The sequence below is a fragment of the Musa acuminata genome, chromosome BXJ1-4 (assembly GCF_036884655.1).
Source record: "Musa acuminata AAA Group cultivar baxijiao chromosome BXJ1-4, Cavendish_Baxijiao_AAA, whole genome shotgun sequence".
In the NCBI taxonomy this organism is placed as follows: Eukaryota; Viridiplantae; Streptophyta; class Magnoliopsida; order Zingiberales; family Musaceae; genus Musa; species Musa acuminata.
In genome coordinates this window covers 12845934-12990112 of record NC_088330.1, presented here as the reverse complement: position 1 = coordinate 12990112, position 144179 = coordinate 12845934, and the positions used below count along the sequence as shown (strand labels likewise).

The 144179-nt window shown below is 39.4% G+C and overlaps 10 protein-coding genes, 1 long non-coding RNA gene and 1 pseudogene across 14 annotated transcripts; 8 read left to right on the top strand and 4 right to left on the bottom strand.

The window, feature by feature from the left end:
- The first annotated feature begins 14196 nt into the window (after nucleotides 1-14196).
- On the top strand, nucleotides 14197-15482 carry LOC135672450 (uncharacterized). Its single transcript, XM_065180932.1, has 2 exons — nucleotides 14197-15002; nucleotides 15249-15482. The coding sequence occupies exons 1-2, from the start codon at nucleotides 14349-14351 to the stop codon at nucleotides 15312-15314; spliced, it is 720 nt and encodes a 239-aa protein (XP_065037004.1). The 5' UTR covers nucleotides 14197-14348; the 3' UTR covers nucleotides 15315-15482.
- Nucleotides 15483-50618: 35136 nt separating this feature from the next.
- Nucleotides 50619-53346, bottom strand: LOC103973726 (uncharacterized; annotated as a pseudogene).
- A 309-nt stretch (nucleotides 53347-53655) lies between these two features.
- Nucleotides 53656-54445, top strand: LOC135649672 (eukaryotic translation initiation factor 1A-like). Its single transcript, XM_065168299.1, has one exon. It carries the CDS (start codon nucleotides 53763-53765, stop codon nucleotides 54195-54197), a length of 435 nt encoding a protein of 144 aa, XP_065024371.1. The 5' UTR covers nucleotides 53656-53762; the 3' UTR covers nucleotides 54198-54445.
- Nucleotides 54446-58467: 4022 nt separating this feature from the next.
- Nucleotides 58468-59174, bottom strand: LOC135672448 (uncharacterized). Its single transcript, XR_010512987.1, has 3 exons — nucleotides 58816-59174; nucleotides 58626-58740; nucleotides 58468-58493 (listed from the first exon to the last, which is right to left on the bottom strand). It is a non-coding gene; the product is annotated as an uncharacterized LOC135672448 (long non-coding RNA).
- A 13345-nt stretch (nucleotides 59175-72519) lies between these two features.
- On the top strand, nucleotides 72520-73330 carry LOC135672447 (signaling peptide TAXIMIN 1-like). Its single transcript, XM_065180931.1, has 2 exons — nucleotides 72520-72876; nucleotides 73021-73330. Exons 1-2 carry the CDS (start codon nucleotides 72764-72766, stop codon nucleotides 73142-73144), a joined length of 237 nt encoding a protein of 78 aa, XP_065037003.1. The 5' UTR covers nucleotides 72520-72763; the 3' UTR covers nucleotides 73145-73330.
- A 1514-nt stretch (nucleotides 73331-74844) lies between these two features.
- LOC135649662 (pyruvate decarboxylase 1-like) lies at nucleotides 74845-79911 on the top strand. 2 transcript variants are annotated; one of them, XM_065168292.1, is made up of 8 exons: nucleotides 74845-76039; nucleotides 76133-76296; nucleotides 77986-78233; nucleotides 78336-78547; nucleotides 78743-78831; nucleotides 78923-79040; nucleotides 79309-79497; nucleotides 79619-79911. In XM_065168292.1, exons 1-8 carry the CDS (start codon nucleotides 75593-75595, stop codon nucleotides 79787-79789), a joined length of 1638 nt encoding a protein of 545 aa, XP_065024364.1. In that variant the 5' UTR covers nucleotides 74845-75592; the 3' UTR covers nucleotides 79790-79911. The 2 variants fall into 2 exon arrangements, with proteins under 2 accessions (XP_065024364.1, XP_065024358.1); XM_065168286.1 differs by having other exon boundaries at nucleotides 77986-78547.
- Nucleotides 79912-80875: 964 nt separating this feature from the next.
- On the top strand, nucleotides 80876-85680 carry LOC103973720 (malate dehydrogenase, mitochondrial). Its single transcript, XM_009388363.3, has 7 exons — nucleotides 80876-81300; nucleotides 81438-81611; nucleotides 81759-81927; nucleotides 82014-82075; nucleotides 82193-82317; nucleotides 83723-83840; nucleotides 85291-85680. Exons 1-7 carry the CDS (start codon nucleotides 81046-81048, stop codon nucleotides 85432-85434), a joined length of 1047 nt encoding a protein of 348 aa, XP_009386638.1. The 5' UTR covers nucleotides 80876-81045; the 3' UTR covers nucleotides 85435-85680.
- A 173-nt stretch (nucleotides 85681-85853) lies between these two features.
- LOC135649652 (uncharacterized protein YNL011C-like) lies at nucleotides 85854-101090 on the bottom strand. 2 transcript variants are annotated; one of them, XM_065168256.1, is made up of 13 exons: nucleotides 100693-101088; nucleotides 100361-100477; nucleotides 100151-100283; nucleotides 99264-99360; nucleotides 98794-98837; nucleotides 96641-96797; nucleotides 94997-95068; nucleotides 92044-92127; nucleotides 91096-91197; nucleotides 89938-89985; nucleotides 88719-88844; nucleotides 88143-88235; nucleotides 85854-86154 (listed from the first exon to the last, which is right to left on the bottom strand). In XM_065168256.1, exons 1-13 carry the CDS (start codon nucleotides 101063-101065, stop codon nucleotides 86017-86019), a joined length of 1584 nt encoding a protein of 527 aa, XP_065024328.1. In that variant the 5' UTR covers nucleotides 101066-101088; the 3' UTR covers nucleotides 85854-86016. The 2 variants fall into 2 exon arrangements, with proteins under 2 accessions (XP_065024328.1, XP_065024333.1); XM_065168261.1 differs by lacking the exon at nucleotides 92044-92127 and having other exon boundaries at nucleotides 100693-101090.
- A 6015-nt stretch (nucleotides 101091-107105) lies between these two features.
- LOC135649647 (protein trichome birefringence-like 42) lies at nucleotides 107106-111041 on the top strand. Of its 2 annotated transcripts, XM_065168248.1 has the most exons (6): nucleotides 107489-107616; nucleotides 107694-108239; nucleotides 108347-108521; nucleotides 109615-109796; nucleotides 109905-110063; nucleotides 110621-111041. In XM_065168248.1, exons 2-6 carry the CDS (start codon nucleotides 107770-107772, stop codon nucleotides 110961-110963), a joined length of 1329 nt encoding a protein of 442 aa, XP_065024320.1. In that variant the 5' UTR covers nucleotides 107489-107616; nucleotides 107694-107769; the 3' UTR covers nucleotides 110964-111041. The 2 variants fall into 2 exon arrangements, with proteins under 2 accessions (XP_065024311.1, XP_065024320.1); XM_065168239.1 differs by having other exon boundaries at nucleotides 107106-108239.
- Nucleotides 111042-111935: 894 nt separating this feature from the next.
- On the top strand, nucleotides 111936-114383 carry LOC103973716 (ABC transporter G family member 10). Its single transcript, XM_009388359.3, has one exon. It carries the CDS (start codon nucleotides 112441-112443, stop codon nucleotides 114211-114213), a length of 1773 nt encoding a protein of 590 aa, XP_009386634.1. The 5' UTR covers nucleotides 111936-112440; the 3' UTR covers nucleotides 114214-114383.
- A 12965-nt stretch (nucleotides 114384-127348) lies between these two features.
- On the top strand, nucleotides 127349-131616 carry LOC135586877 (TPR repeat-containing thioredoxin TTL1-like). The gene is made up of 7 exons (XM_065168229.1): nucleotides 127349-128688; nucleotides 129561-129756; nucleotides 129856-130040; nucleotides 130122-130455; nucleotides 130544-130748; nucleotides 131100-131206; nucleotides 131305-131616. The coding sequence occupies exons 1-7, from the start codon at nucleotides 127763-127765 to the stop codon at nucleotides 131455-131457; spliced, it is 2106 nt and encodes a 701-aa protein (XP_065024301.1). The 5' UTR covers nucleotides 127349-127762; the 3' UTR covers nucleotides 131458-131616.
- A 2470-nt stretch (nucleotides 131617-134086) lies between these two features.
- LOC103973714 (uncharacterized) lies at nucleotides 134087-136272 on the bottom strand. Its single transcript, XM_009388356.3, has one exon. The coding sequence runs from the start codon at nucleotides 135635-135637 to the stop codon at nucleotides 134141-134143; it is 1497 nt and encodes a 498-aa protein (XP_009386631.2). The 5' UTR covers nucleotides 135638-136272; the 3' UTR covers nucleotides 134087-134140.
- Nucleotides 136273-144179: the final 7907 nt, after the last annotated feature.

Below are 144179 nucleotides of genomic sequence, written 5' to 3'. Positions count from 1 at the left end.
AAGGATTTTGAACTTAGAACATTTGAAGACCACTTGAGCATAAGCTCAAGTGATGGTGAACATGAACTCCTCAATAAGAAATTTAAAAAAATAATGAAACAAAAACTTAAGAACAAAAAGAACGGAACTACTTGCCTTGATCGTAAGAAGAAAAATAAAAATTGGGATGAATCGAGTTCCTCCAAAGACGAGAAGAAAATCAAGAAAGGCGAGATGGCAAACTATGTCTTAACGGCCTTCAACGATGAGGTAATCGAAACCCCCTTAATTTATTTTGAAATTACTTGATATTTTTCATGATGCATTTTCTTTTTTTTAGAATAATTATTCTTAAAAAATGCATGTTTAAAAAAAATTAAAAATGCAAGAATATGATCATGCTCCTAATTTTGAAAATAATAATAAAAATTACATGTTTTATGTTAATGGAATACAATGTTAGATTTAAATCTAATGATCATATGTATGTTTCTCTTAAGAAGAAAAAATGTGTATCATGATGATTTTCGATTTTGATTGAAACCATGCTTGATGTCTTAATGAAAATATTAAGAAGTTTAATATCATGCTTAATGATGATGCATGGCTTTTGTATGGAAAACTAAGCATGAAAAGATAGATTCACCTAAAAAGAAAAATGCATGACTACAACAAATAACAAAATGATTTTGGTTGAAAATACCTTATGCTCAATGAAACCATGATTGATAAATATGCTTTATGTTTAATGATTTCTTTGCCTTGTGTGTCCTTTCATGATGAATATTTTAAAAATAAATGAAATAAAGTTTGATTTGAAGTAATGCATAATGATCATGCTTAATGAGTTTTCTTTCAAAATGATGCATAATGATTTTTATGATTTATGGATTATTGATTTTCATGATAATAAAAGTGACTTTTTCGGTTTAAAAAATGATGCATGCTTTGATTTGACAAAAATGAAATAGCATGCTTATATGAAATAGTGTAAGTGTCATGCTTGACGATTGTATACTTAATGATGCATAAAGTTGTAATGAAAATATTAAAATTTTGATACCATGATTTGACGATTTTATACATGAGATTTTAAAGTTATACATAATGATTTTTTTGGTTTATTAATCTTGATGGTTTTTATGATGAAATTTATTTTTTGATCCTAAACGATTGATGATATTTTTTTTTTTGGCACAAAATGGACAGGCATGCTGAAACAACTAAATAGAGAAAAATATTTTTCTTGAAAATTCTTTTTCTCTATCTTATTGACTTTGATGAAGCTATTTTATCATCTTTTTATGAATCTCTTGAAAATGATTTTGATATGATGATTTGAATTTATTGGTTTTTATCAAAATCATGATCTTGAGTTCTCATGAGTTATAACTTGAAATCATTTATGAATCAAGATCTCCTACTTTGTGTTATTATATCTTCTTATTGAAATTATCGAAATGAATCATGATTTTTTTTTTAATTATAATTTTTATGATTCATAATGAATTGAGAAATTTTATACGCTTGAATTAATATCTTGTTCTCCTACGAGATTGAATGAATTTTATCTATATCATGATCTCCTAAATTTTTTTTATTTTTTAAAAAGGAGATATATCAAAATGAATCATGTCTTTTGGTATTCACATGATTTTATCTTTTCATGATATTATTTTTAAGCAATTCCTTGTGTTCATGAAATATTGATCTCATCACCCAATAATTCTTCTTGATATTCTTTATGTGATGATATGAATACATGAAATATTCATTAATTTATTTTGATGTATACAAATAAGAAGTTTCGATCATGCATGGTAGGATGTAATTTGACAAAATTGGTACCATCATGATCTGAAATAAATGATGATTTGGAATCATGCATGAAGTGATGATTTTATATACATGATGATTTAGAATTATGCATGCAATACTTTAACTTATGATAATGATGCATGCAATGATAAAATATTCATGATAAAATAATTGTTTTGACATTCATGACTTGAATTTTCATCTATGCTATTTACCTTTGTAATAATTTAGAAATTAACGTAAAGGTTCTTCCTTTCTTTTTGACAATGACAAAGGGGGAGCATAACATGCTAGAAAGCTAATTTGCTAGCTCTCACAATTCAAGAAGAAAGCAAAAATTGCACTTCTCAAAAGAGAAGAAAGAAATTGCTATCTTGAACATCACCGAGAATTGCTAGATTGGAATTTCAAGAAGAGGCAAAAATAGCTATCTTGAACATCATCAAAAATTTGCTACCTTGCATGATGCAAAATTTGCTAGAATTACTAACTTGTGATCTAAAGAGAAGCAAAGAATTGCTATCTCAAAAGAAGCAAAAGTGCTATCTTGCCTATCTCAAGAAGCAAAACATGTTAAATTTGCACATCTCTAATTTGTTAGCTTGTATGAAGTAGAACAAGCTATCTTACTACCTTACATATCTATGATGATAGCAAAATTGTATGATAATAAAAATGGAGATTATGTTTATCATGCAAATGATTAGAACTTATATTACAAACACTTGATTGTGGTACTTCTCCATTTTGTTGATGACAAAGGGGGAGAAATATGTTGATTATATGTCATGATTTTATCATAACATATTGCTTGGATTTTTGAATCCAAGAGTTTCTATCAATAAGGCATATTAATAGGGGGAGTTTGTTTAAACTCCGGGAGTTAAGGTTAACTCCGTCGTCGATTGTTTCTATCAATAAGGCATATTGATAGGGTGAGTTTGTTTAAACTCCGGGAGTTAAGGTTAACTTCATCGTCGATTGATTGTCATCATCAAAAAGTGAGAGATTATTGAATCTCGGATTTTGATGATGAAACCAATCAATATGTGTTTATGTTTTAATCTGTGTTTTGAGTGACGCGGGATGCTTCGATCAGGATGAGACAATTAAAGAAGGAAAAATCATGTTGGGCCAGAGGAACAAGTCAGAAGATTGGTCATCGGGCCGGTGGATCGGTCGACGTATCGACAGAAGGCTTCGGGCTGTGGATTCGAGCATCGGGCCAAGAAGAGCGGACATTGCGCCAAGGATATCGAAGTTGCAGAGTCAACTGGCCGCTTGGGCAATAGGTCGTAGGAGAGTACGATGCGCTAAAGAATTGGACGAAGCATCGAGAGACCAATGACATGCCGGACAACTTGATTAATACTTAGTATTAATTGTCTAGATCGAAGTTTGTTTTACATGTTGAATCTCGTATTTTGATGATGAAACTACTTGATATATGTTTATGATTTAATCTACGTTTTGAGTGACGCAGGATGCTTTGATCAGGATGAGACAATTAAAGCAGGAAAATCATGTTGTGCCGAAGGAACATGTCAGAAGATTGGACGTCGGGCCGGTGGATCGGTCGACGTATCGACAGAAGGCTTCGGGCCGTGGACTCGGGCATCGGGCCAAGAAGAGCGGGTATTGTGCCAAGGATATCGGAGTTGCGGAGTCAACTGGCCGATTGGGCAATAGGCTGCAGGAAAGGACGATGCGCCGAAGAATCGGACGAAGCGTCAAGGGACCAATGACATGCCGGACAACTTGGTTAATTGCTTAGGATTAATTGTCTCGATCGAAGTTTTGCTTTAATTGTGCAGGATTAGCTATGATAACGATGAAGACATAAAGCGAAACAAAGTGTCGGAGTCAAGCGCGAAGGATTTGTTGCAAGTTCGAGAGTTCGACGGAAGTCCGAAGGTTCGTCGGGAATGCTACCGGAACTAGCCGAGAATGAGTTGGGAGCTTGCCGAAGGGTTTTTCGGAAGCTCGCCGGAAGGTTGGTTGGGAGTTCGCGGAGCTCGCCGAGAAAGATCGGAGCTTGCCGAAGAAGCTCGTTTGAACTCGCTAAGAACAAATCGTGAAGTCTAGGAGCTTGCCGGGAGTCCGCAGAATGGTTTCCGAGAGTTCATCGGAAGACCGCCGGAAGTTTGCCGAAAGCTCGCCAGAAGAAGTCTTGACTTGCGGACTTTGTAATAGCTTATAAAATGTCTTTAAAATCATAGTTAGCACATTAATTAGGGTTAGGATTAGGTGTTAATCCTATAACCCAAGTAGGGGTCAATTAGGCCCAAGTTCGGACTGGTTTGGGCCAAGTTTGGAGCCAAACCAAGTGAGCTGAAATAGTGAAAGAGGTGGCACCGCCCCAGCCAGGAGGTGGCACCGCCTGGGGCTCAGTCTTCGAGCAAGACTGGGCGGTGCAACCTCCCTGACAGAGAGGTGGCACCGCCTGAGCTCGGTCTTCGAGCTTTGCCAGGCGGTGCAACCTCTCCAGTCAGGAGGTGCAACCGCCTGATCCCGGAATTCCGGGATTTGATCGTTTTGAGCTCCAAATTTGAATTGGGTTGGGGCCTATAAATACCCCACCCATTCAGCACTAAGATAGCAAGAACTTAACCGAAATCTTGATCTTTTCAGTGGTTCTTAGAGCTCAAAACTGCTAGTTTTCCTCCTCCTTCTGTTCTTCAAGTTTGAGTTGTAAAGAGAGGAGAGAAAACATCTGTAAGGGTTGTCTCCTAAGCCCGTCAAAAGGAGTGAATCTGTAAGAGGGTAGTTGGCCTTCGCCTATTAAAGGAAGGCCTCTAGTTGACGTCGGTGACCTCGTCGGTGGAGGAAGCCAAAAGTGGAGTAGGTCAAGACTGACCGAACCACTCTAAATCTCTGGTTTGCGTTTATTTTGAGCACTTTATCATTACTGCAAACCTCCTTCATAACTACTGCATTCTGCGCTTTTACGAACAAGTTCTAAGTGTTGTTCTTTCCGAATCTGCATTCAGACGTAAATCGGTGTTTTCGTACATTACAGTTTACGTTTACGTTTTAATTCTGCAAAACTGTCTTCTACGCCTTCACGAACAAGTTTTTAAGTGCTGATCTGTCCGAATCTGCTTTCAGACGTAAACCAGCGTTTTCGTATGATAATTACATCGCAGTTTACGTTTACGCCTTGATTCTGCAAAACTGTCTTCTGCGCTTTTACGAACGAGTTTCTAAAGTTTAGATCCATTTGAAACTGCGTTTAGACGTAAAACTGCGTTTAGACGTAAATCTGAGTTTAGACGTAAATCTGCGTTTAGACGTAAAACTGTGTTTAGACGTAAATCTGCGTTTAGACGTAAAACTGCGTTTAGACGTAAAACTGCGTTTAGACGTAAATCTGCGTTTAGACGAATATCGTTGAAAATAGTTTTCAACTTCCCTCTAAACCGACGAACGAATGGTCGGATTTGGAGAAGAAGTATTTTTCTTTAAACGCAAAGGCTATGAATGCCTTATTTTGCGCTTTGGACAAAAATGAGTTCAATCGGGTTTCTTTGTGCGAAACGGCTTTCGATATTTGGCGCACTCTTGAAATCACGCACGAAGGAACTAGTAGAGTCAAAGACTCGAAAGTTAATATTTTACTGCATGATTTCGAGCTTTTTCAAATGAAGCCAAGCGAAACCATTGTTGACATGTACACCCGTTTTACGGATGTCGTCAATGGTTTAAGAGCTCTTGGCAAATGTTTTTTTAATTCTGAACTTGTGAACAAGATTTTGCGTTCTCTTTCTAAGAAGTGGGATTCAAAAGTAACTGCAATACAAGAAGCTAAAAACCTAAACAACTTACCACTTGAAGAACTAATTGGTTCGTTAATGACATATGAAATGGTGCACAATGCACATGATGAACATGTTGAATACAATCACCTTCCAAAGAACTGGAAGGATTTGGAACTCTGGACAAATGAATGCCACTTGAGCGATGACTCAAGTGATGAGGACAATGATGAACAAAACAACCTTCCAAAGAACAGGAAGGATTTGGGACATAGAACATTTGAATACCACTCGAGCATAAGCTCAAGTGATGGTGAACTTAAACTACAAATGAAACGAAAATTAAAAAGCAAAAAGAATGGAATTACTTGCTTTAAACGCAAGAAGAAGAACAAAAATTGGGATGAATCGAGCTCCTCCGAAGACGAAGAAAAAATCAACAAAAGCGAGGCGGCAAACTACGCCTTAACAGCCTACAATGTTGAGGTAATGCCTTTGGTTTATTTTGAAATTACTTGATGCTTTCATGATGTTGTTTTCTTTTTTAGTTTAGAATTAATTTTCTTGAAAATTACATGTTAAAAAAAAAATTATTACAAAATTATGATCATGCTAGTAATTTCGAAAATGATAATATTGCATATTTTATGATAAACAAACAAAATTTGATTGAAAATATGAAATCATGGTTAAGAAGTAATAATGTGTATCATGTTTGATTAACATTGTTGAATGAAATCACGTTTGATTTAAAGTAATGCATAATAATATTAAATGGTTATGATACAATGATTAACAATTTTATGTATGAGATTTTAAGTTATTCATGATCATGAGCTTGTTTGATCTTCATGATTTAAATTCAAAATCTATAGCAAAAATCATGTCTGAATATATGAAAGTGTTAATTTCATTTTCGGATTCACTTAACAAGTGGTATCCTAACTATCGGATTTACTCATACACTTATGAAAAATAATTTTCTAAAATAGATTTGATGAAATGATTCCTGCTTATAAATTCCATCTTGAAATATGAATGATAGTATTTTTGCTTGCAAAGATTTGTTTCACATACATATCTCCTATGATTCATGTGCAGAAAAAAGAATTTATAAATCATAATACAATGAGATTTCTTATGCAAAAATAAAGTGCTTTTGTGATTCATTGCTAAAGAGAATAATTATTAAAATCATGATCTTGATAATTATAACATGAAGCTCGTTATAAATCAAGATCGTTCATTATGCTTATCAAAAAGGAGTTCTTCAAATGAAATGCAACTTGTCTTTTGATTTCTTAGAATTCAATGAAGTGTCATATTAATATCTTAAAACTTGGAATATTTTAAAATGTGATCTTGATAATAATGTTTCAAGTTGCTCTTTGTACTATATCTTTTCAAATGAATCATGAGCCTTGATATCATATATTTCATAATATAGAAATAACAAGATTTCTTTGCCTTTTGTCTTGAACTTTCATGCTTATCTTAATTTGGCATATAAAGACTAAGACATGATTAGATGAAAAAGAATCTCTTAAAAAAAAATGCTTTTCCCATCTGATCGAGATTAATGATTTCATGATATTTTGTGAATCTCGAAATTAATTTTAATGACTTGATTATGAATTTCAAGTTAATGATTTGATTTGTATAAGTTTTATCTAAATCATAATCTTGATCTTGCAAAATTGAAGTCACAAATAATATCCTGTGGTATTCATGAATTGATACTCACAATATGAAAGCATTGATATTCATGACTTGAATTGGATTGAAACATTGTATGCTTAAATTAATCATTCTCCTATGTTTCAAAAATTCCTTAAATGCCTTATGTGATGATTGAAAACTAACTTGCTTTATGATGAATCACGAATCATAACTTGATCTATGATGCCTTGAAATGATTGAAATATTTAACACTTTTATGCTCTACCCCCTACTTTCTTCTTGTTTTCAATGATAAAATGGGGAGAAGTTTTGATCATGCATGGTAGGATATAATTTGACAAAATTGATACCATCATGATATGAAACATTTATGATGTGCAATTATGCATGCAATGATAAAATATTCATGATGAAAAATTGTCTTGACATTCATAACTTGATTATTCATCCTTTGTCATGATTTTGAAATCGTTGTAAAAGGAAAAAGAACTACAAAATTGTATTCTTCCTTTCTTTTTGACAATGACAAAGGGGGAGATAGCTAGCTTGCACAAGTCAAGAAGATGCAAAAACTTGATTGCTAACTTGCTTATTTCAAGAAGCAAAAATTGTCTTCTTGAAAATCACTATCTTGAATATCTCAAGAAGCAAGACTTGCAACCTGCACATTACAATAGGAAGCAATAATCATGAGCCTACACAAGAAAGTTATCTTGCATTTGCTTTCGAAGTTTTTACTAGCTTGTATATTGCGAAACTTGTATATCGTAAAAATTGCTAGCTTGTAGTCTAAAGAGAAGCGAAAAGTTGCTATCTCAAAAGAAGCAAAGGTGCTATCTTGCCTATCTCAAGAAGCAAAACATGCTAACTTGCGCATCTAGCAAAGTGGACAAAATTTTCATATTTCAAGAAGCAAGAGTTGCCTTCTTGAACATCTCTAATTTGCTAGCTTGCATGATGTAGAACTTGCTATCTTGAACATCTCTAATTTTCATACCAAGTGCTATCTTGTGTGCTATAAAACTTGCATATCTAAAACTTGATAGCTTGAATGTTCTAAGCATGATGTAACATTTGCTAAATTTTTTGGCTTCAAAACTGCATGATGATAAAACTTGATATTATGTTTTTCATGCAATGAGTTGAACCAATATCACAAACACTTGATTGTGATACTTCTCCTTTTTGTTGATGACAAAGGGGGAGAAGTATGTTGATGAAAGTATGTTGATGACATGACATGTGATGCATAAGTTTATGCAAATGTTCAAGTTGACGTGTTGCAAGTATTCATGATGAATATTGCAATGACTTGAATTCAGTTTGAATTCAAGGTTCTATCAATATGGCATATTGATAGGGGGAGTTTGTTTAAACTCCGGGAGTTAAGTTTAACTCCGTCATCAAGTGGTTGTCATCATCAAAAAGGGGGAGATTGTTTAATCTCGTATTTTGATGATGAAACTACTTGATATATGTTTATGATTTAATCTGCGTTTTGAGTGACGCAGGATGCTTTGATCAGGATGAGACAATTAAAGCAGGAAAATCATGTTGTGCCGAAGGAACATGTCAGAAGATTGGACGTCGGGCCGGTGGATCGGTCGACGTATCGACAGAAGGCTTCGGGCCGTGGACTCGGGCATCAGGCCAAGAAGAGCGGGTATTGTGCCAAGGATATCGGAGTTGCGGAGTCAACTGGCCGATTGGGAAATAGGCTGCAGGAAAGGACGATGCGCCGAAGAATCGGACGAAGCGTCGAGGGACCAATGACATGCCGAACAACTTGGTTAATTGCTTAGGATTAATTGTCTCGATCGAAGTTTTGCTTTAATTGTGCAGGATTAGCTATGATAACGATGAAGACATAAAGCGAAACAAAGTGTCGGAGTCAAGCGCAAAGGATTTGTTGCAAGTTTGAGAGTTCGACGGAAGTCCGAAGGTTCGTCGGGAATGCTACCGGAACTAGCCGAGAATGAGTTGGGAGCTTGCCGAAGGGTTTTTCGGAAGCTCGCCGGAAGGTTCGTTGGGAGTTCGCGGAGCTCGCCGAGAAAGATCGGAGCTTGCCGAAGAAGCTCGTTGGAACTCGCTAAGAACAAATCGTGAAGTCTAGGAGCTTGCCGGGAGTCCGCAGAATGGTTTCCGAGAGTTCATCGGAAGACCGCCGGAAGTTTGCCGAAAGCTCGCCAGAAGAAGTCTTGACTTGCGGACTTTGTAATAGCTTATAAAATGTCTTTAAAATCATAGTTAGCACATTAATTAGGGTTAGGATTAGGTGTTAATCCTATAACCCAAGTAGGGGTCAATTAGGCCCAAGTTCGGACTGGTTTGGGCCAAGTTTGGAGCCAAACCAAGTGAGCTGAAATAGTGAAAGAGGTGGCACCACCCCAGCCAGGAGGTAGCACCGCCCAGGCTATGTCTCCCAGCGAGACTGGGAGGTGCAACCGCCCCAGCCAGGAGGTGGCACCGCCTGGGGCTCAGTCTTCGAGCAAGACTGGGCGGTGCAACCTCCCTGACAGAGAGGTGGCACCGCCTGAGCTCGGTCTTCGAGCTCTGCCAGGCGGTGCAACCTCTCCAGTCAGGAGGTGCAACCGCCTGATCCCGGAATTCCGGGATTTGATCGTTTTGAGCTCCAAATTTGAATTGGGTTGGGGCCTATAAATACCCCACCCATTCAGCACTGAGATAGCAAGAACTTACCCGAAATCTTGATCTTTTCAGTGGTTCTTAGAGCTCAAAACTGCTAGTTTTCCTCCTCCTTTTGTTCTTCAAGTTTGAGTTGTAAAGAGAGGAGAGAAAACATCTGTAAGGGTTGTCTCCTAAGCCCGTCAAAAGGAGTGAATCTGTAAGAGGGTAGTTGGCCTTCGCCTATTGAAGGAAGGCCTCTAGTTGACGTCGGTGACCTCGTCGGTGGAGGAAGCCAAAAGTGGAGTAGGTCAAGACTGACCGAACCGCTCTAAATCTCTGGTTTGCGTTTATTTTGAGCACTTTATCATTACTGCAAACCTCCTTCATAACTACTGCATTCTGCGCTTTTACGAACAAGTTCTAAGTGATGTTCTTTCCGAATCTGCATTCAGACGTAAATCGGTGTTTTCGTACATTACAGTTTACGTTTATGTTTTAATTCTGCAAAACTATCTTCTACGCCTTCACGAACAAGTTTTTAAGTGCTAATCTGTCCGAATCTGCTTTCAGATGTAAACCAGCGTTTTCGTATGATATTTACATCGCAGTTTACGTTTACGCCTTGATTCTGCAAAACTGTCTTCTGCGCTTTTACGAACGAGTTTCTAAAGTTCAGATCCATTTGAAACTGCGTTTAGACGTAAAACTGCGTTTAGACGTAAATCTGAGTTTAGACGTAAATCTGCGTTTAGACATAAAACTGCGTTTAGACGTAAATCTGCGTTTAGACGTAAAACTGCGTTTAGACGTAAAACTGCGTTTAGACGTAAATCTGCGTTTAGACGAAAAACTGCGTTTAGACGTAAATCTGAGTTTAGACGTAAATCTGCGTTTAGACGTAAAACTGCGTTTAGACGTAAAACTGCGTTTAGACGTAAATCTGCGTTTAGACGTAAAACTGCGCTTAGACGCAAAACTGCGCTTAGACGCAAACTGCGCTTAGACGCAAACTGTGTTTAGATGCAAACTGCGCTTAGACGCAATCTGCGCTTATACGCAAACTGCACTTAGATACAAACTGAGAAATAGCTTTTACATCATAATAGTTTTTATTGAACGAACGTAGCTTTTGGTTTTAATCGCTGTAAGATTTCCGCTGCACTAATTCACCCCCCCCCCTCTTAGTGCTCTCGATCCTAACATTAAATGTGTAGGATTAACTATGATTGCAAGGTATGAAGCAAATGAAGTCCCAGAGTCAAGGACGCGATCACGTTTGAGAGTTCGAGAGTTCGTCGGAAGTTCGGACGTTCGTCGGAAGTTCTAGAGGAACCAGCCGAGAAGTCTCGGAGCTTGCTATAGAAGCTCATCAGAACTTGCCAAGAAAATCGTTGTAAAGTCCAGGAGCTTGCTGGGAGTACGTCAGAACATTACCGAGAGATCGTCGGAAGTTCGCTGGAAGATTACCGGTAGCTCGCCGGAAGAATAGACTTACGAACTTTGTTTAGCTTAGAATATGTCTTAGGATTCGTAGTTAGCATGTAATTGGGTTTGGATTAGGCCAACCCAATTATAGGCCAGCTAGGCCCATGTAAGACATGTGTTGAGCCCAATAAGAAGCCCAAACAATGCCCCAAGGAGTCTCACCGTCGTGGCACAGACTTCGAGACTTTGTCAAGCGGTGGTACCACTAGTCTGGGCGATTGTACCGCCCTTGCAGGGTGCTAGGCGGTGGTATCGCCAGTCTAGGCAATGGTACCACCCAGCACTGTCCCCTAGTCGGTGGTACCACCAGACCTGAGCGATGGTACCGCCAGACCTAGGCTGTGGTATCGCCCAGGGCCAGTGTCAATCAGACTGACATTGGGCGGTGGTACCGCCCGTGCTCGGGGAACCCGGGATAATTTGTTTTTAAGCTCCAAGTTTGAATTAACTTAAAGTCTATAAATACCCCTCTCATCCCTGGTTAAAGCACACAAGCATAGAGAGTTTAAAAGTAGAAAAACGCTATTGTAATCTCTTGTGAGAATCCTCCTCTTTGAGTCTAAGTGTTAGATTAGTTTGAGAGGAGTGAGTGCTTGTAAGGGTTGTCTCCTAAACCCGGTAAAAGGAGAAGAGGGGTGTAAGAAAGAGGTTGATCTTCGCCTAGTAAAGGAAGATCGTTAGCGGATGCCGGTGGCCTTGACGGAAGAGGAATCGGAGGAGTGGATGTAGGTCACGTTTGACCGAACCACTATAAACAGTCGTCTTCTCTGGTTTGCATTTTATTCTTGCCATTTACATACTGCAAACTACTTAGATAGTCACTACGCTTCCTTACGCTTCCATGTTATTAACTTTCCGAAATCGGTTTTCAACGTAAACGACGTTTTTCGTACGAAAGTCTTTTTAACTGACGAAAGATTTCTGCTGCACTAATTCCCCCCACACACCCCCCCCCCCCCCCTCTTAGAGCTCTTGATCCTAACATTGCCGAGAGATCGTCGGAAGTTCGCCGGAAGATCGTCGGAAGCTCGCCGAAAGAAACCAAGACTTACGGACTTGTTTAGCTTAAGTATGTCTTAAAATTCGTAGTTAGTATGTAATTAGGATTAGATTTGGGCCAACCCAATTAGGGGCTAGTTGGGCCCATGTAAGGACTATGTTGGGCCCTATGAAAGACCCAAATAGTGACCCAAGAAGTAGCACCATCGTGTCATAGTCTTCGAGACTGTGTCAGGCGGTGGTATTGCTAGTCTAGGCGGTGGTACCGCCCCTAGCAGGGTGCTAGGCAGTGGTACCGTCAGTCTGGGCAGTTGTACCGCCCAGTGGCCTAGTGCCAGGCGATGGTATCGCCCAATGCAGTGTTAGTGTCAAACTGACACTAGCGATGGTACCGCCCAGCATAGGATGTTGTACCACCTAGACCCAGCCGGGATGAGATATTTTTAGGCTCCAACTTTGAATCAACTTGAAGCCTATAAATACCCCTTTCATCCCGGGTTAAAAGACACAAGCATAGAGTATTTAAAAGTGAGAAAACGCTATTGCAATCACTAGAAAAATCCCCTCCTATAGTCTAAGTTTAGAATTCTGTTTAGGAGGAGTGTGTGCTTGTAAAGGTTGACTCATAAACCTGTGAAAAGGAGAAGAGGGGTGTAAGAAGGAGGTTGATCTTCATCTATAAAGGAAGATCGATAGTGAATGCCGGTGGCCTCGATGGAAGAGGAATCGGCGGAGTGGATGTAGGTCATGATGACCGAACCACTATAAAATTGGCATGTTCTCTGGTTTGCATTTACTTCTTACAATTTACATTAACTGCAAACTGCCTTCAATACACTCTTAGCTTTCAAAGTTAAGCATTTCTGAGTTCGGTTTTATTGTATGAAAGGATTTTTTGAAACTGACGTTTTTATCCGCTGCACTAATTCACCACCCCACCCCCCCTTAGTGCCGACTCTTTTCCTAATAGTTAGGGCAAGAGTGGAGGAACAGCTTACATCATGCCCATTAGTGTCTGCACCTATTGGATCAGGTTTAGGAACGCCTCAATAGGGACGAGCAAGTGACTTAAGGTTGCTCTCATGTCGTTGAACATACACTAATATCATGTCGATATTTTATCGAGATAGATGCATCCATATGTGGAATAGTCGGTTGCCACCCCTCAAGCGAAAGTACTATGAGTCAGGGGCAGAGCATACTCGTTCGATAATTCGTTGAGAGGGTTGGTAGGCAAACATTCTTACAACATCGGACCTTTCTTCTAGCATAAAAATGTTAGGAGAAAATATCATTGACATCTTAGTCAACCCGATATGATCCGAGCCCGTATGCATAGGATTATCCGAGATTCTTTCGAGGTGGAAATACGGAGTACCTAAGGTGCCACTTGCAATAAGACTAAGGTCAGGAGAGATTTTTCAACTTGGTCTCTCCAATGCTTAAGTTAGTAACTCGAGATGTACAAGTGCAAATGCAAGTAATCGAAAAAAAAAAATTAATCCTTTATATTAAAGATGAGATTTTATATTTGATCGTAAAGGATAATAAAAAAGCTTGTGATTATCTTTTTAGTTAAAAAAATTTTATGATTATTTTTCTAGTCATAAATTAAAAAAAAATTATTTTCTCCTTCAGCATCACATAACAGTCACATATCAATGATTAATCGAAAATATATACTCTATTACTAAAGAAACCTATTTTATACCGAAACGGGATCACATTACTGCGTGATCTCTCTTCGATGAAATGGCGTGCACGATTTGTTCGACGTGGGCAAAAAGCGTTACGTTACTTTTGGAAGACTTCGCCCATAGTTCCGTTATTCATAAGAGCACGCGGAATTTAACTGAAAGGTTGCATGGCGCGGCTCTTCTCGTGACGCAGCAGCGGTAGCAAATGGAGAGGTGTGAGGAGGAGCGTTCATATTACGTAGCCTCTCTCGTCCCCGCTCTCCGCCAGCCTCGCCGTATTAATAGCCTTTCATAGTTTGCATCATCCATGGCATGGGGGAAAGTTGACATCAGATCCGCCATGGATTCGAGCTGCACCACTCCTCCCAAGCTCTCCCTGTACTCGGTCCCCGGCAAGCGGATGAAGCCACTTGGCACGGCGACGCCGCCGCCCCGGGTTCTGGTATCCGTGCCCTTCATGTGGGAAGAAGCTCCGGGGAAGCCCAGGAAGCAGCCGACTCCGGGTGGGCATGGCATGATGCCCGGCGGCGCCCGGAGTTTAGACCTGCCCCCGAGAATGGTGGCGGCGATGGTAGAGGCCAAGTCCAATAAAACGCTTTCGCCCACCACGGCTCTCGACGGCCCAGAGCATGCGACCCGTCCCGTCCCACTCGGCTCGTGCTACTCCTTTTCGTTCGGAGAGGGAAGGACTGTTGTTACCGTAGGAGGTAAGAAGAAGGGAGTGGTTTGGTTTCGGGGGAGAAAAAGTGGGAGGAAGATGATGAGGGATGGAACCTGGGAGATGAGCGTGGAGGGGTTGGAAGAGAAGGATGTCACTTGCCCTTCCATGTCTTCTTCTCCTTCTCGCAAAAAGCATGGTGGAGAGCACGAGGAGGATGGGAATGTGGAGGAGGGAAGGATAAGGATCACACGGCTGAGGAGGAACAGAAGCCTCGCAAACGTTTCCACCTCTCACATATGGGTGAGTCTCCAGTCTGTGGTCACAGTTCCATGTTCGACATGCTTGCAGCCATATCCAACCAATCTTTCCTCCATCTTGTCCATTTGTTTGCTTATTCGTAGTGGCTTGATCTTTTCCACTGTTCTAGGAATGAGACATCGGTGAGCCCACCGCGTGGTTTTTCCGACAGTCCCCTATTATTCCGTAGATCATCTTATATAGTCGTGAGATCATTACTTTCACGTGACCCCTTTTCATTGACTCTAGGCAAGCATTTATGGCAGCCTGAAGCTGGTGGTGCCGCTGCCATGGCGAAGGGACCGCAGAGCTTAAGTTCTCAAGAACGATCGACGACGTGCAACACCATTCGTGGGAGGAAGCCAGCCGTCGGCGGTCATCTTCGACTTCGTACCAGTGCGTCGCAGTAATCAGATTAGAAGAAACACCATTTGTGTCACGCATTCTGATAATAATAGTACAACATGGCAATATCTTTCTTTATCTTCTTCCAATTCAAAAAAAAAAAAAAATCAATCAAGAATCGCAAATAGGTAATCGAAGAAGATGTGAGTTGTGATGGACAATGCAATTAAGAGGGATTCTCCGATCACGTCTAGTATGTAGCCAAAAATGTACAATTCGGTATGCTAACTCGGTAATCCATCTGAGGACAAACCTTCGCCAAAACCAAAAACGACAAAAGGACATTAAGAAAAGGATGACCCAAAGATGTGATCGCTGTCGATGCATGATATTAAGCTAAAAGCAGGGGTGATGCAACAATCTCCGCCTCTTGTAATTGGCCTTGAAGCAAGCCTGCCTCAGTTTCTTGGTTCTCTCGGTCAATTGAATCTCTGGATTCTCCTCCATCAGCCTCCTGTGCTCCTCCAAAGTCTCCAACTCTTTCCTTACGCCATCCTCCTCGAATGTACCCTTCCCCATCGCCTACATCACCACAATGCATTAATTACCCCCCAGAAAGAAATGTTGCCTTTCCAAACCATTCAGATGGCTGTGCTAATCACGAGACAGAGAGAAGAACGTCCATGCATGCACCTGAACGTTACGGACGAGGGACTTCAAGCTCTTCATCTTCCTATGAGGCCATCTGGCAATCCCGAGCTCCCTACATCTTTTCTTCAGGACCGTCAGCCCTACGTTCATCTCCTTGGCCGCCTTCGTGATCGGCATGTAGAAGTAGTTCTTGATCTCGTCGAAGCCTAAGCCGTTCAGCCTCGACGCCCGCCCACAACCTCTCTTCTCGCTCGTCTTCCTTCCGTCCCAGATGGGAACATCGCCTCCCTCCCCACTGGTTTCGAAGGGTCCAAACGGGAGGTCGCAAGCGGGGAGAGGTAGCGGATCAAGCCGAACGTCTACGGCGTCGGACGAAAGGTTGCAGGACCACGCAAAGGAGTCGAGATCGATATCATCCGACTCCATTTTCTCGAGTGATTCTGAACACGCATTGCATTGGCAGGGAACCGTAGCCGAACAAGTATCACAGAATAGGGAGGGTGGGGAAAAGCCCATGGTGTCATCCAACCGGGCGAGACTCTCCGGCAGAGGCTTCAGATCTGTCTCACTGCATCAGAACCAAACATAAATATAAGAAGAAGAAAAAAAATCCGAGTGTCACAAGTCAGGTGTTTTGGGTAGTCGCAGACCCGAGGACATCTCCAAAGTGAGGCCACTCCGAGAAGAGCCTTTCCTCCGGGAACAGGAGACCGTTGATACAGTCGAAATCCATGCTGAAGAAGAAAGGGAGCTTTGCGCGCTGGCTTACGCGGGTGATGAGAAGATTACAGCAACAAAAGGGAGTAAAATTGGGAAGGTAGATATGATAGGAGACTGTGAGTAGCCATCGAAGGTCGATCTTGGGATGGCTGTTCGTGTGACAGACTAGAGAATATATATAGATGCTATGTACAGATACATACGCGGAAGGATTAATGGAATCAACCACGTAAGGACTGTGTTTGATTCTGCGGCTAATTATTATGGCTGTTATTAGCGCCGTCATTGAGAGTTGTCAAACTTCAACGCCCCCATGCATTTGCATCTAATTATGATGGTTCCCAAGAGATTAAAAGAGATCTCATCCCCCACCCCCCTTTCTCTCTCCTTGCCGCAGTAATCCTCGGAATGAGCGCTTTTGGGTTGGATAAGAATCTTGACATCCGCTGAATAAGGGAGCAAAAGACGATCCAACACGAAACTACGGACTTCCGTCCGTAAACGTGTATGTGTACGCGGCCCGCCACGAGAGGGTGTGGCTGTCGCCAAGTTGACTCAATCTCGTTTCGAGTCTGGTGGATTCGGATTCGATCGAACTCTACCCGATCATGTTTGCGAAGACATTATTCATCCTCCCTGGCTGATTTAGATAAAGGGCCAACAACTCCCAGTGCAAGACACGATCGTTAGAGTTGCTCGTGATTAGTTCGAAAACAGTATCTCATTCTTTTCGATTTGGAGCTTTATTTGACTAACCTCTATCAGATTCTTTCATTATTATTGTTGGAGAAGCATCTTATGCTTCTATTTACAGCGTGCAAAATTAGGAGGAAAAAGAAAGGCTATACTCAAACATCAACCGCAATGAAAAAATTATTGGATCTCGGAAGGAGATTATTATCAAACGAAATTGTACACAAAATAGTTCCATTTCAAACCATGAGTGTCTTCTTCAAGTTCCCAAAAATGACAGCACAGTTCCGGTTGAAGAATAGTCGTTACTTTCTGGAATTTTGAACCTATTTTTCTTAAGCAAAATCCCAAATATATTATTATGCTGGAATGGAGCAATGGTTTAGTTCTTTTCATTGCGATTTTAGGCCATCAAAAAATTATAAACAATCTGTCCAGAAATTTCAGATGTAAGTGAACTTGAACGATGATCCCATCTTGTACTTCAACACCAAGGTCATTCTTCTTCCTCTCCTACGACATCAACACTTGCTTTGATTTCAGAAGACTCACAAGTAACATAAGCTCCTTGAAAAAGACGTCTAGCTTATTGCAGTCAAAATCTTCACCTGCCGATGATATTGTCGCTTGAAATTTTCCTTCTCATCTTCGATGAGATTGTGTATTTTCTTGTAGCGGTTGAAAATGATACATAATTCCCAGAGCATCGTCGGTGGAAATCTCTTGAACGGGCTTGTAAAGACTTTGAAACCTGCCTCTGTCTTCCAGCTTCTTTACTAACTTCTCTTTGAATTGATCTGGGAGGCTGACAAATGCACTGCAAAATAATGTAGGAAAAATAAGATACCAAAATTCTTCTGCAGAAAGAGATCAGTAAATACTGTCACTTTTCACCTTGTGATGCCACTAACAATTCCCCATTTGTAACCACTGCTTGCAGATTGCTTAAAGCCAATGTTGAAGCCCTCTTGTGCGGAAGCTTCGTTTCCTGCTGATGTACCATCTCTATAACCCATATAAACTTTTTGTCAAGGGATCCATATAATACATCTTCAAATTTAAAGCCCTAAAAGTTTTACCATGAAGAGTTTTGGACAAGGAATTTACATATCATTTATAGATTGCAAGGATACTGTATAAAATTGATCATAACGCCTCTTCTGTTCTCTGTGTAAGTCAGCATCTGAGATTTCATTCAGAAGCCCATCATCACACCAAGAATCATCAGAAGCATGCTCTGCAACCGAAACTAACTCATTAGCATATTAATCTTTGTATTTGGTCAAAACAACTACAGCCAGTATATCGTACAACTTCCATGAAAGGCATCATGTAAGGCTACATAAATGCCAAAGAGACCAAAAGGTCATCTAATATATCCACAATAAAGTCACAAAGTGTCTTCCTTAGTCACTAATTTGAGGAAGAATGAGATTAAAATTTTAGTTTTGATGAAACTATACTCTGCACATGAATTGCTAAGCATGCATATAGGCCAATAAAATTCAATCCTCTCCGACTTTCAAGGAACAACTCATCCGATTGCACAAATCTCCACATGTGCATGCCCGCTTGATAACAGAAATGAAAAAGAAACAGCAAAAAAAAAATTATGTAGGAACAATTTAGTTAATTTAATAATAAAATAAATTTGTTTAGATTAGAGATATTTTACGTATGCAGTAAGTTGTCACATGAATACATCTACTGGATGAGGAGAAACAGAAATAAAATACAGGAAAAAGAAATGCCTATAGGTATTGCACAGTTTACACTTTGCAGAAGTTCAGTTACCTTACAGTTTACATAAGTCAACTTGTTAGTGATTGTTAGGACCATTTCAGCACTAAGAGGGCGGGTTGAATTAGTACTTTCGTAAAACTTTGACGGTTTGAAAACTCATTCGTTAAAGCCTGTATCAGAAAGATGAGTTTAACTTAAAAACGTTTATAAGTGTAGTAAATCAGTTTGGAATATGAATGAAAAATATAAAATAGATGCAAACCAGATTTATAGTAGTTCGGTCGTTGTAACCTACATCCACTCTCGATTTCTCTTCACTCGAGGCCATCGGCTTCTCCTACTGATCTTCTTTCAATGGGCGAAGATCAACTACCCTCTTATAACTCTTTTCTCCTTTTCATATATTTAGGAGATAACGTTTATAAGTCACTCACCCCTCTCTTAAACTGAAATCAACACTTAGAGCTAGAGGAGGGGAATTCTCACACGATTATAATAGTGTTTTACCCTATTTTTGTTCTCAGTTTACATGTTAACCGAGCAAGGATGAGTGGGATATTTATAGGCCCCAAATAGATTCAAATTTGGAGCCAAAACGGTCTCATCCCGGGTCTTTGGGGTATTAGCAGTACCATCACCTGTTAGTCTAACATTGACGCTGGGTGATACCATCGTCGAGTTTGGCGGTACCATCGCCTGACACAGTCTGGGAGACCGTGTATGGGCGATACCACTGCCTAGAATAGCGATACCACCGCTTAACCCTTTTATGGGTAACCGAATGGGCTTTCCCTTTGGCCCAAAACAATCCCAACTTAGGCCCACTTGGCCCCTAATTGAGTTGGCATTGATACATCCCAGAACTGACTCAATTAGACTCTAAAATATTTCAATCTAGACAAATGATTACAAAGCATGAAACCTTTGTCCAGCATGTCATTGGTTCATTTGGCGCTTCGTCCGATCTTTCGGCGCATCATCCTCTCGTTCGGTGTATTGCCTAATCAGCATGTTGACCTCCGCAACATCTGATCTCCTTGATGCAATGTTCGATCCTTTGGCCCGATGCCCGAACTCATGACACAAAATCCTTCTATCGATACGTCGACCGATCCTCCAGCTCGACGTCCAATCTCCTAACGTGTTTCATTCCGGCCCAACATCTGATTCCTCTTGCTTTTTGTCTTTTCTGATAGAAGCTAGTCCTGCATCACTTAAAATGGATATTAGATCATAAACTTATCAATTGATTTCATCATCAAAATCTGAGATTCAAAATCTCCCCTTTTTTTATGATAACAACCAATTGATGACGGAATTTAAACTAAACTCTCCCTAGCAATATGCCATATTGAAATAAGGTTAAATTTCAGAAAATGATAACCGTTGACTTTCACATCATTGCATGCATCATAAAATCATGAGTATTGTATGCATCATTCCAAATCATAAATATTTCAAATCATCATAGTATTAAAATATTAGAACGTGCAAGCTAACAAGTTGGCAAGTATTACTTCTCTTTGAAGTATGAAGGCTAGCAAATTTTGCTTCTCTTGAGATGAGTAAGCTAGCACTTTTCTCTTGGGATGTGCAAGATAGCAAGTTTTTGCTTCTTTGAAATGTGCAACCTAGCAATTTTGCTTTCTTTTGCAATGTGCAAGCTAGCAAATTTTTCTTCCTTTTGCAAGCTAGCAAGTTTTCTTTTCTTAAAATATGCAAGCTAGCAAGACTTTCTCTCCCTTTGTTATGTCAAAGAGAATGGAAGAATACAATAGTCTAATTTTTCTCTTTTTTACATCAATGATTCAATCATATCATGAGATATACAAATCATAAATACAAGGCAATTGTACATAATAAAATTCAAGTCATAAATATCAAGAAGTCAAGTGACATATCATGGTTAATTTGAATAAATATCTTCTTTAGTAAATACCAAGAAGAATTATAGGAGGATAATTAATGAAAATTCTTGATTCATAAATATCAAGTGAAAGAATCAAGATTCATTTGGATGATTCTCTTCTTTAGTGAAATGAATTATCTTGATTCATAGAAAACTTTAAGTTGTAATCAAAAGAACAATCATGATTCATTTGGATAATTTTTCTTTTTAGTAAATGACAAAAAGAAACATAAGAAATCAAATAAAAGATCTTAATTCATAAAAAAAAATCCTCAAGTATCAAATATCGAGAAATCAAGATCATGATTAAGATAAAAACTTTTCTATAGCAAAAGGAAATATAGGAGAACTTGATTCATGCATAAGAAATCTCAAGATATCAAGATCATGATTCATAAAAAATTTCAAGTATCAAGTGTAAGATTTGGATAAAACTCATTCAAATTCAAATCATCAAATCATCAAAATTAATTTGAAGAGACTCAAAATGACATAAATAGATTTTTCAATCTCTTATTGAAAACTCGATAGGATAGAGAAATTAAAAAAAATGTATTCCCTTTTTAGTTTCAATTTGTGTGATGCCCTAGTCTTTCATACAAAAGCATTACATCATCATTTGAAAATGAAAAGCAATATGTAAATTATCAAGATACACATTATTACTTCTTGCAAGATGTTAACATGCAATTGTCATGATCAAATTTTTAAAATTTCAAAATCACTAGAAAGAGAAGCATGATTCTTTTTTTTAGCATTTTATATTTCCTACTAACTAATTAAAATCATCAAACAACTCATGAAATATATCAAGTAATTTCATAGTAAGGCAAAGGAGTTTTGATTGAGTCATTTACCTCATCGTCGAGAGCCATCAAGGCATAGTTCGCAATTTCGTCTTCATCGGTTTGCTCATCATCTTCGGATGCACGTGATTATCCCATGTCGCCTTGAATACTTTCTTTTTCTTTGACAGCCACTTCTTTTTAAGTTCATTTTTATTTTTAGATTTTTTTTATAAACTTTTAAAATTTTCTTGTAATGAGTTCAAGGTCATCATCACTTGAGCTTTCACTCGAGTGGTCTTTCTTTTGTGCTAAGTGTCAAATCCTTCCTGTTATTTGAAAGGTTATTCTCAAGTTGGTCATGTGTCATACAAGTCATTTCATATATCATTAATGAAATGATGAGTTCTTCCAGCGGAAAATTATTTAAGTCTTTTGCCTCTTGTATTGTAATCACTTTCGAATCCCAATTTTTAGAAAGAGATCATAAAATTTTATTAACAAGTTCAAGATTCGAAAAACTTTTACCAAGTGCTTTCATTCCATTGACGACATCCATAAAACTAGTGTATATGTCTCCAATGGTTTCGTTTGGTTTCATTCGAAATAATTCAAAGCTATGCATCAAAAGATTGATTTTAGATTGTTTAACTCTATTTGTGCCTTCATAAGTTACTTCTAGTGTGTGTCAAATCTCGTATGCAGTTTCATATAAAGAAATATGATTAAACTCATTTTTGTCTAAAGTACAAAATAGGGCGTTCATACCTCTAGCATTTAAAGAAAAAATCTTTTTCTCCAAATCATTTCATTCATTCATTGGTTTGGAAGACTTTTGAAAACTATTTTCAACAATATTCCATAAATCAAAATCGATAGAAAGCAAGAAAACTCTCATTCAAGTTTTCTAATACGTGTAGTCCGTCCCATTGAACATAGGAGGACAAATAATAGAATGACCCTCTAGATTGCTAGTAAAAGTCATTCTCATGGGTGTTAAACCAATTGAGAAAAACTTGGCTCTGATATCAACTGTTAAGACTATTTCAGCACTAAGAGGGGGGGGGAGGGGTAAATTAGTACTTACATAAAACTTCGACGGTTTGAAAACTCATTCGATAAAGCTCGCATCGGAAAGATGAGTTTAACTTGAAAGCATTCGTAAGCATAGTGAATAAGTAAATATGTTTGCAATATGAATGAAAAGCATAAAGTAAATGCAAACCATATTTATAGTGGTTCGGTCGTCGTGATTTACATCCACCCCTGATTCCTCTTCACTCGAGGCCACCGGCTTTCACTACCAATCTTCTTTTAATAGGCGAAGATCAACTACCCTCTTACAACTCTTTTCTCCTTTTCACATGTTTAGAAGATAACCTTTACGAGTCATTCACCCCTCTTAAACTGAAATCAACACTTAGAACTAGAGGAGGGGATTCTCACAAGATTACAATAGCATTCCCCCTATTTTTGTTCTCAGTTTATGTGCTAACCGAGCAGGAATGAGTGGGGTATTTATAGGCCTCAAATGGATTCAAATTTAGAGCCAAAACGGTCTCATCCCAGGTCTTTGGGGTACTGGCGGTACCACTACCAATATTTGGCGGTACCACCGCTTGTCAATCTGACACTAACACTAGGTGGTACCACCGCACAGTCTGGCAATACCACCGCCTAACACAGTCTAGGAGACTTTGTCTGGGCAAAACCATCGTCCAATCTGGTGGTACCACCGCTTAACACAGTCTGGGATGTTAGGTGAGAGTTGGCACTAAGAGGGGGGGGTGAATTAGTGCAGTGATAAAAATTATGTCGGTTCAAAATCTCATTGCGATTAAACCCATTTCGGAAGATGTTAACTTGAAAGTATATGGAAAAGTGTAGTTGATGTAAAGCAAGTAAAGAATGACAGTTTGTAGTAAATGTAAATTGTAAGAAGTAAATGCAAACCAAGTTATAGTGGTTCAGTCGTCGTGACCTACATCCACTCCATCGATTCTTCTTCCGTCAAGGCCAACAGCATCCACTAATGATCTTCCTTTAATAGGCAAATATCAACCTCCTTCTTACAACTCTATTCTCCTTTTGCAGGCTTAGGAGAGAACATTTACACCCCCTTTTTACAAAGCTTCCCTCACACTCTCCCTTAGAACGATCTCTAAACTTTAGGAGAAGGGACTCTATACATTGCAAGGGTTTTCAACGATAGAAATACAGAGTTTTTGTTTATGTTTCTTGCTACTCCATGCAGGAATAGCTAGGGTATTTATAGACCCCAAATGACTTCAAATCTTGGAGCCAAAATTTAAATCCCTGAAATTTTGGGGTACGGGCGGTACCACCGTCTGCACTGGGGGGTACCACCGCCTAACATAGTCTCGGAGACTATGCCACGATGGTGCCACTTGTTGGGTCATTGTTTGGGCCTTTCACTAGGCCCAACAAAGCCCAAACTTGAGCCCAACTGACCCCTAATTAGATTAGCCTAATTTCTTCCTAATTATGTGTTAACTATAAAATTTAAGGTATACAATAAGCTAAATAAGTCCGGTAAGTCTAGGTTTCTTCCGGCGAGCTTCTGGCAAACTTCTAACGATCTCTCGGTAATGTTCCAATGGACTCTCGGCAAGCTCTTAGATTTCACGACGATCTTCTTAGCAAGTTCGGATGAGATTCTTTGGCAAGCTCCTGAACTTCTCGGTCAATTCCATTAGAACTTCCGATGAACGTCCGGACTTCCGACGAACTCTCGAACTCCCAACGAAATCTCGTTCTTGACTCCAGGACTTCATTTTGCTTTATGCCTTGATCGCTATCATAGTTAATCTTGCAAAATTAAAACCTACTTCGATCTTAGACAATTATTACAAAGCTTGAATCATGTTGTCCGACATATCATTGGTTCATCGACGCTTCTTCCAATTCTTCGGTACATCGTCCTCTCTTACGGCCTATTGCCCAATCGGCCAATTGACCTCTGCAACTCCGATTTCTTTGGTGTAATTTTCACTCTTCTTGGCCCGATGCTCGAACCCATGTCCGAAGCCTTATGCCGATATGTCGGCCGATCGTTTGACTCGACGTTCAATTTTCTGACATATTTTTCTCCGGCCCAACATGATTCTTTCTGCTTTAATTGTCTCTCCCTAATCAAAGCTTCCTATGTCACTCAAAATGCAGATCAAATCATAAACACTATCAATTGGTTTCATCATCAAAATTTGAGATTCAACATGGGAGACTGTGTCTAGGCAATACCATCGCCTAGTTTGGTGGTGCCACTATTGAATCTTGGATTTTGATGATGAAATCAATTATAAATTATTTGATCTAATATATATGTTGAGAAAAGTTTGCAGGATTAACTACGATAGCAGTAAGATATAAAGCAGGTGTTGTGCCGAAGTCAATATCGAGATCTCGTTAGGAGTTCAAGAGTTCGTCGGAAGTCCGGATGCTCGATGGAAGTTCTGCCATAACCAACCGAGAAGTCCAGGAGCTTGCCAAAGAAGCTCATTGGAACTCGCCAAGAAGATCATCGTAAAGTCCACGAGCTTGCCGAGAGTCCACCGGAACATTACCGGGAGTTCGTCGGAAGATCGCCGGAAGCTCGTTGGAAGAGCAATTGACGTACCGGATCAAGAAAGTGCTTTAATAATATCTTAGTTATTGTAGTTAGATCAAAAATTGAGTTAGGATTGGGAGGTAATCTCACTGACTTAGTTAGGGGCCAACTAGGCCCTTAACAGGGCTGAATTAGGCCAGATTGAACAGCTTATTCAGCCCCTGAAATCATAGCCTGCAATGGCATCACCTAGGAGACCCACTCTCTCAGGTGGTCTGGGCGGTGGTACCACTGGCAATTAATGCCGCTAATGGTGGTACCGCCCCTGTCAAGCAGTGGTACTGCTAGAGCTCGGTCTCCGAGCTTTGTCAAGCGATTGTACCGCTCATTGTCAGACTGTAGGCGGTAGTACCATCCAATAATGGTGGTGGTACCGCCAGTACCCCGAAATCAGAGGATGTGACACTTTTTGGCTCCAATTTTGAAGCTATTATGGCTATAAAAACCTCACCCTTTTCTGCATAAAAGGGCACGAAAGTGTTTAACATATTCTTGAATCTCTAGGGTGTTAAGTGTTGTAAAAGTGAGAAAGAGTCCTCCCCTCCCTCTCTTAGCTTTGTAAACATCCAAGAAAGAGGAGTGAGGATTGTAAGGATTATCTCCTAAACTCGACAAAAGGAAAAAGAGCTATAAAAGGTGGTTGGTCTTCGCCTATTTAAGGAAGACCTTTAGTGGATGCCGGTGACCTCGACGGAGGAAGAATTCGAAGTTGATGTAGGTCACATCGATTGAACCACTCTAAATTCTGGTTTGCTTTTCCTTTTGTGCAATTTTCATTACTGCAAACCTCTTTAAGCTTCTCTTTATATTTTTATGAAAGCTCTCAAGTTCAACATCCTTCCGAAATGGTTTGAGTCGAAATGAATATTTTATGAAATCGATATTTTTTCGCTACACTAATTCACCCACACCCCCCCCCCCCTCCCCCCCTCCTCTTAGTGCTGCTCTTGATCCTAACAATTGGTATCAGAGCAAGGTTCACTCTCATTTGGTTTAAAACCTAAGAGAGATTGCATTTGCCGGCAACCAAGAGGGTCACTCAATTACACGTCCGCCCATATACAATGGGATGAATTACACATATTGGAAGACTAGAATGAGGATCTTCCTAATTTCAATGGATTTTGAATTATAAAATATTATAGAAAATGGGTTTCAAAAGTCTTCTCTTCTAATGAATGATTAGAATGATTTGGAGAAGAAGACTTTCGCTTTAAACGCCAAGGCTATGAATGCCTTGTTTTGTGCTTTAGATAAAAACGAGTTCAATCTTGTATCTATTTGTGAAACGGCTTTTGATATTTGGCATACACTCGAAGTGACTCATGAAGGCACTAGTAGAGTGAATGAGTCAAAAATTAATCTTTTAGTGCACACTTATGAGTTGTTTCGGATGAAACCGAGTGAGACCATTGGAGACATGTACACCCGATTTACGGATGTCGTCAATGGTCTAAAAGGACTTGGTAAAAGTTTCTCAGATTTTGAACTTGTTAATAAAATTTTAAGATCCCTTCCAAAGAGTTGGGACTCTAAAGTAACAGTCATTTAAGAGGCTAAGGACTTAAATAACTTTCCTCTCGAAGAACTAATCTAGTCACTAATGACCTATGAGATGACTTGTAATACTCATGAAGAGCTTGAGAACAACCTTCCAAAGAATAGGAATGATATGACATTAAGAAATCAAAAAGACTACTTGAAAGAAAATTCAAGTGATAAGGACTTTGATGATGACTTGACACTCTTGACAAGAAAGTTCAAAAAAATCATAAAAAGAAATAAATTTAAAAATAATACTAAAAATAAATTTGAACACAAGAAAGATTAAGTGATATGCTATGAATGTAAGAAGTGGGGACATTACAAGAGCAAATATCCCCTAGAAGAAGCAACCAAAGAAGAAAAAGGCTCTTAAAGCAACATGGGACGACTCAAGTGCATCCGAAAAAGAGGAGCTAACCAACACCGAGCAAGTTGCTCACTATGCACTAATGGCTATTGGAGATGAGGTAACAAGTTCATTAGATGCAAATTTATCTTTCGATGAGCTTTTAAGTGCTTTTCATGAATTGTTCAATGAATATAGAACCTTGAGTAAAAAGTATTAACTCTTTGAAAAAGGAACATGCTTCTCTTGTTAGCGATTTTAATAAACTAAAAATTGAGCATGATGATAGTTTAGTTTCATGCACAAAATGCCATGAAGTAGAAACACTTAAAAAGAAAAACTTGCTACTCAAAGAAACCTTCGAAAAGTTTGAGATTGGTAGCAAGTCCTTGAACATAATCCTTGCCAACAAGGGTCATGTTCATAGAAAAGGCGAAATTAGATTTTTTAGTAGCTCTCACCAAAATTCAACCACCTTTGTTAAAGGCCCTACTTTACATGTTTTACCCCGAAACAAATGTAACTTTTGTTATAAATTTGGGCATATAACTTATCATTGTCCATTTAAGAAATGTAGTCCACATAAATTGATTTGGGTTCCTAAAGGAACCATAAAGGACTCCATGTAAAATGATAAGTTAAGTCGATCGATTTTTGAGGCACCCAAGGTCAAATGAGTACCTAAAAATCATCCTTTTTTGTAGAAACATTTACCATCACAAGCTAGGAGCAAGAGATGGTACCTTGATAGTGGATGCTCAAGGCATATGACCGGAGATCCATCTCAATTCTCTAAGCTCACTAGTATATGTTAAATCTCGTATTTTGATGATGAAACCAATTGATATATGTTTATGTTTTAATCTGCGTTTTGGGTGATGCAAGATGCTTCGATCAGGATGAGACAATTAAAGCAGGAAAAATCATGTTGTGCCGGGGGAAAATATGTCAAAAGATTGGATGTCGAGCCGGAGGAACAATCGACGTATCGACAGAAGGCTTCGAGCCGTGTATTCAGGCATCGGGCCAAGAAGAGCGGATATTGCACCAAAGATATAGAAGTTGCAGAGTCAACTGGCCGATTGGGCAATAAGCCGCAAGAGAGGACGATACACCAAAGAATCAGATGAAGCGTTGAGGGACCAATGACATGCCGGACAACTTGATTAATGCTTAGTATTAATTATCTAGATTGAAGTATGTTTTACATGTGTAGGATTAACTACGATAGCAAGGCATGTAGTAAATTGAAGTCCTGGAGTCAAGATCGAGATCACATTAGGAGTTCGAGAGTTCGTCGGAAGTCCGGACGTTCGTCGGAAGTTCTGTCGGAACCAGCCGAGAAGTCTCGGAGCTTGCCAGAGAAGCTTATCGGAACTCACCAAGAAGATCATTGTGAAGTCTAGGAGCTTGCCGGGAGTCCACCGGAACATTGCTAAGAGATCGTCGGAAGTTCGCTAGAAGCTCGTCGAAAGAATAGACATAGGGACTTGTTTAGCTTAGCAAATGTCTTAGGATTTCGTAGTTAGCACATAATTAGGCTTGGATTTGGGCCAACCCAATTAGGGGCCAGCTAGGCCCATGTAAGAATTGTGTTGGGCCCAATAAGAGACCCAAACAGTGCCCTAAGAAGTCTCACCGTCATGACACAATCTTCGAGACTATGTCAGGAGGTGGTACCATCAGTCTGGGCGGTTGTACCGCCCCTGGCAGGATGCCAAGCGGTGGTACCGCCAGTCTGGGCAGTGGTACCACCCAGCACTGTCCCCTAGGCGGTGGTACTGCCCAGGACAGTGTTAGTGTCAGACTGACACTAGGCGGTGGTACCACCCAGCGTAGGCGGTAGTACCTCCTGTGCTTGGGAAACCCAGGATGAGAAAGTTTTAGGCTCCAAGTTTGAATCAACTTGAAGCCTATAAATACCCCTCTCATCCCTGGTTAAAGCACACAAGCACAGAGAGTTTAAAAGTAAAGAATCGCTGTAGAAATCTCTTGTGAGAATCCTCCTCTAGCCTAAGTGTTAGAATTCTGTTTAGAGAGGAGAGTGAGTGCTTGTAAGGGTTATCTCCTAAACCCGTGAAAAGGAGAAGAGGGGTGTAAAAGGTGATTGACCTTCGCCTATTGAAGGAAGGCCTCTAGTGGACGTCGGTGACCTTGTCGGAGGAGGAAGCCGAAAGTGGATGTAGGTCACATTGACCGAACCACTCTAAAACTGCCATATTCTCTGGTTTACATTTTATTCTTGCTATTACCTTATTGCAAACCTCTTTAAGTGCTTACTACCTTCAATTCATTTATGAATGTGCTTCAAGTTAAGATATTTCCGAGATCGGTTTTCAACATAAATGGTTTTTATCGCAACGAATTTTTTGAAGACGATTTTACCGCTATACTAATTCACCCCCCCCTCTTAGTGCCGACTCTTAATCCTAACAATTGGTATCAGAGCCTCATTTTTCATATTTGGTTTAACACCCAAATAGAAATGGCTCTTTTCGGCTTTCAAGAGGGTTACTCTCTCATTCGTCCTCCCTTTTTCAATGGGACGGACTACATTTATTGAAAAACTTAAATAAGAGTTTTCTTGCTTTTGTTGGATTTAAGTTTATGGAATATTATTGAAAATGGTTTTCAAATGTCTTCTCTTCCAATAAACTATTGGAATGATTTGGAGAAGAAGACGTTTTCTCTAAATGCAAAGGCTATGAATGCCTTATTTTGCGCCTTAGACAAAAACAAGTTTAATCAGATTTCTACTTGTAAAATAACTTTTGAGATTTGGCACACATTAGAAGTCACACACGAAGGCACAAGTAGAGTAAAAGATTCAAATATCAATCTTTTAATGCATGATTTTGAACTTTTTCATATAAAACCAAGTGAGACTATTGGAGACATGTACACCTGTTTTACGGATGTCGTCAATAGTCTAAAAGGACTTGGTAAAAGCTTTTCGAATTTTGAACTCGTTAACAAGATTTTAAGATCTCTTTCTAAAAATTAGAATTCGAAAGTAACGACAATACAAGAAACAAAATATTTAAATATTTTTTCATTTGAAGAACTAATAGGGTCTTTGATGACCTATGAAATGACAAATGTGGCACTTGACGAACATGAGAACCACCTTCCAAAGAACATGAAGGATTTGGGACATAGAATAATTGAAGACCACTCGAGCATAAGCTCAAGTGATGATGAACTTGAACTCCTCAAATAAATTTAAAAAGTTAATAAAACAAAAATTAAAGAACAAAAAGAATGTAACTACTTGCTGTAAACACAAGAAGAAGAACATAAATTGGGATGAATCGAACTCCTCGGAAGACGAGGAGAAAATCAACAAAGGCGAGGTGGCAAACTACACCTTAACCGCTCTCAACGATGAGGTAATCGAAATCCCCCTAATTTATTTCAAAATTATTTGATGCTTTTCATGATGCATTTATTTATTTATTATTTTTTTTAGAATAATTTTTTAAAAAAATTATATGTTTAAAAATAAAAATACAAAAATTAGGATCATTCTTATCATTCTAGTAATTTTGAAAATAATCATGAAAATTATATGTTTTATGATAATGTAATAAAATATTAAATATAAATCTAATGATTGTACACTTAGTAAGATTAATCTTATGTATGTGCTTAAGAAGCGAGAATGTGTATTTTGATGATTTCCATATTGCTTTTCAATGACGATGCATGGCTTTTGTATGGAAGGCTTGATGATTTTTTTTATGAACCTTGTCTTTGGTTTTCAATATGATGTATGGTTTTGACATAAAAACAAAAATTTGGGCATACTAATATAAAGTCAATCATATAAATTAAAACTAAAGAAGTTTTAGATATCTATAAGAATCATTCAAAATTATGTTCAATGAAACCTTGCTTGATGTTGTAATGAAAATATTAAATATTTTGAAACCATGTTTTGATGTCATAATGATCATGCTTAATAAATTTCGAAATTATGCATGATAATTTTCAAGTAATTTATGGTTTATTGATCTTGATGGTTTTTATGACAAAATTTATTTTTCGATCCTAAACGATTGATGATATATATTTTTATTTGGCATAAATGAAAAAAGACTTGTTTGAATGAAATAAAATCATATGAATTGAAATAACTAAAAAGAGGAAAATATTTTTCTTAAAAATTATTTTTCTTTATCTTATTGATTTTGATGAATCCATTTGTATCATTTTTACGAATCTCTTGGACTTTGAAAATGATTTTGATGATTTAAATTTGAATAAATTTTTATCCAAGTCATAATCTTGATTCCTTGATATTTAAAATTAAGATTTATTATGAATCAAGATTTTTCATTAATCGTTCTCCTACGATTCTTCTTGGTATTTTATTTACGAGGAGATTTAATATATGAATTATGTCATTTGATATTTACATGATCTTATACTTGTATTCATCAAATAATATCTCATCACCAAGTTCTTCTTGATATTCTTCATGTGATGATATGAATGCATGCAATACTTATGCTTTTTATTATAATGATGTATGTGATGTATTCCATATAATGTGTATCATGAATGCTCGAAATAATGAATGTTTGGTATCATGATCAAAATGTTAATAAATACTTAAAAATTTTAAAGTTTTAGTATCATGTATGATATGCTCATAATGATAATTGATTTATTTTTCAGTATCGTGTATGAAAAACAAAATGTATGGCTTTGAAATTGTGCATGTTTTAATTTGAAAATATAATGATGCACAAATAAGATTAATACTTACCTTTATCATAATTTGAAAATTGATGTAAAAGGTCTTCCCTTCTTTTTGACAATGATAAAGGGGGAGATAAAAAATGCTAGCTTGCACAATTCAAGAAGAAAACAAAATTGTACTTCTCAAAAGAGAAGAAAGAACTTGCTTCTTGAACATCTCAAATTGTTAGCTTCCATGTTGTAAAATAATGTAACATTTTGTTAGCTTGCGTTTTTGCAAAGGAAGCAAAAATAATTGCACTTCTCAAAAGAGAAGAAACTGCTATCTTGAACATCACCAAGAGTTGCTAGCTTGAAATCTCAAGAAGATGCAAAAATATGCTATCTTACACATCGCAAAGAAAAGTAAATTTGCAAACTTGCACAACTCTAAATTTTTGCTAGCTTGTATGTTGCAAAACTTACTTTCTTTTTCAAACACTTGCTAGCTTGAACATTGCAAGACAAACATGCTGAACTTACATATCTAGCAAAATTTACAAACTTGCAAAACTCAAAATTTTTGCTAGCTTGCATGATTATAAAACTAGAGATTTATGATGCAATGTATTGAACTTATATTCCAAACACATGAATAGTTACACTTCTCCCTTTTTGTTGATGACAAAGGGAAAGAAGTATATTGATGTTATGCATGATTTGATCATGACATGTTTGCTTGGATTTTTGAATCCAAGAGTTATATGCCATATTGATAGGGGGAGTTTATTTAAACTCCGGGAGTTAAGGTTAACTCCATCGTCAATTGGTTGTCATCATCAAAAGGGGGAGATTGTCGAATCTCATATTTTGATGATGAAACCAATTGATATGTGTTTATGTTTTAATCTACGTTTTGAGTAACGCAGGATGCTTCGATCAGGATGAGACAATTAAAGCAGGAAAAATCATGTTGTGCCAAAGGAAAACATGTCAGAAGATTGGACATCGAGCCGGAGGAACGGTCGACGTATCGATAGAAGGTTTCAAGCCATGGATTCGGGCATTGGGTCAAGAAGAGCGAATATTGCGCCAAGGATATCGAAGTTGCAGAGTCACCTGGCTGATTGGGCAATAGGCCGCAAGAGAGGACAATGCGCCAAAGAATCAGACGAAGCGTCAAGGGACCAATGACATACCGGACAACTTGATTAATGCTTAGTATTAATTGTCTAGATCGAAGTATGTTTAACATGTGTAGGATTAACTACGATAGTAAGGCATGTAGCAAAATGAAGTCCTGGAGTCAAGATCGAGATCACATTGGGAGTTCGAGAGTTTGTCGGAAGTCCGGACGTTCGTCGGAAGTTCTGTCGAAACCAGTAGAGAAGTCTCGGAGCTTGCCAGAGAAGCTCGTCAGAACTCGCCAAGAAGATCATCGTGAAGTCCAGGAGCTTGTTGGGAGTCCGCTGGAACATTGCCGAGAGATCGTTGGAAGTTCGCTGGAAGCTCATCGGAAGAATAGACCTAGGGACTTGTTTAGCTTAGCAAATGTCTTAAGATTTCGTAGTTAGCACGTAATTGGGCTTGGATTTGGGCCAACCTAATTGGGGCCAACTAGGCCTATGTAAGAACTGTGTTGGGCTAAATAAGAGACCTAAACAGTGCCCCAAGAGTCTCACCATCATGGCAGAGTCTTCGAGACTATGTCAGGCGGTGGTACCGCTAGTCTGGGCGGTTGTACCACCCCTAGCAGGGTGTCAGGCGATGGTAACGCCAGTTTAGGTGGTGGTACCACCCAATGCAAGTGGTAGGACTGCCCATGCCTGGGGAACTCGGGATGGGAAAGTTTTAGGCTCCAAGTTTGAATCAACTTGAAGCCTATAAATACTTCTCTCGTCCCTGGTTAAAGCACACAAGCACAGAGAGTTTAAAAGCAAAGAATCGCTGTAGAAATCTCTTGTGAAAATCCTCCTCTAGCCTAAGTGTTAGAATTCTATTTAGAGAGGAGAGTGGGTGCTTGTAAGGGTTATCTCCTAAACCCGTGAAAAGGAGAAGAGGGGTGTAAAAGGTTATTGGCCTTCGCCTATTGAACGAAGGCCTCTAGTGGACGCTGATGACCTCGTCGAAGGAGGAAGCCGAAAGTGGATGTAGGTCACGTTGACCGAACCACTCTAAAACTACCGTGTTCTCTGGTTTGTATTTTATTCTTGCTATTACCTTACTGCAAACCTCTTTAAGTACTTACTGCCTTCAATTCATTTACGAACGTGCTTCAAGTTAAGATATTTCCAAGATCGATTTTCAACATAAACGAATTTTTTGAAGATTATTTTACCACTGCACTAATTCACTTAGTGCCGACTCTTGATCCTAACAGTATAGACGAAGGATATGTCACATTTGGAGACAACAATAAGGATAAAATCATTGGCAAAGGAACCGTAGGTAACAAATCTAACTTCTTTATTAAAGATGTATCGTTGGTTGATGGCTTAAAGTATAACCTTTTGAGCATTAGTCAATTGTGTGATAAAGGATATATCGTTAAATTTGAATATAATGCTTGCATTATTGAAAAACCATGCAAAAACACATCTATGATTGTCTTAAAATAAAATAATATATATACTATCGATATTGATGATCTTTATAATGAAATGTGCTCTACAGTTTTGAATGACGATGCTTGGTTTTGGCATAGGAGATTAGGTCATGCTAGCATGAAACTAATCTCCCAAATCTCATCTAAAGTATTTGTAAGAGGAATTCCTTACATAAAATTCATTAAAGACAATGTGTGTGATGCATGTCAACTAGGAAAACAAATAAAAGGTAGTTTCAAACCAAAGAACCAAATAAGCACCTCTAGACTATTGCAATTGATCCATATGGACTTGTTTGGACCAATTACAACATCAAGCCTAAGAAGTAGTAAATACGCCTTTGTCATCGTGGATGTAGTAGATATACTTGGACTTATTTTTTGACACACAAAAGTGATTACTTTAGGCATTTTTTCTAAGTTTTGTAAACTTGTTCAAAATGAAAAAAGTTTTATGATTTTATCAGTTCGAAATGATCACGGTGGTGAATTTCAAAATCATGATTTCCAAGAATTTTGTGAATCTAATGGATACAACCATAATTTCACTACTCCAAGAAATCCTCAACAAAATGTAGTAGAAAGAAAAAAATAGAAACTTATAAGAAATTGCTAGAACCATGTTAAACGAACATAGCCTACCCAAATATTTTTGGGCCGAAGTCGTAAATACGGTATACTATATCATAAATAAGGTTCTAGTAAAACCATTGCTTTCAAAACTCTTTATGAGTTGTGGAACAACAGAAAACCTAACGTTTCATATTTTAAAGTCTTAGGAAAGTTTGATGCAAAATCCGATAAAGGAATTTTTCTTAGTTATTATTCTATTTCTAAGGCTTTTCGTACCTTTAACAAAAGAACTTTGATTATAGAAGAGTCTATTCATGTAGTTTTTAATGAAGTTTTTGAAACTAAGAAAAATGATTTTGATGATGATCTTAACTTTGATGCTTTAAATTTAAATGAAACCCTTTCTCCATCTAGCAACTTGGATGCATCTACTTCTGAAACATCCTTACCCAAGGAATGGAAGTATGTAGATGCTCATCCTAAGGAGCTAATCATAGGAGACACATCAAAAGGGATTCAAACTCGTTCTTCTCTTAAGAATTTTTGTGCAAACACCGCTTTTCTCTCCCAAATTAAACCTAAATGCATTGATGAGGCCTTGAAAGATGATTTATGGCTTATCGCAATGTAAGAAGAGTTGAATCAATTTGAGAGAAATGAGGTGTGGATGCTTGTTCCAAAGCCAAATGACCATTTAGTTATTGGTACTAAATGGGTCTTTAGAAACAAGCAAGATAAATTTAGTATTGTGGTTAGAAATAAAGCTATATTAGTAGCCAGGGGTTTTAACCAAGAAGAAGGTATTAATTATGAAGAAACATTCACTCCTGTGGCTCGATTAGAAGCTATAAGGATGCTCCTTGCCTATACTAGTACTAATAATTTGAAGTTATTTCAAATGGATGTTAAGAGTGCTTTTCTAAATGGCTTTATTTCCGAAGAAGTTTATGTTGAACAACCTCCGGGATTTGAGAATGATAAATTTCCTAATCATGTGTTTAAATTGACTAAAGCTTTCTATGAATTGAAGTAAGCCCCAAGGGCTTTCTTGGTATGAGAGACTTAGCTCATTTCTTATTCAAAATAATTTTTCTAAAGGCAAGGTCGATACCACATTATTTATTAAAAATTTTGAGAATGATTTTTTTATTGTTCAAATTTATGTTGATGATATTATTTTTGGGTCTACTAATGAATATTTATGCAAATCGTTTGCAAAGAGTATGAGTCTAGAATTTAAAATGAGTTTGATGGGGGAACTAACCTTCTTTTTAGGCTTGCAAATCAAAAAACTTAATGATGGTATTTTTATTAGCCAAAAAAAATATACATTAGACTTGCTAAAATGATTTAATATGGATAGTTCAAAAGCTATCAACACTCCTATGAGTACCTCCACTAAGTTAGACATTGACGAAAGTGGAGAAAGCTTTAATTTAAAAGCTTATAGGGGTATGATAGGTAATTTATTATACCTCATCGCAATTAGACTGGACATCATGTTTAGTGTAGAACTTTGTGCTAGGTTTCAATCTAATCCTAAACTATCTCATCTTAAAGCAGTCAAAAGAATACTTAGATATCTTAAAGGATCCCCAAATCTAGGACTATGGTATCCAAAATCCGAAAACTTTAAATTAATTACTTATGCTGATGTGGATTTTGCTGGATGTAGATTAGATAGAAAATGCATATTTGAAACGTGTCAATTTTTAGGGCACGTACTTGTCTCTTGGTTTTCTAAGAAACAGAACTCGGTTGCATTATCCACAACCAAAGCCAAATACATTACAACTAGTGCATGTTGTGCATAAGTTGTATGGATGAAAAATACATTGAAAGATTATAAAATTTACCTTAAGAATATTCCTATAAAATGTGATAATACAAATATAATATATTTAACAAAAAATCATATTCAACACTCTAGAACTAAACACATTGACATTATGCATCACTTTATACGAGATCATGTCAATAATCATGATGTAATCCTAGAATTTATTGATATGAAACATCAATTAGCTGACATCTTTATAAAACCTTTAAGTGAAGAACAATTTGATTTTATTAGAAGGGAGTTAGGAATGTTAAATTGTCTAATTACATGAATTTGATGTTTATATTTTCCGAACTTTCTCGATAACTCTCATGAAACTATTTCATAAATAAGACTTTCATGAAATCAATCTACTAAGTATCAAATTTTTAATGAGAAATAGATTTGATTTATGAAGGTTTATTCATGGAATTTCTCTTTCATATGATGCTTCTTTCATATAAATTCTTCCTTACCCTTCTCATGAAAGAAGAAGTTTTATAAATTTTTAAGTACGAGATGATCACTTGCAAGAATGAGGATTTGATTTTACATGAATATTTTGATCTTTTTTTATGAATCCCTTCTTTTTGTCAAAATTGAAGCATGATTTAATGAAACTTGTGTTTGACTTAGTTCAAATCATTTCACAAATTTTGTTCTTAATAGATTTCTTCCTTACTTTCCTTCCTCTCCTTCGTACAAATATTTTGATGACAAAGGGGGAAAAGTTGATGGAATCTATCGCTTTAATGTTGATAACTTTTGATGTTTTTGAATATTATCATGCAATGATGCAATATCAATTAAATAAGTTAGTCTGAACCATGCTTGAATTTTACCATACTTGCATTGTTGAATTATTCTCCTTTTTGTTGATGACAAAGGGGGAGAAATGATATGTTAAATTGATGACAAAATTGGCATTGTAAATGTATGCAATGTATCCTATCGTAAATGCTTATCATAAATACTTATATGTGTTGTGTATGCTTGAAATATTATTGGAATCGGCATATACATTGCAACACATCGCAAATGCTTGAAACATCAAAATATACTTCATATGCATTATAGATAAATGTCTTTCATTATGATAAGATATCTTGAGCTTAGCTTGCTATTTTACAATTGATATCTTGTCATGGAACGATGGATTGCTATCTTTGTCATCTTGCTATGTTTCATATTTGAAATTCGTATCATCCTTGAAAATGATGATTGTCTATCATTAGACTTGAAAATGGATGTCATGCCTTGACATCATTTTTATTGATAAATATGTGGCATCATATTTTAAGAATGTTAAATTATGATGGGAATCATGATGTGCATGTTGATAAGTTTACATGAACTTAACTTATCGGTTTGATGCTTGAATTCAAAAGCCTTGAATTCAAGAATGTCTTTTATCAAGTATAGCATATAGATAGGGAGAGTTAAGGTTAACTCTGTCATCAATTGATTGTCATCATCAAAGAGGGGGAGATTGTTGAATATCGGATTTTGATGATGAAATCAATTGTAAATTGTTTGATCTAATCTATATGTTGAGAGAAGTGTGCAGGATTAACTATGATAGCAGTAAGACATAAAGTAAGTGTTGTGCCGGAGTCAAGATCGAGATCTCGTTGGGAGTTCAAGAGTTCGTCGGAAGTCCGAACGCTCGACGAAAGTTTTGTTGGAACCAACCGAGAAGTCCAGGAGCTTACTAAAGAAGCTCGTCGGAACTCGCCAAGAAGATCATCGTAAAGTCTAGGAGCTTACCGGGAGTCCACCGGAACATTGCCGAGAGTTCGTTGGAAGTTCACCAGAAGATCGTCGGAAGCTCGTTGGAATAGCAATTGATGTACCTGAATAAGAAAGTGCTTTAATAATATCTTAGTTATTGTAGTTAGATCAAAAATTAAGTTAGAATTGGGAGATAATCCCACTGACTTAGTTATGGGCCAATTGGGCCCTTAACAAGGCTGAATTGGGTCGGATTGAATAGCCCATTCAGCCCCTAAAATCATGGTCGGCGGTGGCACCGCTTGGGAGACCCACTCTCCCAAGTGGTCTAGGTGTTGGTACCGCCCAAACTGGGCGATGATATGTTAGGACTCTAGCTAGGAGAGTCCTAATTGAGAGGGACATTCATATAAAACCTACCTAAGCCGACCCCTATTAAAGAGGTGAAGAGGCCGGCTAGGGTTAGGAGGTTGTTTCTTAGAGAAGAATTAGGAGTTGTAAAGGAATAAAAGTCTTGAGTAGAAGTCCTATTAGGAGTTGGTTAGAAGTAGGAGTCTTGAGTAGGAGTCCTATTAGGAGTTAGGGTTTAGAAACCCTATAAATAGCCATGTATTCCTTCTCTTTTGATAAGCAATAGATGAATCTTTTCTACAGCTTTTGAGCAGCAACTTGGAAGGAGGAACCCCTATAGAGTTCCAAGGAGGCCGATCCCCTAAAGAGATCAACCCCAAGTTTAGAATCTGTAAGGGTTCTAACACCTGGTATCAGAGCAGCGTTCTTGACGTCTCGCTGCCCTTCCACAGCCATCCATCAACCCTCCACAACCGCCCAAAGCAATTCCCACAATTGCTTAAAAGATCATCGCCAAATTCCGTCGTCATCTCCACCACCACGGATCATCCTTTGATCTCCCCTTGAATTGCAACAGGTTCTGGTTTTCTACCTTACTGCTGCTGCAATTTAGTTATCCTTATTTAAAAATCTCAAAAAAATTATTCCTATATTGCTGCATAAACTTTTCGTCATAAAGTTTTCATCTCTACGATGAAAGATACATTACAGAATTCCAACCGTACAGCACCGTCTGTTTGATCTTGCTATTGTGTTTTTTTTATCCAAATCTCTACGAAATTTTTATAACATCTTTGACATTTCCTAACAGCAGATTTCCTTTGGTTTTGTCAAAAAATTCTCAATATAAACCATTGATATTTTACGTCTAATCTGCTATACTTGAAAATCTGCACTGTAAAATTTCAGCCGCATAGCACTGTTTATTTGATCTTGATACTATGCTGTTTCTATCCAAATCTCTACGAAATTTTTATGATAGCTTTAACACTTCCTAACAGTGGAATTCCCTTTGGTTTCATCAAAAAATTCTCAATATAAACCATTGATCTTTTACATCCAATCTGCTATACTTAAAAATCTATGCTGCAAAAAATTTCAGCCGCATATTGTTGCCTTAACCCATCTATTTGCAATCTTTTTTGAATGAAATTTCTTATACACTTCATAGATCATCTTGGCTTCCATCTAAGATTGATCTATTAATAAATTCATTTCTAAAAACGATTTTGTGTTGCTGTAAATTTTCGTCGTAACCCGTTGAAATTTCTCGATGAGAATTCTGCAATAGCAACTTGCACCAATTTCCTTGCTGTTATACTGCCGAAATTTTCTTGATTAAATTAGATATCCTTGCTGTCATATAAACTGTAATTTTTCTATCAATTCCCTCCTCATTTCTCTCAAGTTTTTGGTGAAAATTACGTCGAGAAACCATTGTTTCTTCGACGACAATTCTACTCTTACAAGACAGCACATACTTGCTGCAACTTCCACTTATTTCTATCAAACCTTTGCTACCATCTACCACAGATCCAAAACTTTCATCTACAGCCCTAAAACTCCACCAAACCACACCCTCAAACTGCACCCAAAATAGCCACAAAACAAGCCTAAACCATAGCCTACATCCACCAATCTACCAACCCTTTCGACCATCACCTCTCTCAACCAATACATGCCTTTAACCCGACAACAAAAGAGAGATCTTAACATCATAGATTTGACAGCATATACTATGGCATCTAAGGAGATAATCAATGCTAAATTCGAAGCCTTCGAGGCGCGAATGGAGGATAAGATTCGGACGCTCTTTACCGAACTCAGATTGGGCCGACCACTAAGCCCGAAATCACATCAAGGAGAGAGCTTTTCCCAATCGCACCAAGCCCAAAGATATGACTTCCAAGAGAGGGGAAGCTCTATAACCAACCCCAATTATCCATGCATGAGAATGGACTTCCCTAGATGGGAAGAAGGAGACCCGATTGGTTGAATCTCGTGCGCGGAGCGATATTTTCGGTACCACAAAACCGCGGATGCATCTATGATGAAAATTGCAGCTATACATCTTGAAGGGGGTGCTATACAGTGGTTTGACTGGTTTGAACATATTTATGGAGTCATTTCATGACGACAATTCAAAGAAGGACTGCTGATCCGCTTCAGACCAACCGATTACGAGAATATTAACGGACAACTAGCAAAGATCCGACAAACCTCCACCATTCAGGAGTACCAAACCAGGTTTGAAAGATTATCTAATCAAACTCGTGATTGGTCTCAAAAATAGCTATTGAGGACATTCATTGAGGGCTTGAAGCCGGAGATCCGAGGAGAAGTTAAAGCGCGACAACCATATACGCTTATGGCAGCCATCTCTTTCGCACGACATCAAGAGGAGCAATTGAACCATGAAGTTCAGAGGACTAGGGTCGCTCCTCAACCAGTAATATTGAAGCCCTCAGCCTCCCCTACTGTCGACTAAGTCCCTACACCAAAGAGGTTAATAAGAGAAGAGCTTCGGGAGCGATATGCGAAGGGGTTATGTTGGCATTGTGACGAGCCGTGGAGCCGTGAGCATCGCTGTAGTAAAGGGAGACTTCTTATGATTGAACCAATAGAAGAAGAGGTCATTGAATATCCAGAAGAGAGCCTTGAACATGAAGAAGAAGATGCAGAAGAAGAGCCACAACCGATCGAAGTTATGGTACATACACTAGCCGACTACTCAAACCCGCAAACGATGAAAGTTGGAGGCCTTCTCAAATAACAACCGATCACTATTCTCATCGACACGGGTAGTACTAATAACTTTCTAAACAATAAGGTTACTATCCAGATGGCCTTACCTATCGAGAATTGCAACATGTTTGACATTAAGGTCGTCGATGGATGGATTTTGAAGTATGATCGTAGGCGCCCGCAAATGAAACTATTGTTGATCATGAGGCCTTACCAAGAGATAATTGCATATTTCTTCCTTCTCCCTCTTGATGATTATAAGGCCATGCTCATAATTAAATGGTTGACGATATTAGGTAATATTTCTTGGAATTTTATGCAACTAATTATGAAATTTTACAGTAAGGAGAAACAGGTGATACTGAACGGGAAACGTGGGGGCGACGTAACGACGATTTGCACACAACAAATTGAGAAGGTTTTGCATAAAGCATACAGCAGCTTTTTGGTACAACTTGAGCAGCAAACTAAGGGAGAGCCAATAGAATTTGAAGATCTAAACCTACTTCCTTTGCTTACTGAATTTTCAGATATATTTGACGAACCACACAACCTACCTCTTACCTGTCGGCATGATCATTATATAATGATTCTTTCAGGCAAACCTCCAGCAAATACTCGGCCATATTAGTATCTACATCTCCAGAAGGATGAAATAGAAAGGATTGTAAAAGAGATGCTCGAAATAGGAGTTATTCGACCAAGTTGCAACCTCTACTCTTCACCGGTGCTACTTGTACGCAAGAAGGACGGAACATGGCGAATATGCGTTGATTACCGAGCTCTCAATGACATAACCATGAAGGATAAATGCCCTATTCCAGTAGTAGATGAATTGCTAGATGAAAGGGAGCACAAATCTTCACAGAGCTGGACCTTCGATCAGGGTATTATCAAATACGAGTGTACGAAGAAGTCATACCGAAAATCGCCTTTCGAACACACAACGGCCACTATGAATTTTTACTTTCTTCAACAAAAAGGTGGAATATCTTGGGTATATCATATCAGAGGAAGGTGTGATGGTGGACCCCTTCAAAATTGAAGCAATGCAAAACTAGCCTACCCCGAGGAACATAAAATTGCTACATGTTGAATCTCGTATTTTGATGATGAAACTACTTGATATATGTTTATGATTTAATCTGTGTTTTGAGTGACGCAGGATGCTTCGATCAGGATGAGACAATTAAAGCAGGAAAATCATGTTGTGCCAGAGGAACATGTCAGAAGATTGGACGTTAAGCAGGTGGATCGGTCGACGTATCGATAGAAGGCTTCGGGCCGTGGACTCGGGCATCGGGCCAAGAAGAGCGGGTATTATGCCAAGGATATCGGAGTTACGGAGTCAACTGGCCGATTGGGCAATAGGCTACAGGAGAGGACGATGCGCCGAAGAATCGGACGAAGCGTCGAGGGACCAATGATATGCCGGACAACTTGGTTAATTGCTTAGGATTAATTGTTTCGATCGAAGTTTTGTTTTAAGTGTGCAGGATTAACTATGATGGAAGAAAGACATGTAGCAGGAGTTGCACCGGAGTCAAGACAATGATCACGTTGGGAGTTCGAGAGTTCGACGGAAGTTTGGACAATCGTCGGAGGTTCTACGGGAACAAATCCGAGAAGTCCATGAGCTTGCCAAAGAAGCTCGTCAGAACTCGCCAAATGGATTGTCGCAGGTCCAGGAGTTTGCCGGAAGTCCGCAGGAGCATCACCGAGGGTTCATCGGATGATCGACGGAAGTTCGCCGGAAGCTCGCCGGAAGAAGCGATTGACGCACCGGAGCAAGTTGCAGTAAATGTCTTAGAGAATATCGTAGTTAGCACAATGATTAAGTTAGAAATGGGAGGTGATCCCATTAACTTAATCTTGAGGCAATTGGGCCCCTGAAAAACCCAAATTAGGCCGAATGGATCAACCCATTCGGACCCTAATCTCTGCCAGGCGGTTGAACCGCCCAAGCCAGGAGGTGGCACCGCCTGGGCTAAGTCTCCGAGCGAGACTGGGCAGTGCAACCGCCCCAGCCAGGAGGTGGCATCGCCTGGGCTCAGTCTCCGAGCGAGACTGGGCGGTGCAACCTCCCCTGACAGGAGGTGGCACCGCCTGAGCTCGGTCTTCGAGCTCTGGTAGGAGGTGCAACCACCTCAGTCAGGCGGTGGCACCGCCTGAGCTCAGTCTTCGAGCTCTGGCAGGAGGTGCAACCGCCCCTGACAGGAGGTGGCACCGCCCAGAGGCTCAGTCTTCGAGCTCTGCCAGGCGGTGCAACCGCCTCAGTCAGGAGGTGCAACCGCCAGATCCCGGAATTCCGGGAATTGACAGTTTTGAGCTCCAAATTCAAACTGGGTTGGGGCCTATAAATACCCCACCCTTTCAACACTGAAAGGGCACGAAATATACACCGAAATCCTGATCTTGTTCTGTGAATTTTAGAGCTCAAAATTGTTGTAAAGGCCAAAAGTTCTTCTCCCTCTTTTCTTCCAAGTTCTGAGCTTTAAAGAGAGGAGAGAAAATTCTGTAAGGGTTGTCTCCTAAGCCCGTCAAAAGGAGTGAAACTGTAAAAGGGTAGTTGGCTTTCGCCTATTGAAGGAAGGCCGCTAGTTGACGTCGGTGACCTCGTCGGTGGAGGAAGCCAAAAGTGGAGTAGGTTAAGATTGACCGAACCACTCTAAATCTCGGTTTGCATTTACTTTGAGCATATTATCTTTACTGCAAACCTCCTCAAAAGCTTACTACTTTCTGCGCATATGCGATCGGGTTTCAAGCTTTGCACTTTCCGAATCGGCGTTTAGACGTAAATCAGTTTTTTCATACGATCATCATATTTCAGTTTGCGTTTACATTTTGATTTCTATCATAACTGCAAACTGCCTTTATATCCTTGCTTAAACTGCATCTCGCTTAATCAAGTCATTTACGAATCAGCATTTAGATGTAAATCAGTTTCTTCGTACGAATATCATATTTCAGTTTGCACCTACTATCTGATTTGAATCATAACTGCAAACTGCATTTATATCTTTGCTGTATCTCACTTAATCAAAAGTTAAAGTGATTTACGAATCGGCTTTCTTACCGAAATCACTTTTATCGAACGAACGCAGTTTTTATTTTAATCGTAAAAGGTTTTCCGCTGCACTAATTCACCCCCCCCCCTCTTAGTGCTCTTGATCCTAACACTACATGGCTTTCTGGGTTTAACAGGCTACTACCGTAAGTTCGTGAAAAACTATGGAAAGATCAGTGCACCACTTACTTACTTATTGGAAAAAGATGTCTTCCAATGGTTGGACAGAGCCTCCACTACCTTCAACAAACTTAAGGCAACCATAACGACGATGCCGTTGCTAGCGCTACTAGATTTCAACTGACCCTTCATCATTGAGGCCGATGCATATGGAGACAGAATGGGAGACGTTCTCATGCAAGGTGGTCGACCACTCACATACATTAGTAAGGAATTATCTCTCCCGTATCAAAACATGTTAACATATGATAAGGAGATGCTCGTCATTGTGCACGCAGCAACGAGGTGGAGATCATACTTGATCAGGCGATGTTTTCAAATCAAGACCAACCATAAAAGCCTAAAATATCTCTTGGAGCAGAAGATATCTTCCCCCGAGCAGCAAAAATGGGTAACAAAGGTTCTTGGATATGATTATGAAATAACTTACAAAAAGGGGAAAGAGAATGTTCTTGCAGATGCGCTTTTACGGCTACCTAAGCAAGCTAAATTTTTGGCCATTTCACTTCCGACTAGTGACTTCCTTGAGGATATTAAGATGAAATGGCAAGAAGATTCAGAGACTAGTAAGATCATAAAAAAATTGGAGGAAGCACCAAGCTCTGTGGCTCATTACAATTGGGACTCAAAAGAATTACACTATAAGGGATGCATTATGCTTGTGACAAATTCTATTTGCATCTTCACAAGTAGATTTTAGACAAAGTTATTCCATATACTGGGTATTAAATTAAAAAGGAGTACAGCATATCATCCACAAACCGATGGCCAGACGAAAGTTGTAAATAGGTGCTTGGAGACAGCCCAAAGCCACCCACCAAATAAGACTACCCAAGGAGAACTCCAGACCTAACCAAGTGCCATTATTGATCGATGGATCGTGACTCGATGACGACGACCCACTACTAAAGTGCTAATATAGTGGGTGAACCTACCAACAGAAGATGCCACTTGGGAGAACTATGACTACTTGAAGATCAAATTCCCAAAATTCATGAATCGTCAGCCTCGAGGACAAGGCTGATTTGAAGAGGGCGGGTCTGTTAGGACTCTAGCTAGGAGAGTCCTAATTAAGAGGGACATTCATGTAAAACCTACCAAGTCGACCCCTATTAAAGAGGTGAAGAGGCCGGCTAGGGTTAGGAGGTTGTTTCTTAGAGAAGAATTAGGAGTTGTAAAGGAATAGAAGTCTTGAGTAGAAGTCCTATTAGGAGTTAGTTAGAAGTAGGAGTCTTGAGTAGGAGTCCTATTAGGAGTTAGGGTTTAGAAACCCTATAAATAGCCATGTATTCCTCCTCTTTTGATAAGCAATAGATGAATCTTTTCTGCAGCCTTTGAGCAGCAACTTGGAGGGAGGAACCCCTATAGAGTTCCAAGGAGGCCGATCCCCTAAAGAGATCAACCCCAAGTTTAGAATCTGCAAGGGTTCTAACATGATACTGTTGGCAATTAATGCTACTAGCGGTGGTACCGCCCTTGTCAGGCGGTGGTACCACCCAGTGTCAGACTGCAGGCGGTAGTACCGCCCAGTAATGGTGGTGGTACCGCCAGTACCTCGAAATCCAGGGATGTGATATTTTTTTGCTCCAATTTTGAAGCCATTAGGGCCTATAAAAATCCCACCCTTTTCTGTATAAAAGGGCACGAAAGTGTTTAACATATTCTTGAATCTTTGGGGTGTTAAGTATTGTAAAAGTGAGAAAGAGTCCTCTCCTCCCTCTCTTAGCTTTGTAAACATCCAAGAAAGAGGAGTGGGGCTTGTAAGGGTTATCTCCTAAACCCGACAAAAAAAGAAAGAGCGGTAAAAGGTGGTTGGTCTTCGCCTATTGAAGGAAGGCCTTTAGTGGACACTAGTGATCTCGACAGAGGAGGAATCCGAAGTTGATGTAGGTCACATCGACCAAATTACTCTAAATTCTTGTTTGATTTTTCTTTTGTGTAATTTATATTACTGCAAACCTCTTTAAGCTTCTCTTTATAATTTTATGAAAGCTCTCGAGTTCAACATCCTTCTGAAATGGTTTGAATCGAAACGAATATTTTATGAAATTGATGTTTTTTCATTGTACTAATTCATCCCCCTCTTAGTGTCGCTCTTGATCCTAACAGCCACCGCATGGCCCTTTTGTGGGTGACCGAATGGGCCTTCCACTTAGCCCAAAATAATCCAAACTCAGGCCCAATTTGCCCCTAATTGAGTTAGCATAGTTACATCCCAAAATCGACTCAATTAGACTCTAAACTACTTGAATCTAAACAAATAATTACAAAGCATAAAACCTTTGTCCGACATGTCATTGGTTTATCCGGTACTTTGTCTGATCTTTTGGTGCATCGTCATCTCCTTCGGCGTATTCCCCAGTCGGCATTTTGACCTCTGCAACATCCGATCTCCTTGGCGTAATGTCCGATTCTTTGGCCCGATGCCCGAACTCATGGCACGAAGTCCTTCTGCCAGTATATCGACCGATCTTTTTGCTCGACGTCCAATCTCCTGATATGTTTCACTCCGACCGAACGTCCGATTCCTCCTGCTTTAATCGATTTACCTTTTTTGATCGAAGTTAGTCTTACGTCACTCAAAACGTAGATTAGATCGTAAACGCATTAATTGATTTCATCATCAAAATCCGAGATTCAACAGCGATGCCTATCACGTTGCGTAATCCATGTTCTCTTCGAGGGTATAAGTATGGTGTAAAGCATAATGCACAAGAAAATGCATCTCCTAATCGATTAGGTTAAGTTGTTTAACCAATATGGTTATGTCCATCTAACATCAGATATCTTTTATTAGCAAAAAGTACGTCTAACTTGTAGCTCTGTCACCTACTACGAAATATGACTAAAAGGTAAATCTCGCACTAGCGAATGATGCCTATAAAAACCAAGCAGCACTTCCCCCTAGTCCTGCATTTCTAGACAACTACAAAATTCCCCACGGTTTGACCAATTACCAACATGTTTAACTAATTGCAGCCAACACAACCCTGATCAACTTTGGGCTGATCCCAATGATCTAATTACAAGAAGAATAAAAAACATGATCAAATTCAACTGTTTGGTCAATCTAAATCAGTACTGATCCTAAATCTTATGATTGATTCCAAACACACTTCCAACCTTGCAAAGTTTGGATTTAGAGTACCAAGCATTCGGTGGTAGCTAATTATCGTGGAAGAGTGACCCGTGCACATACAAGAGAAGCATTAATTTTTATGTCTTTGCCTTTCATAACTTGATAATCACACCGATGGTGCCACTATTACAAGCCTAAAAGCAAGAACCAACATTAAGCATCAAGAGATAAGTTGGCTATATCCAGACAAACTCTCTTTTTGATTTTTTAATGGCCTAATTTTGTTTCTTCTCAAATGAATAAATTCAATTTTCAAGACCTCATGATCATGTTTGTATCAAGTGCAAACTAAGCCGATGAGATTGTTAAATATGGGCTTAGCTTATTCATCCCAGTTGTATATGGGTTTATCCATGTCTTCCAATGGTAAAACATAGGTCATACCTCCAGACACAAGTTATTCTGGATGGCTAAACTTACATATCATATCCTTTCTTTTTTTCTCCTCCGTGACTACCATAGTCCACCGATATTGTCAATCATGAGTGCCACCACTGTATCTAGACTCTTTTGCTGTATTTCCCTCCAATTTCTCGAACTAAGCATCACATATCGGTCAGCAGGGAATCACATCATACTGTCAGACCATAATAAACCATCAAGCACTGAATTCTAACTATTGGCAACATCTACAACTGCCAGCTATCGGAGAAAATCAATTAGCAAACGTAATAAATCATCGAAAAAGTGCGCTCAGGCATCTCCGATCGGTCCGATCCGCGGTCGGAGAAGGTGAGTAGGGTTTCATCCAATCAGGGGAGGGATCGGCACCGATGCCGCCGGCGACAAGGGAAGAGGCGGCGACGACGGTCTCTTGCACCACGGAAAATCTTCAGCTTCTCCATCACCAGCTCCATCCCTCGCTCTTCGCGCTGTCGATCGGGTTCCGATCCAATCACACGGCGCTACCTCGCTCGTTCGGATCAAATGCGGCACATCATCAGATGTGCATCAACAGGAAGCCGCCGTCGATCATCAGCAGCCGTCCAAATAGGATCCGCTTAAAATAAGTCCCGCGCCCATCATCGACAAAACAGGGCCAACTCGGCCTGGCCTTGTTACGTGCAATCCGTGTTTCCATTTCACTTGCATCGCTTTCTACTGATTCACGTCACGTCACACATCAATCCGTTTGCCAAGACTATTCAAATGATTTCATGAGAGGCGATGAGTCTTTCTAATCTTTTGTGTTTGTTTATCCTAAAAAAATTACGATAAGAGATGCTCTGTCGAGAACACTTGCAATTGCTGTATACAGTAATAAAACATATACCTAAAGTTGACTAAAGATGTCGGATAATTTTACATTCTTTTCATGCTCTCCATAAAAGTTTTGTTATAACGAATTATATTCATCAAGCTCGTAGACACATGGAGGATCTCTCCCCTACAAGACGTACTTTTAGCTAAGAAAAAAAAAAAAAGGCAGTAACATCCCATGTCGAATAGTATCAACAGTGAGGAGCATGCCATGTCGAATAGTATCAACAGTTAGGAGCATGCTTAAGTAAAACTGTCACTGCTTGGATGGACAAAGAAACTGAAGAATATGTAAAATGGGGTTCAAAGTATCATTAACATATTATGAAAAATATCTACCATAGAAATTATGCAAATCTGTTGTGATTCGATATTATCAACGACTTTCAATTGGTGCAAGGATTATTATGCAGTTCTTTGTATAACAATGCACGCTTAGCTTCTTCGTCTCTATGGCAAAGGCAATTCTTTAACTGAACCAAAGAATCACCATGTAAAAGACCATAATATTCGTATATTCTGGTCACTTATATGTCGTCCGTCATAATTGGGCTAACATGACTAACCTAATTAAAAGATGAGTTAGGTTCAGGTGCAGGAAACTGACTTAAACGACCAAAATCGACTAATCATGTTAATAGCATCCCTTTGGCTTACTGTGTCAAGCATGTCATACAAATATGCCATTTAAACAGGTTAGATCATGCCATGTTTTACTCAGCTTAACCTGACTTTTCTATTAAATGGTTCTATAGGTCGGTCAAGACAATTCACTCATGTATTAGATGGCGAGTTTGGTTTAAATTAAAAGTTGATAAAGGGATTTGTTTCTATATCCTGCTGGAGCCACATATGGTTGCATAAATGTGTATGTGATGTATTTGTATTCATATCACAATGCAGCTATCCAAAATCTACTTCATATTATTGATCATATGTCTACTTAATCTGCATAAGATGGCTTCTACAGATTGTTTCTCTAATCTTGAGTTAAGCCAGACTCCAAATGGTATTAGACAACAATATACATAATATAACTTTATTTGAGAAGGTGTGCTCATCCATTTCAAGTGCAAATAGATAAGGAACTTAGGTTAACAGTTAATGCACATAATTACCGATGAATTTATTAAAACTCAGGAGAATATAAATATGATACCGTGCAGTGTGATGAAACAACATAAGAACTTGCAGAAAGACAAAACAGAGTAAGAGCTGAACAGCCCCTTGCCTGTACAATTTCTCTGACTCATGCAATAAACAGCCCCTTTCACCAAAAGGCAAATTCATGTCATCAGAACTCCCACTAGAACACGAATCATGTGAATACTCATTGGCATTGTATATGCCAAATGATGATTGAAATATTTCACTAGCATCCAAATTCTCAATAGAAGAAAATAAGTCCTTCATATAATGAACTGTCTGGGTGGGTTTGGGCAGATCACAATTTTCAATATGCTGCAGTGATTTTTGGGCAACCAACACAGCCAAATCATCTTTATCTGCAATACGCCACCATCCCTCAGGCTTGTTACACCCAGACCAAGGCGTTTCAAGGTATGAAGAAGCCTCGTCTGACTTCCTCAAAGCTAACTGATCAACCGGCTTCAGAGCCAAAAGTTTTTCCACCTTGTAAACAAAATCCATATTTGTCTGCTGCTTTAGTGGCTGTTGTGAATAGATGGTTGTTGTATTCATCTCTTTGACCCTAGTTCCAGAACCACTCTTCATGGAAGCAGTTGATACCAGATCTTCCCTTTTAAGTACAAATTTAATAAAGTTAACTGGCAAAGACCACCCCCCCCCCCCCCCCCATCCAACTTTGATGTTGGGACTGCAGTTTCCGTATACTTCTCGATAACTTCCCATTCTATGGAACTTAGTTGCTCACAAGTAAAATCCTTCAGGCACCCAACGATGGGTTGGAGCTGAACCCGCCCTTTTGTTTCAGGAGATAGATTAGGATTCATGGGGTTCCTGTTTGAAGGCATGAATTCCGGGACATGATAATGTTGTGCGATTGCAGTATTCTCATAGCCCAGAATGTTAACCGAGGTATATGATGGAAAGCAAGCCAACCTTGGAGCTCCTTCTGCATCTTCCTGGACTAGGCAACGGCTTGCAATGCGCTGCCGAGCTGGCCTTGATTCTGTAGTTTCCATTAGTGGCTCATTTCCTCAGACTTCTGTAATAAAATTTATCTACCAGAGGCAAACAAATTGGTTATGTACTTGGTATGAGAAAATCAAACAATTAGTCAAAAAGTGAGTACATCAAAATAAATCGTCTAAATTCTCCATTTCATACTTTACAGAAGATTGATGTTCAAAGCATCATGTGGTAATAGATGACACTTTACACAGATAAAAGCAATTTCCAAGTTCAAGAGCTGTGTACCATGCAACACAAGAAACATGTATCACCTACTCCAATTAGATACAAGCATAAAATAAGGAACAATAGATATGGTCCCTGAAAATTACTTTCAGCCAACATTTCAAGATGATAGCAGAACAATTGCATATCTTAAGATGATAGTAGAACATATAAATTTAATGAAACAAAGAGGTTCCTATTCCAGAATGACCATTAAGGCATGTTTTGTCAAAACAACAGCAAACATTGTCAAAAAAGAAATTTCATAACTATAAATTTATATTTATATGGACATAAATAGTCCTATAAATGTAAGATCACTACCACTGAAGCATTAAAGTGAGTCTCCGGTCATGACTCTAGGCATTATATTTTTGTATTACGGATTTTATAAGGCTTGAAGTCTGGCCTAGCATTCTATCTTAAATTAGGCAAACTTACAGTAAGCATTTTGTTCATAAGAAGTTACATTAAAACAAAAAAAAGTAAGCATTGTTCGTAGATTTATGGAACTTCTTCATGGTTTTCGAGATGACAATGTTGAGCCCTTGTACAGAAAGATCTGATGATGTCCCAAGCCTCCGTTTCCCTACTAAAGATATATGTTTTTCTCAACCAGATGACTTCTAATACATTCCACCATTTATCCTGGTCATCCATTAGACAAACAGTCGGTAATAGAGCTGAATAGTACTTACTATGCATGATCCAGTAAACCTTTAAATCAAATGATCTCAAATGATTAGAGAAGGAAACCAAAGCTAGCAGGGCCAAAATTGGGGGGAGACAATCAAACAAAACAAGTAGAAACATTCTACACACTTAATAGAAGAGAAAGAACAAAAAAATCATGCGTATTCCCACCAAGTTATCAACAGCAACTACTCGCAAGCGAATGAGGGTCCAACCCACAAGCTAAACAACGGAAACCACCAAATCTGAAGCAAACATGAAAGCATTAGATAAACGCGTCAAACTCATACCAAAGAACAGGAGAAGGAATTCGAGGAGAAGACCCAACTGCGACATCTAAATAAAACGTGCACTGTGAACTCGGAGGCCTAGGAGATCAACATTTGGAGTTACGGCGATTCCATCGTTCCCTCGGTGAGGCGATGATGCAGAATCGAATCTGGTGTAAGGGAAAGAAGCGATTAAGATTCAAAGTAAGAGAAAAACGATGGGATCGCGATCCATCGCTTGCTCGCTCTTTCGCTCTTACTGGCGTTTTCCATTTTTCTCCGCTTGATTCCTGCAATTCTCTTTTCCTATAATTAATACCAGAAACTAAACTTCCCCCAATTTTTACAGGTCAAAGACGATACAGGTGCCGTAACTGAATCAGCCAACAAATTTTGTACGGGTTGATTCCGTTATCTTCACCCATTATGATAAATGTATAGTTAATTCGAAATCCTATACCCGTCGGGATCGACTGAGCAATAGACGGCTCCCCCCCCCTCCCCCTTCCAGTAAAGAGGAGGTGACGTGTGCTTATTACGACGGCATCAATCGACCCTCGGACTCCCCTGTGGGGTCCACAACCCCCAGTGACCGTCCGGAAGCGGTGGGGTCATCGGGAGCGTCACGTGTTCATGAAAGTTCGATCTGGGCCTGAGAATGGGCCTCGGCCTGCTTTTTGTCTCATAGGGTTTGCTTCGGGATTCATGCAACAGCAGATTCACTCGTACCCATCCCCTCCGAACTCCCTCTTGTATAAGAAAACGGCCGTGTCCGACTAAATCTATGGACTCCGTGGCCTCCACGCCATCCTTCGAACGCCATATAAAAAGGGCTCAGATTGGGGGAAGGTAAAAGAAAAGGATCGAGCGCTAGGGTTAGGGTTTCGGTCGAACCCCGCCAAGGATGCCGAAGAACAAGGGTAAGGGAGGGAAGAACCGCAAGCGCGGGAAGAACGAGGCCGATGACGAGAAACGCGAGCTGGTCTTCAAGGAGGACGGCCAGGAGTACGCTCAGGTTCTCCGGATGCTCGGCAACGGCCGTTGCGAGACCATGTGCATCGATGGCACCAAGCGGCTCTGCCATATCCGCGGTAAGATGCACAAGAAGGTCTGGATCGCCGCCGGTGACATCATCCTCGTCGGCCTCCGCGACTACCAGGACGACAAGGCCGACGTCATCTTTAAGTACATGCCCGACGAGGCCCGCCTTTTGAAGGCCTATGGAGAGCTCCCGGAGAACATCCGCCTCAACGAGGGCATCGGAGGACTCGATGAGGTGGACGAGGGCGGCGCTGATGACTACATCGAGTTCGAGGACGAGGACATCGACAAGATCTAAGCGGTCCAAGGATCGATTGCGGTTTGCCTTGCCTTTCTTCTCTCTATCTCTTGAATGGCAATCCGTTTCTTTTAAGTCTGCTGCTGGAGTTGGGTTATCATATAGAATTAAGTACAGATATGCTTGTATGGTTTCAAATGATTAACTTTGTCGATGAGTGCTGCAGGCGTCAAAGATTTTTAGTCTATCTGGTTAATGATGATGCTTATGTTGCACTTTGCTATAAAAATACATATTATCTTTGAGTATCTTTAATGGTTCTTCAATGCAGGTTTCATGGTTTTCTTATATCATGATGTGTATTTTGTACTTATGCAATACAACCATGATCAAAGTGGTTTTCAGTTCCATCTAGATTGAACTAGATGTTCTATGGTGTTAGATCAACACCTATCCTTTTTCAGATCTTTAGCTGTTTATGTTAATCTTGTGGAATACATTGATGATCTGACAAAAACTGTAAAGAACCTATACAATACCATATTGATGCTTGGTCTGGGATATGATTTCATTTCATATTTTTTAGGTGCTCTTGTCAAACTTACCTTCGAAGTGGGTGGCTTTGTACTCTTGATTCTTCTTTTCTGTTGCTTTTATGCATGCTTTACTTGAATACTGAAGCTTTGTTGGTGGAACATCAATTTTAGCAGACATGTCTGTGTTTGCTGATTTGTGCCTCTAGATCTTAAGCCAGAAGCTGCTTGAATGAAGCCAATAAAACACTAAGATGCATCATTGACATTAGATGACTAGATTATTTCTGCAAGATATTTTGTTGCTCTGTGCAGTCCATCTCAACTGGCTTATTTCTCGCTTTTCATACTCAAACTACCATATTCTGAGTATACTGTATTGAATATGATGAATTTTGGATATAATTAGTGAAGACTGTTAAGACTGTTTTTGTTCTTATACTTCTTGTCTCATCTGCTCAAGAGTTTTGAGCCCAACAGAAATACAGAAATAAACAAGTACTAGTTTATGTTGCATGAATGTTGTTTAGTTTTAAAGGCATATTAGGACAGAAGAATGTCAATTTATTCAGTAATTTTAGGATAATATGTATGCTTGTTTGCACTTAGACGGTATACATTCTGTTTGGTATGCAAGAATACTTGGACACAAAATCTTCTTTCTAATTGTTTGTGGTCCTACAAGACCCATTCTGTTATTTTCTATTTCATGATGTTTTCTTTTATTCTTTTACGATCAAGAATTAGTCGATTTTGAACATGAAGATTTGAGGCAAGCTGTTTCCACATTCCTGTTGTCTTTAGTTAATCACCTATTGGCAATGGGAGCAGAGGACATTGCATTTAATGCTCGCAAGCAGGGTAGACTAGTTTGAGATAGTCAGATTCAAGAGATTACCCAATAGCTTTAGAGATAGATTATAGAAGAAAATAACTTGTACAAGTCATATGCCCTTCCATGCCTAAGGACAAATAAGAATGCAACCACATGAAAGCTCTGGATTTGGTTTGCAGGGTTTCGAGTTTTGTTACACATGGTGGTTGATCTATCTTCCTGTTATCATTGATGGCCTTACTGACTTTCTCTGATCCTACTGTTTACCAGCACCATATGATGGAATCTTTTTTTTCTAAATGATTGATGATTATTACCATAAGAATTTTTAAACTTGTCAGGGCAGTAAAGAATTTTTTTGGATTTGTGATGGCACCAAAACTAGTGGCAGGGTGCAATGATAATGGTCGGTTGATATTTGTATCAGGTAGACTGTAGAAGATGCTTGATCTTATCTTTCATAACCACAGTGGCCTCTATCATACTCATCCAAGTGTTTCGGAATACCAGTTAGTGGAAATGCTTTAATGAAGGGCCTGATGAGGTTTGTCTTCTCTCTTTTTGGAGTTATGGCACTTTTGTTTGGACTTGTTATTGGCACTGGAGCTAGTTGGTGGTGTAGTATATATTTTGCCTGATTTCGTGATAATCCTGCTAGGTTGATGTGATGTGGTGGCTCTGTCAAGTGGCTGGGGATGCCAAGTTGTGGAAGCAAGAATAGATGACAATACGTGTTACTGCAACCTAGTAAAGTTTTCTTTGTAGATATGTGAACAATATGTAGCATTTAGCCTACCAAATGTGAGGTTGATCAGATAAGCTGATGATTATGATAATATTAGAGCTTTATTTCTAGATGGAAGAGGTACTGTTGTGGTTGGATGAAGCGCAGTTTGGTCATCTCTTATTGTGGGCATGGGACACCCACTTTTGGCTACCAAGAGCTCCTATGCTTGAGGAGTTAGGATGGGGGAGAGGAGGTTAGGGATGATAGCAGATTGGATACTATCTGAACCCAACTATTCATATCTGTTAACTGAACCTAACTTGGGTATCTATCTTCCTAATTCAATAGCTAAATCTGATTTAAGTGGGTTGGGTAGATGTGGGTACTCCCATTGTCATCCCTAACTCATATCAAGCATGATAATAATGGGTGAGGTATTTGCAACCAAACCTGATAACTACCTTAATAGCTAATTTTGAATCTGGCTCAGTTAACTTCACTTGTTGATCTATGACAAAAATCATTGACTGCATATGAAGTCGGTTTTCTGAAATTTTGTTAGGCTTCGATTGGTGACAGAAGAGAAAAGCTGAAGAGATTTGTCCCTCCCTCCTGGAATGTGAGTTATGTTTGCTATTTTTCTTTTCCTTGAAGCTTTCAATAGGAAGTAAAGTAGCTTGTCTGTCGTGTAGCAGATTTATTATCCTCTTCACTTGATTTTTGGCATCATTCACTCTTCCGTAATTTCTTCTAAAACTAAGAGCTGGTTTAACTTGTTTGTTAGGACCCAAGAAACATGGAGTTGCTATTTTGAAAGCACTTAGTTTTAGTTCTCTTATTCTTGTGAATTCATTGGCTTCTCCGTTTATGTAAACGTATCAGTTGTCTCGATGTGTTTCTGTAATCAAGGAGAGAGAAAAAAAAAAAAAAGGGAAAGAAAAAGTCATGTAGGAAAAGTGTGAGGTTTTTAGGAATGAATTAAGGCAGGACCGCAATAAGAAGTGATAGGTTTTAGTGAGTAGGACATGGATAAAGGTCCTTCAAATCCAGTTATGTAGTAAGTAATCCCTGAAAAGCTTTTGATATCGTTTTAGCGAGACCGAAGTTCTTAAAGAGTAAATTTATCATATGCTGCAAACCCGTTCGGTAGCGGACACTGTTCTTTGGATCCGTTGGCTTCCGCATCCAAGCATGTGCCATCCAACGACCGTCTAGAACTCTCGTCGTGGTGGTTATGTTTTCTTTAGTTATTCGTGGGTGGGTTTTGTCGAAGTGGAGCTTTTCCATTGCCTCAGTCAGGAAACCAGTACGTGCCACTCGTTTGTATCGGCTCCTCGTCCTTCTTCCCAGTCTGCTTTGTGCCCACTCCCAAAAATGTATTGAATGTTTGTGCAGTCGGGACGCGTTCTTTGTTGGAACTCGGAACCACCACTCGTAGCTTCTTCTTTTTTCCCATCGGTTACTGCCAGTGATGAATCTCGTTTTAAGATTACCACCAACGTGGATTAAAGAAATACTATCCCTATCTTTTCTCCGCACGACTCGTCTCATGTACAGACCACAGACAATTCGCTTTCGTGCGTGAGCCGTTTCCTGCCTGCATGTGATGATGATTGAGCCGATCCTCTCGTAATGATTTATCACATGTTAGACATGTTCTTCAAAAAGAAAGAAAAATTCTAAATAAAGCCATCAGATCGGATATATTATTACTCCGAGGCATACGAGTCTGTCCGACCACCAGCCCTGTTTAATTGTCATCTCATGTTTATGTATGACTCCACGCACGAGTAGAACCCCTCCCTCGTGACAATCTATTATAAATGTACACTTGCTGGCACCAAAGCAATGTCTGATTCAACACCAACCATCCTGCCTCGTTACAAATGTTTGTGTGCACATCTATGACTCGGGTATCAGAGAGATTCCTCCGACTTGCTTCTCGCTAGTTGGTGTAGATCATCCCAGGTCAACTCTCCGCAACATGGGAAGCCATGGAGGCAAGCGTAACAGCTCGATCGTCAACTCCGGCAAGCTCGATAGTCGATAGTTGATTCGTCGGATCTCCTGACTTGATTTGAATCACAAGTGAAGCAGGAGAATGTGTTCCATCTTACTTACTTGAATCTTATTTTTTTCTTCTGGATCACGTTCTCTATGCAGATGAGATGGGGTGTGTGACGCAGTCAACGACATTGAGTTGTGGAGGAGGAAACTAAAAGGGAACAGCACGCCTCAAGGAACACCTTTCTTATTCGTTCCTAAAAAACACAACCCCAACAAGTAAAGGAGTAATGATCAATCATAGACTTGCATCTTTCATGAATCATGTGTGTACAGTGATTAATGGTCGTGATCAATCATCACCCAAACTTGAGGAGTTTGTGCGCTACCATCTCATCGATGTGCGGTGATGAGCGTCTCGATGAACCGCAGGCCGTCGAATCTGGGAGCGAATCCATCTCCCGGCTGCGGCTGCTCCTCCTGCTTTGATTGAGACGCTGAGTCCTGCGCAATCGCAAGAACCAATTCGAGGAACTATTTCATGAGGGGAGTCTACTGATGTCCACGAGGGCCAATTACCTGGCTTGGACCTTGGGCCCTGGAGTCGGAGAGCGAGCCGGACAACGCAGTCGAGTACGAGGCGGCGGCAGTGATCACCGTCGACGCAATTGCGACCGCACTTGTAACCTTCATGGCGGTAGGAGCACCTCTCTCTCGTTCTCTCTCTCTTTCTATATATCTGTAAAACCGTTCCTCCCTCTCCTTCCGCACCTCTATATATATATATATATATATATATATATAAAAGAGAGAAAGATAATACCACCAAACAAAGGGCGAAGACCGAGAGACAAGGAAGAATGGGAGGAATCGAGGGAAGGAACTTATCTCCTGCTTCCTGGCGTATCAATTCGAATTCCGCCTCGAACCAGGTTGGCTTGCCACCCCGGCCGTGGTGGATGCGGCGTGGAGGGAGAGGGAGTGTATATATATATATATATATATATATATATATATATATATACTCTTTCTTTCAGGAATTGGCCTCGCACGGCCGCGAGACGACCGAGGGGTGAAAGAGTAAACTCGGGTGCGGCCGCTGCCACCATTACACGTTGGGTGTGGAGTATCGGAGCGAATGATGATTTTGTAGGAGCCGTCCAATTAATCGGTCATAATCAATCCTCCGTTCCATTTACTATAATTGTAGTATATATACGTGTCGGAGGTAAGGCATTTTATCCTTGAACATTATTTTTGCCATTTATTTATGAACCCTGTCTTAACGCTGCCTCTCGGAAGAGTCCATTGTTAGTCACATCTTATAAGCATAAATTTCTATCAATGATCCAGCCAAAATAGTAATATTAGGAAGACATGACTACCAATTGCTTCTTGTTGTATCGGTTGTATTTGAAATAAGAGGATGTTGAACGTTGAGGAAAAATGTATTTCTTATTTTTAAAAAAAAACTTAAACAAATACATGTGAAATAACTTTGCTGGCCTTTCACACGGCTGCCGTGTGGTACTCATACTGTAAGTTTGTATCAAGCTAAGTTTTAAAAAATAAAAATAAAAAAACGAAAATATATTACAAACTTAGATTAAAAAGTTCATACGAAGTGATAGAAAGTGTTTTTTTTTTTTTAAGAAAAATATCTTAGCATAGACTAAAGAGTTCATACAAGGTGAATCGTCATGAGGAAGATAATTACGCTGTCTTGGTATATGATTCCAACTCATCATATTTGTCTTCCCAGCACAATCGTCAAGTTTGTGAGACTCCATTAGATTTCTTTTAGGTTCTACATAAAATAGATTAAGTTGTTTGCAATCCGACAAGATCATCCATTGGAGATGGATGTTCTGTCACCCCCAAGTAGATGATACGGTGCAACGACCGGAACAATGATGTTGTTCTCTTGGCCCCAGCGGTTGTATGTAACCCACCCCTGCGGCATCGAGGACGCTTGGGAGAGAGAATATACAGAAATACTAGAACTATATAGAGCAGTAAGCTGATGGAATATAAAGAAGAATTATTTTTTATACTTACAAGCACTGACAGATTATAACATATAATAAAATTAAATAAAAATTATAATCAAATATGATACTAAAATTTATATGAAAAATTCTTCCAACAGTGTAAAAACTACAGGACAAACCAGAGATAATCCACTATAAGAATAATGAATATGTAAATCTCAAAATCTTTTGCCCAAAACCTAAGTAACAATCTCAAAAGAATAACTATGATACAAGGATTACATCACTATGCATAATATTCAAATTCTCCCCAAGTAATCATAGCAATAATCTACTATAAATCTAATCTCACCTGAGATGAGAATACTGCAGAATAGTCTTTCTGCGTTGTCCTTGTCTTCTTTTCTTTCTTTCTCTTGTTTTTCTATCATTTTCTCTTCCTTTTTTAATCAAGATACTACTGCAATTTTCTACCTCATTGTTGTAGTTTTTCCTCTTCTATTTTCGCATCCCCCACACCCCCCTTATTAGATCTAGGGTTTGACTTGAAAGGGGGGTGTACTGTGGGCTATTAAAGCCCATTATGAGCTAAACTTGTAGGATGTTAGCCTAATAACCTTCCCCTTTAGCCCATAAGAGAGGTTGTCTCATGACTCCTCAATGTGAAATCATATTGATCAACTATCGACATATCTCCTATTTTTCTTTTGGTAATGTCTTTGTCAACATATCTACTCCATTGTTATCTATGTGAAAAGTACATTTCAAATCCAATAGTATCTGACATCTATATGCTTTGACTTGGAATAAAAAGTTGAGTTCTTACACAAATGGACGACACTCTAGCTGTCATAATTCATCACATAATTTTTCTATTTCAACCTCAATTCCTATAAGAATTCTTTCATCCATAACATTTCTTTGCAAACCTCTATAGCAGCAATATATTCTACTTCTGTCATGGAGAGAGCAATACACCTTTGTAATCTAGATTGTCATAACACAGCTCCCCCTGTAAAAGTAAGTACAAAACCTGATGTGGACTTCCTCGTATCAATATCTCTTGTCATATCTACATCTGTGTAACCTGTCAACACAGGTGGTCTACCTCCAAAGCTTAAACAAACCTTAGGGCTCCCACTAAGATATCTAAAAATCCACTTCACTATTGCCCAGTGCTCTTTGCTTGGATTTGTAAGAAATCTACTATAGCACTCACTGCATATATGATGTCTGGCCTTGTATATATCATTGCATACATTAAACCTTCAACTGCTGAAGTAAATGAAACTTTTTGTATTTTCTCATTCTCCTCATCACTTGATGAACTCTGTTCTGAGCACAACTTAAAGTAACCTGCAAGAGGAGAACCAACTGGCTTTGCATTACTCATACTAAACCTTTCTAATACATTCTCGATGTATTTCTCCAGTGACAACCAAATCTTCTTGATTTTTCTGTCACGAAAAATCTACATGCCCAGTATTTACTTTGTTAGTCTCATGTCCTTCATTGCAAAAGACTCACTAAGTTCCTTCTTCAACCTGTTAATTGTAGATATATCTTTCCTAAGGATAAGCATGTCATCAACATAATAAAGTAAGAGAATAATAAAATCCTTACCAAACCATTTGATGTACACATAATGATATGAAGCCGCTCTTTTGTATCTATTTTCTGTCATAAATGAATCATACTTTCTGTACCACTATCTTGGAGCTTGCTTTAGCCCATACAAGCTCTTTCTCAACTTGCAGACAAAGTTCTCTTTACCTTTGACTTTGAAACTTTATGGTTGCTCCATATAAATTCTCTTCAAAATCACCATGAAGGAAAGCTGTTTTCACATCTAATTGCTCAACCTCTAAGTCCTAGCTAGTAGCAATATCAAGAGCAACACGAATACAAGATATTTTAATAATAAGAGAAAAAATCTCTTCAAAGTCAATACATTTCTTTTGACCAAAGCCTTTCACAATCAATCTAGTTTTGTACTTTAGTTAAGAATAATATTCTTGAGTCTTCAACCTAAAAACTCAATTATTCTTTGAGGCATTCATTTTCTTTAGTAGTTGCATCAAATCATAAGTGTAGTTCTTCTGAAGAGCATTCATCTCTTCCTGCATAGCAACAAACCACTTCTTTTTCTACTCACTTTCAATTACTTTCTGGTAACTCTCTGGTTCACCTACATCAGTAAGCATCACATAGTCATTTGTAGAGTATCTTTTGGAAGGTTGACGCTGTCTAGAAGATCTTTTCAATTAAGGTTCTGCGAGAAGTTGCTCTCCAACTTCTTCTTGCTCAACATGTCCAGTAGGTAGATCAACATTAGACCCTACACCATCTTCTTGCACATCTCTCCCATCACCATGATATATACTAGAGGAGTAATTGAGTCATAATATATTAATCCTTCTACAGAAGTCTTGGTTGGTGCCTTCTTCTTCAAATTCTTAAAGGTTTGATCCTCAAAGAAAACTACATCTCTGCTTCTAAACACCTTTTATTTTTTTGGAACCCAAAGCCTGTAACCAAACTGATAATGTGAGCAGCCAAAAAAATACATTTTTTTGTCTTGCCATCTAGCTTGGACCTCTCATTGTTTGGAACATATGCAAATACATGACAACTAAACACTCTCAAATGCTTGTAGGAAATATCTTTCCCTAACCATATATGCTCTACAACATCACCATCTAGGGTTGTATATGGTGACAAGTTGATCACATCAACTATAGTCCTCAAAGCCTCATCCCAAAATTTTTTGGGTAACTTGGCTTGTGAAAGCATACATCTGATCTTTTCCAATGATAGTGCGGTTTATCCTCTCTACAATAGCATTATGCTGAGGTGTACCAGGAACTATCATCTCATATTGGATTTCATGTGACCTACAATAATTATTAAACAATCTTATATACTCACCACTATTATATGATCTTATGCATTTCAATTACCTTTCTGTCTCCTTTCAACTCTAGCATGAAACTCTTTGAAGACATTAATAACCTGATCTTTGGTCTTCATAGCATAGGCCCAAACTTTCCTAGAAAAATCATCTATAAAAGTGACAAAATAAAGTGCACAATTGATACCAGGAACATTAATAGATCCATCATGAGTTTTTGTCCTCAAAGGGCCACATATATCGGTATAAACATGGTCTAAGACATATATTTTTCTAGACATAGTAGGACTAACAAATGAAACTCAATATTGTTTACTAACCAAACAATCAAAACAAGAGTTCAGATGTATACCTCTGAGGTCTGACAATACCTCTTTCTTGGAAAGAGCATGCAGCCCTTCTCGCTCATGTGTCCTAGTCACCTATGCCACAACTGCTAGTCATAGGTGCCCAGCAAGTCAATCACATGAGTGATGGCACGTGTGACTTGATACAGAATCTTTTTGCTTATTATATTTTGGTATATATCACTTTATAACTATTGCATATATGCATATATATATTGTGATGTCCTTGGATTTGTGCAATGGGAATCAGATCGTGATGAGATCACGAAAATGAGATCGATTCGTCTTTAAACACATATCCTAAATAATCTCGGTCATAGGTTACTCGAGAGGGACATCATGATAACCGAACAGACTGGTGTGCTGTATACCCGTCCATATGATGGATGCAGTTGGTCTCATAGTTGCTCGTGTAGGGACACTAGGGATATAGTATAGGTGCTCATTGGAGAATGAGTTCACTGATTGATCTGCTTACGGAATGCTAGATGGTTGATGATGCCTTATTGTCGGACAGTGATTCCATAGTCCTAGTGGTATATCTGGTCCTTAGACTTGAGATACCAAGGATGTCCTGTATGAGTGCTCCACTCTTTGATATCATACTTATAGGTTTGGTTGTCCCAGATCTAGTACAACTGGTCATTGGAAGTGGTAATCGACCTTACGAGGGCTATTGAGTGTTGATAGAGGATCATCCACTCTCGGCGTCATGAAAGGAATATCCCATGTGTTATTGCTCAGACAAATCCCTAGCCAAGGTCATTCGGGTTAAGAGAGAAAGAGTTCTCTAGGAGAATCCGATTAAAGTGAAACTCGAGTATAAACCGATCGGTCTGACAGCATCATGCTCGATATACGGTCTTTGGGATATTAGATGGATGATGGACTATAGGTACATGGTAACTAAGGATAGATAGGTCCAATGGATTGGATTTCCCTGTATCGTATAGGGACTACGACATAGTGGCCTAGTACGTTCGTAGTCGATGAGTCAAGTGAATTATTACAAATATAATAATTCACTGAGTTAGAAGGAGTTCTGACAGGTATGACTTACGGCCAGCTCGATATTGGGCCTAGAGGGTCACACATATATGGTAGGCATTGCGATGAGTAGAGGTTCGGATATGAGATATCCGACGAAGCCCTTGTCTTATTGGATATCCAATAAGCCCCTGAATTATTGGATCCCATGGACGAGATCCAATAAGAGCCCATGAGAGATTATTGGATAGAGATCCACTAATCTAAAAGGCTTGGGTTATTGGATGTAGATCCAATACCTACTAGGGGAGGATCCATTAGGTTTTGACATGGGACCTCTATAAATATGAGGGATTCAGAGCCTCATAGGCTAGAGTATTTGCTTGCCTCTCTTATTCTCCTTCCCCTCTCTACCTCAGAGTAAGCTTGGAGTTTTGAGGAGCGTCGTCACAGCCCTGCTGTGTGGATCACCGCTAGAGAGGAGGACGCTTGACCTCCTTCACCCTCTCCTAAAGATCTGCGAGGAAACAGGGATATACGATCTCCCTAGGTAACACAATATACTCTATACGTAGTTTTTCAATTTCGTGGATTTTGCGCACCAATCTTCGCATGACGACGAACATCTCTTTGGGAATCGTGGATTTTGTTTTCTTGTTCTTTCGTTGCGTATATGATGTCGCCCCCAGGATTTCCCAACAACAACTCTATACTGAAATCTTTCTCTATAATATTTAACTACTCACCACAAGCTTTGTCTTGCAACCTGTATAAGGTATGATATTTCTTTCCACTATCTACAACAAGATTGCTAGTCATATATACCCTACAAGCTAATCACGTGAGTGATGGAATATATGACTTGACACACAGTCTTTTTGCTTATTATATTTTGGCATTTGCCACTTTATATTGACTATTTCATATATGCATATATATATTGTAATGTCCTTGGATTTGTGCAATTGAAATCGGATCGTGACGAGATCATGATAATAAGACCGATTCGCCTTTAAACATAAATCCTAAATAATCTCGTTCATAGGTTACTCGAGAGAAATATCGAGATAACCGGATAGACTGGTGTACTGTATACTCGTCCATATGATGGATGTAGCTGGTCTCATAGCTACTCATGTGGGGACACTAGGGATACAATAGAGGTGCTCATTGGAGAATGAGTTCACTAATTGATTCACTTACGAAATGTTGGATGGTTGATAATTCTTTATTGTTAGACAACGATTCTGTAGTCCCAGTGGTGTATCTGGTCCTTAGACTTGAGATACCAAGGATGTCCTATATGAGTGCTCCACTCTTTGATACCAGAATTATAAGTTTGGATGTCTCAGATCTAGTACAACTGATCATCGGGAGTGGTAGTCAACCTTACGAGGGGCTATTGAGTGTCGATAGAGGATCATCCACTCTCGGTATCATGAGAGGAATATCTCATATGTTCTTCCTCAAATAAATCTCTAGCCAAGGTCATTCGGATTAAGAGAGAAAGAGTTCTCCGGGAGAATCCGATTAGAGCAAGACTTGAGTAGAAATCGTATGAGTTTGATAACACCATGCCCAGTATACAGTCTCTAGGATATTAGATGGATAAGTGACTATAGGTACATGGTAATTGAGGACATACAGGTCCAATGAATTGGATTCCCCTGTATCGTTTGGGGATTGCGGCGTAGTGTCCTAGTACGTCCGCAATCGATGAGTCAAGTGAATTATTATATAGATAATAATTCACTGAACCAGAAGGAGTTCTGACATATATGATTCACGACCAACTCAATATTGGGCCTAGAGAGTCACACATATGGTAGGTGTTATGATGAGTAGAGGTTCAGATATGAGATATCGGTCGGACCTCCTATCTTATTGGATATCCAATAAGCCCCTGAATTATTGGATCTTATGGACGAGATCCAATAAAAGCCCATGAGAGATTATTATATAGAGATCCATTAATCTAAGAGGCTTGGGTAGTTGGATGAAGATCCAATACCCGATAGGGGAAGATCCATTAGGGTTAAGTTGATAGGGGACCTCTATAAATAGGAGGGATTCAGTGGTTCATAGGCTAGAGCTTTTGCTTACCTCTCATATTCTCCTCCCCCTCTCCACCTCAGAGCAGGCCTGGAGTTTTGAGGAGTGTCGTCGCAGCCCTACTATGTGAATCACCGCTAAAGAAAAGGGCGATTGACCTCCTTCACCCTCTCCTAGAGATTTGCAAGGATTCAAAGATATAGGATCTCCCTAGGTAACACAATCTTTACTATATACAATTTTCTATTTCGTGAATTTTGCGTACCAATCTTCACACGACGACAAGCATCTCTTTAGGAATAGGGGATTTTGTTTTCTGTTCTTCCGCTGCGCATGTGATGTCGCCTCCAAAGATTTCCCAATAAAGAGAGCCCTTACTGAGCTTCCATTGCCCTCTATGAAATCTGCTATCATAGTCTTCATCATCTAGTCTTCTAGTTGAAATAAAATTCAGCCTCAAGTTAACCACATACCTTATATCTTTAAGCACTAACTTGCAGTCAAGGTTAGTCTTTATGTGGATATCACTCATGCCAATGATGACTGTTATGCCATAGTTGCCTATCTTGATAATACCAAAATTTTCAGACCTATAGGTAGTAAAATACTCCCTCTGTGGCCTAGCATCATAAGAAGCACCTATGTCAATCAACCACTCAAGATCCTGACACACACAAGAAAAATTATTATTAGAATGAGATAAAATCAAATAATTACCACCTTGCAATGTAGTTGTGGTATTATCTTTTGACTTTACCGACTTCACTTCTTTTCTCTTTTTTTTTTTTGCTCTTCTTAGGTTGCTTGCATTAGTTCTTATAATGTCAAAAAGAAGGGAAGACCCTTTACATCAATTTCTAAATCATGACAAAGGTAAGTATCAATCTTATTTGTGCATCATTATGTTTTCAAATTAAAATATGCACAACTTCAAAACTTTTAATTTGTATCCTTACTTCATACATTATACAAATAAATTAATCACTATGGGCATATCATACATGATACATCATTTTGGTAATAAATTATAGCATTTATCAATATTTTGATCATGATACCAAGCATTCATCATTTAGAGCATTCATGATACACATTATATACATATATCATCACAATAAAAAGTAATTGCATGCATAATTTCAAATCATGATAGTATTAATTTATCAAATTACATCCTACCATCAAAACTTCTTCGCATTTGTATTTCATGCATAATTTTATTTCATCACATTAGGAGTATTAAGAGGAATTAATTAGGTGATGAGATAAATATTTCATGAATACATGGAATTATATAAAAAATCATATCATAAATGTTTCATACATTCATATCATCACATCACATAAAAGAATATAAACAAAAATTGGTGATGAGACATTACTTCATGAATGCAATAAAATTCATATAGCATATCATGGTTTATTAGAACTAGTCTTCTTTTTGGTTAATAGAAAAAAATAGTAGTAGAGCAAGATCTCAATTCATGCATATCAAATATTCAATCATCAAAATCATGATTCATCTATAAAATGCTCCTTTTTAAATATTCAAAGAGAGATCTTAGGAGATCAAATAATAAGAGATTTTTAAATAAAATTTTAAGTTAAGAATTTTAAAAAAGATATTCTCTTTAGTAAATCACAAAAGGAAACACAGGAGAAAAAGATTTCAATTCATATTACAAATTTTCTCAAAATGTAAGAGAATAAAGAGTAAGAAATCATGATTCATAAGGGATTTTATGTTATAAATTTTAAGAGATCAGGATCATAATTTTGATAAAAATATATTCAAATTTAAATCATCAAAATCATTTTCAAAATCTAAGATATTCACAAAGATTGATACAAATAGATTCATCAAAATCAATAAGATAGAGCAAAATAATTTTCAAGAAGAATGTTTTCCTCTTTTTGGTTGTTTCAAAACATATGATTTTGTTTCATTTATGTCAAATAAAAATATGTATCATGTTTAAAACCAAAAGTATAAGATTTATTACAACAAAGATCAATAAGGCACTTTCATTATGGTAAAAATCAATAATCCGTAAATCGCAAGATTCATCATGCATAATTTCAAAATTTATTAAGCATGATCATTATGCATGACACTAAAACATGGTTTCAAAATGTTTAATATTTTCATTACACAATTTCATCATTATGCATCATCATATTTTCAAATTCGAACATGCACAATTTCAAAACTATATCTTTCATTTTTCATGCATGATACAAATAACTCAATCATCATTATGAGCATATTATATATGATATTCAAGCATTTATGATACATTATTTTGGCAACATGATCATAGCTTTTCAAATGATGGTATCTAAATGTCAAAGTTCATTACATCCTATCATGCATGATCATTAACTTCTCATTTGTATTTCATACATTATTCAAAATATCAAGAGAATTTTGGTGATGAAATATACATTTCATGAATGCAAGAAATTTTACATAATAAAATTCAAGTCATAAATTATCAAGATGTCGAGTAGCATAGGTTAATTTGAATAAATCATTTTTAGTGAATACCAAGATGAATCACATCATGAAAGAATTTTGATTCATGGAAAAATTTCATGTATCGAGAAATCAAGATGATAATTTATAAAAAATATTACAAGTTATATTCAAGAGAAAAATCATCATTCGTTTTTAACCCATTCGATTTATCAAATCAATATCATGATTTTGATATAACTCATTTCAAATTCAAATCATTAAATCAAAATCATTTTCAAGAGATTCATATAAATCAATAAGATAGAGAAAAACAATTTTCAAGAACAATGATTTTCTCTTTTTAGTTATTTAAATTCATGTCATTTATTTCATTTATGTTAGATAAATATGTGCATCAACATTTAGGGTCGAAAAATGAATTTTGTCATAAAGATCATCAATATCAATATACCACAAAAATTATTATGTATAACTTTACAATCTCATGCATAAAATCATCAAATCATAGTATCAAAATTTTAATATTTTCATTCTATCATTTTACATTAGTTTCATTGAACATAATTTTGAATGATTCTTATAGATAACAAAAACTTCTTTAGTTTTAATTTATGTGATTGACTTTATATTAGCATGCTCAAATTTTGTTCTTAAGTCAAAATCATACGTCATGTTTGACTACCAAAGACAAGGTTCGAAAAGATCATCAAGCCTTTCATTCAAAAGCCATGCATCATTATTAAGCATGATATTAAACTTCTCAATATTTTCATTAAGACATCAAGCATGGTTTCAATCAAAATCGTAAATCATCAAAATATACATTCTTACTTCTCAGGCACATACATAAGATTTATATTTAACATTTTATTACATTTTCATTTTTAAACATTAAATTATTAAACATGTAATTTTCAAGAAAATTAATCCTAAACTAAATTAAAAATAACTTATGAAAAGTATTATGTAATTTCGAAATAAGTTAGGGGGATTTTGATTACCTCATCATGGAAAGTCGTTAAAGCGTAGTTTGCCACCTTGCCTTTCTTGATTTTCTCCTCATCTTCGGAGGAGCTCAATTCATCTCAATTTTTGTTCTTCTTGCATTCAAAGCAAGTAATTCCATTCTTTTTGCTTTTTAATTTTTGTTTCATTTGTAGTTTAAGTTCATCATTACTTGAGCTTATGTTCGAGTGGTCTTCATGTGTTCTATGTCCCAAATCCTTCCCGTCCTTTGGAAGGTTGTTCTCAAGTTTCCTTTTTATCACATTGTTCATTTCGTAGGTCATTAAAGACCCAATTAGTTCTTTGAGAGAAAATATCTTATGGTTCTTGGCCTCTTGAATTGTCGTAATTTTTGGATCACAACTCTTTGGAAGGGATCTTAAAATTTTAGTTACTAGTTTAAAGTTAGAAAAATCTTTACCAAGAGCTTTAAGTCCATTGATGACATCCGTGAAACGGGTGTATATGCCTCCGATGGACTCACTTGGTTTCATCTAGAAAAGTTCGTAAGAATGCATAAGAATGTTGATTTTGGACTCTTTCACTCGGATAGTACCTTCATGAGTGACCTCAAGAGTTCTCCAAATATCAGAAGCTGAATCACAATTCGAAACACGATTAAATTCATTTTTGTCAAGTGCACGATATAAGGCATTCATAGCCTTTGCATTTAGAGAAAACATCTTCTTCTCTAAATTATTCCAATAGTTCATTGGAAGAGAAGACATTTCAAATTCATTTTCGACTATGTGTGCCATAAATTCAAATCCAAAGAAAGTAAGAAAACTATCATTCAAGTTTTCCAACAAGTGTAGTTCGTCCTATTGAAAAAGGGAGGACGAATGAGAGAGTAACCCTCTTGAAGGCCGAAAAGAGTCATTTCTATTTGGATGTTAAACCAAAGTAGAAAACCGTGGCTCTGATACCAATTATTAGGATCGGAGCGGCACTAAGAGGGAGGGGGGGGGGGGGGGGGGGGGGGTGAATTAGTGCAGCGGATTAAAACTCATAAGTTTGAAAACGATTTCATAAATGCGTAGAGATTTCGATTTTCTTTCTCACATAAATTCTTTACGATATAATAGCTATCAAATGACCGAGAGGATAGGTGCTCCATCCTTAGATAGCTCATGGGTGAAGGAAGTTTCGGCCTTCTCCTCTAGAGTAGATCCAAGTAAACCAGAATATCCTTCGAGATTTAGAGTCGATGAAACTCAGATGATTAGGACTTGGTAATGACCCCAAAGCTCCTAGATTGCTTGCGGACTATGTACTTCATCCCGACTAGGTGCGAGCTATAAGTTACTTAGTTGGTTCATCGCTCATATAACTCATTGTTTATGTTTCTTTGTTTGACTTCTAATACACACTAGATATGGGACTTCAATTTTTTTCTTCAATTGTGTTTTACCTCCGATCATGGAGGATATCATCTTCCCAAATAATATTCAACTTGTGGTACTATCTTGTAGTATTTATTAAGAAATGTTATCGGTATCACCCCGAATCATAAATTTTTAAAAAAAAATTAATTATTACTTGATTATTGGGGAAGCCTCGAAGATTAGTAATGTCCGTCAGATAATAAAAGTTAGGATGAAACATTTCTTCTTCACAAGTGTTATATTTGAATTGTGGTTCAATCCCACCTGGTTTGCATCGCATGTGTATAACAACAGCCAAGGCTTAAGGGACCTATTCCCTTTGTTTGGATACCAATATTCTATTGATTCGATTGACTTGTAGAGATTTAGCTAAAATTAAAATACACCATACAACATACAAAGTAGACTTCAACAAGTACATAAATTGGTTGTAGCGTTGAAGTGTGATGTGGTTCTACTTCAACAAGTACATAAATCGATTGTAGCGTTGAAGTGTGATGTGGTGGTACGAAAAAAGTTTTTATCGTCGAATTCAACCATCGCATCGTCTGGCACTGCACGACAAAATCCTTCAACAACTTCTATCGTCGAATTCATTTCATTTCTATATATATATATATATATATACCCAGAATTTTTTATATTCTCTCTCATAATTTATTCGCGGCAAATGAAAATTGGGCCGGCCTCGTGACATGAGCACCGTAAATACCAGTCACGCCGTCCCGGACTCCAGACAAGGTCGCCTCCTCATGGATCTCGTCAAGTCATTTGTCCAAGCTGAGCCACGAACCAGGGAATGAGTATGATATTTTTCTGCGAGTGATGCCGTACCAACGTTGTCAACCAATGACGATACGTCTACCCCTGCTTCGTGCTACGGGTGAGACATGCGACCGCAACTGGGCCGAACGATTGGATCGTATGTGACGCGAATCTTCCGTCGCCGAGATGGACCACCGACCACGTGGTGGCCCGTCACGTCAGCCAATTCCACCGTGACAATAAAGGAAGGGTCTGCGGAGTGGAGCAGCGAGTTGCGTACGCAGCGAAAGAAGACAAAACAGTGGGGGTCATAAATTACACGCGCGTCGGGCAAGTTTACCGGCTCTGGAATCCTTTTTTTTCTTTTTGACTTGCCACCCCACCGAACCCAACCTTCCCAGAGAAGCCTCTCTCTGCGAGCGACTGGCCCAATCCTCCACTCACCCCGCAGCCTTACTTCCTCATCCTAACCTATCTCGTCTGCTTTAAGCAAGCAAACCATCTCCTCCTCCGCTTGGCAATTCCCGAAACGCGAACCAGAGGGAGAAGGGCTACTTTGCGGCGGCGACGAGAACGAGAAAGAAAGGAATAGAGGAAGAAGAAGGATGTGCTGCGAGTGCGACTGCGAGTGCCGGCCGCTGGGCTGGCTGCTGGGCCTCCCCTTCGCCTTTCTCTCCCTCCTCATCTCCATCGTCGGCGCCGCCATCTGGATCGTCGGGTATGTCAACATCCCTGCTCCTTTCCTCGCCTTTTAGATGGATATAGTTCTTCAGATCTGTGGTGACAGCCAATCGAGGGGACTCCTGTTTTCTTCTTCTTCTTCTTCTTATTATTATTCAATCGTGTGGGAGTGCAATTGCAGGTTACTGCTGTCGTGCATCTGCCCCTGCTGCCTGTGCGTGACCATCCTGGTGGAGTTCGCCATCGAGCTCATCAAGGCGCCGCTCCATGTCATGAGGTGGTTCACTTCCCAGATCCCCTGCTAGTATTCTTTGATAGTTCGGTCCTCCATAAGACGGATGTTGTGCTTCAGAAGATTCATAATACACAGAGAGAGGTGGAGGTGGAGGAGGAGGAGGATTAATCCGTGTTTGCTGCAGATGTTGATTCGTCTTCCATGTGATGTTTCTTATAATCATTCATCGGATACTCGCCCTTTTTGCTTGGATTCATCGATGCTTTTGGGTTTCCTCCTGCGTCTCAAAACACAACCACTACATATGCATGCTATATGTCAAAATTCTTCTTCTTCTTCTTCTTCTTCTTCTTCTTCTTCTTCTTCTCAGGTTATTTATTTAGATTAAAAAAGAAGCCCAACCCACGGATTCTGTATTGGGATTAACTGTTTCACGGGCAGAGGGCAGAAGAGGGGATAGACGTGTCTCCTTGGTGCCATGATGATATCGCTGGTATTCTCATAGAAGAGAAGAATGTGTAAAGAGCATCCATCGTTCGGCCGTGCCATCAGATTCACCTCCGGAGGATTAGAATTACATGTTCGATAGCTTTCGTCTTTCGTGTATAATTGTCCAAAGTCACTTTCACTTAACCATTCCAATCGATCGACACATTGTGTGAAGGTAAGGCAGCCTTGTGTTGCGAATCACTAATATAAGAGTATAACGTCTCTCAAAAATATGCGCCTCTCTTTTATTTGCCAAAGCCAAGGCAGAACGATATGATGCTTTTAGCCTCAGGGAGCAATGATATGGATGGTATGATTTCTTTCCCCAAACCCATTGCTGCCCCTTAAAAACAAGACCAATATTCGATAATTCAATTACAAGGTTATAGTAGATGCCAGTGATTGTAATGCTTTATATTTTTAATTATAATTAAACTAAATAATATATTCATTTCATTATCATCGCACGTTTCAACCGTGGTGTTGCCATGCAATTTGGTTCCTAGATGCAAAAACAAAGATCTAATTTGCAAAGATATATATATATATATATATATATATATATATATATATATATATATATATATATAGTACTAGAAAAATGAAAAGAGAACAACTATTTCAATCGAATCTATGTATTTACATTCCTTGAAATGGAAACAAGTCATGTACTTCCTATAAAATAAATTATAATCAACGATCATCAGGTCAACATGACTTTCATCCTCGTCAAGAGAAAATATATTTACTCACGTGGTAGAAAGAATTTTTATATTTTCTTAAGAGTCGAATAACATAAAAAGGTATGACCTTAAAAAAAAAAAAAAAATTTGAAAGCACTAAAAAGAAGTATTTACTCACATGGTAAATTTTTTTTTTGTATTTTCTTAAGAGTCAAATAACGTAAAAAGGTATGATCTTAAAAAAAAATAAAAAATTAAAAGTAGGAAATAAAAAGTCGCCGGTGCCCTTTGTAAATAAGTCACTTCCGTCTTTGACCCGCCTTCTCCAGCCGCGCACCCATAGGTTGCTTGGCCACATCTAATCCACCCTCCCTGTACAAACCTCGGGCGACCATCACAATCATCATAACCAAGAATCCAATCTGCAGTCCAAAAAAAAAGAAAATTGCATGGGCAGGAATCCGAGATGTGGCCAACAGGTCCTCCCATCCAACTGTTTTTAGGGATAATCAAAAGGAGCCGCCAGTCGCCCAGCTATTGGTACACGCAGACCACAGACATCAGGACGGCGGCGATTAGATCGCGGACGAAGCGGCTGGCTGAGATGGCCCTGCAAGCTTTGCGTTGGTGTGGCACATAGAACACAGCTCGCTCGCTCGCTCGCTCCCTCCCTCCCAAACAACACAAACGTCCACCTGCAAATGAATGAAACCGGAGAGAGCTGCATTCTGCTGATGTGTTCGCCGCCGGATGCCTGCGAAAGTCGTTGAAAAGTATTAACACTTGGAAGTGAAGGAGGAGACGTCGTAAGACTATTCCATCCGACGGCTAACAATTACCTGCTTCCGCGAGCAAAGACCGGTTTGCATTTCTCTTTCCTCAGCCTTGTTATTTTATTGCCTGCAGTTGGCTTCGTCAGGTGCGCACCCACGTGCTCGTGGATAATCTAGTTTATAATCGCTTCTGTATAATTGAAGTATATCTGTCACCTAACGCTGTGTAGTTTGTAAGCTTATTAGTTCGCTTCTAGACGACGCGTCGGATGGATATTCCCAAAGTCCCCAAATGCATACATAGTTTGCCCCTGGTTTGGGTTCTCCGGTATCACAGTGCGTGTTCCTGCTTTCGGACCCCAGTTTTCCCGTACCCCATCCCGTGTTCCTGCTGTGAGACCACTGATTTCCCACCCCGTCCGCTCTTCTCCTCGCCCTCCTCTTCCTCTACTTGCTTGTAAATAAGAACCTCGCTCGACTCCCCGCATCCCTCCCACATCACAACCGGCGAGCGACACCTCTAACAAACAAACAAGCAAACACCTTCTCTGCTCCCACCGAAACTACCGGCAAATGCAGGACGGACTGGACAACGGCGGCCGAGCCGGGCGGCGGAGCCCCGGGACACTGGGACGGCACCTGGCCCGCCGGCTGGTGCAGGTCGGCGTCCGGGACGTGTTCGCCGTCCCCGGCGACTTCAACCTCACGCTGCTCGACCACCTCATAGCTGAGCCCCAGCTCAACCTGGTGGGCTGCTGCAACGAGCTCAACGCCGGCTACGCCGCCGACGGCTACGCCCGCGCCAGCGGCGTCGGCGCCTGCGTCGTCACGTTTACCGTCGGCGGCCTCAGCGTCATCAACGCCATCGCCGGATCCTACAGCGAGAACCTTCCCATCATCTGCATCGTGGGCGGGCCCAACTCCAACGACTACGGCACCAACCGCATCCTCCACCACACCATCGGGCTCCCCGACTTCTCCCAGGAGCTCCGCTGCTTCCAGACCGTCACTTGCCACCAGGTTGTTCTTTCTGCTTCTTCTGGTTGCTGAGATCTCATAAAGCAAATGCGTGGAACTGATGGGACTGCTTGTTTATGTGCTCGTATTTTCTAGGCGGTGGTCAACCATATGGATGATGCTCACGAAATGATCGATACCGCGATCTCGACAGCTTTGAAGGAGAGCAAGCCAGTGTATATCAGCATCAGCTGCAACTTGCCTGGGATACCGCACCCTACCTTCGTGAATGAGCCGATTCCTTACTTTCTCACGCCCAAGTAGGTCTTCTTTAGCTCGATCTCTCTGTTATTTGTGTTGTTGTGTGTATATAGAAATGTTAATTTATGTGGCGGAACAGTCTTATTTTTATTGCGTTCAATCTGTATGATCGAAGCGAAACAACTGTCACTTCTTTACGATTTTAAGCATACAGATGATGTTGGACCAAATATTATTCCTTTAAGAAGGTTATATATGGAATCCTTGTAGTTGTAAGTGGCATTGAGTTTTTTCTTTGTTTACTTTTGATCTGTTGATCATCTTTCTTGGGTTCATTCCTACATTTGATTCATTATCAATCTGCAAACAAGCATGCCTGATACAACCACAACACTACGCCATGAGAAGAGTACTATAAGTTCAGTTCTTTTATGGAGTCGCAATGAAAACTAAGATGGTTGATGTATAGTGTCTTGAGCTCTTTGCAAATTGTGCAATAAGTTTCTGTTCTGTGCATGTATGTTTGTTTATTGATAGCTAAGAATGGTTTAGTTAGTCATCGGTAGAACCAGTCATACTCACATTCAGGTTTTATTTGAATTTGAGTGTCAGTTGTATTATTAATATCTGTTGATAACCAATATACTTTGGAAAACGAACATGTAGGCAACAGTATGAAGGTATTGCTGATGTCCTAAGAATCTTCCATAAGTACAATGGCTAATAATTCTAATAAGAATCTCCAGTTGCAGGTAAAGAAAAACATATCTTTGTTGTGTGGTTTTTCCTTTTCGTAAAATCAAATAGGTCAGAAGTTATGCAGTATAGTTTAAGTTGGATATTTTACATATATTGCAGACACCACTCTGTAAAGTAAAGAAGTTTTCCTTTTTTGTGTAAAACTGCTGAAGAATATAATTGTTTGACCCCTGTAAGTTCACTCGGTGTCTGATTTGGAGGTTTATTGAGATTAGGAAATGATCATGAATCAGATCAAAATGAAATATCTATTTTTTACTTGTATATTACTGAATCTAATCACTTACTAATTGTGAAAAACTGGAAACTTAAGATGTATAGGAAGTCAATCTTTTATGCATGTTGTTAATATCATTTTAAATATGCTAAATGTGGGCAATGATTCATCAATTTCTTCTCTCAATTTTTGTAAAGTTTTTTTATATGTTTATTCTGAAACTGTCAATCGTTGGTTGTGGAATTCTAGTGATGGAAACTGTGTAGGGTCAGAACAGAACTAAATTCTTTTTATCAGTCCGCTAGTGTCACCTCAATTTAACTACATAATACTGTTCCTATTATTTTAAATGATCTATGTAGGAAAACAATAAATGAGCCCTATGAGTAGAACTGATATATTGACACTTTGAAAACCCAAAATCTTTGTTTTCACTTAAAATTCTTGCACTATTGTTATACAATAAGTGCATACTTGTAAAGTCGGTACAATGTCGTGCAGCTAACAGTTATGGTCTGGATACTTGATTATAATGTCTGTCGTATGGTTTTGTTATCATAGGTAGTGATGAACGTACTGTCATGTCTATTAAGTTGATCATGTGACATCTTGTGTACTTAGTGGGCTCATGCTATCTCTAAAGATCACCGAGTGACATCCTACATATGGTCTCTGTAATGCATTATTTTGTGAGATAGAAAAAGAATAACTGCAACTTCAAGGGCATCTCTAGTATTTGTGTTTGGAAATGACAGACTTGTATCCTTTGCAGGGTGAGCAATCAATTGGGACTAGAGGCTGCTGTGGAGGCAACGGCACGATTTTTGAACAAGGCTGTGAAGCCAGTTTTAGTTGCAGGTCCAAAACTGAGGGTGGCAAAAGCCCATCAGGCCTTCATGGAGCTAGCAGATGCATGCGGGTATCCAATAGCTATTATGCCGTCAGCTAAAGGGATGGTACCCGAGCACCATCCTCATTTCATTGGTACTTATTGGGGTGCAGTTAGCACCAACTACTGTGGTGAGATTGTGGAATCAGCTGATGCATACATCTTTGTTGGCCCGATATTTAATGATTATAGCTCCGTGGGTTACTCATTACTGATTAAGAAAGAAAAAGCAGTGTTTGCACAACCCAACCGAGTTGCTATTGGTAACGGCCCTTCCTTTGGTTGGGTTTTCATGGCGGATTTCTTGACTGCACTATCTCGGAAGCTCAAGAAGAACACTACTGCCTTGGAAAACTACCACCGGATCTATGTCCCACCCAGTAGGCCTCTCAAACGAGAGAATGATGAACCTTTAAGGGTCAATATACTTTTTAAGCACATTCAGGCATGCCTTCAATCATTGCTCTTGCTACTAACTTTTTATTCATCCAATTTTTTTTCCTTTAACATGGTTGAAAAGCACCTTTTCTCTTTACCCTCTTTGCTCACAAGAAACTTGTAACTCCTACTAGGTTTGACATTGGACTGCTTGTTCCATTTGTGCAATTGATCTCATTACTTTTTCTTTCTTGTCAAACAGGATATGCTGAGTGGAGAGACAACTGTTATTGCAGAGACTGGCGATTCATGGTTCAATTGCCAAAAGCTTCGCTTGCCAGAGAACTGTGGGTAAGTGAGTTTTATGGTTAGGTTGTTGCTAATTGTCATATCTCCCGATTATAAGTCACCAAATGGCTTGACTAAAAGGCAAATTACACAGGTATGAGTTCCAAATGCAGTATGGATCTATTGGATGGTCAGTTGGTGCCACTCTTGGATATGCTCAGGCTGCTAAGGAAAGGCGTGTTATTGCTTGCATAGGGGATGGAAGTTTCCAGGTAAAGTGAGAGAGTGACTACCTGCATGGTCAATGTGAGAAAAAAAGGTTTTTGATAACAAAAAAGTTGATGGCTAAACTTGCTTTTGCATTAGGATTGTCTTTTTAACGAGTGGGGTCTTTCTTCTTTCTGGGTTAGTGGTATTTACAATTTGGGCTCTTATAGTCCACCTAGTATTTGTTCCTATGTGGTCAAAAGAAGATTTGAGGAAATATGGTCCATTTGCTCATTCAGTAGTCACCGGTTAATTATTTCCTTCATTCTATAGGTTACAGCTCAAGATGTATCAACAATGATCCGGCATGGGCAGCGAAGCATTATATTTCTCATCAATAACGGTGGATATACCATCGAAGTAGAGATCCATGATGGGCCTTACAATGTGATTAAGAACTGGAACTACACTGGATTTGTCGACGCCATTAACAATGGGGAAGGCAAATGTTGGACTTGCAAGGTGAGTTTGTGATGACAAAATGGTTGACTGTTTTTATGCCTCTTTGGTACTAAGGTTTTTTTTACCATGTTTATGGTGTGAGGTTGACAAAGAAAATTCTGCGGTAAACTAATTATTGTAGGTGAGGACCGAGGAAGAATTAGAAGAGGCCGTCGCCAAAGCCACAGGAGAAATGAAGGATAGCTTATGCTTCCTTGAGGTAATTGTGCATAAAGATGATACGAGTAAGGAGCTACTGGAATGGGGATCGAGGGTCTCGTCCGCCAACAGTCGCCCACCTAACCCACAGTAGAGAAATTTGTATGAAACAACGATAAGAGTCGATGACTGACAAGTACTATGCTGATATCCCAATGTCGTAATAAGGAAAACCAAATAAATTATCTGTTGCAATTGGAAAGTAGCATTCCATTTCGTGTTTGAGTTGCATATCAGCCGTCGATTCTAGTTGGCCATCCATCTCCTGGGATGTTCGTTACTTTGGGATGCATCAGCAACCGGTTGCGTTCCAAGTGGTTTTTGCACTTCAATTCTCCTTCTCATGGACGGAATATTCTTCGACTTTTAATCTGAGCTGTTGTTTCTGCACCATCACAATTATTCGTCCCCTTTGCGGTGACCACTAATGCTGGCCTCAAACCTCTGCTTGCTTTTCCTGGCCACAACTACTGGTTTGTTCATTGGTTTCCCCACCTCGACTGCGACTTCCTCCACCGATACAAATCGGTAATAATGGATGCTTAAAACTGTGCTTCTGCTTCGATAATGCATACGAACGTTGACATCACCGGTGAGCTTTTTACTCTCAACCGAACGAGTCTCTTACTTTACTCATCATTCAACTAATTAAATGCCACATGACAGGGGGCTCGGCAAGTCCATGATGCACTCGAAGCCAGCCCAACCTTTTTCTCTCTCTCTCTCTCTCTCTCTATATATATATATATATTTAATTTAGAGAAAAAATAATGACGTCATGCATTACGTACTACGATGATTGCATCAGAATCCGACTCTTTTCCCGGCCTCGGACTTACGACTCAACCGTGAGTTGGCAGAGCCAACCCACCCGCGGATTTGTGCCGGACATGTCAGCTGCTTCTTCACAGAAACGTCGAGGACTCTCAATGGTTCCATCTTGTGACCGCATTCGCATAATAATTACATGTCGATCAATGCCCAGTAATTTAGACTGAACTGAAAATAAATGTACGTCGAAGAAGAAATAGCACCTTTACATTATATATATATATATATATATATATATATATATATATATATATATATATATATATAGGTTAATTAAGGATATGTAGATATTACATTGTGCACAAGATGTAGCATGCGGTCGGTCTCGCTTCGTTCTTCAACAGCTGTAAACTGTATCTTTCCACGCTGCAAGCGAACTCGCAGCGAGCGAGGCTTCCGAAGCTTCCAGAAACCAACCGTCGCTCAGCTTTAAAAGGCCCCCTCTCCCATTTCATTGCCGACCGCTGTTTTCAATTTCTTTTACGATTTCCTTCGCATCCGATCCCTTGTTCTGGAGCGATGAGGAGTTTCGTTGTCAGATCCATCGAGTCCGCCCTCCGGCGCCGCGGGGCCGCCTCATCTAACCGCCGTCTCTTCTCCTCCGACTCCGCCCCCGAGCGCAAGGTTGCCATCCTCGGCGCTGCCGGCGGGATCGGCCAGCCCCTTGCCCTTCTCATGAAGCTTAACCCCCTCGTCTCCAACCTCGCCCTCTACGATATCGCCGGCACCCCCGGAGTCGCCGCCGACGTCGGCCACATCAACACCCGCGCCCAGGTCTCCTCTTCCTTCCCCCATCCTCTACTACTTCTAGATCTTACCCCTTTTGTCTACTCACCCTTTCGATCCTGTTTATCGTGAGTGGATCTGATCAGATCTAAGGGTTTTCCGTCTGTTTCTTGATGGATCTCCAGGTCGCCGGCTATGTGGGCGAGGAGCAGCTCGGTAAGGCTCTCGAGGGCTCCGATGTGGTGATCATCCCGGCCGGCGTGCCAAGGAAACCCGGCATGACTCGTGATGATCTCTTCAACATCAATGCTGGCATCGTCAAGTCGCTCTGCACAGCCATCGCGAAGTACTGCCCCAGCGTATGTCTTTCTGTCGCTTCAACCCACACAATTTTCTGCTCTCTCTATTCCATTCCGTGCACGCCTTCGTCCCAACTAATTGGAATTCTCTAGTCCATCCGAGGAGCTGATTCTGCTGTTGTTTTTTTCTCCCCCTAATCGGATCAGGCTGTTGTTAATATGATAAGCAACCCAGTGAATTCAACTGTGCCAATTGCATCCGAGGTGTTCAAGAAAGCGGGAACATATGACGAGAAGAAGCTGTTCGGTGTCACTACTCTCGATGTTGTCAGGGCCAAAACTTTCTACGCTGGGAAAGCGAAGGTTCCGGTAGCTGGTAATGCCTTCTTTTCCCTAATAGTTGTTTTGTTCTTTATTAGCTTAGAGAATGTCTGCAATTGATCGGTGAATTATTACTTGCAGACGTTAATGTTCCAGTTGTTGGTGGGCATGCTGGCATAACCATCTTGCCTCTGTTTTCCCAGGTAATTTCTGTGGATTCGAGATCCTCTAAACTTTTCTTTTGAATGTTAGGATCTTTTGTGCTTCTATATATGTCTGAGCAAATAGAGATATATGCTTAACAACAAATTTGTTGACAGGCAACTCCTGCTAGTAATGATTTGGCCACCGAGGACATCAAGGCTCTCACGAAGAGAACCCAGGATGGTGGTACGGAGGTTGTGGAGGCAAAGGCTGGAAAAGGCTCAGCAACATTGTCTATGGCGTAAGTCTGTGGGATATTTTTCAACTATATTGTTCTGACTCTTCTTTATTTTAATGCATCAATACATGTTAGCCTATTCCATGTGATATTTATTTATTATTGTGTTAGCTTCTTGGAAACACTGTCAAATTTAGGTTTGATATTTATTTATTTATTATTGCTTCTTCCATATGATATGTAGTCCACATTTGTACAGATTTATCTTGTTTTTGCATTTTTGAACAATTAGATCTTTGGTTTGATCTAAATTCCCGAGGAGATTTACTATTAAGTTCTGCATAGCCATGTTAGATGTTTCATGTACATTTAACTTCGTTTCTTATGATCGTTCTGTTGAGACATCAAATATCTTGTAACTAAATGGTGACAGGCATCTGTTTCTTATGATGCATAAGCAGACAAAACACTTTATCCATTTAAAATTAAAAATTTTGTTCTTTTCTATAATTCTGGAACTAGAACATTACTAAATTTACTGGTAGCAGCAGGTGAATCAGTCAAATCTGTCAGATAACAACTTCAATATAGTGAGAGAGCATGTGGAAGACCTAGGACTATCAAAATAGGGAGAATAGATACATTGGCCTTATGGTTGTCAGATGATATGGTGTTCTTAATTATACATACCTGATATACATGTTATGCTGCTCTCTAATATTATAGAAAAAACTTTGTCAAATTATCCTTTTTTTTACTAGAAGAGTCATCATCCACAATAGTGTTAATGAATGCCATCTAAGCATCCCAAGGTTATATACATCTCAGGGATCAAAAAAACTAAAGGAAAATTTTCTTTAGAATTATGGATATTGATAGGTCTCGTACAAAAAATGAATGTGATGTTTGACACTAGAGGAGATTGATTATATATATAATTTGTTGTTTTAGATATTCTTAATTTTAGTGCTTTTACTCTGTTATCTTGCAAGTCATAAGTTCATTAAAGGTATCATCATTTCTGGGATTCTTTTAGAAATTTAATTAATTTGAATTCAGGGCTCAGGGCTCACTATATTAGTGACTTGTTGCCCCATTCTCAAAGTAAATCATTTGATGGAGGTGTTTAAGGTGGTGGGTATTAGGACCATTAGGAACTGGACTTCTCTTGGTCCATGATCCATATACATGCAATAATATCCTTTAAATGGTTGAAAACAAAATCCAATTCTCTCTCTCTCTCTCTCTCTCTCTCTCTCTCTCCCTCGAAATGCATGTGCTTCAGCAGCATATTTGTTTGCTGCTAATATAGTAAATGCATAGTTTCTTAGATTACTAGAAATAATATTGGATGAGCAGGACATCTTTACGACTCTTGTGCTTGAAGCCTGTAATTTTTGTACACGACATAACTTGTCTTGTTAGCATCTATTTTGTTGTTCATTGCTTAATGAATATCTTGATGCAGATATGCAGGAGCTATCTTTGCAGATGCATGCTTGAAAGGTCTTAATGGGGTTCCTGACATTGTTGAGTGTTCATTTGTACAATCAAGCATCACAGAGCTGCCATTTTTTGCTTCTAAGGTGATTTTTTCAAGCTTATGCCAAAATATCTAAATAGATGAAGAATTTTCTTAATATTGTTCGATGATGTTAAATTTTTTTTAATTTGGAAAATCCTCATTAAGCTTTTCAGGTAGATGTAAGCATCTACAACGATACACTTAAGATCCTTACCTTTAGTTTTTACAGCTTTTACTATGTCACAAATCGAATCTTCTATAATGTTGTGCAAGAAACTATTTCCAAGGTTTAAAATCTTGGGGGTAGAATAATCTTATATTTTGCAAGACCAGATGCTTTTCTTAGAATTTTTAAGGAATCTGTTAGAATTCATTTCTATCTTTATATGCAGTTGATATTGTTAGTTCTTATATTTTGCTTTTATTTCATCACAGCCATTATGCCTGACATGTGATATGGCTGTGATGAGCATGGAAAGTACACTGTTCCTTATATTTATTTACTTGTGATTAATGTCATTGCCTTTTTAGTTAATTTGTGCTATATAAGTTATTCTTTTGTAATATATGGTTTAAGTATATGGCAGTTAAAATGTTAATTGAGACAATATTTGTATACTGAATTACAAGTCTCATCTTTTGAAAAAGAAGATCGATGACTTGTTTGATGTGCTTTACCTATGACCGATGGATTCTTGTAATTACAGATCTTTTTATACTTGTATAATGCTGTTTTAATCTAATGATATATGGTGCAATTTGAAAGAACCATCATTTGTTGGGAAAGCCTTGTGGTGCCGAATAAGAGTCAAAATATGGGTCCAACTAGCTGGTGCTTACAAATCGTTTGACAAATGAGCAATGAATAAAAAAGTAAATATAATCATAAGGAAGTTAAAACTTTTTTTTGTTCATCCTTGCTTTTATTTGGAATTTTCTGTTTGTATTTTCATCCTTGCTTTTATTGTAATGTTGGATAAGGGTCCTTATTTCATCCTTGCTTTTATTGTAATGTTGAATGCTCACATGATTGTGAATTTCCTAATACTAGAATGCTTTATACTTGGGAAGATAATTGCTGTACATGCTTTTCTTGGTGTGTTTTTTTCTTTTGTAAATTTGTTGCATCTTATTGTTATGACCCACATATTTTTTGGAATTGATCATGATTTTGACCAGAAGATTATTGCATTTAAGTGAAGTTAGCATTGGTGATTCCAGTCCTTTTTTGCATTAGTGAAATTAGTCAGGAAAGCCATGTATCCTTTCAGCCGCATACCATTATTGCATTTAAGTGAAGTTAGCATCTATCCTGTCGCCTATCATCATAAACTTTTGGTTTCCTTTCCTAGTGAAAGGCTCCGCTAATGTGGGTTCTGTTTTGCTTATCAAAATATCGGTGATTTGATTTGGTGTTGTTGAATTTGCTAACTTTATTAATTTTGTTTTATTTGCTTACTGTATATGCTGGTTGATTATTGTCTTTAGCATAAAACTTTGTCATCCTACAGGTGAGGCTCGGGAAGAACGGAGTGGACCAAGTACTTGGGCTCGGGCCATCTCTGTCTGATTATGAGAAAGAAGGATTGGAAAATCTTAAACCTGAGCTTAAGGCCTCCATTGAGAAGGGAATCAAGTTCGCAAAGGACAACTAGCTTAAGACCTTTTATTTCTGACTTCTTTACAATTGACCATCAAAATTTTGTCAAAAGGCCTCTTTCTCTTTTGTCGCTAATTATGACGGCATTGAAACTTTGTTATAATGAGCCATGCATGCAAACTGTGATGAAAACATATTTCACTGACCAACAAATTGCACATGGTGTTCAGCGTATGCTTTCGATTTAATGTACTGTAGACTTCGAATGAAGTAAGCCAATATCACAATTATTCTTTTAGCACGTTTATGGCTTTGGTTAGTGCCTTTGTTGTGCGTATTCAATGATAACGTATTGTTTATGCATAATCTAAATCTATGAGATGAGGTTACGCTTTTCTCAACCAACATAGTACGAACCTTAGCAGGCAATGGTGAGTCTAAATCAAGTTTGGTACAAAAAGAAAAAGAAAAGTCTAAATCAAGTTCAGCTACGGAATAAATGTAAAATATTACTTTAGTGCAGAGTTTACAGCAGAATAAACTAGAAATCACATGAAGCGCAGCCAGTCCTGTCCAAGCAGGATTTATTGTATGCATACAATCATCTGACGCTTCTAACAAGCAGAACACATCCAAGTCAGTAGGCACGTAACGACGCATCCATCATAAAATTTTTGTAAGCTTGTTGGTATATCAAATCTGCAAGAGCTTTCATCAACGACTCGGGCTCAAAAATTGCCCCCACCTTAGGATCATGTATAGAATCTACAGGGACCTGCAATGGCATCCAAAAAAAGAAAACTCAGGCTGAAATCTGGTTAAGCATAAACCACCACGAACAATTTAACAATGACAATAAGATAAATCACAAATATGTATATATATATATATATATATACATATACAAATATATATATATATATGCACATACATATACATACATACATATACATATGTATACATACACATACATATACATAACATACATACACATACACATACACATACACATACACATACACATACACATACACATACACATACATATGCATATACATATACATATATATAAAGTTTTTACTTTTCCCATTTGATGCCCCTATTTTATATAATCCTGTAATATCAATAATGCCCCTTGTCACTTCCATCCCACTATAAGGTCTTGTCATAGGACCTTCCAACATTTTATGATCGTTAACCTTAATGGAGGGAGAGGAGACCATCGTGGGGCTTCCCCTACCTTCTCCCCCACATGGCCCATCGCATCAAGTGACACTTGCATGAACCCATCGACCGCTCCACTCCCTTGTGCACCACCATGGATGTCCTCTCCCTCGCAGTCATCGCCGAGCATCTCCTCGCAAAAATCCTTGTAGCATCCTCTTCCCTCCTACTTTGTCAACACTGCTTGCTGCCTCACCTAATTGACCACTAGTGGTCGGCTATGGTCTACCTACTCAAGCGACGTAGAGGATAGGCACAAGGCTAGGTGAAAGTCAATGAGGTGGGGTCGACCCCTCGTTGTTGTTTGTGACGCCCACAACCTCACCTTCAATGCTGCCAACAACTATCCCATCCCCCTCCTTCCCACCTTTCCGATCTCTACGCCCCCTTTCTCGTCCGCTAGGCTGCATCACTGTCAGACAATGGTGGGGTAGAGGTGATGGGACAGAGGTAACAATGTGGAGACGACAAGGCCTCGCGATTAGATGGAAGTGGCAGGCAACGGTGAGGGGGATTACAAGTATCATAATAAATAGGGGTATCAAATGAAAAAGGTGAAAAATAAATAAAAAAGTTTCCTAGAAAAGCCCCAAAAGAGGAGCCTGTTTAGGAAAATTACCTAATAGATTTTATATCATGTTTCTGGTCAAATTCATGCTATAATTTCTATTAAAACTTCTTATAATAGTATAACGAGAATCAACACAAGTGAACATTGGATCACATTTTTCCAGTAATAGCATAAACTCTTTATCTAGATAGAATAAGACACAACACTAACCATAAAGCAAATAATGACAGTGAAACAAATTTTGAGCAGGATCACTCCTCTGAACCTTCCTATTCAGATAAATCTCTGGCTGCGGCTATTATCTATTTCTTCCATGTTCTATGAACGCCTCTATCGACTAAAAATCAAAAGTTGGTCTAGACAAATAAAAAGCTTATGGAGACGATATATTCCAAGCAGTCAATGTGTGTCATCTATGTAAGTTTTTTTTACTTCAACGATAAACAGGCTTTTGGTGACCAATAAGTCTTCCTTTGCTGCATGCTAAATATTAAACTAAAACCCACAAGGTAAACTGACAACATGACGAATATGGCAAGCAAAGTCCCGAGACACCAAAGACTGCATATATGGTAGAGATAAATATCAAAGTTTAAGTTCTGTCAAATTTGTGGTATCCTCAATATAGTCCCTTTTGTTCCTCTTTTCATATCATTTAAAACATCGTTGAGTCACAATACTACTAGTACATAACTAAAGGAATTGATCTTGATAAACGATTCAGTGTGCAAATACCAGAGGAGAAGATTCAGAACATAAAGCACCCATGCTAATGATACCAAGAGCAGAATAGGATATTAAAATAAGGGGCATACAACCACCATCTCTAAGTAAGCATAAACATAACGTCATAAAGTGAAATTAATAAATTTATTTATTTTTCCTATTAGTTGCATAGTAAGATAGGAATTTATATAATTAGCATGGATATGAATATTTTTAATATAAAAAGGAACTGTATAGCTTACCACATGAAAGATCCGTTGAGTAGCCAAACATTGAACATCTATAAGGATTTGACCATCACGAGGAACCAGCAAAGCATTGATGTAATCACTAGCCTGCACAAAAATAAACACAAAAACACTAAATTTTCTGAAAAAAAAGTTGCTGCTTCTGAATTTGATAGATTGACACTGCTTCAGGATGATTATCAAATATTTGAGTTGTACAAAGTGTGTTGTTGTATCATGCCTATGAAACATGCAGAGTACAGCCAAGATTAAATAACAATCATCAACCAATGGTTGCTTCAAATAGCATAAGGCAGAAATTCATGAAGCATGGAGACAAATATGGGATATGGCTATGATACATAAATGGATATGGACATGGGTAGTACGTGATACAAAATCAGAAAGTAAGATATGATATGAAAAGAACACCGAGGACTTTAATTTCATCTGGACTTGTCTGGATTGGTATCTATTGGTCCAGGTGTGAACTGAGATGCGAATAACTCCATTTCAGAAGGCTAGTTGGATAGATAAATGAAACTAGAATATTGGCTGAAATATCGAATTAGAATAATTTGATACACTTACAGTGTTCTTTAAACTTTTGCCAGGGTCTCCATAAGTTCGATTTAGAGCATCTGTGATTGCAGTCACAAAGCCAGAAGCAGATAATCCAGTAGTTTCTCTATCATGTGAGCCATTCAACAAAAGTACCTATATACAACAGAATGTGCATTATGAGTGCTAAAAACTGAAGTATTTTGCACATAGAATTACTCTTGATATTTATTGCTGATAAGAAAAGCACAAGATGTCAGCGTGTCCCACATGATGCAGCAAAAATCGATTATTGCAAACAAGACAGTTCTATAGATACTAGTTTCAATGTACAATTGGATGCCTCAACAAACTGGAAAATAGGATCTTTAGCCAGAATGAACTGCTACAAGTTGGCTTCATATGATCGTTAAATAAATCATAAAAGTATACACTCAAAGTTCCATATCAGTAACGCAAAGGACTTATGTCCAACTAAATGGGGATTTATAACTTTCACACACTCTTAGGAAAAGAAACTTTCTGTCATTTATAATCAAAATATACATAAATGATTAAAGATATTGAAAAGTTGGTTAGGGGAAAAAGCAAAAGAATATTACACATATTTACACTTTAACTAAAAACATCTAGATATCTATAGCAATAAATTACATTGTAGTTTTCAAAGATCACAAGAATTCTTTGAAGATAAGGGAAGTAGTATTCATAACATTAGATCCTATTGGTTACAAACTACATGAATATAAGCTTTTCTAAGATATTCCAAAATATTCAACTACAAGCTTTTTATTCCACAGCATGCTCCTCTGCTGGTATCATGCCAAACATTGATCAGCACATTCAGAAATTGCAATTCATGCTCCAATGTTGGGCATAACAGGCTCAAAACCTATGTTACCTGGATCCCTACTTTCACCGGTTTTAATGCCATGACAAGGGTACCTACACGACACCTAGACATGCATCCATGCATTGAGATTTTCACAAACGATATTATCGTTACTCCTTGCATCTGACATTATTAACAGTACCTATGAAAATAACTCAATAATAAAAAAGAACTTAGGCTATACTTGAAAGTCTAACCAGGCTACCTCCTTGGTCCATCCTAAGCAGGACATAAAAATGAGAGGGATATAAACATTGAGCAAATTAAAGTGAGAAAACAGCCAAATGATAATAGCAAAATATCCTAATATATGGGAATAACTAATAAGAACTTCTTTTAGGTTTCAAAAAATAGCACCTTGGGAATAGATCTGGAGGCAATGATCTCACCAATACCATGTAATACCTGTAAAAATCTTAAATGTTACAAACTCCATAAAGATGTCTTCGTGTCAAACCATCTGTTGCAGAAATTGCATATTGTAGAACAAGGACAAGTATGAATTATACTAACATCATGTCGTACACAAATGAGATGCCCTCTTTCACTTAAAACAATTAGATACTAATCCAGAGTGCATCCTTTCAAAGATTACATTTCTGCATCGCTGGCTGTCCATGGCAGCCACAATGCCTACATAATCATGGAGGAATGGGGCTTGCCATTACATTGTTTTCCAGTGCCAATACCCCATTGGCAAAATGTGGAGCTTTTAGGCAATTAAACATTAGTGACAACGCTCACAATACCCATCATGCTATCAGAGAACCTTAATGAGGTGTCTAGACTGAATAGAAGTGCTCATAATTATACAAAAGTAGTACAACTTTTTTCTTAATATAGAAATTGGAAAGTATCAACCAGACAAATCCAGTCCAAGGACAAACCACTTATCAGGGTAAAACAGTCATGTTGTTCATATGAGGCTTGAAAACCTATTGGAAGACAATGTATTAGCTTGGGCTTATTAATGGACTTGTAATAATGATTAACAAGAATCTTGTCTAACACAAGAAAGTTCTCATATATATAGTGGACACGAGTGGTAATGTCTCCTCCAGTTCCATAGGATGGCATTCAATTCATTATATTCAATTCTATAGATATGCCACTTGAAACTTAAGCTTGATGCATTTACACATCAACAGAATCTTTAATGAAGATTAATTCAAAGAAGGATGAACAAAGCCATATAGAATGGAAGTATAAAATTTTAGTGTTGTTGGCACTTGGGCGTACAGGCTTGTGATATTAACCCAAATGAGACAATCTGAATTAGTAATGAGATATTACAAATTTACAATATCATTGATTGACAAGCCACCGGAGGCAAGATGTGGAAGATCTAATAGGAGTGTAGCCATACCTATATGCTTACTGAATGTATTTGAGCTATATAAATAATTAAGCATAAGCAAAATTTTCTCATGATGTATAAAACATGGCATGATTATCAAAATATTCAAATATGATGCAGTGTTTTGTATATAAACAAAGCTAAAAATATATTATTACCAATGATGGACATACGGAAGTGAAGAGAGAGCCCATAGCATAAACAATGCAATCCACTTTCTTCAACTGCTCCAGAACTGTAGGGTTAGCTGCAGGGAAAACCTACACAGGGAAGGCAATGGTTATGTTGGTGATATTCTGTTAATGATATTGTTGTTATTGTTGAAAGTTTAGTTGGGATTTATTCTAAAAGCAAGTTTTTGATATGACAAGAAATATGGTCATAAATGGAACTCAGTGGTGGAAAATATCCATTTAGCTGATCCCAAATAATTATTGCAGAATTCTTATATTGACCACCTGTTACAAGTTGTAAACAATAATTATCACAACATTATTTTCATGGGACAACCTAAAACCAAGTGTAATAGTAGCTAGTTGAAGTAGCATTTTAGAAACTTCTACACATCATGCTTTTGCAGGACAAGTGCATGCTAGTCAGCAGGACAAGTAGTATATTGGTGTAAGAGTTACCTAGAATTGATTTATTATAAAGATATGTTTGCCTTTCCATAGCAATATTGTAAAGTGATAAACACATCTAACTCTTGTCCTGTTGGGAAGGGAGAGTAGTTGCAATGAAGATCAAGAAATAGTTAGCTCATCTACAATGAGAAACTTTTTACATCAGTTCTGTCCACGTTGAATTTGGCTTGAAAGGCAAGAAGGTTCCACAATGGTTAAAGTCAATGATAATTGGAAAAGTACTTGATGATTATGTTTTTTATCATAGAAAACTAAGGATTGTGTACTTGACTGTTGTTCCTAACTAAACAAACAGCAGTACAAAATACAGCTAATTAAACAAATAAAAATGGCCCTTATACTTCCAAACTGAAAGCTACTATATCCAATACCAAATTATATTCAACAGATAAAAGAAATCAGAAAGTATCAATTCATGGAATTAAACTGTTCAATTGTAACTACAAAGAACATATAACTCACCTCATGCAACAAGTTGCAACCCTCACTTGACATGTAAAAAACCCGCTTAATTCCAGAAGGCAGCCTTAAGGTTGAAGCACAATCCTATCCATAAGTGTTATACATAAGCTAATGCACAAACTCCACTTAAAGTTATTTGAACCAAATCATGTAAAATAAAGAAGTTGGACTATGGAAACATCTTTAAGACACATACAAGTTTACAACAAGTAAACTTCTGCTATGATTAATTAAAAGCCTCAAACCTATTGATGCAGAACCGTTAATGGACATTATTTATTACAACACACAAAGCAAAGAATAAGCCAGATGACAGAAATCCTATCTCTATTACATAAATGAAATAGAGATAGGATGTGAACATCAATCAGCGGCACTGGTAAGAAACAAATTGTTATCTTCAGGTATTCCATCAGTCAAGGAATTTATCTTCATATCAAGATTTCATAAAAGATGAATCTCAATTGAGCTTCTAGTCATTATCAAAGTTATGATCTAGCTCAATAAATATAGAGGATAATGGTCAGAGTCTGTATTTCTTAATTCCTCTAATTCTATTTTCCCTTTTCTTATTTTGATGAAGTACATGCAAAAAAAATTGAAACCAGTGATTTCAATCGGCGCTCAGGCGCTCGGGCGAGGCGAGGTGAGGCCCGAGCGCCTCGCTTCACTTCCAGGCGACGCACTTCAAAGAGACGTCGCCTAAGCACTCGCCCGAGCCCAGGTGTCGGGCGCTTCGGACAAGCGCCTGGGTTAAACTAGGTGACCGAACCAGCGTTTTATGTCTGGTTCGGTCTCCAGTGCTTTAGTTGGTTCAATAGAACCAACTAAAACACTGATATCAGTTGCCGCTGCTCAACCCTAACTCTGCTCGCCGTTCACACTACCACTACCGCTACCGCTGTCGCCGCTCCCGCTACCACTACTCGTTGCTCCCGCTGCTGCTGCTCGCTGCCGCTAGCCTCTCCTGCTCTTGCTATTGTTGCCGCTGCTCGCTGCTGCCATTGTGACTGTCGCCGCTCTCGCTGTTGCTGCTCACTTTTACCGTTGTCGCTGCACCCTCGCTCTTCCCTTACACTCCTCTTCCTTCTCCTCTTTCGAAAGTATACTGTTAACAATATACTGTATACTGTTAACAGTAACAGTAATGTATTTATATTTATTAGATTAATGATATATTATTTTGATTTTAATACTGTTAAATAATTATATTTATTAATTATATTATATATTTTAATATTTTAGCGCCTCGCTTCGCACGGGCGAGCGCTTAGCGCCTCGGGCGTTTTTGGACCTTGGCGCCTTTTGGCGCCTAGCACTTTTTAAATTACTGATTGAAACATTAATTGATCAATTGAAATTTCATTTTATTTTCATTAGTGTGTTTAAGTGGTTGTATGCCATGTTCCCCTTCCCTTCATGAACGTAGAAACTTGAAATAAATACAAGGTTTATTTCTTCATATTCAATAATATGGATTTCCATGTCAAATAATCCTTTATACCAAATGCACTAGAGGGTTGTTTCTTCATCCTTCATGAAGGGGCCTAGTTATGGACACCTATACATGTCTGATAATAAGACATACATGCATGTGTATAATAAATGGAAAAAGAGAATTTTAACCATTTTGTTAAACGTCTCCATATAATCCCATATGGCCAAGCACAAACCTTAACTTGGAACCTCTCATGTTATATGTCTGTTCACTCCCCTAACAATAATTTTGATCATTCATATTGACACAACTGAACCACCAACCTCATCCTAGCTACATCAAGTGGGACTATCACAAATTTATCACTCACTAGTAGCAGAGGAGAAGAGAGAGGAGAAATGAGCACTTAAGCAACAAGGTTGTAAGAGGTGGGATAAATAAGCAAGGTAAATGGTAGAGCACTAATCTAAGAAGAGATGCAGAACACAATTTGTCGAAGATGGAATGGTTGAAGGAGTGTTCATGTGCTCAAGGAAAGAATGAAAAGCAACACAGAGAAGAAGCCAGGCAATGGGAAGACAGTAGAGTAGTTAAAATCAGTCAAGCAGTGATAAACATGAATATCATAGTACTAGTAGATAAGAACATGGAACAAGTGTTTTCATCTGAAAGAAAATAAATCGATCGCATGCAACAGATATATGTAGCAAGATACTGTTCAACATTGGCACATGCATCCTCTCTGTGGTGATCAATATAGAAGAGGAATTAAGTACATAAAAGGAGATGTGAAATTTTAACTTAACAAACCAAGGTTAAGATAAAGCCATCGGTTAAGCAACCCCCTTTTCATGAGCCAATGCAATGAATCCACTATCCCTTAAAAACTCATCATTAACAGAGAGAATAAAATGCAGCAAAATATGAAAAACAATGAAATAAAAGGAGTGATCAAAATGGCTACTGTATAACCACAGAATGAATAATTTACGTAATAACTTCTGAAGATAAAAAAGTTACACATGATGTTGGTGTAGGAAGTCACTGTAGACTAGAATCTGGATGAATAGGAGAAAAGCACTGAACATACCACATATGCATATAATGAAAGGAAACTTTTGTTTAAGAAAACATAGTATTTTGCATGTGAAACAAAGGCAAAGTGAGCCAATGACTTGGCAATGATATAGCAATGGCATCTTACATAATCAATAGACTAAAACAAGGTTTTGTGGCTTTCGTCAAAAGACATTCTATAAATTAATTAAGTATTGTTTAGAACAATATTGACAATTTCTAAAAACCACTAACTTTATGATCTCTTAAACTGCAAGACAGGAAGTGCTTTAACCTTTTCTACATGTAATAACTCCATATCTATTCAAATAACATCGAAGTATACAAGACCTCCGGTATAAGTGATAATATTTAAAAAGAATCTATAAGTGAAAAGAAAAATCACCAGCAAAGAATGTGCACAGACCTATAAAGGCAATCTCTGCTCCATTAGTATACCTTGTTAATAGGTTCCATGCATCCGTTAGTTGGGTGTGAAATTTCATTTTGACCACGAATAATAGTTCCATCCTGAGAATTGAAAATTACAGAACCCATTAAAAAAATAAATATTCATTACACCTGCCTATAAACTTCCATCTTTACAGCAGTAAGTTAGATCAAATTGCAGAAGATAGAAGCATTCGTAAAATTGATATGATTTTCATTCCAGAAAGAATTACCAAACCTGAAACTTTCTCAAATGCGGAAAGAACAACTATAAACACCTAAATAAACATTTATCATCATATAACAATGACTTTTAACTTCCTGTTGTCCTTTTCTTTTTCAGAGTTATGCATTACCGTGTACTCCCCATCTGGTCATGTTTATTCTCTATAGTCACAGAATGAGCTACTTTGTGACCTAGATTGCTAAAGCTCAAGTGAAACAATCATGAAAAATCTCTCTATTAACAAGGGTAAGGCTGCATATGTTTGCCCTTCCAGATTTCCATCTCTGGATTACGGGAGTCTTGTGCATTGGGCTGCCCACTTTTAGAGCCATGTCCAATCTTCCAACTCCAGAAAATGCTAATCTAATGGAAAAATAATTATTGCATGACCCAATAAACTAGAAGATATTTAAATCAGCAGTCATCTTTTCTCTCAGTTGTATTCCCAAAAAACCACTTACTTTTAATATTATGATACCATGATCTGAAATATCACTATCTGTTTAAGTTACAACTTACCAAAGAAAAGGACCTCTCAAATAATACTATCAGACCAGTAAAAGATACATATAATGTATTCTTCTTAATCTTCCAAACAGCCTTAAAAGGCTCCAAATCCAATATGCATAATTAAGCAAATAAAAAGACCACAATGTACCAATCTGTATTTCACTGTTTGTTTGATTTGCGCATGGACTGGGATATGATTGGTATGCTTTAAACTGGATGAATTGGCATTGAGCTGGCCAATGTATTATAAGATCCAAACATTTTGGAAAATCTGGGTTGAGAATTGAAACTAAATACCCTTAAAACCAAAAAGAGCCATTAAGAGCATGAGGCTCCAATCAATGCAAGTTTAGATCAATGTATGCAGCATACACCTATAATACAGGTTGTCCCAAGGGCATGAACTCTAACTTAAGTTGCAAAGACTGAAAGAAGCAACCTTGACATGGTGCAAAGCTTGCCCTCTACCTTCAACTCAACCAGTCAAAGGATTATATATGCCCCATGATCACAAGTCACAGCCCACTCTCTCATCATTCCCCCTTCATTGCCAAAAACCCTGACAAGGTTGCAACAAGGGATAAAATTAATGAGAAGAACAGGAGAAGATGGAAGTGGACTAGAGGAGGTGGTGGTGGCCGTGGCATTTAGTTCTTCAATCTCTGTTGATGCAGTCAGAAGTGGGGGAAATCAAGATCTACTGCTTATCTTTTCTTTTTTTTCTCTCGGTATATACTAGCTTGTACAATGAGCCCATATTCACCCAACAGGCAATTGATATGGGTTCTGGTACTAAGATTTAAAATCTTGGCAAAAATCACCACAAAAAGAACATGACAACAAAACAGGAGACAAATACAAATAGGCCATCATAATAGTTTCTGGATTTGGAAAAAGGAAGATTAGCATGAGAATACCCATAGTTCACAGCCCAGTGTTAGTCTATCATTGGTGGAAATCACAGGAAGAACTAGACTTTCTGTTGGAATATCTGAAACACGCGAAAACAAAAATATAGCAGCATCTAAAGACTGAAAGAATATCCGGGCTCCAGCAAAAAAGAAATTTCCAATGCTGCAAAAACAAATTCATCTTTTATGTCAAACATATAGAGTTAGCTACTTGAACTAGTAACTGCTTAAAAGTCAAACATAAGTACAAATGTCAAAATTAAGGATTCGTTTAAACACCCTGTGAATATCATACCAAGCAGTGATGTATAAAGAACTTGTGCTGTTTCCACATGTAAAATCTAAAAAAACATTAACTTATTAACCATGTTATAACTGAGAAATTCTTTATCCAGACTATCTTAAAGGAAAATTAATAGCTTCTAATGCTCTTTTAATAATAAAATCAATGGCATCCACATGATTCATATTTACTTTCGTTCTCATGGCAAGTTTCCCAAAACACTCAGCCAAGGGTACAGGATCTATCATTCTTCTTCTCAAGGAAGGTGAGCTATCATTCCCAAATCACAGGAAGAAGAATGATCTATCATTCTTCTTCTCAAGGAAGGTGAACTTGTTGGCCAAAACTTTGAGCAATTTATGTCAACCATGCATGTAAGTATCAGTTTGTACTCTACAATAAATTTCCCATGCCAGTGAAATACTTGCATGATAAAAAGGTGGTTACCTTGTGCATGTTCCGACCAACATCAACCTATGACAGCCACTAACAAGCATCATTTTGCAATTCAAGAATGCTGACATATGAACCAACACATGATGGAAAATGTAGGCGATCTAGTTATAAGATGCCATTGAGTGACCAGCACGAGCATCATACATAGTGAATTATAAGATAAAATAAAGTTTTGTTACACTACATGCCTAGATCCAAAGATGTACTACTGCTAAACTCAAATTCCAAATAATTACCTACGACAGTTTATACTTTTAAGTTTTAACTAGTATAAAGTTTCAAATTATCACAGACAGTGCTGAATTGCTAGGTATGATGCCCTGACACAATGACTTGGTTATGTCTGCTCATGTTGATTTTGACTCAGGAGTTACATGAAAACTTAAAAAGAAATAGAGGCAAGGGAAACAGTGTTGAACCTGTTGCCCAGCTTAATTATTGTCGAACATAACTATGATGAACAAGCCTTTTCGGTTTCCAAACAATTCAAACTCAACCAAACTTCTCATGTGAAATCATAGGGAAAAAGAAAAGACAAACTGAAACAAAAGATCTATTTTCACATAGATTGAATAAAAAAAACACCTTTAGGATTATCATTTTCCTTTTGGAAATTTCACAGTGATTTTCAGATACTATAGTTTACCATCAAAGATGTCAAGAAGGGCACGACTAGTGGTTTCCAAGTGGCCAATTAAAGCCCAAATGATAAGTAACCATTGTCTAGTTTACTTCTACATCAATACATAACTTAGAAGTCTATCTAACCAGCAAATCATTCATTTCCTACTGTCTTCCTGACATAAAAAGGTGCGCTGCATCCCAGTTTATATACTGATCAGATCTGATCAATTCATCCCCACATGTGGCCAAATAAATGCTGCATAAATATTGAAATGGTACTGACATTAATACATACACATGTACATTCAATAGGTTGTCTTCCTCAACATCTTAATCAAGCTACCATAACTTCAGTTATATAGCTCTAGCAAGTATGCATTAAAGCTCTAATGACTGCCATGCAAATTGGTGGGAAAACATTGTGTTAAATAAACTCTTCAATAAACTGATTCCACAGCGGAAGGCTGTAACAAACATCAGTATAACTTCAATAAAAAATAAATGAGCTAAAATCTGCAGAATTTCAGGCACATTTGTAGCAAATACATAAACGAATCAGTTCATTGAATTCATCTAAAATCAAAGTCCAGGTGTTATTATGATCCGATTGCTTAACTCCATAGCTAGTAATAATTTTACTTGATTTTCACCAACAAGAAAATAAACTAATCACATCAACCACAAAGCATAAAGCAGAAAATAAATTTAGATTGTTCAAAGTACTATTCATTTGCAAAACCTGGCATCAAAATAACAAATGACCAAAAAAGAATCTTGTTAGCATTTAAGGCAGCACCTGCCATTGCTGAAACAGAATGATTCATTAGAGCGTTGAAGTATCTGCATAAAGAGAACTACAGTAAGTTCTTGAAGAATCAAAATATACCAAAGAATTAAGTTAAACAAAACATCATCAAGGCCATAGACTAAAAAATTAAACTCAAATTGGCATCCTATCACTGCAGTGATAAGATCATGGTTCTGCAGCAATTAAACTATCTAGAACAGGGAATGTGAAACATGACAGGTAAAACCTCAAAGAGCAAAAGTTGAAGTATTAAAGTTAATTAATGATATGCTGACACTTGACATCATAGCAGGAAAATTATTGTTGGTGAGAACGTGCATAAGCTAAATCCACAGTGTTTGAATAGAATTGGATGAACATCTATCTAAAACAACAGGAATGAATGTCGACTGACCCTTTGTTAACACTCAGAAGATGTTTGACTAGCCACATAGACAAAGTTGATATCTGAATGTCACCTGATATTGGAAAAAAGCCAGAAATGCACGAATTGTTTCACCATAAGGTCGTGATACACCATCCCATAAACAATGCTCTCCTTCGACAATCTGGTGCCTGTCAGATTGTCAGCTCAGCACAAGATTATTCAGTACCACCACTGATGTAGCAAATTGATAAAAGATGTTCAGAAAATACATTGTAAATTACTGATCATTTGAAAATAGGTCGTATGCCAGGTAGGAAACATGTTAAGCAAACAATGGTGAATGAATCTGAAGATGTTGCACATTAGGTTGAATTATTATCTAAATTGAATCTGGATTGGTTTTTATTGCTGATAAATTGAACTTTAGAATCCGAAGTCATCTTTCATGTAAAGGAGGTTAGTTCAGATCCTAATCTGTGAAAAGAAAATATATGAAATCATTATTCTCTGTGTCTAACTGCAGTACTAAAATAAGGAAAATACAAACTTGTCAAACATACACATGTATAAAACAATCACGAAAGGAAGTTCAAGTGGATCCATCTATATTTGGGACATCCTTAAGATTGACAGAAAGAAAAGAAAAAAAAAAGTTAAGCTACATAATTGATCACTGAGCCAATAAGAACTTCATCTAGTGAAAATATACACAGAGCTAGAAGCTTCATATTTAGTCTTAGATCTGTTATGATATAACTAATTGATGTGATGATAAGGATATTAGCACATGAAATTCATGTTAGCCTGCTCAATATAACTAGCTTATCAAGCTGAAAGACAACCTTACAATGACCTCAGAAAGAAATAGAAGAACATTAAATAACCAGGAATCTACCAGCAACAGATACATTTGTATAGTTTACTATGGTGCAAGCAGATCTAAAAGGATGATTACATGCCATTATTAACATAACTTACCATTCTGATTTAGCTTCTGATGCGTCAAGAGACAAACGGTGACCAAGCAACATTCGAACAGCAAGCGCTTCAGAAGTGCTTTCATCAGACAATCTCAAACATCTCGACCGAATGTCCCCAACAGCTGGTCCACCTACGAGACACACGCAAGATCTAAACATTCGATGCCTTACCACATAAAACAGAGGTAAAGCATCATATTAAACTTACCGAGCACGCGCACGATCTCGGCAGTACTCCCTCCATCATCGGATACAGGAAGCACATGCGCCACTCTGGTCGTTAGTTTCTTCAACTCTTCCACGACACCGTTAAACGCAGTGCCACCTGAAGCGACGCCAAGACCCGTACCAATTTGAGAAAGACTGCGGCGTTGTTACATGTATATATATTCCCCCGAGATCAAGACAATTCTACGGGGTTGCACACGAACGATAATCTAAAAGAGGAAATGCATAGGCGCCAATCGGTGAACCCCGCGATTGAGATCGCGAAAAGGAAAGGGAACGGCGATGTGCCCGGGAGGGGAAGAAGAGTAAGACCTGAGAAGACGAGCAACGAGGGCGGATCAATAAGGTTAGGACTGGAGGAAGGGGAGGAGGCGTCGGCGCCGCGAGGAGAGGTGCCGCTGTTGCAATGCGACGCGGCCATAGGGACGACGGAGGGTCTGGGAATAGATCTGGCGGCGACGGAAGGAGAGGCAGAGGGTGAGGGAAGAGGAGGATGGGGCGAGGAGGAGCGGAGGAAGGGCGTCAGCGACGGCGCGGGTCCTCCCAATAGGCCGGCCGCCACCATGGATTGTGGTTCGTCCGTCCGCCCGCTTAGATGCCGCTCTCTCTCTCTCTCTCTCTCTCTCTCTCGGAATCCCCGGTATCCCACTAGTTGCGGGATCTGCCGCGAGAGGATAGCCTTCATGTGGAGTGTAGTGGTTGGGTGGAGGGGCGAAAGATTCCAGCGTGGCCTTTTGCTCTTCCGAGTAGGACGACGCCCCGTAGGAACAGCACAACGTTTCGGTTACTTCCATTTCTATTTCTTTTATGTTTTCTTTGGGGTCTCAATTTGGACACTTAGTTCCCTCTTTTATTCGTCGTCGCGCACCCACCGGCCTCCGAAGGCACCCGTGCCGGGTCAAAGACGGTAGGCTGAGTGGTGGGTCCACCGACAGGTGACGTCACCTGAAACGGTGCGAATGGGAGAATGGACCCACACCACTGTTCGGCCCAGCCTTTAATAGATAGATATTTGTGGGTCGGGTAAGTATCTGTGGGCTGGGCTCATGGTGAACGTGTCCTCAAACTTTGGGCTGGGGATGCTTAAAACCCGTACTATAAACAAAATATAATTCATTACGAACAGTTGATTCGACAAATACGAGTAGAGAATCTAATCATATAAATTACTTATGGTCGTTGAGACATCCTTGTCACCTCGAGAAGGGGCATTAACAATTTTTAGAAAGTTAGCAATCGCTTTACAATCAAAGACATGAGCCAGTCAAGGTAGTATAGCGTTCCAAGAAATGAGACTAATATCAACATAAGAAGCAAATCGGCAGCGCAATGCTTGATCAAAGCAGGTAAAGAGAAGGACTATGCGCAAATGCAGAAGCCATTGGACGCGAGTGTTCTCTGTGAACCATGCTTCTAGCACTTACAGATTGAATCCAACAAAAATGGACGTAGCTATCATATAAAATGAGTATGAACTTCCGGATGGTAATTATATCTTTAGGAGTGAACAAAATAGATCCAACGAGAACCTTTCACGACGTCTCGTGCAACGCTCCGCTTTCTCTAAAGAAAGAAGACAGGGACAGCCATGAAAACTCTATAATTTTAGAGTGGTGATATAGCAATCAAAGATACCATAAAACAAAATGTTTCGTGGAGGATGCTGATTAATTATTAATCAGAACAATGTCTCTAATCTCAACTCTACCATATCAGTCAAAATAAATTTTGCATTGCTGGTGATAAATAGCATTTATTCCACGAAGAAAGGATGTAATTCTTTCTTAAATAAAACAAAATGTTTCGTGGTGATGTAACTTTTTCTTAAATAATAGCAAACCAAATAGAAAAATAATAGATCAAGGTGAAAAAATATTTAATTTCTTAAAAAAAACTTATAAATCTTGAATGATTTTTAGACTTGACTTGAATACTTGAGACTTGAATTGATTTACTTATAGATATCACCTATTGATAAATATAAAATACAAGAGTCCTTGATCTTTATAACTTTATCTAATCTTGTTTGAAATATTCTAAAATATATTTTAAACTAAAAATTTATTATTCCTAAAACTCTATCTAATATCATTTAAAATATAAAATATTAATTTATATTTTTCCAAAGTATACTTTTAATTTCATAACACTCCTTCTTAAAGTATACTTTTGGAGATAAGTCCCGACTTAGATCTACCAGGTCACGCCCATAACTACCACCAGATATGGGATCATGTAGAAATATGACCTCGACCAAAGCTTCTAGGACTATTGGGAACTTGTTAATCCATAGCTTGATCCAAACTTACTACGTGAAAGACTATTGAAATCTCTAATTGGACTTCATGCAAAAGACAACATCCATAGTAAAAGATCTCGAGTTTTATTTTTATAAACAGTATTCATTTCTTCATTCATTCATGGCATCCTCCCATACTTTAATACATTTGGCTTCATCAAAACAAGTTGGCTCAAAATTATTAATTGATTCAAAAAATAAATAGTGACAAATATTTATATTGTCTCCATCTTGTACTATGCTAGTTTGAGAATTATTCTTTTTGATCTTCTTCATGTTAGAATTTCCTCATCATGAACGTCATTACTCCCCCTGTCGCTTTGCTCCATCATTAATGATGAAAAAATAATAGAAATAGATACATATGAGCGAAAATTTATAATAGCATTAGATGACAAAGAAATCTTAATCAGAACATGTACTACTTTCATTATTATGATTGATATTTAAAAAAAATTATTTATGAAGAATAATAACAAGAAACTTTATCAAACATAATCTCTTGAGATACCACATATACATGTGTTTGTGGATCCATATATTGTTGAATATCATATTTTGATGATGAAGTCAATTGTAAATTATTTGATCTAATCTATATATTGAGAAAAGTATGTAGGATTAACTACAATAGCAATAAGACATAAAGCAAGAGTTGTGCCGGAGTCAAGATCGAGATCTCGTTGGAAGTTCAAGAGTTCGTTGGAAGTCCGGACGTTCATCGGAAGTTCTGCCGGAACGAACCAAGAAGTCTAGGAGTTTACCAAAGAAGCTCGTCGAAACTCGCCAAGAAGATCATCGTAAAGTCTAGGAGCTTACCGGGAGTCCGCCAGAACATTGCTAAGAGTTCGTCGGAAGATCACCGGAAGATTGCCGGAAGCTCGCCGGAAGAGTAATTGACGTACTGGAACAAGAGTGTCTTAGATTATGTCTTAGTAATTATAGTTAGATAGTAGATTAAGTTATAATTGAGAAGTAATCCCACTAACTTAATTAGGGGCCAATTGGGCCCTTAACAGGGTTGAATTAGGCCGGATTGATCAGCCCATTCAGCACTTAAATGCCTAGCCAACGGTGGCACTACTTGGGAGACTCAGTCTCCTAGGTGGTTTGGGCGGTGGTACCGTCGGTAGTAAATGCTGCCAATAGTGGTACCGCCAGAGCTCGGTCTTCGAGATCTGTTAGGCAGTAGTACCGCCCAGTAATGGCGGTACCACCGCCAGTACCCCAAAAATCCGGGATGAGACACTTTTTGTTTCCATTTTTTAAAGCCATTAGGGCCTATAAAAATCCCACTTTTTTCTGCATGAAAGAGCTCGAAAGCTATTGGCATAATCTTAAGTTCTTGAGCCTTAAAGTGTTGTAAAAGTGAAGAGTTCTCCTCCTTCATCTCTTAGCCTTATAACCATCCAAGAAAGAGGAGTGAGACTTGTAAGGGTTATCTCCTAAACCCGATAAAAAAAGAAAGAGCTGTAAAAGGTGGTTGGCCTTCACCTATTGAAGGAAGGTCTTTAGTGAACGCCAAAGACCTCGTCGGAGGAGGAATCTGAAAGTGGATGTAGGTCATATTGATCGAACCACTCTAAATTCTAGTTTGCTTTTCATTTGTGTAATTTACATTACTGCAAATCTCCTTAGTCCTCTCTTGCAATTTACGTTATTGAACCCATCCTTGAATAGTTATAACATAAGGAATATATTATTTTTGAAGACAACGAATAATATAATATTTTATTTGTGTATCGAATAAAGGATCATCTGAATCTAAGAGTGATATCTCTGAATATAAATTTTTAATCTTTAAAAAATACTGAGAAATTGAGAGATCACCTTAGTTAGTATTTGTCAAATCATTTTTCACGTACTAAAGTCGAATCATATTCTTTTTGTTAAGCAATACATCAAGAAACAAAATATCTAAAGTTGATTTATAATGAATAATGTGTTCAAAGATATCATGAGAAATATACCTTTTTAATATAAATTCAGCATTTGCTTTTAAAGTCCTACATCTCTTCGTAACGTCTCTATCTGATGATGTTGTTGCATTGACACTAATCATATCCTATAGATCTTCCCCATGAGATACGACTCCAAATAAGTTTCTGGTAGTTAGACTAATTAAGAAGTTCAATATCAAATCCATCAATTTAATTATAATATTTTATAGTAAAAAAATATTATCTTTTTCACCAAGAAGATCTTTAAAGCACATATTACCACCCTTATGACTCTAAGAGTACGTGAAGAAAGAGATGATCACATGTAAGTGCAACCCTTTATCAAATAGTAGTAACAAGGTAATACTAGTCCAATATCAAATCAAATAGAAGAAAAAAAAACTAAGACGAAAAAAAAAAAGGCTTTATAAAACTTCTCAAAAAGAAAAACAAATAGAGATCTTGAATAATTCTTAAATTTGACTTTAATACTTGAAACTTAAATTAATTTGTGACATATTTATAGATATAAAATATAAGAGTCTGTAATCTCTATAACTCTATCTAAAATATATTTTAAATTAAAAAATTTTGTCCCTAAAACTCGATCTAATCTCATTTAAAATATAAAATATTAATTTATAATTTTTTTCAAAATATACTTTTTAAGTTCTCGACATCATCTGCCGCCTTCTCGTCTTATTCTTCTCTTTTCTCGCGTTCACTCTTCTTTTTTTTTCTTTTCATTTGCTTCTCCAACTCTTCTTTCCTTCTTCCTTTCCTCATCCTCGTTACCGAAAGCTACCAGTTATAAAGCCATAGGAAGAAAAAGAGATGTTACTTTCTAAACCCTTTCTTTTTGAGCCACTCGAAACCACACAGGCTTGTGAAGTCACGGGAACCATTGACGTCCGAGCCAAGTTTGATGGCGTCGGCAAAGAACCATGTGAAAGCAGTCCATAGCGTCGATAGTTTCCTCGGCAAGACATTCGCGAGTGACAAGCACCGCCAACCGTAACAAGTGACCATTGACTGTGTTGTGATCTTATGTTATTAGAACCAGATTTTGTTTCCTTTCACCCTTTATTTGTAGAAAAAAGAACGCTTTCTTAGGGTGATACGTTGATTTTAAGTGGGGCGCCGCGCCCTTCAAATCTAGCTTGCCATTTGATGCAAGGCGACACCATCTTCTCTGCTGCCCATAATTGCATAGCTTTGCCAAATTCGAAGCATCCCATCCATCCTGCACTTTCTGCTATTATTAAAGTGGCAGAGTCATTGTTAGATCCAATGATCACCCAGGCAATAGGAAGCTACGATGCTCGGGTTGCCCAAGTCAATCCCTGGCTTCCCGGTTCCCATTTCTCCATGATTTTGCACTTTAATTCAGCAGACAACGAACACATACTCTTCAATCTCGATGCCAGCCATTTTTTTCTTGGTCGTCTTCGTCAAACAGTTTGATGATCCATAATGTCAATCCAGATGTCCATTTACCCTCATGCTTCGTGTGCTGTGTATCAAACGTATATAATTCACACTCATCGAGAACGGATCTCACGTTACGTGTGCGTCACCAATCCCCAGGAGAAGAAGATGCACGGAACCGAATCATTATCATATTCATTCTCTTGCATGCGGACGGAGGGAAGGACTCCACGAATGAAGAGAGGCCAAATAATTTCTATGTTCCAGTAATAGCGATAAACGAATAGGTAGATAATGGTAGGTAACATTATTCTCTTTGTGATTTATTCTATTCATATGAACAAGATTATGTACTTTTATTATATCAAAATCCTGGATGGATAGGAGTAGTTTGAACTATATTGATATTTCCAAAGAACAAGTTTAATAAATGTTGGAGGATTATTATTAACTTTATGTACGTGATGAAATTTATTTTATTACACTCTGAATTCAACGGGAGAATAATAATTTATTTTATTACGAAAAATAACCACTGGGGTTTGAAAGAGACGAAGAGAACAATTTCGGTAGAAAAGTTGCATAGTGTATTTTCGATGTGAACTATGCACCAGTCAAAAGCATATTTATAGATGTAAATATGCGTATTCCTTTTGCCACAAGAGTATATACAGACGGAATAACACACATAACTCTCTATTCTTTGACAACTTGAACTTACGGGTAAACTCATTACGACATACACGAAAACAACAAAATTGCAAATATTCCATTAAATAAAATATAAATATGGTATTAGGAAAGAAGAAATTAAGGTATACATGATGACCATATTTGATACTTCCCTTCATCGGTATGTTTCCAAATCTATTTAACCCAATTTTTAAATCAAGGGAAAAATATAAAAATAAATATACGAGTGTTGGAAATCAAAACAAATATATAAATTAATAAACGGAAATATAGTAATTAAAGAAGCAATAAATAGTTGTCCGTCTTGCCTTTTCTCGTCCGTCCCATCAACTAGTCTGCTGCCACACCAACTCCTCTGCAACTTTACTCCCCAAGACAGCCGGAAAAGAACGGTTTGGGTGCACCAAAACCCTTACTCTCTCCATTTCTCCCCTCTCCTGACAACCCTACAAAACGCATACGGCCGCAGAGGACGCACCACCAGCTCGTCTGTGCCAAGGCTGCCACGATCCGACCCATTCTGGAGCCAGATCAGGAGACTTCAAGACCTAAAAAGGATTGAGATGTGAAGTTCCGTCATGGCGTCCTCGAAGAAAGGATCAAACTGTTTAAAAACAAGACAAAAAGTCCAATATGCACTAACCAATCCCCCAACCAAAACGACAAGTGCTTTCACTCCTAAGCATTGACTCCAGCTTCCGGAGGTGGTATCGTGCTCGCATGGAGTCCCTTCCACCTCTCCTCGTCAACCGCAAGTGGCTGCTCTGCACCCTGGCCTGCTTCCTCGGCTATCTCCTCATCTCCTACAGCCTTCAGAAAGTATACCGCCCGAGCACGACCATCGCATCTTTTCCAGACCTCGACGGTACTGCTCATGTAAGCAAAAAGCCCTCCACCGTGCCTTCGCTTGCAGAAGCATCGGCAGAGACTTATGTAGAGGTTCCACCTGTCAGCACTGCCCCCGCGCCTTGTGAAGCTTTTGTGCAAGAGTTGGAGCCGACGCCTACTCCTCCATCGGTCATCGCGGCCATGTCCCCACGGGCAACCACCGAGGCGGATGCGTCTCCACAGCCCAGCGCGGTAGCAGGGATGGCCTTCTCACCATCCGACAAAGCAGAGCTTCCGTCTCCGGATTCTAGCCTGGTGCATGTCACGAATTCCTCGGGGTCTCCGATCATGGCGCTTCCACCTAAGCAGTCTAATGATGTCGATGCAAATACTTCTTCCTACTCCTCACAAATTATCACAACCAAAGAAATCCTTACAGCCGAAGCGACGACACCGGCACCTCGCGCCACCGAAGAGGGAAACGTGGTGAAGGAGAAGAAGAAGTGCGACGTGTTCGACGGCAGGTGGGTGTACGACCGGAAGAGGTACCCTCTTTACCGGTCGCAATGGTGCCCCTTTCTCACCGACCAAGTAAGCTGCCAGAGGAACGGCAGGCCCGACTCCGACTACGAGCACTGGCGGTGGCAGCCTAATGGCTGCGACCTTCCGAGGTCAGCAGCTCTCATGCCATCATCAACTGCTACACGGAATCTGCTCGGTTCAATTGCTTCTGGCTCATCTGCTGCGTTCTGCGATTCTGAAAATTCTTGCAATGAAGGTTTAATGGGAGCGAGATGCTGGAGAGGTGGAGAGGGAAGCGAGTGGTGATCGTCGGTGACTCCCTCAACAGGAACATGTGGGAGTCGCTCGCCTGCATGCTCTACTCGTCGGTGCGCCGGAAGCGCGCCGACGTCAAGTTGCACGGCTCAGATTACAAGGTGTTCCGAGCCCTGGTACGTTGTCGTACTTACTCTGCTTGCTCGATCAGTATCAATTTACCCGTACACTCGTATAAACTGTTCACTTGCTTAACGATGGATCTAATAGAATAGTACTTGTCATGAGGTGCTACATTTCATCCGAACAACAATAACAACAATAATAATAATAAATGTGCAGTCACTGCACCCAAAGCCAAAGTAGAAAGAAAAGCTGAGTTCCTTCACTGAATCATTCTGAAATATATGCTTTGGTAGGATGTGAACAATTGCACTTGGAAAAGTTTTTAGATGACTTGCAAGTTTTTATATCATGGAAGAATATTATTAGGACAAGTTTTTAGTCGATGACTTGATAGTGTTTGAAAAAAGTGGAACAGCAAACATTTTATTTAGAAGAAAGGAAGGTCGTGCATGATGCACCTAATTTGCTAACCTTAGAACACAGCACTAAGTAGCTGACAAGCTGGTGTGCACTTGATGTACCGGAAGTAAGTTCATCGACGCCCGAATCGATTGAATTTAACACGTGGCGTGGTAGGTTCGGATTTGGTGTACTTCGTCGAAGCAAAATGCTGTACGAGTGGCTCAATCATGGAGGGAGCGGCTAATCTGTCTTGACTTTGCACACCCTTAATCTGTCTCCAATTGACTCTCGACACGCTAGGTGAGAGAGTACTTGTTAGGTCACCAGTCCCACCAGCCCAGCCCTCGTGAGAGGTTGATATGAATCGCCTTTAGTTTGATCAAAAGTATCACGACGATGATGATGGTATATATGTATGTATTCATAAACTTGATCTTATCGGTTCTAAAATCCGCTAACAATTTAGATAATCGAATCCCCTTCCAAGCTTTTACTTTGGGTACTATTAATATGCCAATCCACGTCTGATCCATATTCAATCAATCAATACTTGTGGCTGAGGTAGCGCTGATACTTGAAAACCTTCAAGTTTTCTCTACTTAGTTTGTCTCAAACTCTCTAATCGATTACTGCAGATTAACTAATCGAGTAATGATTCGTCCAATGCCTAATGTCAAAGTTTAGGTTAACAATCTGTGTCAAGCCTTGTCTCGTAACTATTTTCCTGTCTTTTCCCTCAAGGATTATGATTGCTCGGTGGAGTTCTTTTGGAGCCCCTTCCTGGTAGAGCTGAAGGAAAGGGAAGACCATGCCAAGATCCTAAGGCTCGACAAGCTCCCGGCAGAAGAACGCCGATGGCTGGGTGCCGACGTCATGGTGTTCAACACCGGCCACTGGTGGACGCACCGCGGCAAGATGAGGGCGTGAGTAGTGGTGTACACACCACCCTATCTCGTTCTCTCTCACACGCACATGACGGTACGAGCTTTGTTTAGGTGCATAACAACGGATGTGCATGCTGCCTGCTACAGGTGGAACTACTTCGAGTGCAGCGAAGGGTTGATGGAGGACATGGAAGCGGAGGAGGCGTTCCAAAGGGCACTCCGGACTTGGGCGCAGTGGGTCGACCGAAACGTGGACCCGGCCAGGACCGCCGTCTTCTTCAGGAGCATCTCGCCCGAACACAAGAGGTGCGTACATCGGACCCACAACTCTTGTGCCCAGAATGCTGAGTTCTTCTTTGGTTTGACCGAGTCTATCTCAGAAACTTTTCTGGGTCCCACTACGATCAATCAGCGTCCTTTTACAAAGAAAGGTGAGAGTGTCATCAAATGTGTTGCCTTCGTACAGTAACACGCGTAAATTCAACCCGGTCATACTTACCGGATATATATATATATACATTTATATATATATAAGAGTTCAGCTTCCATGGTTGCCAACACAATGCAACGGTTGAGAAATCCAAAGACCTACAAGTCTGTCTATATTATGGCCGACTACTCTCTCCTTCCCAAGCTGTTGCATACAGGATGGCGAGCATGTTCTCATGGAGCGTCTGTAGAATCAATCATGTCATGCCTTGCCATGGAAGCACCTCCAAACAACAACATAGTTAAACTTTACTAAGCCATATTCTGAACTGCTAGCTCCTGTAGCCAACCTCCACAAAGCTTCAGGAACAGCCAGCTCCTGTAGGACTTGCAACTTGGTGTCATACTTGCATTTCTGGTGCGTATTCATGCAGGGAAAACTTACACTGGTGCTACAACCAGACCCACCCCATCACCAACGACACTTATCTGCAGCAGTTTCCGAGATCCATGGTGTCGCTTGCGGAGACGACCATCAGGAAGATGAGAACCCCGGTGACGTATCTGAACATCACACGGCTGTCGGAGTACCGGCGAGATGCGCACACATCCATTTATACATCCAGGCAAGGGAAGCTGCTAACGGCGGAGCAGAGGAAGGAACCCGCGAGATATGCCGACTGCAGCCATTGGTGCCTTCCAGGATTGCCCGATACTTGGAATGTTCTTCTCTTTGCTTCCCTCCTCAGGGGAACAACCCCCTCCTTCATTTCATAGATCTTTCATCGTGTAGTGCTCCTTCAGGATTGCCACTTAATTATTTTCTGGACATGAAAAGGATCATATTTAAATTTAGGAGCTCAACCAAAAAGAATCCATGTAGCTAATTAAAAAAATGTACAGAACGTACATAAACAAGAAAGAAGAGTACGAAGCAAAGGGATTGCTACATTCACTTGCACTGGAAACATTAGTCGATCATAACATCCACGCATCTCTGTAATTTAACCCTCCGTTCAATATTTTTTTTGGGAGGGAGATGGTATTTTCAAACGTGTCCCCATAAGATATCCCCTTCCGCAGAAGAAGGTTTCGTATTAGTTTTGATAAGTTGTCTTGTTGTAGCAGTCTTCGGGTCCACGGATTTTGGTATACCTGTGAGTATTAGTCCCATGGCATTATACTCATTCGATTTCTTGTTTCACAATCAAATGATTGATGTTTTTCCTTTTTTCTTTTTATTAAAAAATTCCTTTTGATACAGACACAAACTGATAAAATCCATCTCATTTGGTTTTGTTTCTAAATCTCCCACAAATAACTGCCAAATTTGTTGGCCCATTTTCTTTTGATGCTTCTATGGTTTGTACCGTAGGTTTATAAAAAAAAAAAAAAAATTTGATCTCAGTCATCCGGACTTTTTCGATATTTATTAGTGTGAGATTATTCTCTTAAACCTCTTTATTACGTTTTCACATATAAATATTTTTATATTAAGTATTAATTAGATATAGTTAAATTAATACAATCCGACTCGATTTGGTTGTCTCTTAAAAACTGCTCCACGAAAAGAAAAAAAAGAGTTGTGTGGTTGTCTCCGTTGAGAGTGCATTTGTTGCATAAATTAGTTTCCAATCAACCATCATATAAACTATTTAATATAATAAAATTATTTTTATTTAAAGACAAAGAAAAAAAAAAAGGACAGTGAGTGGTTCACCAAAGTTTAGCTTCCGTGTCAGCGTCGGATGAAGATGATGGTCCGCATCACATGCCGTTCGTCTGCGATCCGCCGGGCCATATTAACTCCCTTGCAACGGCTTCTGGTCTAAACCTTCTGTCCCATTTTGTTTTCTGGCGATCGTTACACGGAGAACGGTGCGGCCTAAGCAAACTCCACCAACTCCGCGCTGTGATCGGTCAAGCTTGTCGCTCGCCCGAACAATGGTTGCAACGTACTCCAATTAATTTGTTTCGCCAAACACAATGTTGCGGTCGGTGCAACTTTTTGTTTGAGCAATCCCACGGTAAAGACGCAGCGCTATAAACCGTGTCAAAAAAGCACCGACCCTCCACAGGGCTCGCACGCTGTTCCGGTAAAGGAGGCGTCCGCCATCCAGGAAGCACTATTGTGCTCGAGAAAAGATATAGCGGTGAGGTTTGGTGCGTTAGCTCAACCTCTTGCCCTGCCCTTCTCATTTTCTTCTACTCTCCTCTTTGCCTCTTCACACTCGGTGCTCCTCCTCACTCCTCCATGGAGCTGCAAACGCTGAATCTTGGCAGCCGGAGACCCCGATACCGCATCGAAACCAAGTCGTTGTCCTACGACCTCTCGACCGCCACACGGAACGTTCACCTGCGTTGCTGCGGCTTTCCCAGCACCTGCAGGTCTATTCTGAAGAACGTGTGCTGTGAGGCCCTTCCCGGTGAGCTCCTGGCGATCGTCGGCCCAAGCGGAGCTGGAAAGACCACGCTGCTCTCCGTTCTTGCCGGCGTGATACACCCGAGCCAAGTCTCCGGCGACATACTCGTCGATGGACGACCCATGGACGTGTCCCGCTTTCGAAGGGTATCCGGCTACGTCACGCAAGACGATGCGCTCTTCCCGCTGCTGACGGTCGAGGAGTCGCTGGCATACAGCGCCAGGCTGAGGCTCAACGCGACGGCTGGCGAGGCCGCTGCCCGCGTGAGGGAGCTGATCAAAGAGCTGGGTCTGGATCATGTGGCCGGTTCTAGAATCGGCGGCCACGGAGCTGGCGGCATTTCCGGCGGTGAGCGCCGCCGGGTTTCCATCGGGGTCGACTTGGTGCATGATCCGGCGGTGCTGTTGCTGGACGAGCCGACCTCCGGGCTGGACTCGGCCTCCGCCCTCCACATTGTAAAGCTGCTCAAGTCCATGGCGTCTGTCCAGGGAAAGACCATTGTCCTCACCATCCATCAGCCGGGCTTTCGGATCCTCGAGTTGTTCGACCAGGTCTTGCTCATCGCCGGCGGAACCGTTCACCACCAGGGGCCGATCGCGCTATTGGAGAGTCGGCTGAGGGAGGCTGGCCATCGCATTCCTCCTCATGTCAATGTGCTGGAGTTCGCCATGGATGCCATGGCTAGCCTGGACTCAGGGCCCACTACTCCCCAAGAAGAGGTTATCAGAGCTCCCAACTGCAGCACCAAAGAAGACAAAATCTTCTACGCCAATTCGCGGTGTGGCGAGGTTTTCATTCTAACCAGCCGGTTCTTCAAGAACGCTTCGAGGACCCGGGAACTGTTCACCGCGAAGGTGATCCAATCCATCGCAGCTGGGTTCGGCCTCGGAACAATCTTCATAAACGTAAGCAACCTCCAAGCCAGGGTGGGTTTCTTCGCGTTCAGCCTCACCTTTCTTCTGTCGTCCACGAACGAAGGCTTGCCCATCTTCTTGCGGGAGAGAAGGATTCTGCAGAGGGAGACCTCGAGAGGGGCCTACAGGGTGTCCTCCTATGTCATAGCCAATGCGCTTGTCTTCATGCCTTTTCTTCTAGTAGCTGCACTCTTATACGCCACTCCAGTGTATTGGTTGGTGGGACTGAGAAGGGAGATGGATAAGTTTCTCTACTTCTCTTTGGTGATATGGCTGGTGATGCTGATGGCCAACTCTTTTGTCGCGTGCTTCAGCGCCCTGGTTCCAACCTTCATCATGGGCAATTCCGTCATCTCGGGGCTGATGGGTTCCTTCTTCCTCTTCTCAGGCTATTTCATAGCCAAAGACAACATACCCAGGTACTGGATCTTCATGCACTACCTCAGCTTCTTCAAGTATCCGTTCGAGGCTTTCGTGTTGAACGAGTATGGTGGAGTAAGGGGAAGAAGGGAATGCTTGGAGTGGGAGGGAAACATGTGCGCTCTCGACGGAGGGATGTTCTTGAGGGAGCAGGGCGTGGTGGAGTCTCAAAGATGGAGCCATGTGGGAGTGATGCTTGCTTTCATATGCGGGTACAGAATCCTTTGTTTTCTCATCCTGCGCCTTAGATGCTACGATGTGAGAAGATAGGGAGAGAGAGAGAGAGAGAGAGAGAGAGAGAGAGAGAGAGAGAGCGAGAGGACTTTGCCGTCCCATCTTTGTTCTCTATGGCAGAAGAATTTGCTAATTGTCTCTTCAGTGTTTAATATGTTCCATTACGTTTCCGGAGACGAGAATGGATTTCTGAAATGTTGCACGCTGATTCCTCGACATGACACGCACACTCATGTCGGCCCAGCGAATCACCTCGGAGTGTGTAAACGACTTAAATATACTTTGGTGTCTATGTACTTTTTTTCCCACTAACAAGGCAGAAGAGTCGTTGCTCGTATACTTCTCGAGTCATTGCCTTTACGAAGACGAAGGTCGATTCCAGTTGCATATGGTCATTAATTATCCACACACACACACACACACACACACACACACACACATATATATATATATATATATATATATATATATATATATATATATATATATATATATATATATATATATATATATTATACTTTGTGATTTTCACAAAATTCAAGGTGCTCAATTGCCTTCCCAAATGAATGCTCTGTCTATCCAACTCAAGACCGGCGGAATGGTGTTTACGAACTGTGGCCCACCACCATGATTGGGCTTGGGCCATCTATTACGGACTGCGGCCCATATGATCTATGGGCCTGGAACAGCTCGAGTCCCCTCCAACCTGGATGGTGTTTACAGCAGACTTCCTCGTGGTCATTGGCGACAATGAATAATTGAATACTGCCTTGTGGCGTGGAAAAGGGATGGTAGAGAGTCCATCTGCCCACCGCACCAAGTCAACCCATTTTGGTGTTTTTACGACTCTTTCCAAGTCAAACCCCATCTTTCGCCGAAGAGGATCACAACAGCAGTCGGTTGGCACGCAGCAATCGCATCGCTCCATCGTAGTACACCGGTCGAGTTCTGGTCCTCTGCACCGATTCAGGAAGGTCGATGGTCGCCCTGCTACCAACTGATGAGTGCGTGGTTAGCGCACCAGAGAAGAGAGAATTTGGTTTGGATTTTCCACGGAGGATCCGCAAGACCATTCCCAGGAGTGGCGCCCACCTTCCTTTCTTCCGTGACTGCAACCTTAATGTCCATGCCATGCATGCATCGAGATAGCAGGAGTCAGTCCAGCCATGGAGGAAGGAAGAGTTACCAAGCTTAGTTCTGTCCCTTTCTAACTTGCTGCGCCAATATTTCACACCTCCTCTCGCTCACATCGAGAGCTTTCTCTTCTGGACTCTGCCATCTGATGCCCACGGTTGCGAGCCAATCCTAATGCCACAACCTTGCACCCCCTAGACAAGAAGGAAGGAATTCCTCTTTCCGAGGATTGCTAGGGCGTACCGCTGATAGGTTCCGCTGCGCGGAGGCGATGAACTCCATGACACGAAGAAAACAGAGAAAGAGACCAAAGCAGAGATGCCTAGCTATGAAGTGGGAGCCGAATCCATATGCCCACAAACACAAACAGTCACCGTCTTCCATCGTCGTCGTCATCATCTCAGCTTCCCGCCTCAGTCGTAGAACCCCCTGCCTCGATCGGCATGTAGCGCACGTGCCAGACCAGAAACCTTGACGTGCCCCCATGCAAACCCACATGCCGTCTCCACATTTCGGAGCCTCAGAAAGCTCTTCCTCCCTACCACGTGATTACGTCACGCACATTGAAGAAACCGAGGAATTAACTCTCTCTCTCTCTCTCTCTCTCTCTCTCTCTCTCTCCTCCTTCTGTAAGTGATTTATACTCGCTCTGACTTCCATATATGGTGATTGCTGCTACAACTGATACAAATTGTTAGTGGAGAGCTGCGCTCTGGTATGCTGCATAAATTGAAGGCTCCTTGCGTCCGTACGGAGTTGTGCCATGCTGTGAACATTAGATTCCCTGCTTTCTTGGGAGACGAGTACATTTGTTTGGTGTCAGTCTCGTCTGACGCCGCTGGCTATTACTTTTGGATGGAATTGGCTTATGTAATCAAATTTGTTTGCATCCCTCTTCTGTATAATCATGTTGGCATTTTGTGGAACGAGTGTGAATCATTGGACGGCAAGATATTGTGATATAACAAGCGTTATACAAAGAATCAGCAGCGAATGGATCGAAGATAAGAAGACAACACGGTCGAAAGCTGAACATGCAGGGCAGGGATCATGTGCAAGTTAGGCCACTAATTTCTTTGAGGTACTGTGGCCACAGGAACCATTGGATTGGTAAGCATGCGGTGAGAGAAAAAGAGGGACTGCGATGGACTTAAAAGAAGTCCACTAATCGGAAGCCCTGTACCAGCCAGCCACACACCTCAGAGAGAGAGAGAGAGAGAGAGAGAGAGAGAGAGAGAGATTCTGTTCCCCAAAAAACACAATAAATGAGAGGAAAAAAATATAAATTAATGAAAACGACCTGATAATATAACAAAAGATTCTGATAAATCTCTCCTCGAAAGTTGAAGTATAGAATTGTTATAGGAGGATCCTTCTTCTCTTTGGATCTACTCGAGCGTATTTATGAACCTCTCGTCTTCTTCTTAATGCGCTTAAATCTGTCTATGGAAGGGGACGCATAAAGCTTTTAGCACTTTAAATCTGTCTCTGGACGGGGAAACATAAAGCTTTTATAACTCAAGAAATCCAATGCTTTAACCATGTGATTAAGGACCAGGTTCTTGAATTGGCTTTAACTGCATGCCTCGAGGTAGAAAAAGAAAGCAGTACGGCTTCAGATAGAAACAGTGGCTTGCTTGCTGCTCTCCGTGTGCTCGTCATGGCTGGCGAAGCATGCATGGATGTTGGGAGTCCCACGAGTTGGAATCTGGCTATTGAGTTCACTGCGTGGGAATTCATTGCCCCCATTTACTGCTTGGACATAGAAGAAATTAAGACTAACATTCAATGCCGGCTTTGGATTCCTTTTGATGGCAGAGAATATTTAAGCCGAGGCGAGGCTTCTCTCGACGTTGAAACTATTGGCGCTGCTTCATGACGCAAATCTCACCACCCGATGCAGCAGAATATGGTGAAGTGTGCTCGCAGCTTGCAGTGGTCGATGGGATTGTTCACATGGTTTCCGTGCCCATCTCACTGCTACGTCTTCTTCCTCATCCTCACCGGAAAGAAAGAAAAAGGGGAGGGGGGTGGGGTGTCTTATCTGAGTTCCTGACATTTAATCACGATGTATATATACTTTTGGATGACAAACCTTACGCCTGCAACTGTTGTTTGCAAAACCTCTGATAAGAAATATGCATGCATCTCCCCAACATGTTAAGATTTATATTCGAACGAGGACAAAACGGATCCATTTACGTATCCAACGCTGCTTCCGTACATCATATCACTATAGATTCCTTATAGCAACAATATTAGCATCTGTAGTCCCTCCTGTCTACCTCTAATTCCCGTTCGACTTTGGCAGCCCGTTCACGGCATACTTTATATATAGCCTATACTTACGCTCTTATCGGCTGTTAATGCTCAAAGATGAAGCTGTGAGTTCAACACGTTGATGTGCTCTACTAACATATCAAAACAAATCCTGCTAACCCTAGTAAACCAAACACGTCGATGCTCTGCCTACGAGGAGTATCGAACTTGATGGGAAAAATGATAGAGTTATTATAAAAAAAAGAGAGCAGATATTCTATATTTCACTCAAAATTATTTATAATTTCAAAACTCTATAATATTCATGACCTAATGCATGCGGTTTATATAGTCTTCAAAAATATATGACATTAATTATATTTAAAATGAATCATTCTTTAAGAATTAATAATCAATTTGACTTGTCCTTCGATAGATATTTAATTTTTTTCTTGATATAATGAACCTTTATTTTGATGAAATTAATCTCTTTAATACTTGAATAAATTTAATTCTAATATTCTCTCCCCTTAAATTTGTTCCATCTAACATGCCAATGCCAAGTTTCTTTCGAAATTGTTGAAATATTTTAAATTTGAGAGGTTTCATAAGTATATTGGCCACTTGTTCACTTGTAATGTACCTTTACTTTTTTTTTTTTTATATGATCTCTTATCAAATAAAATCTTGTATCGATATACTTCGATCTTTCATGGTATACTGGATTCTTGGCTAAGGTAATAGTTGATTTGTTATCAACATAAATCTTAACTGACTTCTCCTGTGACATATGAAGTTCTTGGAGTAATATTTGCAGTTAGATTGCATGACAAACACAAGAAGATACTGCTATATATCCGGCTTCACAACTTGATAAAGCAACGATCTACTGCTTTTTTGAAAACCAAGTGAATATAGCTTCACCAAAATAAAATACAGATCCAATTGTACTTTTTCGATCATCGTGGCTTCCAGCCCAATCACTACTACTATATTTAATGAACTCCAATCTTTTAAATGATGAATAGAATATTTCATATCAACATAAATCTTAGCTGACTTCTCCTGTGACATATGAAGTCCTTGGAGTAATATTTGTAGCTAGATTGCATGACAAACACAAGAAGATAGTGTTATATATCTAGCTTCACAACTTGATAAAGCAATGATCTGCTGCTTTTTTGAAAACCAAGTGAATATAGCTTCACCAAAATAAAATACAGATCCGGTTGTACTTTTTCGATCATCGTGGCTTCCAGCCCAATCACTGTCACTATATTCAATGAGCTCCAACATTTTAAATGATGAATAGAATATTTCATACTCAATTGTTCATTTAATATATCACAAAAATTTTTTAGCGATATTTAAATAAGATGTCTTAGGAGCTTCCATATATCTACTTATTAAACCAACTCCAAATAGTGTATCAGGTCGAGTGCATGTTAAATATCTTAAACATTCAACTAGACTTTTATAATGAGTTTGATTAATATATTTACCTTCACCTTTCTTAGTCAACTTAGTGTCATATTCAACAAGTGTATCTATAGGGTGATAATCTTCCATAGAAAACTTTTTTAGAACCTCCTTTACATAATTTTCTTGTAAGATAAAAATTCATCCATTGTCTTGTATAACTTCAATACCAAGGAAATAAGTCATTAGGCATAAGTCGGTCATCTCAAATTCCTTCTTTATAAAGTGCTTAAAATATTTAATCATAGAACTACTATTGCCTATAAATATTAAATCATCTACATACAATCGTACAAAAAGATATCTCCATCAGAGTTAGATTTCATTTAGAGAGTATATTCATATGAACACGTAGAAAAATTATTTTGAATAAAATAAATATCTATTCGAGAATTTAAGCTCGTGAGGCTTGTTCAAGCCCATAAAGAGCTCTTTTTAACTTATATACTTTGTCTTCTTGTTCATAAATAATAAAACAAGAGGGTTATTGAATATATACCATGTTTGAACTCCATTAAGAAATACTGATTTAACATCTATTTATAAAATTTTTTATTTTATTTGAGTTGTTAGGGAGATAAGTAATCTTACTGTCTCTAGTCGTACAACTAGTGCAAATACTTCTTCATAGTCAATTCCATATCATTGTTTGTATCCCTTTGTAACCAATCATACCTTGTATTTCTCCGGCTCTCATTTTACATTTCTTTTTGTTTTGAAGATTCACTTAACTATTAGGATCAAGAGTGGCACTAAGAGGGGAGGGGGGGGTGAATTAGTGCAACAAAAAAATCAATGATTTCGAAAAATATTCATTTTGATTAAATCCGTTTCAGAAAGATATTAAACTTGAAGGCGTTCGTAAGAGTGTAAAGAGAAATTTAAGGAAGATTGCAGTAATATAAATTACTCAAATAGAAACTCAAAAAAGAATTTAGAGTGGTTCGATCGTTGTGACCCATATCTACTTCTGATTCCTCCTCCGTCGAGGTCACTGACGTCCACTAATTGTCTTCTTTCAATAGGCGAAGTCCAACCACCTTTTACAGCTCTTTCTCCTTTTACCGGGTTTAGGAGATAACCCTTATAAGCCTCACTCCTCTTTCTTGGATGGTTACAAAGCTAAAGAGAGAGAGGAGGACTCTTCTCACTTTTATAATACTTTAACACTCCAATAATTCAAGATTATATTAACACTTTCATACTCTTTCATGAAGAAAATGATGGGGTATTCATAGGCCCTAATGACTTCAAAATTGGAGCAAAAAATTATCTTATCCCGATTTTTCGAGGTACTAACGGTACCACCGCCATTACTGGGTGGTACTACCGCTTGTCACTCTAACATTGGGCGGTACTACTGCCTGTCACTCTGACATTAGGCGGTACCACCGCCTAACAGGAGTGGTACCACTACTGGCAGCATTAATTACCAGTAGTACCACCACTCAGTCTGAGCGATACCACCACCCAAAACACCCAAGTAGTGCCACCGTCGACCGTGGTTTTAGGTGTTGAATGGGCTGTTCAATCCGACCCAATTCAGCCCTGTTAAGGGCCCAATTGACCCTTAACTGAGTTAGTAAGATTACCTCTCAATCCTAACTCAATATAAGTTCTAACTATAATAATTAAGATATTTAACAAAAGCATTCTTATTCCGGTACGTCAATTGTTCTTTCGACGAGCTTTTGGCGATCTTCCGACGAACTTTCGATGATCTCTAGGCAAAGTTTCGACGGACTCCCGGTAAGCTTCTGGACTTTATCACGATCTTCTTGGCGAGTTCTAATGAGTTTATTTGACAAGTTCTTGGACTTCTTAGTCAGTTCCTATAGAATTTTCGATAAATGTCCGAACTTCCAATGAACTCTCGAACTTCCAATGAAGTCCCGATCTTGACTCCGGCACAACACCTGCTCTGTCTTACTACTATCGTAATTAATCATGCACACTTTTCTCAACATATGGATTAGATCAAATAATTTACAATTGATATTAACATCGATCGCTTGGTGGTCTTTCAGAAGTGTAGTAAGCTTTCATGTATCATTTTTGTTAATAGCGTGAATCTCTTCGTTCATAGCTTATCGTCATTTTTCTTATCTATAAACTTCTTCGAAGGTTAATGGATCATATCTTACAAAAAGATAAAATAAAAAATATTCATCATTGTTAGTATCAATCATTCGAGTCGCATCATATAACTCCTGAATCGGTCTGGTCCTTTTTATAATCAAACTTTTTAAATCATGTGACCTAGCTGATCTAAGTGATGATTCCGATAAATTCATTTTGGTGCTTGCTTATATTATATCATCCTCTTTTGAAGCTATAGCTTTCTTATGTTGCTCATCGTTTTTCCAATTCCAAATCTGTTGCTCATCAAACTCAACATTTATTTTTTGACATCACAACTATATTGGTGATAGAATTGTAGAGTTTATAGCCATTAGAATTAACTGAAAAACCTAGCAAAATACATTTCTAATTTTTATCCTCCAATTTTATTCTATTTTCTTCTGGTATCTTGGCAAATGTAGCATTTCTAAAAATTCTCAAATAATCAACTTTTGGATTTTCTAAACTTCATGCTTCTTCTGGTGTAATATTACCAATTCGTTTCGTCGGAAACCTATTAAGCAAATAAACTGCACAAGCAATTGTATCTCCCTAAATTTTTTTAAGAATTTTTCTTTCCTTTAATATGCATCGGATGATAGTCCTATTTTTTCTTTCTGATACACCATTTTGTTGAGGTGTGTATGACATAGTAAATTGATATAGAATTTTATTATTTTTATAAAAACTTTCAAATTCATTTGATATATATTCACTACCCTTATCTGTTCTTAAACATTTAATTTTACAACCACTTTATCTTTCAACCAATCCTTAAATTATTTGAATTTACTTAAAACTTTATTCTTCCTTTTAATATATAAACCTAAGTTTTACCATTATAATCATTAGTAAAGGTAAGAAAATACATGCTTCCTCCAAGTAATACTGTACTAATAGGGTCACAAACATCCGAGTGCACCAAATCAAGTTGATGTCATATTCTTTTTATTTTTCTGACTTTGAAAAACTTTCTTTCTTGCTTGGCCATGAAACATACTTCACATAATTTTAATGGGTAATCAATTCTTAGCATTCCTATCACCATGTTATACTTCTCTAGAAGTTTTAAAACCTTAAAATTTAAGTGAGGATATCTAAGATACCATAATGTAGGAATATCCTCAATATCAATTTTAAAACAATTTGACTTATCAAAAATACATAAATATAGAGGAAACATTCTATTTTTTATCATTTTCACATGTGATATTAATGTTTTATTCTTGTCATGAATTGAGAGAGTCATATCTTTCATTTTAATATCATAATCTTTTTTAAGTAATTACCCCAAGCTTATCATATTATTTTTCATATCAGGAATAAAATAAACATCTGAAATGCATAATTCTTTACCATTATTAAGTTCAAAGAGAATTTTACCTATCTCTTATTGGTCTTTGTGATTGTAATATTTCCAAAATAATTTGTATCTATTTTTGAAAATAATTATTTAATGCCACACATGTGATATAATTCTTTAATATTATGTCATAGACTTATCCTCTTTCAAATTATCATAAGTCATTAGCAAAACTTGATTTTTATTTTTTCTTCCTCAACAAAATTTATCTTATCACTTTGATTGTTAGGATTATAATAATATTCATAGGAGTAATGTTCATACTTTTTGTAAATATAGTATTGTATTTCAGATCTTTTAGAGTTTCTACCATGTCCACGGCCTCGGCCACGCCTTCGACCATAATCTCAGCCTCTTTGACTGAAATTTTCTCCACTACCTTCATTGTTTAAAGATTCTTAATTGGTCTAACTTCTGCCTCCTCTTCCTCTTTGTCCGTGTCCTCTTTCTCTTTGAGAATTTGATTCACGTTTGTTTTCAAAAGCAAGCTTGGTTTGTAGTGCTTGCTCTATAGTTTTGTCTTCTCTTTTTTAATCCTTTATTCATGAACTTGAAGGAAACTCATAAGTTATTCTAAAGATATTTTTTTCAAATCTTTATATTCTTCAATCGCAATAGCAATAAAATTAAATTTTGGATCTAGAGATCTCAGTAATTTTTTCTATTACTCTTTGATCACTTATTTGTTCATCATTTCATCTCATTTGGTGAATAATAGAAATGACTTTTGAGAAGTAATAAGAAATAATTTCAGAAGTATCTTGTTGTAATTTTTTAAACTCAGTTTGTAAAACTTATAGACGAAGTTTTTTTACCTTATCAACACCATCGAATACTTTTTGTAGCATTTCCTAAGCCTCCTTTGGAGTATTTACTAGAGTGATGATCTCGAACATTGTATCATCAAACCCTTCGTAGATTATGAACAAGGCTTTATTCTCCTTTTTCCTTCTATCTTTGAGTTGTTTTCTTGCTTCTGCATTCATTGCTCCATTTTCTACCTTGACTTGGTTCAACAAATCAATCTTCTACAAACTCTCATATATCTTTGGAGTATAGAAAAATCTTTATTTGGATACATCATATATCATAATTTTCTTTTATCGATCTAAAGTTGGATAGTACTTGGGGAAAAGGCCATAGCTTAACCTAAGCTTAACCTATGCTTTGATAGTAAATATTGAACTTGATGAAAAGAAGGGATTGAGTTATCACACAAATGAAGGGTAAGACAAGATATTCTATATTTCACTCAAACTTCTTTATAACTTTAAAACTCTATATTTTTCATGATTCAACATATAGGATTTATATAGTCCCCAAAAATATATTATATTATATTAATTATATTTAAAATAAATTAATTCTTAAATCTTTTAAAAATTAATAATCAATTTGACTTGTCTTATATTATAAATATTTAATTAATTTTTTTTCCTCTTGATGTAATAAAATTTTAATTTTCTTTTGATGAAATTAATTTCTTTACGACATAGAACTAGTTTAATTCCAAGAAGGAGATCCGACATTTTCTTCATTCATTCACGAGTGACAGAGAATCTAAAAGAAGCCATCGTTTGGAGAACGAGAGGCCAACAACCAGGCTTGGAAGTCGCTAACTCAGATGAACTCCAGGCTTTAAATCTGTGGTTACACAGGAAAGGTAAAAAAGAAGGAGCCTTGTTCCAGCACGTGTGCGCGTGCATAGCTGATGCCTATTTTGATGCTTTTAAGTTTGGTGTGCAGTAAAAAGAGCTGCAGCGGTTGTTGCTCCATCGGAACACTGACATCCCGCGGTCTCCTCCTACTTGATGGAGCGGCCGCCATGCGTCGCTGGTAAGAGCCAACGGGTTCGCATCGCCTAGCTGCGACGTGCACGCACTGTTGACTTGCTCTGTTGACTTGCTCTGTCATTCCAAAAGAGCATCAGCTTTTGGTTATTAAGAAGAGAAAGCTGCGGTGCTTCGCCATTTCCGGTATGCAAGTAGTTTGACAAACATGTATTATTGGTAATGTAACGAAAGAACTGTGATCGAATCAAATTGCAATATTTCGCTAAGCGATTAAATGGATTAAAGAAAAACCTCCATTTTGAACGAGGAAAAGAATAGAATGGACTAGAGTCAGTCATAGTATACGGTGTTTCACTAAGCAAAAAGATTGGACTAGGGAAAAACCTCCATTTTTTATTACTCAAACCTGTAGAGTGAACTTAAGCACACAGTACCCCGCTAAGCAGAGAGAATGGATTAGGGAAATACCTCTATTTTAAATGCACAAACCTATGAGCGTATAATAAATATTTCACCAAGCATAAAATAAAATGGATTGGGGAAAACCTCAATCTTGTTAAGGGCAGAGTCGATGGATGCGCACTTGGTTAGAAAAAGATCAGCTGCTGCTACGCGCTTAGGGTTTACGAAAGGGGTTGGTAATTCGTATCCCCAAAAGTGAGTTGCGTGGAAATGGACTGCTGTTTAGTGGGTTAATCTTAATCTGATTCATCGACGGATCGATGAGCTAAAGTGGCTTCGTATCACCAACGAACGTGTCAAACAGGTCACAACATTATTTCATAGTTGGAGTCAATTGCGTCGGCGCGGATCCAATCAAACGTACGCGTGATTCCCTCCCCACCCCCCCACACTCCAAAAAAACAAAGGCATCCGCGGGGCACGAACTGTTCATCCACGGCCCCACACTCCTTAAATCTGCAACGTAGTAGTAGTCACCTACGTACACGCTGTGCAGCGTTTCACCGTCAAGACGTAGCCTTTTTTGGGTACAAATTTTCGACTCGTATGATCGTTGCAACGGCTATGGAAGCAGCGTGATGATGGGTCATGATCGGGGGTGGTTGGGAGCAGGAATGATGGCTGGTCGTCCGTGGAACGGTGGCAGCAGAATGGTCCAATGGCCTGTGCGTCTCGGGTCATGATGCTGCATCAAGATTCGCATGCGACCACACTTGCCTTGGTATCCGTCCGATCTTCCTCGGGCTGTAGTAGCAGCACAACAACAACAACAACAACATATTCTCCCAATCGGATGGACCGGCTATTTAAATCACTCTTTTGGCTTTTGGATATCGTGGGAGTCGATTCCATTAGTGTATGCAAAATTCAACACCTCCTTTCTGATCATTCATTCTGTATCTCTCTGTGCGTGTTTCCCTTTTACAATTGTTTATGAAAATTGCCGGCGATATGTGTGAAAAGATGGCATGAGAAACTAATACATATCCTGCAAAAGAAAATGCATCATCAATTCACATAAGGGTTTTATCTGAATTGCCGAAAGCACAACACCATAATCAGCACAAATACATATGTATGTATATACAAAGAATATATTGTATATGATGATGATGATGATGATGATGATGAGTGGGCTGAAGAAAACTTGAAGGCAAGCATCATCCACGACAGAACATTTGGGTCATCATGGAGAAGAGGCTACATGACTTAGTATCATCTTTGCAGATCGAGGGATCATAATGAAATAAGCAATGCGAATCGACGGTTGACAAACAACAGGCAGGAATAGACGATCCATGCACGCACAGGCAGCTCCAAGTAGACATAAACCTCTTGCTGCATTAATCGGAAAGTGACGGAGCCATCATATCATAATTTAATGCGATGCTGCTTCCGCTAGAGTTTATTTTTACCTTCCCATCTTCCTATCCTGCTTCTATTGCGCTCGTACTCGCTCAATTCAAACTTGTAAGAGATGATTCCATCCTTTGTATCGAGACCGGCGGATGACCCTTCTTCCAATAGTCGTCGAAATTCGTGTCCTCCTCCATCCACCACAGATGATTGTAAAATTATAACCAGTAGAGAGGTATATTTTGACGAGCGGCATGAAGAAATCGAAGCCTATATGCAAATTTCAATGATCAGTCGGACATCCAAATAATTCAACTCAATCGCTGCAACACCAATGGGTAAATTAACGTGGGGGCGGAGGGGTGGTGCGTGTAGACCTAAGTGACACAATCGTTTTCGTTAACACTAAGAAGGTTAGACTAAATGAAAGAGATGACCCATTCATTTTTATGCCCCTCATCAGTCTAATTTTCCTCCTCTTATATTTAATGATGAATCGGCATAGGTTCATCAAAGACGACTCCATCATCACCACGATACAGTCTTGATCACTAGATATTATTAGATACATGCATCGAGATCTCGGTCTAAGGGGGCACAACTCTCTATTTTTACACGAGGTGACCGAATGCACTTCTTTTATAGCCGGGCTGAGTAGTCGGACTCGATCCATCGAACTGTGTTGGAGATGAGGGTCGACGGATCACGGTCGGAGTGTGAGCGCTTAGCCTGAGGGCAACGGGGACACTTGGAGCTCCCTGAATGGCTAGCTGCAACCGTCCCGAGCCCCCTCCTTTGGACAAACTATCCAAAATGTCTCTCCCTCTCTCTCTCTCTCTCTCTTTCTCTCACCTAGAAGCTATCAGTAATAACAATAACAATAATAAAGAAGATAATATTATTAAGGGGGGCAAGAGTAACTCCGAGAACACACGGTACAAATAACTTTGGTGCGATGTTTTTCGTGGGTCATGACTTCGGCCAAGGAGATTTATCATCCAACATCGTCGTATCGAAAAAAAGGTGAGAAGCGCAAGAAAATAAAAAATCATTTAGATTTTTTTTTTTTGATTCTACGGAGATAGATAAATAAACATAAATAAATAAGGAAGAAATTATAAGTTGGTAGGAGGGGATAGACGAAGGAGGAAGGATATAAGTCGGAAGGGGACAGGGTGAGAGAAGATCATGGGGAGGAGAGGGCTTCCAACGATGCAGGACGGCAGTGTCAGCAGGGGGTAAACCGGAGAAAGTGTAATTGAATGATGAAAACTTTCCTCCTTTTTATTAGTTTCTGACTCCGCTCTTCTCCCCCCTTCCTCCTCCTCTTCTTTTTTCTTCCCCTCCTTCCCATCCCCTCTTTTGCTCCCTTCTCCGACGTTACTCACATTCATTCCCTTCTTCCTCCATTTTCCGTATCACGATATCCCTCATTCCCCCTTCTCTCTCTCTCTCTCTCCTCTCCGTCAGGATTTGTATTATTTTTTCGCCGCAGTATTTTCTACGATTCCTGTAGCCATTACAACTATAGGAGCTACGGGCATTGATCTATTAGAGAGAGAAAGTGCGAGGAAGGGTGGCGATAGAGGAGATCTGAAGCCGAGGGAACGAGGCCCAGATGTCACGAGCCGGCGAGACGGGCCGGCCAGACCATAGGATTGGCTCGGACTCGGGGGCACCTGGCCGGCTCGACCCCGTTGCCGACCGGTTCAAGACGGTGCTCGCCTTGGAGGAGAACAAGCCCGACTTCCCCGATCTCGGCTCCCCCGTCTCCCCTCTCGGCCAACACGCCTCCACCCAAACCAGCAGCTGCTCCAGTTCCTCCGGCTCGGCCGGCAAGGCCGTGCCGACCGCAGCCATCGTCGCTCGGAAGCCTGGCGCGGGAGCCCCCGACGCCGGGCGGCTGTGCCACTCCGGCGAGCTCTTCGTGGAGTCCAGCCCGACCGCTGCGGATGGACGGGATCTGAAGACGGCCACCCACCGGCGATCGGGCTCGGGGCCGCTGATCTTCTCCGGCGGCAGCGGCGGCGGTGGTAGCAGCAGCACGGCTAGCTCTCCCGTCATCAATGCGCTTCCGACCGGAAACATCTGCCCCTCGGGGAAGATCGGCAAGACGGGGATGATGCATAGGACGTCGCCCAGGAGCGATGTGCTCGGGTCCGGCACCGGGAACTACGGCCACGGCAGCATAATTCGTGGCGGGATGGGCGGAGGCGGTGGTGTTGCCTCAAGACCCGGTGGCGTTGTTGGAATATGGAATTCAGGGGGTTCGAATGCTAGAATGGCGACGGGGAGAATGGATCCTCTGGAAGCAACTAGGGCTGGGAACGAGCACTACAAGAAGGGGCAGTATGGGGAAGCGCTGGCGTTCTATGACAAGGCGGTCGCGATGTGCCCGGAAAATGCCGCATGTCGGGGTAATCGTGCGGCGGCCCTGATGGGGCTCGGCAGGTTAGAAGAGGCGGCGAGAGAGTGTGAGGAGGCCGTCCGGTTGGATCCAACGAACGGCCGGGCTCACCAGCGGCTGGCATGCCTAAAATTAAGGTGAGACCGTGAAATGCCATCGTTGTGTTGTAGATTACTCGTTCGTTCTTGATTCACGTCGAGAGACTTAAAAATGCACTCTTGTCTCCGGTATTAATGTGCTGCGCAAGGTAGGGTTTCACCGCTGATGCCATCTCCACCCTGATGGGTAAACAGATGGCTTCTGGTCATCAGCTGTTTTATGTTCTTTCTTTACTTGCTTTACGTTTTGAAATCCTGCTCGTGTTCTTTCCGTTCTTTTGTCCAAAATTTTGATCTTTGTGCTCGGCAGATCTCTCTTCCATGTGCCTTTTGTTTTTTTTTTTTCTTAAAGGGATTGTTTTCTGTCGATCCTTTTGGCCGGCAATCTTTTGCGTTAACTTTTTTGGTTGGCATGTGATGACACCGTGATCAGTATGAGTTGGTTGTGCCTTATCTTCCTCTTCCGATGTTACAGTCCTTGGTGTACGTTCAAATCGCCTTGGGCATGACTTGGATCAAAAAACTGTAATTAGGATATAATTCTTAGGCTATCCATGGAAATATTTTGCGGATTCTTGATCCCAAATGTTCTAACCAATTCACAGACTCTGCCTGGCTGTTTTATGATTCTGTTAGAATAACAGTGGCTGCTTTGTGATTTTGCCGTAAACAATGTCTGCACAGGTGCCATTTTCCTGTAAAAAGAAATTATCAGAGCATGTATTTCATGCTTGATGCAGCAATTCGCTGCTAGAGAATTGACCCACTCAGAACTTTTGTATATGCTTCTAATAAAATTTTTATGGACTCTTATTTTGCTTCGCTAGCTGCTGTGGCGGCTGTCTGACTTTGTACATACTCCGATTTGTAGTAGGAAGGCTATTCCATTTTTAAGCCATTTCTTATTGCAGGTTAGGGCTAGTTGAGGATGCAAGGAAGCATCACTTCTTGGCCGGACAGCCTCCTGACCCAGTTGAGTTGCAGAAGCTGCAATCGGTGGAGAGGCACTGGCTAAAATGTGGCGATGCCAGGAAGGTTGGAGATTGGAAGAGTGTGTTGAGGGAAGCTGATGCTGCAATTGCTGCAGGAGCAGACTCTTCTCCGCTGGTAAGTCCTCAAGATTGGATTAAACTACTGTTATCTGCTAATTTGTTTATTACTTTCTCTGAAAATTGAACATACAATTGACCGAGTCCGATACTGCAGCTTGTTGCATCGAGAGCAGAAGCTCTTTTCCATCTCCATCAGCTTGACGAGGCTGATTCGATTTTAACAAGATCACTAAAATTTGAAGACTCGTTCTCTTTCTTCTCAGCTGCCAAGATCTTTGGTATGCTTTCGCATTCCTATTTCTACATTGTTAAAGCACAGGTTGATATGGCTTTGGGGAGGTAAGCTGATATCTCCGAAGTTCTGCAGAATAGCATAAAATCAAATTTTGGGTGATGAAAATCGAATTGGAACTCTTGTAGGTTTGAGAATGCAGTCATGGCAGCAGAAAAGGCCAAGCAGATGGATGGCAGGAATATAGGAGTGACAACGGTCCTGAATAATATAAGATCAGTGGCAAGAGCTCGAGCTCAAGGAAATGAGCTCTTCAAGTCAGGAAACTTTGCAGAGGCCTGCACAGCTTATGGGGAAGGACTCAAGTATGATCCTTCAAATCCAGTCCTCCTATGCAACAGAGCAGCTTGCCGCTCTAAGCTTGGGCAGTGGGTTAAATCTGTTGAGGACTGCAATGAAGCCCTCAGAATCCAACCCAACTACACCAAGGCTCTTCTCAGAAGGGCTGATTCCTATGCCAAGGTTGTCTCGTACCATGTGGCTTCTTCGATACATAAATAATGCATCACTGGTATTGACAATATCTTGTTTTGATCGACATGGTAATTAGCTTGAGCGTTGGTCTGAATCAGTACGAGATTATGAAGTTCTGAGGAAGGAGCTTCCCGGTGACAACGAGGTGGCTGAAGCCTTATTCCATGCTCAGATTGCATTAAAAACATCTCGTGGTGAGGAGATCTCTAATTTGAAGTTTGGAGGAGAAGTTGAGGAGGTTACTAGCGCAGAACAATTCCGAGCAGCAGTATCATTACCTGGTCAGTTTGCATTTGACTGGTTAAGTATTTTGTGCCATAAGCCCTCTATTAATTAAGCTCCACTGCATTTCTTTAGGTGACTTCAATAATTTCTGTGGTATATATGTGATTTTTAGGCCATACTTCTCCTGTTAATATGATTTACTGTCTAGGAAGCTGATGCTGACAAAAAAAAAAATCTACCTGTATTTGTTCTGATCAAGTTTGATGCCCGTGAATCAATTCTTGGTGGTGTCCTGCAGTTGATATGACTGTTTTATGCATTTACATACGTCAGATAGCATAGATTGACTACCATACCTTATCCATTAGTTTATATCTCCACTGAGATCAAAAGTTTCACTATCTCAGGTGCTTCTGTTGTTTATTTCATGACTTCTTCGAATCTGCAATGCATTCAGATAACCCCTTTTGTTGATGCGCTCTGTACCCGGTACCCATCTGCAAACTTTCTCAAGGTAAATATCGATAGTCATGCATCACAATTTCAGCCTCACAATAAGTCCTCTTGTTTGATGCCGTCGTCGTCTAATTTAATTGCGTGCTTGTACCAAAGGTTGATGTCAAGCGGAGCCCTGGTATTGCGGTGGCAGAAAATGTGAGGGTAGTCCCAACTTTTAAGATCTACAAGAATGGGAAAAGAGTGAAGGAGATGATCTGCCCAAGCCAGCAGGTGTTGGAGAACTCGGTGAGGCACTACAGTCTTTAAGAAGAAACAAGTGGTTGTTGTGATACATCCTGGCAAGCCACCGGCTTTCTTTTTTTATACAAATGTCAGCTCCCATTAAACCAGCGACTGAGCTACAAAATAATTGATTGTGCCAAAGCATGAACTGGAGTCAAAAGAAAAAGAGCCCATTTTTCTCCATTTACTTGTACATTTTTGGTCCCTCGGCCTCCTCATGTATTCTTTCCCTTCATTTGCGGCGCTCCAGTATCATCAATCAAATGTCCCGAGCAACCATTATCTTCCTGAGAAGCTTGATTGTACTATTAATTCAGTTCGGAGGCTGGTTCGGATTTATTGCATGTATATATTCCATATATCTGAAAAGAAAGAAAGAAAAAAAAAAAAGAAAAACATTGGAAACCATGGAGGGAGGGGGAGATGGAAAAAGAAAGATGTTCATTGATGTGTTTTTTTTGCTTCTGCAGCACACCTCTCTAAAATAAAAAGAACAATCCGCAGATTTTTCTCATTTCAGGATGTGGGTGTATGTTAAGTTTTAGTTGCTCACTTTGTCGGGGTTCTCGTTTGGGTTGGGTTTCTTGCTTCTCAGATGACATGATGATGCCGATCCTCTTCATCTGGCTGTTCTTGCCCCAAAACTGTTGCCTGGTTTTGAAGGTTTAGATCTGGTGGGTGGTGGGTGGTGGGCTATTAATTGCCTGCCTGTTGGATGCATTCATTGTTTCGAAATGACCCGCCCCCTGTTGTTCGCTCCACTCGTAGAAATACTCCTCCAGTACAGTGACAGCGACACAGAGGAGTAGGAGGATGCCTCCCCGTTCTAACCAATGTGAAGTTGTTCACCTTCCTCCTCGTCGGCAAGTGCTAACGCGGAGGAGATGGGAGTCGAGATGGCATTTCTTCGATGTACCCCCGTCATATCAGTCTTCGTCCTCCTCGACAGAAACACATCCGTGAGTCAGACATGCACAGCCGGCCAATTACCGATACCAAACTAGCTTCTTCCCCATCATCATCATCATCATCATCATCATCATCATCATCTCCTCCCTTCTTCGGTTGGTCGTTGGCAGATGTTCCCAACCCGTGACCGTTGGGGGTGCCCCCACAAACCTGCGCAGCATTATGGAACGGCACGCCCCTCATTAATAAACCAGCGGGTGGGTGGCATCGCGTCTCGCCCGTGATCTCTGCTGGTATGGCCTCATCGACCATCCTTGTTATCATTTACTTCTTCTCCACTGGTCGAGGAACTAATAGTGCATTCGTACTGCGCTCTCTCTCGTTGGGTTGGAAAAGCCCGTTCTTTTCGGATGATCCAATACATCTTCTTCATCTGTCGTTTGCATCGCTCCTGTGAAAAAGACCTCTCTCGCTTCGCGTTGGGTGGGATGCTTGTCCTTCGACTTACGTTACGGTAATTGAGCTATCACGATCAACTCGAGAACGGTCTCCATGGGGAGCCGATGGCTGGAAAAGAAACGAGGCGCTGAGCTCACGATCCCAAAGAAAGACAAGACAACGCCGTGAAACGACGACAGGTGGTGGTGCCACCCAGGGGCACTAAATTCTCTGCAAGCAATCGGAATATATATTATTGGTAGGATGCTGAGGCGAAGGAGATGTAATAAATAGTGGTTGGAGTCCAAAAAGAGAGCGTCGAATCGCATCTATATCTGTGACTGCCCATCTGCAGGCCCTCCACCGCATGGTGCAGCTTTACAAGCTGTAAAGAGCACCGTCACCTGATGAGTTCCTGTGGGATTCTTGGATCCCAAAGCATCGCCAACCCTCTTTCCCATTCTCGCGGCGTATCGAAGATTCATTTGAAAAGAGGAGAGTACAAACGAACAAGGGTGATAAAGCAGGCAAAAGGCCATGCTATGCCACCTCTAAGGCCTACTACAATGTCGGTAGCGGACTAGGATGGATCCACCTGCTTTCTTTACTTGTTAGGAGAGAAGGGCTGCCCTTTCAATCATGGCCAGCAAAATGAACAAAGGCACAGAGGTAAGTGGAAGGAGGAACACTAGTGCAGAGGCCCTTACGAGAATCCGTAACCACAGCCTCGGCCACTTCCTTACCACAGGCCATGAGCAGTTGAGATATATATATATATATATATATATATATATATAAGAACTGAATCTTATTTCTGGAATTAAAATTTGTTGGGAATTCAAAACCATATTAGAAATCCGACTGCAACCGTACGTAGTATTCCGGCCTGATTTGATTTGATTTGATTTTATTTTCCTATAGCAAAGTGGTTCGGTTTGTTCTAGAAAATGTTATCTTGTACATTGTGTTTTGTTTAAATCGACGTCCGACTGGGCCGGCAGTAGGCCTATGTCTCTGCCGGCCATAGGCCTTCTGCCGGCCTTCCTGACTTGGATCCCCAACTGCTTACACGGCCGCCACACGTCGTCGAGTGGAGATGGGTAAAAAGGCTTCCTTTCTCGAAAATATATGGTATGTTCCGAGTCCGTACCGAACGCATGCTCAAGTTTCCTCCACGCTACGAGTCGGAAGAGTCACCGAACAAAGAGAGCCCATTGATCTTCGGAAGAATGGACGATCCTTCCTGACTTGAGATTGATGATGCTGGCCTCACGCGCATTGTATCAAACAATTGGTGTGCTCAGAATTGAACTCGAAACACGCATGCTTGGCAATATAAAGTCGCAACAAAGGAATCAATCTAATCGAACGCCAAGGGGTACCTGCAGTATGTCTCGTTCTTAATACACAGAAACAACCTCTCGTACGCGGAGGCCATCTTGCTGGCGGTGAACATGGACTTGGCGTACTCCCCGCACGCTCTCCCCCTCTGCGCCAACCTCGCCTTCCCTTCGCCCACCACCTTCTCCAACACCTCCAGCAACGCCTCCACGTTGGGCGAAAACGTGTACCCGAACTCCTCCTCCACCACTATCGTCCCCTTGATGCTCGGGAACCTCGTCGCCACCACCGGCTTCCCGCACTGCATCGCCTCCATCAGCGTCAAGTCCAACCCCTGCGGCCTCAGGGTGGGGTTCAAGAACACGTCCAACGAGTTGTAGAACCCATTCAGCTTCGAAGGTGGCACCGGGCCGAGCGCGATGACGTTGACCCCCAGATCGGCGTACCGCTGCGCCCAAGGCCCCGATCCGGCCACCACCAGATACACGTTCGGGTGCCTTGACAGCAGCTTGGAGAAGGCTTCGAAGAGGAGCGGATGGCCCTTGTCCTTGACCAGCCGCCCCGCCACGCCCATCACCAAGGCTGCGCCGCCGGGCAGTCCGATTTCCGCCCGGAACGCGTCGCCGAGCCGGGTGTCGGGTGCGAATTTGTCCTCGTCGACGCCGTTGAGGATGACATGGACTCGGCCCGATGGGATCTGGTAGACATCTCGCAGCATCTCCCCGGTGCTGTCGCTGATGGCTACGTGGTGGGCGTAGCTTCGGAAGAACCTGATCTCGTTCAGCACCTTGTAGATGGACTCCGCCAGGCTGCGGTTGAATGCCGGGGTCATGGGCTCGTCGGGACCGCGGGCCAGGTCCTGGTAGATGCCGGAGTGCAGGGCCTCCAAGGAGATGCCGTGCCAGGACACGACCAGGTTGGGCACGTCGCGGGCCCAGCGGTGGAACAGCGCCACGCTCTCCGAGTGGACCACGTCGAACGGGCCGCCCCGCGCCGCCTCCGCCTCGTACAGCCCCCACGCTTCGTCGCACCGCCAGCGGGCGTCGGACAAGAAGTGGAGCCGCGGGCGGCCGGGCTCCTCCTCTTCCTCTCCGCCTTCCGGCAGACGCTCGCCGGACGAGGGAGCGGAGGTAAAGACGTGCACGCGATGCCCGCGGCGGGCGATAGCGGAGTGGAGGGTGAGGGCATGGCGCTCCATGCCCCCGGGCGCGGTGGCCACGGGCCATTTGCGGGAGAAGACGGCGATTCTCAGGACGGTCGGAGGGGGACGGTCGGACGTGAGCCTGAGGCTGTTCCAGGAGAAGTCCACGTGGCGGAGGTCGCCGGAGAATGCTCTCCTAGAGGAAGAGGAGGCGGCGGCAGTGGAGCAAGGGGAGAGGGACGGGGAGTGGAGGAAGAGGATGGCCACGGCAGAGAGGGTGAGGAGAAAGAGGAGAATGATGTGAAAGCTGGGGATGAGCGAAAGCATGTTGGAGTGGGGCTTCTTGGGGCGGTGGAAGGAGGAGGGGAAGGCCATCGACAGGGATCAGAGATGGTTTAGTGCTGCTGTGATTTGTGTGCGGGGGGCGAGAAGGAGAGAAGAAAGAGCAGTGGGGAAGTCGGCGTGGAGTTAGGCGAGAGTTGGAGACGGTGCGTTTCTCACGCCCCCCATTCGGTGCGTTTACTTGGTGTGGTGTTTGGCTCATTTGCACGCATTCTTCTTCAGCCATTGGGAGTCAAACACAGCATGACTCGAAATGTGGTGAGAATCGACCTTCATTTTTATCATGTGGTGGGGGGTGCCAAGAAAAGAAAAGAAAAGAAAACAAAACAAAACAAAAGCTGTTGACTACGCTGGGATGGGGTTTGCTTCTCAAAGTTGCTTCGCTTCCCTTCCCATCTCGACATGGAAGATCACCAAAGACACCCGCCCAATGATGGATGGTCTGCGTGAGATCTGAGCCACCGCCTCGCAGGATTCCTAATACACCCACGCTTTTTATCTTTGGGCCTCCGACGACACACAGTTGCGAAAAACATGATGATCGATTCCACATTCGTCGACTCCGGTAATAATAAAATGTTGTTGGTTTTGGGACGCTGGCCGAACTAGTCGTCGTCCATCCAGATTCTATCAAGCAACCCACTTCACATTCTAGTATTATGCTACGTAACAAAATACGTATATATCATGCCGATGTGACGGTCCACTGGAGATCATCAATTCATTGGACGTGATCGATGAAGTATTATCGTGCTTATGAATTCTGGTTGTAAGCAACTCCGTGAACTGTTTCGCAACAGGTGGCCTATTTTTTTTGTTTTTGTTTTGTTAATCTTCCGAGAGGGCTCCTCCTGTCGTCGCGTTCACTGCTTTCAAGTTAGATCCTACTTTTTAGGCGCCATCGAATCTCGAGAGACACAAGCATTCATGACGGTGATGCAACTCATCACCCCTTCTCTTGGATCGACGACGACAGGCACGGGGCCAACCGTCGGATTCGGTGCCCGCAGTCCAAATATAAAAGTCATACGATGGATCTGCCGACTGACTGAGTTGACTTCGTAGTGTTAACAAAGCAAATTGCATGGGTGACTGTCCTTTTAGTGTTAGAATAGTACTGTCATCCGAAGGGCAAGGTAGCTAGTACTTAATCGCCGCTAAGGAACCCGACGAGAAGGGTATGCACATCCTGTGAAGAAAATAACATTCGAATATATATATTATTGGGCTGACAGCTCGTGGTTCAGTTACAGTGGGCTTGAACAGTCAACAGTCCATTTTCTTTCTTAATTTAATTTTAATATATATTATGAGATATATGGTGACTACGAAAATAGGTAAAAATAGAACAGCAACGAGGGCAACAAGGTAGATTTTTACAGTAACAAAAAGGAGGAGAAAAAGATAGAAATCCAAGAAGAAAGAAAGGGAAGAAAACAAGGATAACACAAAGAGACTGTTCTCAATCATCCAGTAGTGTTCTTATATCATGTTAGATCAAATTTATAGTAGATTTTTACTGTGATTACTTGAGGAGAATTAGGAAGGATTTAGAATTTTGAACACAATGACGTGATCTTTGTATCCCAGTTATTTTCTTGTGATTGTTGCTAGGGTTTTGGGCAAGGGATCGAGATTTGTATATTCATTATTCTAGTGGATTATCTCTAGTTTGCCTCATGGTTTTTACCCTTCATTTTGGAGAGATTTTTCATATAAATCTTAGTGTTCTATTTGATTGTGATTTCATTTAATTCCGTGTTATAACCTACTAGTATTTGTTCATATACAAAAATTTATTTCTCTTTATATCCCATCATATATGCCATTGGTTTACTTTCCATAGCGTTCCTTGACTATAACACAATTGTATAAATGATAATACTATAATCATTCGGATATCTTCTAAAAACACATATTTTTTTATGTTTTAAGAAAGGGGTTCCTTGACTATAACACAATGTGCATGTGCAGGCTGGAGGACGGGGAAATAAGTATCCATCTACTTCAAACCTGAAGGACTGGCCAATTGAAAGCTAATAATCTTAATGTTGCACCACAGGCCACCGGACCACTATCGGAAGTTTAGGCTATCAGGAAGGAAGCTGCGCTCGGCTTCCTCATGAGGTGCGTGGATGCCGATGCCGCACCACAAGTTAAAGTGACGCCACGATGGATGTGCTGCAGTCACCATCTTCACCAAGCAGACGGAAGCATTCTCTACTAGCCAGTTGTGGGGGCGCATAACAACTTCACTTCCTAAACTGCGAGGTGCCTGCTCTCCAAGCTACCCTCTTCTGGCTTCAGATGAGCCCATGACCACAACCATGTTTCTGACATCAGATAATTCCCCATATCGCCTCTGCACTAATAATTCTTACAAAGATGTTTCTGATCCGATCCTTTGCTGCCTCTTTCGAGTGTACCCTCTCACTCATCACGTCTTGACATGGGAGTGTCTAATTTGTTACAATCTGTTCATATAGATCTTGTTGATGACATGATATTTTTTTCAGCTAACAATATTGCCTCATAATCTTCAACTCAAGCCACCCAAATATGATAGCTCATCAACATATTCCTTGTACAAAAATAAAGCTGTCTCAAGGTGCTTTTCTTCATAACCAAGGAATGTATTAAAGGAGTTGGTTAGCAGTTGTAAAATACTTAATTTTGAAATTTCCTATATATGAAGGGTTGTTTCATGCACTAGTATTTTTGTTTATATTGAGGGCAAAAAGACTTTAGAAACTAATGGTATTTTGGCAGAAGCTCTCTTGGAGTTTTCACTTAAACTTTGTATCTCTTGGATGCTTCCTTGAGTGGTGAGTCTTTTATTTTAAGTTCTGTATCCTTATTTAATTTCCTTAGGGCAGTGAACTTTCTGTATCCCTTTGTGTTTTTAAACTAGGTGGTAAGCTGTTTTTTGATCTTATTGAAGTATTATCGTGAGTTCGTACATTTTCTATCTGAAAAACTATACTTTCGATTTTCTTTTAAAATCTATTCTACTTTGCCCCCCCATTCTGCATCAACCCCGGTATCAGTTTGGTATCGAAACTAAAGGCTAGAGATTATGACAAAGCGAAATGAAAACGATATAGTTGATGAAGGTAGTTGCTAAGAAGATGATGTTGAGTCAGTGAGGCTATAACTACGAAGATGATGTTGAGTCATTGAGGCTGCAACTATGAAGATTGTTGCGTAGTCTATAAGAAAAAAAATGAAATAATCCAAGAACTTCAAAGTATACACAACCAGCATGAAAATGATGTCCATGAATTTACTTCTGATGATGATACACCTCATCATCCAAGGGAGTCGAGAAGATTTCGGGCAAGAGATGGAGTCCAAGACGAGTGGTAGAACAAATACAATCCAAGATTAGATATTCCAGAGTTTGAAGGTAAAATTAATGTTGATAACTTTATTGATTGGCTTAATACAGTGGAAAGAATTTTTGATTTTCATGAACTACTAGAACAAAAGAAGGTAAAACTTGTAGTACTTAAACTTAGATGTAATGCATCTTTTTGGTGGAAAAATCTGAAGAAACAAAGAGAACGTGAAGGGAAGAGTAAGATCGTGACAGGAAAAAATGAAAAGAGAGCTGAAGAGAAAATATTTACCTGACAATTATCGGCAAGAGATATTAATCAAAATCCATGATTTTAAGCAAAAATATCTTAGTTAGAAGAGTACATAGTAGAATTTAATAATTTAATATTAAAAGGAGAGCTTGTGGAACTAGAAGGGCAAACCATTGCAAGATTCTTAGGAGGCTTAAAGTATGAGATTGCTAAAGTTGTTCAACTACAGTCATATTGGTCTTTATGTGAGTAAGCTGGCATTAAAAGTTGAAAAGCAACAGAAGTTTGAAAAGAGTTCTCGGTACGGTTCAAAAGAAGACTATTCAAAAGGAGGAAGTTTAAGCCTACTGTCCAAAGCAAGGTGATATCGAAGGTGCAAAAAAAGGGTGAAGAATCTGCTGGCAGTAAAAAAACACCTAATTCTTTTACCTTAAGTGGTCGAAAATACTTCAAATATCATAGTTTTGAGCATATTGCTTCAGATTGTCCAAATAAGAGGATTGTAACTTTGGTTGAAGATCATAGTGATGGAGGAGTAGATGTGTAATCACCGATAATTTCTCCTTAACATAAATTAATTACTATAAATGATGTATTACTTTATTACTAACTTCTATATCTATGTACTATAGTTAAGAAAATAATTAAATTTAGTTTCCTTAATCACATGGATAAGTTAGAAATTCTACTAATCAATTAAATTATTAATTGATTTATTTTCTAATGAGTGATTTGATATTCAGGAAGTAAATAGTTTATATTCTATTTTTGTGAGCGAACAATAAGAGATGAATATTATATTACTTTCTTTGTGTGTGAAAATAAATAAAAAATAAATAAAAAATAAAAAATAAATTATTACTTATCTTTCGGGGAGATCTCATCTTCTCCTATATAAAGGGGCTACTTCTCCCTCATTCTCACTAAGCCTAACAATGGGAGAATTGAAGAGATGACTTCCCGAGGAGATTGATATCGAGGAAGGGATAATCAAATAGAGGTAAGATCCTTTCTTTTTCAATTAGCTTTGATTTATGTTTTGAAATCTTGATATTGAGATTATTATTATTTTAAGATGCATAATGATGTTTTACTTTCGAAATTTTATGAGTAGTAAATAATGATAATTGATTTGTGATGTTATAATGATTATTTGATTTATCTCGATCTCTTGAGCTTAAGTAAATTTTAATATTAATTTAATTATTAAAATTCTTATATTTGGATTAACATAGTAGGTCTAATTTATTTAATTATATATATCTATGTTTCAAGAATTATATATTAATTTTTATAATGTAATTAGTTTTAAATTTAATATCATGAATTTAAAGTTTTAATTAATGAATTTGAGTCATTCTTTAATAATTTTAAATGTTGAAATCTAATTTGATAAGTGGAGTCTAATTGGGGTCTGACTTGAGTCAAGTTGATCGATCAGATCGAATCGACTCAACCCATGTGGTCATATACGACCTAGCTCATGTGACTAAGTACAATATAGCCCATGTGACTTGGCATGACCCAACCTATATGACCGAGTAGAAGCCAACCCATATAGCAAGGTACGACCCAACCCATATGGTTAGGCATGACCCAACCCATGTGGCTAAGTACGATATAGTCCATGTGGTCATGTATGACCCAACCCATGTGGCTAGGCATGGGCCAGCTCATGTGGCTAGGTACGATCCAGTCCATGTGGCCATGTATGACCCTACTCATATGGTAATGTACGACTTAACCATGTGGCTAGGCATCAGCCAGCTCATGTGGTTGGTATGACCCAATCCATGTGGTTAGATATGACCCCAACTCATGTGTCTAGGATCAACACGCGAGCCAAGCAAGGCCTAGTTTAATGGCAAGGCTCAGCCCAACTTATAAGTGAGGCTTAGCCTAGTTCATGAAGTTAAGCCTGCCCAGCTATATGATTGACATTAGACATATAGTCGCTCCTTTTATATAACCCGTCGTACTTCAACTCAACTTAGTACTTGGAACATGTATATGCAGTGTATGTGGAATATGTATATGCAGTGTATATGACCCGTCCAAGACTCAGGTGGGTTGGTTCAATTTGGGTTAGCACTATACAACATAGTCCAATTTCCTCTCTCTCTATTAGTTCGAGCTCATTAATTGACTAAATCAAATAGTTTGATCAGTTAAAATCGGTTTAGGGTGATTCCACACTAACTTGACTAATTCAAACCTATTTGACCTAATCGAGATCAATCAAATATAAATTAGACCAGTCTAGGGTGATTCTAGACCAGTTCTATAAGGATTTGATGTTGGTTCTATTAGATCATATTCAAATTAAGTTTGGTTTAAGTCAATTGAGCTCTTTCAATTAGAGTTTTGGTTGATTGAGGACTATTGAGATATTGATATTTCATGCTTTGATGATTTGATGAATTTAAAGGTTTTATCTGAAGATGTCATTTGAAAATAATTATTAGTTTTTTATTTTCTTATGTTTATGAAATTGATATTATGAGTATCATGTAGTAGATGTGACTAGACTAGTAGTTCACATTGGGAGTACAACCTGTGAAAGGAGCTACGTGCCCATCATAGTGCGGAGCTACCAATGAACATAGTCTAGCAAATTTACATCAAGTATGATCTCTCATAATATTTAATCATATTGATTTCTTGATATATGCATGAGTGATTGGATGAATATAAATGAATGATCATAGATGTTTATGTATCCCTACCGAGGGTAGGTATGGCGATTCCCTTCGGGGATTAGTGGGCCATCAGACATGATGGTTAGACGGTTCCTCCATCCGCTGTTGGGAGGAACGTGTCCTCATTTAGGCGGGTGAGGAATACCACTCCATCCGTTGTTGGGAGTGCGATATGGATTATCTCCATCCGCCGTTGGGAGGAATCCATCCCATGGAATATGCCTCTCCATCCGTTATTGGGAGAGTGCACCATCGGGTGATGTACACCTTTATTATTATATATGTGTTGCATGTGGCTGATGCATGATTTTATTTATTATGCAAAAAATTATCATCATTTTTCTGATGCATAAGTTTTAGACGAATAGATATATTTTCTTATTGAATCATTGATACTTGTTTATATTTCATTAAATATTGAAGATTAATTTTATGATTTTTTTGAGGTTCCTATACGTATGTGTGGTTGCTAATATATTTTTATTTTATATTTATTTTCAGAGTAATTTACTATTGTGTAATAGATCTGAAGCTTAGGTGGAAGAGACTTGTGACCCTATTAAGAAGATGTTGTCATTTTTTCTAGTTAATAAAATATTTACCACTGTAAAGACAAGGATTTGAATTCAAAGACGAATAAAAAGAAAATGAGAGAGCTTATTATATAAATTATGGATAATAAAATATTAATTTATTATTCTTTTTATAAATTCGGGATGTGATAAGATGAAGCTGACGACGAACCAAAATATGATGAAGATGAGGAAGAGGTTACTTATGCAGATCATGGTTTGTCTATTGTATTGCAACGTAGCTTACAAGTGTCTTATATGGCCGAGGATGAAAGTTGGGTAAGAAAAAATGTGTTTCACACTAAATGTACTTCTCTTGGCAAGGTATGCTTGGTGATCATTGACAATGGCAGCTTTGAGAATGTGGTATCTTTGGAGATGATACGAAAGCTAAAGTTAGACATAATCCCTCATCCATATCCATACCAATTATGTTGGTTGCAAAAAGAAAATGATATCAAGGTAACTAAAAGATGTTTAGTTTCATTTTCTATTAGCAAGTATTATAAGGACGAAGTATGGTGTGATATTGCTCCTATGGATGCTTGTCATTTGTTATTGGGAAGACCTTGGCATTATGATAGAAGGGTGTTGTATGACGATTACAAACATACTTATTCTTTTAAGGTGAATGAAAAGAAGATTATCTTAGCTCCATTACAACCTTCCGAAATTAGTGCACCAAAGAAGGAAGTTAGTACTTTTATGTCCTATGGTGAGTGTGAATTAGACAAGGGTATTCATGTTTTGGCCCTAAAGTAGTAGAGGAGAATGAACAATATAAGAAAACACCAACAATCATAAAACCAATCCTGGAAGAATTTCAAGATGTTATACCGGAAGAGATTCCATATGGCTTTTTACCTTTGAGAGATATTCAGCTTTACATTGATCTTATTCCGGGGGCTATTCTACCTAATAAGGCAGCATATAGAATGAGTCCCAAGAAGCATGAAGAACTTCAAAAGTAAGTGGATAAGTTGGTGAAAAAGAGGTTAATTCAGGAGAGCATAAGTCCTTATGCGCCAGCCTTGTTGGTGCCTAAGAAGGATGATTCTTGGAGAATGTGTATAGACAGTCGCACCATCAACAAAATCATAGTGGACTATCGTTTTCCTATTCTAAGGTTAGATAATTTACTTGATCGATTGTGTGGTGCTTATATTTTCTCTAAAATTGATTTGAGGAGTGACTATCACCAAATAAGAATGAGACCCAGAAATGAGTGGAAAACATCATTTAAAACTAAAGAAGGCTTATATGAATAGTTGGTTATGCAATTTAGGCTATCTAATGCTCCTAGCGCTTTCATGAGATTTATGAATCACATACTTAAGTCATGCATTAGAATATTTATTGTAGTTTACTTTGATAATATATTGGTATACAACAAAAGCGAAGAGGAGTATATGAATCATCTGAAAGAGATCTTTCTTATTTTGAGGTAACAAAAGCTTTATTCTAATATAAAGAAGTGTGATTTTTTTACTTCTAGTGTTATATTTTTGGGGTATGTTGTTTCAAAAGATGGAATCATGATGGATCAAAATAAGGTAGAAGTTATTCTCAATTGGCCAACACTTGCTTCATTATATGATGTAAGGAGTTTTTATGGCTTAACTTTCTTTTACAGAAGATTCATCAAGGATTTCAGCTCTATTATCGCTCAATATATGAAATGTGAAAAATTCAAATGGATTAGTCAGGCTAATTA

Excerpts from the sequence above, each read along its gene's own strand:
- LOC135672447 (XM_065180931.1), top strand. The coding sequence starts at position 72,764 with ATGTGCTGCGAGTGCGACTGCGAGTGCCGGCCGCTGGGCTGGCTGCTG. Across the intron at positions 72,877-73,020 it reads GCCGCCATCTGGATCGTCGG|GTTACTGCTGTCGTGCATCT; the intron begins GTATGTCAACAT and ends GTGCAATTGCAG.
- LOC135649672 (XM_065168299.1), top strand. The coding sequence starts at position 53,763 with ATGCCGAAGAACAAGGGTAAGGGAGGGAAGAACCGCAAGCGCGGGAAG.
- LOC103973714 (XM_009388356.3), bottom strand. The coding sequence starts at position 135,637 with ATGGCCTTCCCCTCCTCCTTCCACCGCCCCAAGAAGCCCCACTCCAAC.
- LOC135649662 (XM_065168286.1), top strand. The coding sequence starts at position 75,593 with ATGCAGGACGGACTGGACAACGGCGGCCGAGCCGGGCGGCGGAGCCCC. Across the intron at positions 76,040-76,132 it reads AGACCGTCACTTGCCACCAG|GCGGTGGTCAACCATATGGA; the intron begins GTTGTTCTTTCT and ends CGTATTTTCTAG. Across the intron at positions 78,548-78,742 it reads TACTTTTTAAGCACATTCAG|GATATGCTGAGTGGAGAGAC; the intron begins GCATGCCTTCAA and ends CTTGTCAAACAG.
- LOC135649647 (XM_065168239.1), top strand. The coding sequence starts at position 107,461 with ATGGAGTCCCTTCCACCTCTCCTCGTCAACCGCAAGTGGCTGCTCTGC. Across the intron at positions 108,240-108,346 it reads AATGGCTGCGACCTTCCGAG|GTTTAATGGGAGCGAGATGC; the intron begins GTCAGCAGCTCT and ends CTTGCAATGAAG. Across the intron at positions 108,522-109,614 it reads ACAAGGTGTTCCGAGCCCTG|GATTATGATTGCTCGGTGGA; the intron begins GTACGTTGTCGT and ends TTTTCCCTCAAG.
- LOC135672450 (XM_065180932.1), top strand. The coding sequence starts at position 14,349 with ATGGCATGGGGGAAAGTTGACATCAGATCCGCCATGGATTCGAGCTGC. Across the intron at positions 15,003-15,248 it reads TTTCCACCTCTCACATATGG|GCAAGCATTTATGGCAGCCT; the intron begins GTGAGTCTCCAG and ends CATTGACTCTAG.
- LOC103973716 (XM_009388359.3), top strand. The coding sequence starts at position 112,441 with ATGGAGCTGCAAACGCTGAATCTTGGCAGCCGGAGACCCCGATACCGC.
- LOC135649652 (XM_065168256.1), bottom strand. The coding sequence starts at position 101,065 with ATGAAGGCTATCCTCTCGCGGCAGATCCCGCAACTAGTGGGATACCGG. Across the intron at positions 100,478-100,692 it reads CTCGTTGCTCGTCTTCTCAG|GTGGCACTGCGTTTAACGGT; the intron begins GTCTTACTCTTC and ends GCGTCGCTTCAG. Across the intron at positions 99,361-100,150 it reads TCAGAAGCTAAATCAGAATG|GCACCAGATTGTCGAAGGAG; the intron begins GTAAGTTATGTT and ends ACAATCTGACAG.
- LOC135586877 (XM_065168229.1), top strand. The coding sequence starts at position 127,763 with ATGTCACGAGCCGGCGAGACGGGCCGGCCAGACCATAGGATTGGCTCG. Across the intron at positions 129,757-129,855 it reads GAGCAGACTCTTCTCCGCTG|CTTGTTGCATCGAGAGCAGA; the intron begins GTAAGTCCTCAA and ends CCGATACTGCAG. Across the intron at positions 130,749-131,099 it reads AGCAGCAGTATCATTACCTG|GTGCTTCTGTTGTTTATTTC; the intron begins GTCAGTTTGCAT and ends TCACTATCTCAG.
- LOC103973720 (XM_009388363.3), top strand. The coding sequence starts at position 81,046 with ATGAGGAGTTTCGTTGTCAGATCCATCGAGTCCGCCCTCCGGCGCCGC. Across the intron at positions 81,928-82,013 it reads AGCGAAGGTTCCGGTAGCTG|ACGTTAATGTTCCAGTTGTT; the intron begins GTAATGCCTTCT and ends TATTACTTGCAG. Across the intron at positions 82,076-82,192 it reads TCTTGCCTCTGTTTTCCCAG|GCAACTCCTGCTAGTAATGA; the intron begins GTAATTTCTGTG and ends ATTTGTTGACAG.